We start from the raw sequence: 136,739 nt of genomic DNA on the forward strand, positions 1-136,739 counted from the left end.
GAGCTGCGGCTCTGCTGGGTCCCTTGCCTAGTCCACCCGTTAGCGTCCCGCCCCAGAGAGCACTGGGTCGAGAGGCACGGAGGCTGTGGAGCCGCCCCTGAGTCCTGGAACTGAAGCTCCCGGCCCTGCTGGACCCTCGGGGGGGCGGGGGGGGGGGCGGGCTCATATTTCCCGCTGGGTGTCGCCAGGGCAGGGCGTGAAGCACAGGCCTCTCTGGGACTTCCCCTGGAGGGTGATTTTGTCCCCAAAGGTGCCAGAATAATGACCAAGAAAGAGTCCCAGCGGGTGCCCTGAGCCCGGTCCCCTGTGGCTCTGGCCCACTGCCCGTGTCTCTCATCTCTGAGAATAAAGGCCAGGGGCTCCCGGGGCGGCTGTGCAGTGTGTGCACTCAGACACAGCGTGGGGGCTCAGCTGCTGGCTCAGCAGGGTCTTGGGGTCCCGGGCAAACCCCAGAGCACCTGCTGCTGCTGCAAGGGCACCTGGCCCTGCCTCCCTGCCATGGCCCCACACCTCCTCCATGCTGGCTTCCCTGGTGGTCAGGCTCGGTGCTGACCTCTCTGGGGCTGCCAGAGAGGAACCCTGGCTTCAGAGACTTTATCTCTAAAAAGTCCCTCTCTGGCGTTGGGGTCGAGGAGCCTCTGACGCGGACCTCGGGGTGCACGGGCAGGGAGTGGACAGCGGGGGACAGGCCTGGGCCCCGGCGCGCAGGAGGCTGGAGAACGTTCTGGAGTCAGGTCGCCTTCCTACAACAGTTTCTCCCCGTGAGCCTGGGTGCTGGGCGGACCCCTGAAAACTGGGGCCATCCGGGGTCACCCTTTCCCCTCCCAGCCACGGACCCTCGAAGCAAGTGATCCCCAAACTCCTCCTTCTGGGCTGGGGTACGAGCCCGCCCCTGCTCTGACCCGTGTCCGGTGTCTGCTTCCTCTGCCCAAGTTCCCCTCACCACAATCCACCTGGGGGCCTGCGGGCCTCATCGTCCTTACAACCCTCGAGGCCTCCGGGACCCCTGAAGTCTGGAGCTGAGGCCCCAGTCCTGGGTAGAGGCCCCCGGCCCCTCCCCACCCCCGCAGCCCTGCAGGCTGCTTCCCTGCCTCCCACTGCAGGGACGGGAGGCTGGATGACCCCTGGCGGAGATGTTGGCCTTTCCCGTGTGACCGTCACGAGAAGCCAAAGGCGCTGCCCTGAGCCCTCAGTGCTGGGGCCACGTTCTCCAGTGTCACCACACACAGGGCAGCCCACTGCCAGTGTGGGTGGGCACAGGGAAGCTTCCAGAACACAGGGCGCTGGGGGAAGGCTGGGCGCAGTGGAAGGGACTTAGCCAGAGGTGGAGTCACTGCAGACTGGTTTCTCCACGCAGACTCATTTAATTTCCTTTATTTTGGTGCGGGGAGGCCACAGCTGGGGTATCAGGGCTGCTTCCGGCCGTGCCGAGGGACAGGGTGGGGGGGTGGGAGGCGGGAGCCCCCTCTCCCACTCCTCCTTCCAATATACTTTCCTCGGTTTCGTTTTCGTTAGAGGCCACCCTGGCACTGCTCGGGGCTGACTCCTGGCTCTGTGCTCAGGGACCACTCCTGGGGGCTCTGGGACCCTATGGGGTGCCGGGGACAGACCCAGGTGGCTGCAGCAGGGAAACGCCCTCCGCCCCTCCCCTCCCCGTCCTGTCGCCCCTGCACTTTGGCCTGGTTTCATCTCCGTGACCAAAATCGGGCACAACCTTCTCCTTGGGGCTCTGTCCCCCACCCCAGAGTGTCCCAGAAGCTCAAACCTCTGCTCTGGCCTAACTTCCCGCATTCCATCACCAGCACTGTGAGCCCAGCCCTCCCCACCGCACCCCTGCAGGGACTGTCCCCACTGAGCCAGCACTCCCTGTCACCAGAGGGGCAGTTGGGGGCTGGACCCTGCACTGGGATCCACGGCTCGCCTGGCCTGGACGGCGGCTCTGGAGGTGGGGGGCTTCCAGAGTCACAGCACTGGGGGCCACTCTGACCCGCCCCTTACCCCTGCCTCTCCAGCTCTCTCTCCAAAGCCCCCTGGGCCCCCGGGGCTGCGGGCACAGCGCACCCAGGTGTCCCCTCAGCAGCCGAGGGTCCCGCGGGCTGGGAGGGAGGAAGCGGGGTGAGGGTCACCTCTGCTGACTCCAGAACGTTCTCCAGCCTCCTGCGCGCCGCGACCCAGGCCTGTCCCCGGCTGTCCACTCCCTGCCCGTGCACTCCGAGGTCCGCGTCAGAGGCCCCGCGCACGGGCGCGCACCCCGCCCTGGGCGCCGCCCTCGCGGGCGGGGGGCGCGGGGCGGGCCGGGGGCGGCGCCTGGGCGCGGCGCGGACGGCGGGGACGGGGCCGGGAGGCCGCGGGGCGGGCGCGGGGCCGGGCCGGCGGCGGAGCGGGCAGCGCGGAGCCCGGCGTGGGCGCGCGGGGGCGCGGGCCGAGCCGCAGCCCCCCAGCCGCCGGGGCCCGCGCCCCGCGCCCCCCAGACATGGTGGGGCACCTGCCTCTGCGGGACATGGAGGACGGCCTCAAGGAGAAGAGGCGCGAGGGCCTGCTGGACAGTCCGGACTCGGGGCTGCCCCCCAGCCCCAGCCCCAGCCCCAGCCCGCCCCTCTGCGCCCTGGAGGCGCGCGCGGGGGGCGCCGGACCCGGACGCGGCCGAGCGGTAAGCAGCGCCCGCGGCCGGTGCCGGGGGTCCCTCCTGCCCCCCGCCCGCCGGACCCCTCTCCCGGCCCCCAGGTAGGGCGCGCAGGACCTGCGGACGCGCCCGCGCCGGGCTCCCGCGGGCCGGGCAGTGTCCGGTGTCCGCGCCCCCGGCCCGCCTGGACGCGGTGGCCCCTGCCCTCGGGCCAGCGCCGCGCTCCCGCGGGCCGGGCACTGTCCGGGCACTGTCCGGGCAGTGTCCGCGCCCCCGGCCCGCCTGGGCGCGGTGGCCGCGCGCTGGCATCTGCGCCCGCGCCGGGCAGAAGAAAGTTGGTTTGCGTGTTTCGGGGTTTTTCCTTTTTCTCAAAATCTGAGCCCAGACGGGAGCCCGCCTGCGCTCCCCGGCCCAGGAATGTTGACGTGGACCGAGGCGGCTCTCGGGAGCTGGAGCCCCAGGTCGGCGAGAATGGTCCAGCCAGCCCGTGGGCCCTGGCTCAGGTGAACCCGGGGCGCCGGCGTGGCGGGGTCACGCGTCCCCGCGGGAACCGGTCGCTGCACGCAGAGGTGGGCACCGCCTGCCGTCTCTTCTGCAGCCTCAGCGTCTGCGGCGCCTCCTGGGGGCGCCTGCCCGGCCCCCACCTCCCTGCACCAGCGCCCCTCCAGTGGGCAGGAGCACAGGCCTGACGACAGGCGTTTCGGGACCCCCGGCTCCGGCACAGGAGCCCCCACTGGGACCTGGCATTGGAGCTCGGACCCCAAACCCACGCCTGCCAGCTCGCAGCCCCAGGCGCCCTGGCGGAGGGTCAGGATTTAGCTCTGGGGCCCGCGTGGACAGAGCAGTCCGGGTGTGCGCCTAAGCCAGCCTTGGTGGGGGTGTTGCTGTATGAAGACTCTGGCTACAGTGCTCCTCGGAGCTGGGGCTCCTCAGAGAGGGACGGGAGCCGTCTGGGCCACCTGGAGCCCTTTCTACAGAGGGTTTTCTGGGAAGGCTCTGCCCACCAGCCGGACAGGGCCGCCTCGGGGACGAAACTTGGCTGCCTTGCTTGGTGCTGTCCCTGCCTCAAGCAGCGTCACGGCCCTGACCGGTGTCCCTGACCCCCGTGCTGGGGTGGGGGGCTGAGCTGGGGGCTCTCCTGCCTGTGGACAGGGGGCAAGGCCAGGTGCTGTTGCATCCCGTGAAGCCCACAGCCAGATGCCCCTTTCCCGGAGGGGATACTGAGTCTCAGACCTGCCCCCAGCGCTCCTAAGGGCCTCCCTGTGGCACTCGCCACTGACCTAGGTCTTTTTTTTTTTCTTTGTGGGCCCCACCCGGCGATGCACAGGGGTTACTCCTGGCTCTGCACTCAGGAATTACTCCTGGTGGTGTTCAGGGGACCCTATGGGATGCTGGGAATCAAACTTGGGTTGACCACGTGCAAGGCAAACACCCTCCCTGCTGTGCTATTGCTCCAGCCGCAGGGTCTTTTCTTAAATTTAACTACTGCCTGGATCTGTTAACCGTTTTCCCCAGCTTAAGGCACAGCGAGCTGTGGGGGGCGTGCAGGGGGACAGAGACAGGCCGTCCTGCCCATGGGGCTTAGGTTGGCTACGGTGCCTGGGCGGTGCCAGCCCCTGCAGTGGCTCCGAGGGTGTGAGGGCACCTGTGTCCTGCTCCTCTTCTCGGGGGAATCGGCAGCTTCTGCACGACCCCCACACCTAGGCTCAGGGGTCCGAGGGTTCCCAGTCCAGGCCCCACACCCCCGTGCTATGTGGGGACATGGCCTGGGACACAGGGTCCAGCCTGGTCCTCCTGGGCCACTGTAAGGCTTCCGGGCTCAGCACTGTCCCTGAGAGGTCAGGCAGGGAGGGCACCTTCACGCCCCCAGGTGTAGGGCCACGTGGAGGGCCCTTGGGTGAAACTGGGGGAGCCGAGTTGGCAACCAGGTGGTGGGAGAGCTGGACCGGGGGGGGCCAGTGAGGTCACTGGGATGGGGGAGGAGGTCATCGGGGCAGGGGTCTGAGTTGGGCAGGGGAGGGGCCACAGCGGGGCTCTGCACAGGAAAATTCCGCTGCATTCCTCAAGCTCCGGGCTGGCACGCTCCACACCACAAGGGTGTCACAGTGCCTGCACGCCTCGGCACTCAGCACACAGCACCCGGCACACAGCAAGTACCGAGCACACAACAGGTATCCAGCACACAGCCAGTTCTCAGCACACTGCAGACACTCAGCACACAGCAGGTACTAGCACACAGCCAGTACTCAACACATCAGTGATTCAGCACATAGGTCCTCAGCACACAGGTACTCACTGCACAGCAGGTACTCAGCCCACAGCAGGCACTCAGCACACAGGTACTCAGCACATATCATGTACTCAGCACATAGGTACTCAGCACACTACAGGCACTCAGCACAGAGCAAATACTCAGCATACAGATAGTATTCAACACACCAGTGACTCAGCACACAGCAGGCACTCAGCACATAGTACTCAGCATGCAATAGGCACTCAGCACACGGGCACTCCGCGTGCAGTACATGTTCACACACAGCAGGTACTCAGTCCAGGGGCTTGGGGTCTGTCCTTTGGGGGGCGTGCTCGGCATCCTGGAGTGCTGGGGCCGTGTTGCCTGAGGGCATGGAGCACCGCACCGAGCCCAGTTCTGTCACCCAGGGCTTCTGCTTCAGAACATCAGTCTCGGGGGCCTGGTGTCACTCCCTGCAGGACCCTGGGGACATGGCAGCTCCTGGACAGTGGTGGCTCCTCTGGGGCTACCCCCAAGGGGAGGCTCGTCTCATGAGCATGGCGGGGCTGTGGGCGCCCTTGCCCACCCTGGGATGCTGCAGCACTTGAAGCCGTCTCCCGTCTGATCCGGCCATCAGAAGGCTGGCGAGACCCATGCCTCCCGCGGGATTCCTAGGCCAATGTGGGTGCACTGCCCCCTGGCTCCCCTTGGGCCCCACCTCTCCAGATATCCTGGGTGGGAGTGTCACTGGCCCACCACAGGCCCCCATCTGACCAGGCCTGTCCTCAGGGAGGTGCCCAAGTGCCAGAGTCCACCAGTAGGGGCTGCCCTGAGGGGCTGGGGGTCCTGAGGTGTGAGGAAGGAGACCACCCCCATAGTCGTCATAGCTGTGCCTGGGGGTTGGGCGGGCAGCTAAGGCCTGGCTCTCCCTGCAGCCCCCGCCCCTGCCCCTGGCTCCGGGGCTGGAGATGAGGCCCCGGATGCTGCCAGTGTTCTTTGGAGAGAGAATCGAGGTGAACCCAGCACCCACGCACGAGATCCGGTGAGTGCAGCCACTGGGCTGGGGGAGGCTGGGGCTGAGTCACGCGGGACACAAAACACATGGGGGTCTCCAGCCAGCAGCACCAGGAGTGATCCCAAGACCACTAGGAGTGATGGTGAGCACTGCTGGGGGTGATCCCTGAGCATTGCCAGGAGTGGTCCCTGAGCACTGCCAGAGTGATCCCTGAGCACACCAGGAGTGATCCCTGAACACTACTGGGAATGGCCCCCCCAAACCAAAGCAAGCAAACAATCAGAACCCCACATTCTGGCCGGCGGCTCCTCGGCCTGCCTTCCCCACCAACCTGCTCCAATGGGCCGATGTTCGTTTTCATCCCCGCACGTCCCAGACCTCACAGCCTTGTGCCTCACGGCATCACCTGTGACCACCCTTTGGGGGCTCATTGCCTGTGCTGGGCCCTTGCGGGGCGGGGTCTCCACTGCCTGTGAGACTGGGCGCTGCGTGGGAGTGAGCGTCCCCCTGTCCCCCGAACCGTCTGCATGCCTGTTCACAGCTTCGCCTGTGTGGGTGGCTTGAGAGGCGCCCAGCCCCTTGGCGGTGCCCACACCCCTTCCATCACCTCCTGGGACTGGACTCGGGGCTGCCCCCCAGGGTGGAGGCCGGCCCACGGGTCTTGCCCACGCACCTGTGGGCCTGCCATGGGACAGTCAGGACAGCAGCCCTGGAGCACTGCGGGCCCTGCCAGGCCGTGCGTGCTGCCCGCCCCCAACGGTGCCCTCTTAGGCCCCCCCCCTCGGGACCCAGTCAGGGCGGTGCCCGTGTCGCATCTCTGTTTTTGTCTCTCCTTTTGGGCCACACACGACCGTGCCGGGGTCACTCCTGCTGTCTGACCCCAGACCCGTGCCCACCCCGGCCTGGGCTCACTCGACCCCCTCGCCCTCCCCAGATGCAACTCGGAGGTCACGTACGCCTCGGAGAAGCACTTCCGGGACAAGGTCTTCTACGCGCCGGTGCCCACGGTCACGGGCTACAGCGAGACCATCGTGGCCGCCCCCAACTGCACGTGGCGCAGCTACCGCAGCCAGCTGACCCTGGAGCCCCGGCCGCGCGCGCTGCACTACTGCTGCACCACCATCGTCTTCCCCAAGCGCGCCCGCAGCTCCTTCCGCACCACCCTGCGCTGCAGCCTGGGCCGGCCCAGCCGCCGCTTCACCGCCAGCGTCCAGCTGCAGCCCGAGCCGCGGCCGCTCTAGGGCGCCCCCTGCAGGACGGCCGCGGCAAGCCTGGAGCGAGGGACAGTGGCCCCTGCGAGGACGCAGGCGTCCCCCACCGGCCGGAGGCCCCCCACCCCCTGCCCCGGCCGGTTTTCCGGGAAGAGCATGCGGGGCTTGGGGCCTACGGGCCGCTGCCCCCCCTCCCCCCCCGGCCCCCGAAGGCCGCATTCACGGGCTTTCCCGGTGTGTGGACATGGAGCTGGGGACTGGGCACTGGGGCCACCTCCTGGTCCTGTCCTCACTCCCCACCTGCCCTTTCACCTTCCAGCCCCATCCCCGGCTCTTGAGCTCAGGCCCAGCAAACCCACCCACACAGGCCTCTGGCCCGGATGCTCCAGCGGGAACGAGTCTTCCTGCCCACAGCCTCTGCCCCAGCCTTTCTGGACCGCGTGGGGGGTATCCAGCGGCTGACTTGTCCAGTGCTGGGCTGGCAGGGAGGAGGCCTCTCGCACGCCCGTGTCACAGCGGGGAGCGCGTGGGGCTGTGCCAGGCCTGGCGTTGTGTGTGTCCGCGGCACTCGGGGTGCAGCCCTGCACAGCTCATGGGGAGCCGCTGGATTCTGGCAATAAAAGGTGCAACCCAGACAGGCTCCCTCTGCTGTCCCCCAGACCCCAGGCCATGAGCCTCTGGCCCTGCCCCCACTCTCAGCTGCCAACCTGGGGCTGCCTCAGCCGAGGCCCTGGGGGGGAGGGGGGCTCCCTGCCACCAACCATCACATCACAAAACCCTTCCCGGCTGTCCACGCTTTCGAGGGGCTGCGGTTTCGGAGCCAGCAGTAGGAGCAGGTTCAGAGCCCGTCAGGTTTGGCTAGAGGTGGGGGCAGGATGGCCGGGACAGCAGGGGCTGGAGAAGGCAATGCCCGGCTGGTTGGGTTTTGGAGCACGTGTAGGAGTTTTCCAGGGAGCCAGGCCCTGGACAACAGCAGGGGCCTCATCAAAGACCGGACAGAGCCCTGAGACCAAGTGAGGGTGCAGGAGAGGCTGGCTCTGGGGGCACTGGCCGGCAGCGGGGACCTAGATGGGCCTCTGCAGATCCCAGAGGTGCCCCTGGCCCTAGAAAAGAGCGTGCCTGCCCAGCTGCGGAGATGGGGTGGGCACTCAGCCATCCCCACCCTCAGGCCTCTGCCCTGAGTCGCACATGGCCAGGTGCCCACTCCCCGTGGCCAGTGTGACCTGGCTATTTGGATTTGCAGCCTGCCGGGACAGTAGCGGGTGCTGGCCCAGCACTGCCACCTGTCTGCCAGTTCCAGTACTGCAGAGGGTGCCGAGTCCCCTCCTGGCCCCAGCAGGACTTGGTTGGTGGCAGAGAACCCCCTTTTCAGGTTCTGGGGGTTCACTTTTCTGCTCAGAGCCCAGCTCCACATGCCTCTGATCTCACAGGCCCCTGGAAGCAGCAGCTGTGCTGGGCACAGCCCCCCGCCGCCCCTCTCCTCCCCCCCCCCCCCCACCACAGGGGGTCTTGCCTCACAGCAGGGGGCTCTGCCACTGAGCTGGGGGGGGGGGGATGCAAGCTCACACAATAGGAGGTACAGGGCACGCCCCCTCTGGGGCACAGGCTGTGGGAACCAGACCCACTGGCCATGTCGTGGTCTGCTTTGCGGGAGGTGCAGGTAGAGGAAATTCTTGGCCTCAGTGAGCTGAGCTCAGCGCACCAGCACCTCTGCCCCCCTGAAGACCAGCAGTGAGGGGTTGATTCCGCAGGAGGCTGTCAGGCTGACAGGAGAGACTCCCCGCGGGGACTCAGGCATGCGTGGGACCCCGCCCCAGCTCTTCCCTGGTGGTTCCACTCTCACAGGAAGCAACGGGTCTCCTGCAGAGCGCGCAGGGGAGAGCGAGGCAGGTGCTCCAGGCCTGGGGCTGCTGCCCACCCCCTCCCCGCCCCTGCCTGGCGCCCCATGGAGCAGAGAGGCCACAGCGCCAGTGGCTTGAGTATATTCGCTTTTAATGAGAAGAATGTGTGTAAATGAGAACGCCGCCTGCGAGCGCAAGGCGGTCACAGGATCCCATCAAGTTCATTCTGCCCGGGGAGGGAGGCAGGCGGCAGGGCACCCCGGCCCCCTTGGGTTCTGGGGTCACCACCTGCAGCCCGCGCACACCGCTGTATGCTAAGCAGACGGAAAGCAGAGCCGCAGTGACGCTGGGTAAGTCCTTCTGGCGTAAAACATCTGAATCCATTCATCGAAGGTACCAAAAATAGACCCTGTAAACCAATACACCATCCACACTGCCGCCACCCCCAGCGCCACGCGCCAGGGCAGTCTGGGCACTGAGCGCGCTGGGGGCTGGACAGGCCTGCGTCCGACTGTCCAGAGCGCTAAGCAGGATGGGGGTGGACAAAGGGAACGGGGTGGGGGGGCTGCGAGCTCAGTTTAGACTTTGGTTCCAAATGCATTAGGGGGAGGCAGTGGCGTGGGAGGTGCGTGGTCATCCGGCTTTGGGTCCCTGGCTGCCCCGGCCGCGGGCATGTGGCCACCCCTGCCCGCCGCGCCCCCTCCGCGGCCCCCCCCCTCCCGAGCACCAGGTAAACATCCCCTGAGTAAGGTCACTGCACAGGGCCAGCCCGGGGCGGGAATCGTAGTTAAGGCTTTAGACAGGCAAGGAGGCCGGCTCTGGACGGGGCGGGCGGCGGCGGCGGCTCGCAGGCAGACTCAGGGCTCCTTCCTCGGCGGGGAGTCGCGGCCTCCGGTTCCTCCAGGCCGCGCGGCCGGTCACTCGCTGTCGGAGAGCGTCTCGTACTGGGAGCACAGCAGCGGCTTGGGCTCCTCCTCCCAGCCGTGGTGGGGGCCGGCCAGGGGCCCGCTGCCCGCGGGGAGGCCGGGTGGCGGCGGCGAGGCCATGGCGCCCGCCTGCAGCCGCATGATCAGTGGGTTGTAGGGGAACGGCGTGGAGCCTGCGGGAAGGCAGACAGGGCGAGTGAGGGGGGGTCCCGGCCAGGCCCCGCTCCGCCCCTGCCAGCCCACGGGGCAGGTGCCGCCGGGCGCGGCTGCGCGTCCTGCCACCGTCGCGGCCCCCGTGGGTCCGACCCGGGCCGGGCACCGGCTCCCAACGCCCCGCTCTGCCCCGCGCGCGAACCCTCCACCCTCTGTGGTCAGGCCGGGGCCAGCCCGCTCCCCGCCCACCTGCCGACGAGGGCCGGTCCTCCCACACGCGGTTGGTGAGCGGGGTCCGGCGGTTGCAGTCCCCCTCCGAGTGCACGGAGGACACGGACGGCGGCCGCTCCCCCGACGCCAGGCCCGGGGCGGGGGACTTGGCCTTGCGGCTGCTGGGCCGCCCCGACACTTTGGCCTTCGCGCCGCCACCTGCGGGCACAGGAAGGGGCGTTGGACCTCGGACCCCAGGGGCCCTTCGGCGGGCGGGTGGGGGTCGCGCCCGGCTCAGCTCTGGCCCTGCCGCGGGACCCCTGCGCAGGCGGGCGCTGGCGGGGTCCGCCGAGACCCTCCTCGCCGGGACACGCGGGCCCCGAGGCGGCGCGGGAAGGGGCGGGCCGGGGGCGTTTTAGACCAGCGGCAGCTCCCCGGGAGCCTAGTGTGGGGGTGGGGCCCGGGGCCGGGGCCGAGACGGCCCCGGGGCCAGGCGGGGGCGCGCACAGGCCAGATACAATCTCGGCAGCGGCCGGGGCGGGGCGGGGCGGGGCGCGGGTTAGTGACGCGGGGGGCGGGGCGTGAGTTAGCGACGCAGGGGGCGGGGCCCGGGCGTCGGCGCGGGTTAGTGACGCGGGGGGCGGGGCGCGGGTTAGTGGCGCGGGGGCGGGCGCGGGCTAGTGACGCGGGGCGGGGCGCGGGTCAGTGACGCGGGGCGGGGCGCGGGTTAGTGACGCGGGGCGGGGCGGCGGCCGCAGACCTGGCGAGGTGCGCGCGTGGTCGCTCCGTCCGTCGGCAGCGGTTACGGGCATAGCAGCGGGCAGGCCGGCACTGCCGCTCAGAGGGTTAAAAGCATTGGCGCCGAGCGGGTGCTCCTCCCAGTGGTCATATTTACCCATGAGCGCCTTTCTAATTATGGCCTCCAGCCCCATGTTGGTGCTGGCGTGCTCCTGCACCGCCTGGCTCCGGCAGGTCATAAGGCCTGGGGGAGAGACACCCGGGCGGGCCGGGGCGGCGGGTGGGGAGAGAGAGACACGGTGAGCATCGGGCGGAGCGGCGGGCCCCTCGCCGCCCACCCCTCGCCTCCGGGCATGCACGGGCTCGGCCCCCAGGGCTCTGCGGGGGCCTCTGGAAGGGAGGCTGGACAAACCGGCGGAGGCGGGAGGGGCTGGCCACGGCGGCGTGCACTGTGGCCCCGGGGGCTGCCGGGGACCCTCAGCCCTCCCCACCGGAAGCCACAGGAGAAAGGAGCGGAGGGAAGGGGGCGGCAGCCATGCAGTTACGGTGCGTGCGGGGCGGGGCAGCGCCGGGGGCTCCCCCTTCTCCCCCCGCGTGGTCAGGCCCTGCCCCGGCCCCACCGGCTGAGGGGTGCAGTGCTGCTGCAGGGGGCTGTCCAGCCGCCCAAGCCGCCAGCCCGGCCCGCCTCGCCGCGGCCCTGGCCCAGCCGCGCTCCCTCTGCCGCCGCCCTCGCAGCCCACTGGGGCCGCTCGCCAAGAACAGTCCACAGGGGGCCTGGCAGACGCTCTGCCGCCTTGTGATGCCTCGTGGACCAGTCCCCCTCAGCCCTGCCACCCAGAGCACAGCACGGTGGGGGGCCCAGGGTGTGGCGGAGCTTCAGACTGGACTGGGGGCTGCTCTGGGATAAACCGGCTCTGACGGCCACTTGAAAAAAATCAGGACTGCGCGGGTGTTGTGCCACGTGGGCCTCCTTTGGTGTCATTTTGTTTTCTTGGGCCACCCGCAGTGGTGCTCGGGTCTCACTCCTGGCCCTGTGCTTAGGGGACCATACCGGGTGCTGGGGTAGAACCCAGGTTGGCCACGTGTAGGGCAAGGGCTGGCCCTGCTACTGTTATGGCTTGGAACCCTGTGGAAACTCTGGCTTCTAGCATCTTGCTTCCACGAAGCTCTCCTGTCCACTGTCTGGGGCCCAGTGCAGAGCACGGGGCCAAGACTCAGGGGACAGGTTCAGCCCTGGGTAGGCGCTTCTGGGGGAGCTTCTGTCCCAGCAGTCGGAGCTCTCCTCTGCCCTCCCAGCTCTGCCCAAGGCCTGGCCCTCATGCCCTCCAGCGCCCTCTGTCCCCTGCGCCCTGGGTGGCGGTGCTACCTGTGCCGGTGATGGCAGGCATGTTGAAGATCTCGGTGCCTGGCTGGCCGATATCTGCAGAAACGAGACAGTGAGACCCGCGGGGCCAGACTGGCCCCCGCCCAGCCTCCTGGGAGCTGCTGGGTCCCAGCGGGGAAGGCCTCACTCACTATACTCGGGCTCATTGCGGTTGTGGGTGCTCAGCTTCTTGTTGATCTCCTGCTTCTTGGACTTCACCATGGCCGAATTGCTCTCGGTCAGCTTGCTGAAGAAGGCGGGCGGCTGGCCGCTGCTGCCCGGGGACTTGGAGCCCATCCTGGGAGAGGCCAGAGATCCTAAGTCAGACGCAGGCCCAGGCCGGCCCGGACGGGGTGCCCCGTGCCCCCACAATGCTGGCCGCCATCTGTCTGTCTGGTGGCCTTCCCAGCTGTTGTTCTGTGGCCTGCTCCAGGTATCCCCATCCTGGGGCAGGGCCCACCCCCTCAGGGGCCCCCAGTGCTGCCCACCTGGGCTCGGCCTGCTCCCCATCTCGGTACAGCAGTGGGTACACGGCGCTACGGGGGTGCCCGGGCTCAGCCAGGCCCTCCGGGGGGGACACGGGCTCCATGGCGTCCTCACCAGTGCCCAGGGCGGACGTCTTGCTGGGCTCTGGGGACCTGGGTGGAGGAAGCGGGAGTCAGGGGCTGTCCCCCGTGCCCCGAGGCCACCCCGCCCCTGCAGATCTGCACCCACCTCTTGCCCCCTTCGCTGTGGGGGGAGCCGCGAGCAGGGGCGCCGTGCTCGGGGGGTGGGAGATAGAGGTCACTGGGTGGGCGGCGGAGGTCCAGGACGGGGCAGCTGGCTCCGGGGAAGGAGTAGAGGGGGGCGGGCAGGGGCGCACTGAGCTGCTGGGGGTGGTGGCGTGTGTAGTCCTGCGTGATCACCTCCTGCGGGCAGGCAGCGTTCAGCGGGCAGCCCCTCCATGCCCGCCGCCCCGCAGCTATTGTGTTTGCGGGGGGCCGGGAAGCCACGAGGCCAGACTGGGTCCCCCATCCCCCAGGACTTGGGGCTCCGCCCACCCGGCTGGGGCGGGTAGTTACACTGATGTGCTGTGCCAGAGTGACGACCCGCTGGTGGCCCTTGGCCCCGGGCGTGGGTGGCAGCAGGGAGCCGGCAGCCTGGCTCTCTGGCAGCGGCCGCAGGTGCGGGAGGTGGGTGGCCTCAGCGCTGACCTTCCCGGGGCCTGCGGGCGGGCGGGTGGCAGGAGGGTGAGCACAGCTCCCCCTGGGCCCTACCCTGGCCCCCCCAGCCCCCGGCGCCCACCTGACTGCTTGTGCCGCAGCTCGCCCGGCAGGTGGCTCTTGTCCAGCTCCTCCAGGTGCTTGGGGAGCCCCTTGTCGTGGGGGGAGCTCACGGGGCTCACAGGCTCCACCCCGTCGGGGCTGTAGCTGCCGGCACCGCCACCGTGGTAGCCTGGAGCGGGCAGCGGGGTCAGCGCGGGGCGGGGCTGGGCCGGGCCACCCTTCCTGCCCCCCAGGGCCTCCTGGGCGGGACCCGAGCCTGGGCCGATGGAGCCGCGAGGGCCGGGCAGGGGCTGCGGGTCAGCCCAGGCAGAGGGGGCTGTGGGCAGGGCAGGGAGAAAGAGGGGCTGACAGGGAGGGGAGAGGGAAGGGGGAGGGGAGGGAAGGAGACAGCCGGGTGGGTGCAGACCCTCTGGCTTTGCGGCCGCAGTGGAGGAAGTGGTGAGGTGACTCAGGGCGGGGTGCTGTCCCTGGGGGTCCGAGCCTGACAGCCCAGCAGGGGAGCAGGAACCAGACAGGAAGTGGACAGGACGCCCGTTTTTCTGGAGCTACTGGGCAGTGAGGGGCTCAGGGCTGCTCCCCCAGGCCCCAGCCCCCTGACTCACTGTGGGCGGGATCTGCCCACCCCCATCCAACCCCAGAGCCCCACCAGGCCGAGGTCCCGCTCCGACCCGGGGTGACAGGGAAAGATGAAGGCGTGGTTGAAGCCAAAGTCACAAATCCATCCATTAAAGGGATTTAAAAGAAAAAAAAAAGTGAAATCCAAAAAAAAAAAAAAAGGCAAAAAAAAAAGAAAAACTACGAAAACGATGTGGGGATGAGCGGCCCGAGGGGCTGCAGCCGGGGCCCAGAGCGTGTGACCGACGAGGTGGGTGTCGAAACAAAGACCAGAACCAACGAAAACGATGGGGCGGAAATCAAAAGCAGAGATCTGAAAATATCTTTGGGCCACAGACGGGAGGGCGGCGGCCGGGCTTACCGTCGCGCGGGGAGCCGGCGGCCGGGCCTCCTTCTCGCGGCCCCTTATCGTGCGCGATTTGACGCATGATTATTGCGTCTATGAAGGTGGCCGCCGTCAGGGTGGTCTTACCCAGAGAGCGGAGCTCCAGTTCCTGGATGGAAAAGGGTTTACTTTGAGTCTTTTCCCGGTGCGGGTCTGCGGCCGAGGCAGGCGGCGCTGGGGGCTCCGGGCTGGCGAGGTGCGGCGCGAGGCTCTTGGCGGGGGTGCGTGCGGCGGCGGGGGGCGCGGGGGGCCGCGGCTCGGGGCCCTTGCCGGGGGGCGAGGCGGGCTCCAGCCCTGGGCGTGCGGGGGCTTTGCTGAGGAAGGCGTGGCCGGGGTCCGCTCGGGCCCGCTCGGGCCGGGCCCCCCGCGGCGCCTCCTTGGCCAGCAGGACGGGCTCCGTGAGCGGGGGGTAGACCCCGTCCAGGGCGCTGCCCAGCGGGCAGTGGGCGGCAGGCGGGAATGTGGCAGCGGGGCGCACGGGCGAGGAGGTGGCGGTGGACCTGTGGGGACAGGGGGGAGGGCTGGTCACCGAGCCGCTCTCATACCTGGGAAGTGCCCTGGAGGCCAGCTGAACTCTAGGGGGTGGACAGTGTTCCCAGCCGGCCACTGGGGGGCCCCGGTGCTCACAGACAGGCCCTGAGCTGAGAGGCTGGACAGTGGGCACACACACACAAACACACACACATACACCACATGCACAGAGTTAGGAGCTGCCCAGCCGTGTGGAACCCGGGCCAGTGGGCACGTGCAGCTGCCTGCAAACAGACCAGGGGGTGGGGTGGGCAGAGACTGGGCCTTCCCGTCAGGCTGTTCCCACTCACCAGCACCTGGGAGAGGCCTGGGACCTGCCGGGGTGGGCAGACACCACCTGCTCCCTCCAGCCCCGGACCCGAGGGGGCGGGGGAGGGGGGGAATCCGTTCCGTGTTAACGCACCTCTCTGTGTCCTATCCTCTCTACGTCCCCTTGGTCCCATCTGTCCTCTGTCCTAGACCCCATGGCCTTCCGGTCTGCCCACACTGCGCTGTCTCCGACACCTCCAGCCTGGCCCCCACCCCGGCCCAGTCCCCTGGCTGTGTCTCCCCACCCTGCCCCCGCACCCCTGTCTCGCCTCAGACCATTTGGCCCCTTCCCGCCCCGCCCCGTCCCCTCCCCTGTGCCAACCTGGCCCACCTCAGGACCGTGGGCGTGCTGGGCTCCACGGAGGTGACGACGCCCTTCATGCCCGTGTTGTGCAGGACGCTGGGCCTCTGCTGCACGGCGTCCTGGGTCCGTGGAGAGATGGGCGAGTGCTGGTGGGCGTGGGAGGCGGGCCGGCTGCCGCTGCTCTGCTCCGTACCTGGGACCCGGGCCGTGTCAGGGCGCCCGAGTGGCCGTGGGCACCAGCAGGGCGGGGCGGGCGGGGGACCTTACCAGGTCTCCAGATGGGCGCATGCTCCACCGTGGTGGTGGAAGTGAGGACTGACCGCTCCCGCTCCCGCTCGCGCTCCCTCTCGGAGGATGCGGTGGCAGTCGGCTTTGCCAAGTGGGTGGGGCCTCCTGGAAGCCAAGGGGTGAGCGACTCAGCCCCAGGGGCCAGCAGGAGCCTCCACCTGTCCTCTGGCACGGAACAGAGAGAGCAAGACATCTGCCTGAGGACGCCCAGCCCTCCTGTGCCCAGAGGCAGCGTCCTCGCCCAGGGGGGTGGGTGGTTACCTGGCGAGAGTGGGGAGCTGCTGAGGCGGCTGCTGAAATGCTGGGGCGCGGTGGGCAGGTAGGCGAGGCGGTCCATGGCCGTGGCTGGCGCACCTGGCGTTGGGGGCACCAGCACGGGCAGGTGTGGCACTTGGGACAGGTCGATGATGCCTGCGGGGAGAGGCCGGGCTCTCAGGGGGGGATCGGGGGACGCTCAGCCACAGACTCGGCAACTCAGGCCCTGTCCACGTCCAACCCAGGGGCCCACGCGAGCCAAGGCACACAGACAGACGGACACACGCCGCGTGTCCCTGCGTGCACGGGGCCCCAGCACACTCCCCCCGCGGCGACGGGAGGGTCGCGGCCTGTCCACCCACCTCGGGGGCCGGTGGCGTAGTTGAGGGCCAAGGAGGACTCCCGGGGCGCCAGGCCCCGCAGCATGTCGGCACGCTGGGCCATGGCAGCGGCCGCATTATGGTGCATCTGCTGCGAGGTGATGTAGTCGTTGATGATCGTCTGCCGGTTCTCCAGCGCCGCCGTGTCAGGGTAGCCCCGGATGAGGTACGGCGGGTACAGGTGCGAGTAGGTGGGGTTGGGAGCCAGGTGCCGGGGCAGGTAATAAGCAGCGGCTGCTGGGGAGGAGCAGGTCAGGCCGCCGCCCACCGCGAACCCGGGCTGGGGGAAGGCACGGTTCCCCACACCGGGCGTGCTCGGGACTTGCTCCTGGTGGGGCTCGGGGTGGTGCTGGGGACCGAACCTGGGTCAGCCGCCGGCCAGGGTAACACCCTCCCGGCTACGCTATGGCGCCGGCCCTGGGGTGACTCTTGGGACACTTCTTTGGATCAGGCTCCCCTTATGCTGGGCACAGACGCGTAAAGGCCACACGGCCTGGGTGGCACTATGGCTTTCACGGAACTGGTAGGTCTGCAAGGAGCTCTCTGAGCCCCTGACACTCCACAGAGCCCTACAGCCCACTGTCGGGTCTCCCATCTGGCGGGAGACAACCCCCATGCCCGAAGCTGCCAGAAACAATCACCGGCATCCAAGGAGATTCCGCGGGGAATGGACGTGGGGTCGAAGGCCAGCGGGATGTGGCCGCGGTACAGGTCCACGCCCCGGAGCAGGTGCTCGTAGGGCGAGATGGGGTGCGGGTGGTGCTCAGGGACAGTGCTGTGCGGGGACTTGGCGATCTCTCGGGGGGTCGACGTCAGCTTGCGGTCCTGGGGCGCCTTGCTGGACGAGAGGCTGCCTGTGGGGCAACGGCGTCCCCTGCGTCACAGCCCTCCAAGCCAGCTTGCCTCTGCACTCATCACCCCTCATCCCCGCTTTGGACGCTGCCTGCCTGGCTTCCCCTCCCGCTTCCTTGTTCTCTCAGTCCATGAGCCCACCCAGACTTTTAGGGAGCCCCATGTGACCCGCCAAGACCCTAAGAGCTGGGGCTGACCCAGGGCTGACAGCTGGCGGGAAGCTACCAGTTCCTCGGAGCAGGGACCGAGACTGTGAAGATTCAAGCAAAAGCCAAAATGACTGGAGCCGCCCCTCCTAGCCCCGCCCACAGACCACGCCCCATATTGGACCCTAGCCCCGCCCACACGTAACATGCCCTGCCCCGCCCAGACATACCCACCCACTGGGTTCTTCCCCGCCCACCTCCCTCCCTGACCCCACCCAACCACACCACCTATTGGACCCTGGCCCCGCCCACACTGCCCATTGGATCCTGCCCGGCCCTGGCCCCGCCCACCGACAGCCAGTCCTACGCACCCTCCTGCAGGCGTGGGGTGGGCTCGCGGGTGGTCACCGGCGAGCCTCTGGGTAGGTGGGCCGTGAAGGGTGCCCCGTGGTCCTCGTAGGCCAGGGGGCTCTGGCGTGGCTTGCCCAGTTCGGGCACGATGACGGGCGCACCCCGCGTGATGGAGCCCCCGGTGCTACCCACGGTCCCGGGTCGGCCCTTGAGGCTCTCCTCGTAGCAGGCGCGCTCCAGTGCCCGCGCGTCGGCCATCACGTCCAGGGGGTGCACGGGCGGGAATGTGCGGCCCGGGCTGCCGATGATGGAGCGCACGTCGTGCTTCTTGGAGCCACTGTCGTACTTGAGCGGGGTGCCCTGGGGACAGGGGCACTGAGTTCTCCCTGCCCCAACGCCAGAGGCCCCTCCTCCCTGCAGCTGGGGGTCCCGAAGGCCCAACGTCCACCCGTGGCCTGCCTAAGCCCTGCCCACGCCACAGCAAACCCCCTCCAGCCCCGGCCGGGAACAGCAGCTGGAGGAAATGGGTCACAGCGCGCCAGGCCTGGCAGGCCGTGTCTGTTTAGGCAGACATGGGGCCTGAGTCCACTCAGGAATGTCTGGCTCCCAGCAAGAAGGGGACACGCCAGCCTTCTGGGGACTGCTGGACTCAGTCCGGCTACATCTGCCGTGCTGGGGGCAGGGCCAGAGCTGCCCAGGGCTGAGGGCAGCACAGCCGGCACTGCCTGCTCCAGGGTCCCCAAGCCAGCTCTGTCCTCTGTCACAGGGCACCCGGCCACATACGCTGCCGGGTCAGCTCCTCACCGCAAGAGCTGACCCCACCCACCGAGCCGCTGATGGGGACGGGGAGGCCATCTGGGCTGGAGGCTGCTGTGCTGTGTGACTCTGGCCAAGTCACCTGCCCTCTCTGAACCCAGTGTTTCCCAGGGACTGGGTCGGGCAGGAGAGCCAGCGAGGCATGTCGTGCCCAGCACAGCATAAGTGCCAGCCCATGAGACGGGTTTTGCCAATGAAGTCATGATTACTGATGCTTCTATCCCGCCTTGGCATTCAATGGCTCCATCTTGCAGGGCCTCAGTCTCCACAACAGGTGTGAGACCGGGAGGGGTGAAGGCACCGGGAGAGCCTGTGGTGCTCCCACCCGCACAAAAGCCAGGGGCCTCAGCGCCCCTACCTGGGTGATGGAGCCCTCCTTGAGGGGACGCGGGGCCAGAGGGAGCTCGGGCGTGCGGCGCAGCTCCTCACGCGGGATCTCGTGGATGGAGCGTCCGGCCTCCTTGACGGTAGCCACCAGGCCCTCGTGGGCCGGCTTCAGCTTCAGGGGCCCCAGGGCCTCCAGGGGTCGTGTCTTGTAGGCCTCAGCCAGGTCCCGGGGTGCCGGGGGTGGCGGCGGGGTGCCCTCGCGTTTCAGGAGCTTGGGCTCCCGCCGCAGATAGTCCTCCTGGGCCTCTACGTAGGACCGTGGGATCCCTGATGAAGGGACGGGAGGAAGGACACAGATGCTCGCCCTCACCACCCCCTCGGCACTGACAGCCCCTCAACTCAGGCCCCCGACCCAGACACCAGGGCAGGGGTGCGGGAGGCAGGCGGTACCTTGCGTGATGGAGCCGCGAATGTGGTGCTGCTCTTTGAGGTGGTGAGGGCTGTGCCGCTCGGGCGGGATGGCGCGGCCCATAAGACCTGGGTGGGGACACGGGCTGTGTCAGGAGCCAGAGCCTGGAGCCCCTCCCGGGACAGTGTCCCCGGAGCAACCTGGTGTTTCCATCCCTTTCCTGGGCCGCCCCTGGCCCCAAGCACCGGTCCCCCGGGGGCAGAAGCATTTACCTTCTATGCTGGCCGAGGACACCGCCCGGCTCACGCGACCCTCCATCATGTCATACGTGCGCTTGGGGGCGGCCGTCTCGTGGGGGGGCCCCGAGCTGCTCCTGCCGTCCTCCTTGGGGCACTGGGATACAGACATCCCACCTGGAACACACACCGCGCCGGTGACGGCCAGTCTGGGCAGTGAGTCCCTGCACACGTGTGCCCACGGGGGTGGGTGTCGCACACACGCGAGTGAGAACAGGCTAGGGCTGATTTGGGTAGGGGCGGGCGGGCCTGCGAGTGTGCGTGCATCAGCAGACACGTGCTTGGCTGCCAAGAGCAACGTGTGTTCAATGGAAGATGTGTGTGCAACCATGCACACAACAGGCGTGCCCATCACACACACGCAACCTGGTGCGTTCTGTGTGCACCGTGTGCTCCGTGTGGTCTCCCATCCCGGGGGCGGCCCCCGCTTCCCGTGCCCCCCTGCTCTGCCCGGCCCGGCATCAACGAGAAACCAAAAGGCCTACAGGGGATCATGAGTGGGGGTCCCGGTCCCCCACCCACTCGCATTCAGGGAGAGAAAACAGCTGCCGGCGGACTTGGGTGTGTGCCCACAGCCCACCAGGAACCACCCAGTCCCCCTTGCTCCCTCCAGCGCAATGCCCCCGGCCTCACCCTCGTAGGACAGCACGTGGCCCTTCTTGCCCTCGTAGATGACGTGGCCCTTGGGCAGCCCGTCGTCCCTGCTGCGGTCCAGGCGGCCGGGGCTGTCCTCGCCCAGGATCCTGGTGATGGTCCCCTTGTACAGCACGTCTGCAGGGGTGCCCTGGGGAGACGGGAGCACCCTGAGACCTGGGCGCCCTGCGCAGGGCCCCGCCCAGAGCCCAGAGGTGCCGCCCCCGCCCCCCTCACCCTGTGTCCCCCCCTCCACGTACGTGTGTGATGGAGCCGCGGTAGGTGACGGGGCTCTCGGCCGGCAGCCGTGTGCTGGGCGTCCCTTTGGTGATGCTGCCTCCCGACGCCGCGCCCAGGGAGGCCCCTGGAAGAGGCCGGCACCCAACTGAGGGCTGCAGCCCCTGCCCGCCCCCATGCCCGTGCAGAGGGCGCCCCTGCCCCTGCCGTGCCCGCCACACCCTCACCTCGCAGCACGGACGTCTCCTGGGCCGTGGGCACCCCCAGGCTCTCCGGGGGTCCGGCCTGGCCACGGGGGGACAGCTGTTCCTGCTTCACTCCGCTGAATGGCACTGGGTGTGGGCAGAACGTTGAGCCCCCCACAGAAGGAGCCACCCACCCCGGCACCAAACCCCCTGCCCCATGGGGCTGGACACTCACCCAGCTTCTTGGGGTCCATGGCCAGGGGCAGCCCGATGGCAGTGGGGCCCACAGGGGCCTTGGCGTGCTCCGAGTACGGCACGTGGAGCTGCATCGGCCCCGACTGTGGAGATAGGGGGGTCACGCGGGCCCTGACGCCCCTTCCCGAGGTTCACGCAGGGGGTCCCACCTTGAGCGCCCCTCGCAGAGAAACAGCCTGGGGTGGGCGCCCGTGTCCACAGACGGGGGCTCACCACGTGTCCGACTGCCTGCCCCAGAGGGGGAAACTGAGGCAGGGGCCAGCTAAGTGCAATGCTGTGACCGCACCCCCCCACATACCCCCTCAGGAGGTGACCAGCAGGATCTGGTCCCGACACCCCAAGCCGCAGCCCCCTCACCTGGATGAAGCCCAGGGGTCTCTCGAGGACACCGGGGTGCTTGGTGGAGGAGATGAGGGGCGGTGGGTTGGAGATGGTGGGCGGCCGCGGCAGCACTGGCCGGGCGCTGTCCTGTAGGCCCAGGGGCAGTGGAGGGCCTGCAGAGCACATGTGTCACCAGTGGCCCTGGCCAGGAGCCCCCAGGGAGGCCATAGGCACCTCGGCCCCCACCCCAGCCCCTCCCCCTGACACGCCCTCAGCTGTGGCCACCAGTGGGCCAGGCAGGACCAGCCCTTCCTGAGGCCATCCTCCTGCCCACTGTCCCCGCACTCAGCTGGCCCTGAATGTCCTTTTCGTCCACCCCTGGACGCTACTCACCGGGAGGGGCACAGGAGAAGGCCGCAGGGTCGGGGGCGTGCGGGGACACCTTGATCACCTCTCGAGGGGGCACGGGGAAGGCCAGGCCCGAGGCCCAGCACAGGGGCTCAGTGGGCAGCTTCTGGCCCTCGGCCGCCAGGAACACGGGCTTCTCTGCAGGGGAGGCGGGTCAGTGCGGGGCGACAGGGCTCACCCCCACACCCCCAACACGGCCAGCCAGCGCCCGGCTGAGCCCCAGGGCTGGGCAGCGCAAGGTGGCGTGAAACCCACCAGCTCTCACACACTGGCCATTCTGCTGGCCACCAGGCCACTCTGGCCGCAGAGCTATGGGCACCACCAGTCCTTCCCAGGACCCGCTGCCCTCGCTGGCCAGTGAGGACAGATGAGGCGGGAAGCAGAACTAGTCTCTGAGCTGGGGGGTCCCCCAGCTTGGCTACCCAGCGGACTGGAGCACATGCACCCTCCTCACACTGGGGAAACTGAGGCACAGTCATGCCTGGGTGTTCATCAGCATCCCCAGGAGTCCACACTGCGTTGTGCTCAGACCTGAGCCTCTTGAGCTAGCCATCCTCCCAGATGGGGAAGTCGAGGCTTGTGGAGGCCTGCGGCCGGTTATGGCGGGGACCGAGGCGTCCACACGCCTGGCAGCGTCCTGGGAAGGACCTGCAGACTCCGGCCCCTGTGGCAGCAGGCAGCAGGCCCTGGGACGGAGACAGCACCAAGAACGCCGAGAGCCGGGGCCCCATGGGGGCAGTGGGCAGGTCACGGCGGCCACCCAGCGATGCTCAGGGAATCACAGGATACGCTGGGGGTGGACCCCAGGTGGGCGTGTGCCCGACCAGCATCTGCCTGCTGTGCCATCACTCGGGCCCCGCCCTGTGCCACTCCGGGCCAGAGGGCAGCTGAGGACAGTCACTGGCCACAGCCACTGGTCAGACTCAGCAGGCAGAAACCCGCTCCTACACTGGCGCCCAGCTTTGGCCCCTGCAGCAGAGCCCAGCCCGGGCTCCCTGGGACGCTTCGCGGACACCCTGGGCAGGCCCTTCCCGCCTGGCACCTGTGACCTGTTCCCCCCCACAGGCCCGGAGAGCCTGAGGAGCCAGCAGGGCGGGCGGCCAGGAGTCCACGTGGCCCTGGCCACAGTCTGAGCAGGGCCAACACGGCTGTGCGGCACCAGGGGCCCAGGGCCTACAGCCTCCAAGCCCCTCGCACCCGATGGCCTGGAGCAGTTGTGGCTTCACCCTCTGCCGCCACCTGGGAGAGATCCCAAGGGCCACACGGCCTCGACATGGCATGAGCGCACGCACGGAGCATGTGCACAAAGACACGCACATACGCAGACCTGTGTGAAAACATGCACACACAAGTGCATGAACGCGCCCACACGCGCCCACATGTGCGCACACATGCCCGAGACAGCACCCCACAGGGCAGGGCCTGCAGGGGCTCCACCCCAGGAACCCCATTTCACCCCCAACACCTCCCCAGCAGCAGCAGCTCAAACTCGGGGTCCAGCGCCCCCAGGCCTGTGCCTGCCCCTTTCAGCACTGCCCCCAGGACCCACAAGACAGGGAGGCCAGGAGCCAAGTGCTCAGACCCCTGCACCATGGGCAAGCTCTGGAGGCCCCCAAAGCTGCGAGGTGACGTCTTGGCTGAAGGGGAGGGAGGGGCCAGGAGCCCAGGCAAGAGCCCCATGCAACGCCCACACGGACGCCACGATGGGTCACCTGAGAGTCCGAGCTGCCTGCCCAGCCCAGAGCACTGCCAGCCAGGCACCAGACACACACACACACACACACACACACACACACACACACACTCACCAATGCAGAGACACGCAAATACCACGTAGACACAACGACACAGACGTGTTCATTCGCACCCACCACACATGTACGTACACACATACAGACACAGCACACGCCACACAGACACACGGCTCGCACACGCATGCACGCATGTAGACCCCCAGATGCGCCCCACCTCAGCCTCCCCAGCCGGCGCTGTCTGCTCACCCTCCTTGTCTGCCAGGGGCGCAGGGCTGCCACGTGTGCCCTGAGGGCTGCCACCGGGCTGCTGGGGAGCGTCGGGGTCCGGCTGCAGGTGCTGGGCGGGCAGCGAGGCTGGGGCCGCATCTTCCCGCGAGGGCTCCTGGGTTTTAGGGGCCTGTGGAGGGTGGGGGTCAGAGTGTCTCCCAGGGGCCCGCGACCAGGGCGTCCCAGAGCTGGCTGTGCCCGGCGGCCCCCGGCCCAGTCCCCCGGGAAGACGGAGACGCCATCCCTGGCACCCTCGGGCGGACACTCACGATGGGGGGGATGGCGGCCGCCCGCTGCTTCAGCTGCTTCAGGTCCAGTGGCTTCTGGGGCGAGGCACTGGCCCTGCTGTCGCTGGCCGGGGCAAGGAGGCTGGGCCGCGGGGACAGCAGCCTGGAACAGGGACAGAGCAGGTCACAGCTGGCCTCCCCTGACTCTGGCCGTGGGCAAGGGACAATGTCCAGGAATCCAGCCCCGCCCGGAGCAGGAGGGAGGGCCCCGCTGTCCCCGCTCGGCCCCAGCTGCAGGCCACCGGTGAGGGGCTGGGGTCCCCACACAGGTACCTATCCTGCCCCTGCCCCACACCCCACGTGGTCGGTGAGAAGCGCCCAGAGGGCCTGAGACCAAACCCCTGGCCCCGGTGCGGCGTCTCGGGCAGCAGCTTTGGGGCCAGCAGAGGGCTGAGCGAGGGGCTGGAGACCGCCTACTCCACACACGGCCCCTGGGAGCTGGGTGCCTCCTGTGCCCCCTTCCTGTGGGGCTGAGAACCCTGAGAGCACACGGGCGAGGGCGGCACGGGGCGGGCACAGCGGACGTGGCCTCATGTGGCCCAGCAAGGGCCTGTCCCAAGGCATGGACACTGGAGCCTCTACCTGGAAAGGAGGGGCTTATGGGTTTTGGCTGTCCTCACACCTGCCGCTGCTCCCGTCAGGGACCCCCACTTAGAGCCTGCCGCCCTCCAGGCCACGTGCTCCCATGACCCCCCAACTGAGCTGAGCCCTGAGAGCAGCAAGGCGGGAGGGAGCAGGACCCCGGGTGTCCGGGGGGTCTAGGACCGGGCCCAGGTGCAATGGACAGAGGGTGGCACGCCCTCCGCGACAGAGCTGGCAGGCCTGACCGCGTGGCTGTGCCGGGAAAGCGGCTGCTCTCCCCGGCACTGTGCAGACGCCAGGCTCCTGCCAGGCACCGCAGGTGCACCCCGAGTTCCACCAGCCACTCCAGGAGCCAGAGTGGAAACCACCCAACTGTGCAAAGCTGGACGTGTGTGTTTGTGTGAATGGGGGGTGGTGTCCGCGAGATGGGGTGCTATGCGGTGAGCGCAGATCAACGATGAAGGGCAGGGCAGAGGTACCCCGGGCCCTGGGCAGTGGACAGGTCACTGCCCACCTGCATGGCAGGGGAAATGCCACAGACAGAAAAGCGACCTCAGACGCGCCCAGGTTTCCTGTGGGCTGCCGGGAATGTTCTGGAACAGAGCCCAAGGCTTGCACAAGCCAGCGACTGCGCTGACAGCCGGGGAATCCGGCACCTCCGTGGCCGGCGGCGTGGCCTGTGACTCAGCCGGGAGGAGACGCGTCTGCGCCCCAGAGGCCTGGTCGTGGCGCTAGCAGGACGTGGGCCCAGAGCCCGCTTGGTGGGCACAAGCCCCCACAGGTGGCCCGCAGCTGGGTGGGCTTTGGGTCGGGACGTCCAGCCATTCCCAAAGCCTCCTGGGGCCCCGAGTGCTTCGGCTCTGCTTCTGCTGGACCAGCTGGCCACGGGCAGTGCAGCATGAGACAGAGCCCCGGGGCTCCTCCTGGGGTAGGGGCCAGACCCTGGCCAACGGCTCCACCCATCCATGCCCCACGAGGAGGGGCCTGGGGACTGGAAGGGGCCTGTCCTCCTTAGGGCCAGCCCACATCTCCCACTGGGCAGGGGCTCGCCCGGGCCTGACTGCTGCGTCTCCCTGAGCCCCGGTGTAGCTGTAGGCGCTGGCCAGAGGGAGGGCTGCGGGCTGGCCCATGTCCAGCCTCAGTCTGAGGGACGAGGCCTGGTCTGGTCCTTGTCCGCCAGGGTGGGACAAGCCCGGTGTCCCGGCTCCCAGGGCAGCTCCTCAGAGCACTGTGGGACACACTGGCAGGAACTATGGCTGGAAGCCAGCGTAGCCAGGGCAGGGATGGGTCCCAGGGGGACTGCAGGCGGCCCTTCCAGCCTGGACGCCGGGAGGCCGCTTCTCAGGGGGCAGGGACTCACAGCTGCAGGAGGGAGCGTCACAAGCACTTTTCCCTGAGCAAATAGCAGCCCTACCACCTGCCAGACCCCAGCACGGGAGCAGACAACGCAGCACTAAAGGAATCCACTTGGGACATGGAGCTTTCTAGAATGAACGGAACTCGCCCAGGTGGTTCCCGTGGACACTCGAACTTGTCCCACCCGGGTCCCGGCTTGACCTCTTGAGGCGGGAGGCAGTACGACACACGCATGTGTCCAGCCAGCACGGCTGCCCCTGAGCTGGGACCGCAGCCCTGCCACCCTGAGCCGCCTCCCGCCACGGCTTCCCATGTACAGCCCGCGGTGCCCACCTTCCGGCTCGGAGCCTGCCCAGCCCCACTGCCAGCCACAGGCTCGGACCTCTTGTGGCTGCTGGACTGGTCCTTGCCTGCCCCAGGGCCTTTGCCCGCCGTGCCCACCCACCTGCGGAGAGGGGAGCTGCTCGCCAGAGACGCAGCCGTGTAGGTCTGGGCCAAGGGGGACTGGCCAGCATGTCCCACCGGGAACATAAGGTCATGGAAGAAACTTCTGTAAGCCTAAGCTGCCAGTGGCTCTCCGCCCTCCCCAACACCCGCATCAGCTCCCAGCCACCTGCGGACCCTCAAGTATCAGCCTACAGCCCCTGGCCCCGCTCCCCACTCCCCCAGTCTCACCTGTTCTTGTCCCCGCCTTCAGGCTCGTCCACCTCATCGGCGCTGCAGGTGGCACTGGAGTCGCTGTCCTGGGGGGCACCCAAAACCTTGGCCACCAGCGTTTTGCCCCCAGGCCCGCTGCCCTCCTTCTTCTCTGCCTTCAGGCCCCCCTCGGGCACGCCCTCTGAGCTGGCCTCCACACTGCCCTTGCCAGGCCCCTCCTCGGCCGCCTCCTCCAGGCTGTCGCTCTTGGCTGCGTCAGCGGTGGCTGCTTTCCGTGGCTCTTCCGTGGCGCCGGGCTCGAGCCCCGGCTCCTGCCTGGCAGGGGGCCCCTGCTCCCCTTCGGGGGCCAGCACCGCGGGGGCCGCCTCCTCCTCCTCCTTGGGCACCAGGGACGGGGGTGCGGCGGGCGAAGGGGATGCCGGAGGGGGCGTGGGCGGGCCGGCGGTGTCCAGGGCGGGAGTGGGTTCGGCGGTGGCCGGGGCGTCCTCGGGTGGCGGGGTGGGCGGCTGGGGGGGCGGTGCCGGGGTGCCGGGGGCAGCTGCGGGCCTGGGCCCGTTCTGGCCCGCGTCCTTGGTGGCCTCTGCGCGGGGGGAGGGGACGCTCTCGGTGTCCGAGCTGTTGGCAACGGCGGCTGTGGGGAGGGCGAGGACACACGGGACTGTGGGGGGCGGCCCAGGGCTCGGCTCTCCCAGCCTCAGTGTCCCCGCCTGGAAATGGGGATGGCTGCTGCCTCCCAGGGACCCGGGCTGCTGTAACGGCCAGTGAGGCGCAGGGCACCAGGACGGGGAGCTGAGCCCAGCCCTCTGCCGTGACGCCACAGCAGGGAGGAGTTGGGGACAATCGGCCGCTGAGCCGAGCACTTGAGCCACAGGGCCACGCGGCAAGCTCGTACCTGGACCGCATTCCCCGCGCGTCGCCTCGCTCCCAGCAGCGTGCAGGGCTGGAGGAGACACAAGGGTGAGAAGGGGGTCAGGGCAGCCCAGGACAGCAGGCGGGGCGCTGGCTGTGGATGCAGCCGCCTGGGGTCCATCACCCCGAGCACCACCAGGAGTGATTCCTGAGCATCGCTGGGTGTGACCCCCAAACCCAAAGGGGGCAGAGGCGGGGGGGAGGCAGATCACATCCCCCCTGCCCACAGAGCCTGGACCCAGCCCCCAGGAGCCACAGCTGCTGACCTGCGCACCTTCAGCCCTGCTGGCTCCCACCTGACTCTCAGCCCACGTCCCACACAGGGCAGAGCCAGGCCTAGCTCCTCAGTGCTGAGGGCAGAGTACCCCCAGTGACCCCCAGCATCGCCGCAGCTCTCCTCTGCAGGTATGGAAACTGAGGCACAGAATGCCCGCCCCCCGCACTCCCATCCCTGACCTCTGACTTCCTCTGCACTGGGGGTCTGCCCAGCCCTGTGGTGCAGAGTCCCTGCAGAAGCCTCACGGTGAGGGATGGCACCAGCTGCGGGGCTGCGGCCAACAGCGACCACGGCTCAGGGGCCCGTGACTGGCCCACACCTCCAGGAGGGGCATCAGCCAGTTACCACGATGGAGGACGGGAGGCACAGCCATGCTGGCTGGTGGACATGGGACCCTGGACATGGAACCCCTCTCCAACCCCTGCGCCCCTGAGATGAGCTCGGCCACACAGCCCCTGCTCAGGGGTCCCGGGCACCCCCACACTTGCTGCCCTTCCTCTCCCTGCTACAAGCCTGGACGACCCCCAGCAGGACAAAGGGGTCTACAGCTGCCCACACACACACGGGGTGACCGATGGCCCATGGGCTCAGGGTGGGGGGTTCTGGGCGAAGCTCAGGGAAGCGAGTGGTGGCGGGGATGGAGCTGGCCAGCCTGGGGTGGGGGGCAGTGCCCAGCCCTGCCCCACATGGCACAGACAGACCAGCTGGCGGCAGTGATGGGGACTCCCACTGTCTAGCACAGGCGGCAGGAAAGAAGCCCAGCCACGTGCCAGAGGGGAGACGGGCCAGTGACCAAGAACCTGAGCCCAGGGGAGTGTCACCGGACGGAGGCAGCGCAGACCCAGGAGGGTTCGAGGAGCCAACACTCACAGCCCCCAGGCTCGAGGCCTGTCCCCGAGGGGGCAGCAAACCAGGGAGCACCGTGACCGGTGAGGCTGCCCACTGTCCCTGCCACCAGCAAAACGAACACCGGCACCGTCACCTCGTCACCCCCACCGGCACCGGCACCTCCATCACTGGCACCCCCCTTCACCCCCCTGCCCGCGGTGGTCCCCACCCCACCCTGTGCCCCCCACTCTGTCCCGAGGCTCGGGCACTGCCAGCACAGCAGCCTGGGTCTGCCGTGCCCTGTGCTCACCGTCGGCCTCCTCGGCCATCTCCTCCTCATTCCCGCTGGCGCCCGAGGCCTCCATCTCCTCCTCCTCCACCACCGGCGGGAAGGCGGCCTCCTCGTTGCTGCCCCCCGGGGTTTTCTTCTTCTTCCTGCGCGCGTTCCTCTCCTTCTCCTGTGGGAGGGCGGGTGCGGTCAGGGTCTCCTCCATGCCTGAGAAGTTGCTCTGGACGGGGCCGGCTGTGCCACGCCCAGCTTCCCCGCACACCCGGCAGTCCTGGGGGCTGGACCTGGCCTCTCCCTGCCCAGGGGACACAGCAGCCCACCACGGCTTCCCTGCTGGGCGGGCAGTGGCTCAGGACTGGAGTTCCAGCAGAGTCAGGGCGAGCCGGGACCAAGGAGACCGGGACTCCAGGGGGTAGGCCGCAGCCCCAAAGCCAGAGGAGATGTGGCCGGGCAGCCCGGGGAATCCGCTGTGGGGGTGCATATCAGCTGCTGGCAGGCCCCAGCTGGGGGGGGTTCCCCTTCCCACCCTGATCACAAGAGCGAGCCTGCCTGCCCAGTCTGCTCCCGGCACCCGGGGACCCAGGGAAGGGAAGTATGGCTTCCCGTACCGCCGTCTTCCTAAGCAATCTGGGGTCCTGGTTCTGCCGCTCAAACACGCATGGGGGGGGGTGGCGGCAGGAGGCATGTGGGGTCCCCGGCTCCGGCTCCACCCCGCCTCAGTCTGTCCGAGCCCCTTCCCAGGGCTGACTGGGCTCTCGTGGGGGGGGGGGGGACTCAGGCCAAATGTCCCTGCTCCCCCCTCCCCACACCCCAGCCCGGCACACCCACTCCCAGTCACACCCAGGGTCCTGTTTGAGGCTGACCCCGGGTGACGACCACCGTAGGCCAGGGCAGCATGGGCGAGGGCGGGCGCTTGGTGCCGGCTCCCCCCGGGGAGGCAATGGCAGGGCCCAGGAGCCGCCCATGTGGCACGTCCAGGCCGGCCGGGCAGACGGGCACAGGGAGCTGAACGCCTAGTGGGGAGCGAGGGCGACCTTTGGCTGCAGGAGGCGCGGGAGCGCCCCGGAAGACACAGACGCCAAGCCTCACGTCACCCCCCACCCCAGTTCCTGCGCCCGCTTACTGGTCAGGACGGTTTCACGCCGCACCTCGGCGAGACAAGTCCACCTTGCACCGCCCTGGGCCTCACAAGGCTCAGTCTGCACCCCTCCGTCCAGCCTCACCTGCCTTCCCGGGCCCTGCTGACCCCCTCCCTGGCTGTCCCCCACCCCTACCCCCGGCCCGGCCTCCCCACACTTGTGGGCATGCAGGGGCCGAGTGTCCACAGGGCCAGTTGCTGCCCAGGACCTGCTGCTGCCCACATGAGGGAGCCTACTGACCCATAGAGCCTGGGAGGGACCCCAGGACCCCCTCACAGAGGACAGGCAAACAGGCTGCCCCTGGCTGGGCCCCACGTCCAGGCACCTGAAGGGTCAGGCACGGGCCCAATGACCCGCCGGTGCCTCGACAGTTGGCCCCTCCCGGCTGCGTGCGTGGCCCCGAGAACAGGCAGCCGCCGCTGCACTGGACCTGTGGGGCCCTAAGTGACCCCCGGTTCAGAACTGAGCAGGGGCGCGACGCTGCTCTGAGCCCAAGACCCCAGTCCAGGCCCCGCCCAGCCCATGCTGTCCACCAAACTGGGTCTCTGGCCCGTCAACCCATGCTCAAGTTTTGGGGTCCCTGGGGACTGGCAGAGTCGGCAGAGAGCTGCCTGCAGCCTGGCAGCGTGGCATGGCTGCTTCCGGGGACACAAGTGATGGGGGACAGGAAGTGAGCTCCGTGCTGAGCCAGGCTCAGCCCCCAGGGCTCCCCCAGCTGCTCAGGCAGGTAGGCAGTGCCACGCTCCAGTTCCGGTCTGCGTCTGGGGTGATGGGACTTCAGTCTCAACCAGGGGGTCAGGAGGATCCCAGGACTGCCCCCACTGTGGTCTGACCCTGCTCCACTATCCTGACGGAAGCCATGGGGGTAGGCGGGTAGGGGGAGAAGAGTGGGTCCCCCCCTTATTCCGCACCCCTGCATCACTGAGACCTACAACCAGTGACAGCCGGGGAGGGGGCGGACCCCAAGCACCTGCTGGGGCCTGGGCGAGCGAGGGGGCAGGCGTCCTTCCGCCCAGTCCTGGCTGAGCAGAGATGAGGGGAGAGAGCAGGTGAGAGTCAGGGAGGGAGGAGGAGAGAGAGAGGGAAGTTGTGTGTGTGTGTGTGTGTGTGTGTGTGTGTGTGGCGTAGGAAAGAGCGAGACATGGAGAGCGAGCAAACACACAGCAGCCGAGGCAGGGAGTCAAAGCGGAGGTCACTCGGGGTTCGTGTGCCTGGCCCAAGGGGCACATGTCAGACCCTGTCAGTTCCCGTAGGAACCTCTGGAACATGTCAGGGGCATGGCGGGGGGGAGGGAGTATGTCAGGATGTGCTGGGACATGGCAGGGACGTGGCCAGAACGTGGTGAGAACTCAGTGGGGACACGGCAAGGATGTGGCTGGGACGTGGCTGGGACATGGTGAGAACTCACTGGGGACATGGCAGGAACGTGGCAGGGATATAGTGGGGACTCCGTGGGCATGTGGCGGCAACGTGGCGGAGACTCACCATTTTGAGTTTGTGCTGCTGCAGGATCTCGTCGAGGTTCTGCCTCTTCTTGTAGTTGAAGTAGAAGTTCTTACACTGAGACACGGTCTTGGAGCCCACCATGCGGGCGATGGCCGACCAGTTGCGGCCGTGTTCCAGGAGGCCTGGTGCAGGCAGAGGCCAGCGGTCAGAGGGGATGGTGCCACAGCCCTGGGGGAGGGCACCAGGCTGGACGGGGGTCTCCTCCCCCGGTGGGAGAGGTCACTCGGGGTCACCATCACACTCCTGGGCACCCTCGGGGGGGGGGGCTCAGAGACCAGGCTGTCCAAGTACCCGCAGGGAAGGAGGGGACACGGCGGGTACCGGGTGTGGGGGAGGGGCCCAAAGCCACCGTGGGAACGAAACTGGCCAGATTTGGGGCCCAACAGGTGTGCTAGGGGCTGCAACCCGCTGCGCTCCCCCGGCCCCACGCACTCCACCTTCTTCCAGATGCCGGACGTGGAACCCCCCCCCAGAGCCCCGGCCCCCCGCCACATCTGTGCGCGCATGGTGGCCCCAGGCCCCAGCCCACACCAGGGTGTGCCCGGGCCGAGGTTCTGGGGACTACAGGGTGGGGGCACTCACCACCCCTGACCCCGGCCAAGCCCTGAGCAGGAGGGACAGGCATGGGGGCGTGGGTACCGGACGCACCGTGGCCGGGTCAACTCACACCCGCCATGGAACTTGGTGGACAGAGTGGCCTGTGGTGGCCACGAGGCCAGCGAGGAGCCTTCCCATCGCGCGCCCCCCCCACCTCCAGAGGGAGGCCAACACCCGAGGCCCAGGCTGGCCCAGGGTCCGCTCCCCGGGCAGCCCGGCCACCTGCTCCCTGCATCAGCCACGTGGCTGCCGAGGTTCCTCAAGGACAGGCGTGCGGGAGGGCCGGGCCGTGGGAGCCAGTGTAACCTAGCCCCTGACCTTTCCTCCGCCCGCACCCAGCAGCTGCCACTCCCGGCCGGAGGGCGGCGGGGACGCACGCTTATTTGTTTCTCCGCGGGGCCAAGAGCGCCTGGCAAAGCCTGCGCAGGCCGGAACCCGGGGGGCGGGGGGCAGGGGAGCGAAAGTCGGGGGGGCCCAAGCCCCTGGACGCACACCCCACCCCGTGGACTGGACCGTGGTTCTGCGTCCAGCTGGCGCCTGGGGCGCGTCAGCCCCACAGAGGGGGCAGAGGGCAGGGCAGGGTGGGGCTGTGGGGTCGCCGGCCCCTCCCCGAGCAGGGAGCAGGAGGTGGGCTCGGCCAGTCCTGCGTGAGCGCCCTGGGCTGGCACGCGGCCGGCTCTGGCTCCTGTTCCAGGAATTGCATCCCAAGGGTGCCAGCCCGAGACACTTCAAACACCACCGCCGGCCGGGTGCCCGCAGCGCCAAGTGCACAGAAGCCCCTGGCAGGGACCCCCCAACCCGACAGGCGGTGGGGACAGGCCCCACACAGACCCAGGCCCTGCCCTGCTCCGCGGGGGTGGGAGACAAGCAAGCGGAAAGGCAGAGACGGGCCCCGGGGACAAGGGGGGGACCCCCAAGTCCCCCCCCACGCGGCCGTCCTGTCCCCCCCAGTCCCTTCCCGGGGAGACTCACATCCTCTCATCTGCGTCTCCCCCTCGGCCAAGTTTTCCGGAAACATCGCCCGGGAGGATGCTCCGGGGAGCGGCGGGTGGCGGGGGCGGGCGGGCACCGCAGGCCGCTGCGAGGCTCTGGCGTCTGCTCTGCTCGCCTCGCTCGCTCACATCCTCCGTCCCTCCAGGCGGGGAGCGGGGGAGGCGGGGGCTGCTCCCGGGAGGGCGGGACGGCTCGGCTAGGCGGCCAGGCTGCGCCTCCTCCGCCTCCTCCCGCCTCCGCGGCTGCTGTCCACCGGCGGCGCTGGCCCCCCCCGACCCCCCCCCCGCGGCTGTGCTGGCAAGCCGCGAGGAGGTGCCCTTCACAGCAGGGGCGGTCCCCGCGGGGAGCTGTCAGTTGTGAGGACGGGGCCAGTGCCAGGTGTCACCAATACATGAGCCTGCGGCTCCTGGCACCGACATACCCGCTGTGGGCGGGCGAACGGCTGGCCGGGCGCCCCCGGGCCCCCCCCCCGACCCCAGACACCCCTGTCCCGTTCCCACCCCCCGCCGGCAGACCCCACAGAGCCTAGCCTCCGGGGCAGGGTCCGGGTCGGGAGCCGCCTGACCCGGAGCGAGCGCGCAGGACTGAATGTGACCTCCAGACGCGGCTGGCAGCGGGCGGGAGGGTGGCAGCAGCCCAGGTTCGGAAGGGGCGGGCCGCGGGGCTGCTCCCCTCCCTCCAGCCGCGGCGTCAGCAGCAGTGAGAGCAGACGAGGGCTCAGGAAAACAGCGCCCGCGAGCGAGCGAGCAAGCGGCTCCTTCCGCTGCCACCGCCGGCCCCCCACTGCGCCGGCTGGGCCGCCAGGCCCCAGGGGTGTCCTTGGCGGCCCGGGTGGGGCCGGCGGGGAGGGGGGTTCTGGGAGGGGGCACTGGGGGATTCTGACAGCTCCCGCTGCCCACAGGCAGGACCGTGACCCGTTCCCAGCAGGGCCCTGGGCCAGCGGCCAGCACCCCTTCCTTCCTCCCCAGAGGGCATCCCTGGCCGCGGTGCACCTGTCATGCCAGCCCACTGCCCACGGGGTTGAAAGTTAACAGTGCTGAACTTCGGAGCGCCGCCCGGGTCAGTATCAGGGCTCCGACCGGGGTCGCCGACCCGCCGGCCCGCTCCCCAGCCTGTCTGGGTGGCCTCCCGCGTCTGCCCTGCACCTACACAGCCGCTGCCCACCACCCGGCCCCAGACCTCAGCCATCCAAGGCAGCAGCCCTTCCCGACGCTGCCCACGGGGCTCAAGGCTCCCAGCGCCCTCACTCCCTGCTCTGCGCCCACACCGGGGGGCTGTGCGGGGGACCCCGCGACGGGCAACATGCCCCACACCTCCATCTCGGGCCTGGGGTCACCTCCTAGGGGTCCTGGGACGAGGGGGCTGGCACTTCTGAGGCCGCCTCCTCTGGCGTTCGGGGCCACACTCACCCACACCCTTCAGGGCGCCCAGACACCAGACTCTGTCCAATGCCCTGTGGTCAGCACGCCAGACCCCACTTCCAATTTCCCAGGAAGGGGTTTCGTTCGGCGTCGCGCAGGAACTGGGAAGTGAAACTGACTGAGACAGGAAGTCAAGCCGGGGGTCTGAGACTCGGCAGGAGGGGCCCCTAAAAGGCAGCCCGCTCGATGCGCTGACAGCTGGTCCCTGCCACCTCCAGGGAGCCCAGGGAAGCCTGGGGGTACCCGAAAGGCCACTCCAGCACCCGTCTGCAGCGGGCGCCACTGTGGTTCTCTGGGGACTGGAGCGGCCCCCGCCCGGTCTCTGAGGACTGGTCTCTTCTGTGACAGGCCTGGGCACACGGGGGCAGCTGCCACTGCCCAGGAGGACCCGCTGGTGACATAGGGATCTCTGCCCAGACACTCAGCCTCTCGCTCGGCCCCGAGCCAGGCCAGGGGCCACAGGACTGGGCCTGCTCTGGCTGAGCTGCAGCAAAGAGAAAGGCTCCTGCAGGGACAGGCGGGCGCCTCAGACCTCAGTTCCCCTCTGCAGAGCTTACAGGTGTGCCTGTGTGAGCACCCGTGTGCTGATGTGCTTGCGAGTATACACGCACCCGTATGTGTACATCTGTGCACACAAGGGGGTATGCATACCTGTGTGCACATGTGTATCTGCCTGTATAGTTGTGTATGCGCAGGAGCAGTTTCGTGCGTGCATGCACACACGTGTGCACATGTGACCTGGATGCATGCCCACATATGAGTAGGCCTCTCCATGCAAACACGTGTATGTGAACCTGTATGCATGCACGTACGTGTGACTATACACATGTGTGTACATGTAAGCCTGTGTGCAGCGGGGCCACAGACCTTGCTCCTGCCACCACTTCCTGGTCGGTCTGGAGAACCAGGACTCGGTTTTTCCTCAGAACATGCCAGAAGGGCCTCGGGGTCCCCACCCGGGCCCGGGGCGGCCCTGCCCGCAGCCCGGCAACCTCTCCCTCACGCCCACCCGCGGGAGCCTGTGGGCCGGGGCCCAGAGCAGGGTCCTCCTGCCCCACCCGCCAGACTCGGCGGCCAGGAGGCAGCTGGCAGTGCGTACCTGGGCGCGTCCCAGCCCGGCCTGGGGACGGGGCGGACCTGCCCCCTCCACAGCTGGCGCTCGGCCGCCCGAGGAAGCCTCCAGCAGCAACCGGGCCTCCCGCTCGGCTGGGGCAAGGCTCAAGCTGGGCCAGGCTGACCTTTCCCAGGGGAACCAGCCTGGCCTGCCCTCCTGCCCAGAGTGGCCCCGTGCCAGCTCCCTGGAGCTGCCCAGTTCCTGGGAGGCTGGTTCTGCACATGCCCAGTCCCCCTGCGGGCGAGTCCAGGCCAGGCAGCCACACTGGCGGATACGGAAAGGGATGGAGGGCGGGCGGGCTGGGACCGAGGGTCCCTGTCCTGTCCCATAGCCATCCCCCTCCTCACTGACCACACTGCTGCCCACAGGCCTCCAGTGCTGGCCTCGCCCCGCCCCACCGGCAGGGTCATCTCGGCAGCTCCGCTGACCTCTGTGGGCGAGTGTCCTAGTCTGACCAGCACCCCTGCACACTCCAGAGCTGGGGTCGCCTCAGGGTGCCGGGACGTGCCCCCGAGGGGTCAGCCAGCTGCGTGCCCAGGGGCTGCGGACGGGCAGACACCCAGGGCCACAGAACTGCCACTGCTGGGTAGACCATTCCCCGGCCTGGGGTCCCCAGTTGGGTGCTGCTGCTCGGGAGGGCGCCAGCAGGCCTCGAACCTGGGAAGCAAAGGCTCTCTGGAGAGGAGTAAGGACATGTAGGACACGGTGTATACAGGGAACAGGGCGCACACGTGGAAACAGTGTACATGTGGGATGAGGCGTGTGTGTGTGTGTGTATATGGGACAGCGAGTATATGCAGGACAATGTGCACACAGGACTGCGTGGACGTGGGACATGGGACAGCACGTACGTGTGAGACAGCGTGTCCATGTACAGTATGGACACAGGACAGTGCCCTCAGCCCCCAGTAACGCCCATGGGCATACCGAGAGGAGGAGGGAAGAAAGCAGGGCAGGGGCAGGCAAGGAAGCTGGGGCCACTCCCTGGGCTCCTGTCCACTGCCACGCCTGCCCCGGGAAGGACATGGACAGCATCCCCAATCTCCCTACCCGACTCTCAGACGTTACAGGTGCCGTGAGCAGAGATGGATGGAGAGCTGACCCTTCCCCCCCGCCTAAGACCGGGGCAGGAGGCTGAGCCCAGCTCCACTTCGGGCCAAGGACACATCCCAACTGCCGCATCTCAGAGTGGTGGCAGCACCCTTAGGAAACCACTACTGTGGGGACCCCCTAACTCCACATTCTGATGGGAGAAAGGAGGCACAGAGGGGTCGGTGCACCTGCCCGAGGCCACACGGCAAAAAGGCTGGTGAGGGCTGAAGCGCTAGTACAGCAGGGAGGGTGCTTGCCTGCACGCGGCTGGCTGGGTTTGACCGCCAGCAATCTCGGTCCCCGAGCCCGGCAGGAGTGGGCCCTGCACACAGAGCCAAGAGGAAGCCCTGGGCACCGCAAGGCGTGGCCCCCAAAACAACCAACCAGGCCGGCAGCCAAGGTTGGTGTCTGGCCTCTGCCCCCGGGCCTGCCACCAGGAACACAGCGGCTGCCTCAGGCACAGCCGGTTCCTGCGTCCCTCCCTGGGCTTGTGGAGGCTGGGCTGGGCCCCCGAACCCTGCCCGCGCCACCGCCTGCTGAGATGCGCCCGCAGCTCGAGCTGCACCTGCCTCCCGCCCCCTCCTGCCCCGCCGGGAACATCGGCTGCCGCCCTGAGCGGTAATTGTCCAGATTGCTGTAATTCACGGTGGCCGAGCGCGCAGCCCTCATCACATTAGCACAAATGTCACTGAGCAGGGCCCCAGCACGCAGGCAGCCAGGGCCCCTCGAGCAGCCGGCTCCATCCGTGGGCAGGCCCCGATGAGCTCACCGCCGCGCCAAGGACCAACCTTGAGACAGTGGGCACGCGGCCGGCGCGGCTGGTGACTCATTCCCCGCCATGTCCTGTCCCCCCTGCAGCCCCCCACTGTCCTTCTCTGAGGGACAAAAGGCCAGCCGCCAACTCCAGTCCCCAGGCAGCAGGAACGGCTCCAGAAAAGGGTCGTCGCTGTGGTGACAGGCCAGAGGGGAGTGGAGACTGTGGGCTCTTTGCCCTGCTTCTCAGACACACAACACACACACACACAGAGTCCTCAGGCATCCAGTCCCAAGCCATGGGGAACACACACACACACACACACACACACACACACACACACACACGGCCCCCAGGCATCCAGCCCCAAGCCATTGGGGAAGATACTTTCGGGGACGCTCAAGGACCCGTCCTGTCCGAGTCCAACAGGAGGGGAGAACCCGCTTCCCACATAGTCACAGTGAGACCTCAAGGCGACGTTGGGGAGACAACAGTCCCCACAGGCCCCTGCAGAAGGCCAGGTTCCAGGGGCTCATCGGGGGTCTCTGAGCTGCCCCCTCCACGGGGAACGGACGGAAAGGGCCACTTCCTAGGCACAGGGGGCGGGGGGAGGGGCGCAGCAGCCCCCCACACCCGATCTCTGCGTGACAGCCCCGGGCCAAAGGGACCAGCTCGATCTCCCTGCAGAGCAGCTGTCCTGGGGGACAGCCCAGCCCTGTGGTCCATGTGGACGCAGGCGCAGCCCCGGCCCGCTCACCTTTCTTGGCGGTCTCCATCTCCTCCTCGGTCCAGCGCGAGCTCTCGTTCAGCTCCATGGAGGCTGCAGGCGGGAACATCGCATCTGCTCTCAGCCCCCCGCAGGGGCGCACGGCAGGCCCGGCGACATAGCAGGGGCGTCCCCCAGGCACCCGGTGGAGGCCCCAGTGCCGAGGGTGACCGGCACCCGGCACCCCATCGCCCACAGGGGCCCAACACATAAGGGACCCCGACTCTCCCTGCGTATCTCCGGAGCTCGAGGGGGTTGTGCTGCCCAACCCCACCCTGCAAGCTGCTCAGGGCCATGAGCGCAGCCCGGCTGCAGCGCCGGGAGCAGGGGCACAGGCGTGAGTCCGGCTGACCATGGAGGAAGGTTCTAGAAGGAACAGCTCCAGCGGGAGGAAAGAGATCCCCACTCTGGGGGCAGGTGCTGCTGCAGGTCTCTGGGAGCTCTGAGCAGGGGGAGGGGAGGCGCGGGGAGGAAGGGGGCATTGGCCACCCCACAGCTCAGCCCCCAGGCCCCACGTGGGCCAATAGCCAGGACGGCGCCAAGGACAGAGGCTGCCGCCGCCCCCTGGTGTCTAACTCAGGAACTGCACCACGCAGTGTTGTGGAAGGAGGGGAGCACTTGGGGCCGAGTCCCCACTGTGCAGGGGAAATTGAGACCCCTCCCTGGAAGAGGAGGCAGTTGAAGCCCAGATTCCTCCCGAGGCAGGGGAGTGTGTGCGGGGAGGGCAATGACCACTCGGCGCGAGCTTTCCCGCAGACGGAAGCTGAGCTGGAGCGTGACCTGCCCATGCAAGACGGCCACTCACCGAGCTCGGCGCTGTGCTGCGGCGCGACCGTCTCCTCGCCGTGGGCCTCGCTGGCCATGGAGCGGGTGATGCGGCCTTTGCGCCGGCCCTGGCTGTTGGCGGTCTTGCGGCCCTTGGAGGCCACGGCCTCCTTCTCGTCATTGTCCTCGCCAGAGGTGTCATCAGCCTTCTCCCTGTGAGCCGGGGGATACGCTGGTCTCTGGGGAGCGCAGGGGCCGCTCCCGGGGCCCACCATGCCCTGGGGGTCTTCCCGGAGCCCCTGCTGGCCACCAGCAGGCTGGCCAGGCCAGGTGGCCTCGGGCGCTGACTCAGACACCGCAGTGATGGGCTGACGATGCCCTGGGCAGTAAGGGAGGCCCACAGGCCCCTGCAGGTCCACCTGCGCGCCCTGTCCTTCCCAGCCCCCAGGGACAGGAGGGGGAGCCGAGACGCCCCAAGGCTACGTCCTGGCTGGGGAGAGCGGCCCCAAGGGCCCCGGGGTGGACCCCCACGCAGCGGCAGACCGGCCCCCCAGTGCCTCCCCACAGCGCCCCCACCTGGCACCCAGCCTCCCCAGTGCTCCCCCCCACGTCCCCCACCCCCGCAATGTGCCCGCCCCTACTTGTTCAGCTCCTCCTTGTCGTTGTCGGGCTCGGGCTTCTCCTCCTCCTTCTCGGCCTCGCGCTCCTTCTCCTTCTCCTCCTTCTCCTCCTGGCTGCTCCGGGGCATCTGCTGCTGCTGCTGCTGCTGCTGCTGCTGCTGCTGCTGCCAGGGCGGGGCACACAGGGGCGGTCGGCACCTGGGCTGAGCCGGCCTGAGCCCCGGGGTCTGCAGGGCCCGTGGGAGTGGGGTGCGGCTGGCCTGCCGCGGCGGGGGCCCTCGCTGAGCCCTGCGTCTCCCGGGGAAGCCGGGGCGCAGCAGGCCTGGGGCAGGACGGGCCAATCCGGGCAGGGCTGCAGGACGCGGCGTCAGGCCGGAGCCCCGAGGGGGTGCTGGCCAGCCTCGGGCGAACGCGGTGAGCAGGTTGGGGAACACACCCTGCAGCCGGGCCCCGCCTCCAGGCGTCCATCTCCCTCCGCGTCCCGAAAATGGGCCAGGGGCAGAGGGGGAAGAGCATGCTCACTCCGAAGCGCCCAACTGGGGGCGGGTCCTGAGGCCCGGGTCTTTCATCGCCCCTGCAGCCACCGTGGGGAGGAGGAAGGGGGCGTCCGTGCCCCAGACACTTTCACCCTGTCCTGCGGGGCTCACCCCAGGCCCACCCCGGCCTCCCCCAGGCAGCAACGGGCAGTGGACATGTGGGCTGGAGGCCTTGGGCCGGATGTGGAGTCAGAGCGCCTGGGGGATCCCGAATCCAGACCCTGTCATAGCCGACCCGGAACCCAGGATCGAGTCTGTTTCCGAGACCTGCCAAGGGCCGCGATGGCGCAGACACCCCACACCGCAGACAAGGGGCCGGGACACCTGTGCCCCGGGCTCAGCAGACGCAGAACGGCGGAGAACAGCAGAACGAAGCCAAGACGTGCTAAGTGAGCCCCAAGAATGCTTGGAAGAGGGCACAGAGAGGGTAAGGAACTGGCCCTCTGATATACAGCATGTCCCAACCAGGTCCCAGAGCCTGGGGTTCTCGTTTCTCGGGCCCTGCTGAGACATTCCTGGTAGCCATCAGGGGCCGGGGGGGCCCAGCCCAGCTCCCTGAGGGCTGGACTTGTGTTCTGTCCTCGACAGAAAGCAGGGGACCCCTCAGATGCACACACAGGTCTGTCCCTGCATACACAGCAGTTGGGCAGGTCTGGGGGCCCAGGAGGACACAGTCCCAGGCTAGAGCCGCCCTCCCTGGGCCTTGGCCTGGCTGTGTCTGCTGTCAGGGCTGAGCCCCAGCACCTCCTCAGAGACGTGTCCAGTCATCAGCTCCCTACAAAGCACCTGACACCCTGGATGCCCCCATCCTCACCAAGACAGGGCTGTGACTGGACGGGACTCTCAGCAGGCCACCGAGCTGGCCGCTGACCACACACTCTTCCCCACCCTGCCCCCCATGCAGGGCCGGCTCACATCTCTCCCTGTCCCCCTCCTTCTCTGCTGGCCCCAGTCCTAGGGCCCCATGACCACCGGCCGGGTACACCTCCTGCCCCTTGTGCTGAGCCCGTCAGCTGGCCACCCGGGGGCCTGTGCTCGGCAGGAAGGGGGCCAGTCTGCGGGTGCTCCTCTCCTGCCATCCCCGTGCAGGTCCCTCCGTGAATCAGAGCTGTAACCACGGTGCCCCCGCCTTGCCCAGTGATTCACCCTGAGCCTGGCTCAGCCCACAGGAACCCGACACAGCCGGACCTCAGGACCTAGGCCCAGGAGGCGGCCAGACGTGGGGCCCAGCAGGGGAGCGGATGCAACCGGGACCAGCACCGCAGATCTCTGGCTGGGCTGTGACCCCTTCCAGCAGCACATGGAGAAACTTCTGGAAGGTGCAGGTCCCACTGGGAAGCAGGAAGGCACCTCAGGCGCTCTGATGGCGGCCTGCTGGGTGCCCAGACAGGGGTGATGGCAGCAGCGTGGGGGTCCGGGTGGTCCAAGCCCACAACTGCAGCTGGGTCTGACCCAGGAGGGACTGTTCTGCCGTCCTGGCAGGCTCCAGGGAGGGGGACGGTGACACAAGAGCCCAGGGCCAAAGATGGACAGCAGAGGGCCTGGGTGACCAAGGCCACTGTCTCCCCTACCTCCATACTGTAGGGCCCAGCACCCAGAACGGACCCTCAACAGGGGCCCGGAACTCTGGAACTGACCTTCACCAGGGGCCCGGCACCCCAGAACTGACCCTCACTAGGGGCCTGGCACCCAGTAACTGATCCTCACTGGTGGCTCGGCACCCTGGCACTGACCCTCACCGGGGACCCGGCACCCAGGAACTGAGCCTCTCTTCTCTGCCCCTTGGTGCACTAAACGCCCCCGGAGAGGCCTCATGGCACCCGGAGGCAGTTGCTCACCTGGCTCTTGCCACGGCGCCGGTAACTCCTCCTCACCAGGCTCTTGTAGTTCTCGTTCTTCTTGGTCAGATAGTAGTAGAGGACGCACTCGGCCACCGTCTGCAGTGGACACAGGGGGGATGCTGAGCAGTGTGGCCCCAGGGCCCGCTAGGTCGGCCTCCTCCCGCAGCAGGAAGCAGGTGCCCACAAAGGGCGACCCTGCGAGGGCCACAGGTACTGGGCAGAGGCTGGGGGCGGGGCCACCTGAGTGGAAGTGCGTGGGCGTGGCCATTTGGGGGCGGAACCTCGCAGCCCCGTGGGCGGAGTTTGTGGGCGCCCTGTGTGGGCATGGCCTCTCGGACCTGTGGGTGGCCCTACCTGTGGGCGTGGCCACGGGCGGGTCCTTGTGAGCCTGTGGGCAGGGCTTATGGGCAGCCCTAGTGGGGGGGGCCTCGTGGAGGGGACTGTGGGCATGGTGAGGTGGGGGCCTCGTAGGGCGGGGTCTGCACGAGGGCGGGGCCTGCTCAGTTTCTGGGCACACAGGGCTGGTTGCTGTCCAGCAGTGGACGGAGGGTGTGTACCCCCACCCAGCTCTCTGATACCACCTCCCCCACTGGCCGGGCCCCCAGAGGTGCAGGCACATGGCGGGGTGGACGGGAGCGGGAGTGTGGCCCGGGGACAGGTCCGGAACTCACCTTCCTCTCCAGGAACGAGGCAATCAGACCGAAGTTCTTGGGGTGCTGCATGAACCTGAGAAGACAGGGGCCATGAGCGGGGCCCAGAGGCTTCCCACCATCTCCGGAGGCCCCCCAGGCCCGGACACTGCCCCTCGCGAGCGATGAAGCCCAGGGGGTGTGGGACGGGCAGCGGGCGGGCAGGGTGGGGGCGCGGTCCCGGCCAGTGAGTCACAGGTTGTAGGGCCTTTGAAAATACATTTGTTTGTCCTGCTGGAGGCAGCTTCCAGGAAAAACGAGGACATCACATGCAGCCACTGGAGGCCCCTCGAGAAGCTGCTTTGTTCTGGCCCTGTTGGGCCGGGGAAGCAGAGCCTCAGCACGGGTGGGCCCCGTGAGGTCGCAGGTCACAGGAGGCAGTCATGGGGGTGGGGTGCGGGGAGCCGAGGCGGGCGCCTTGGGGAGGCCGGCCAAGGAGTCAGGGAGCTGGCACCCCACCAACTGGCTTCCTGCAAAGCCGGGAAAGTTACTGGGAAAGGGCTCCCCGGGGCTGAAATGTCAGGACGCGGGTGGAGAGAACAGCACCATGAAGGCGGGTGGGGCGCGGGCCCGGGGCCAGCCAGGCCTGTACCCACCCCCCAACTCCCAAGGGGGGCGATGAGGCTGCTGGCTGCGGGCCGTGCTCCCGGGGGAGCCGGAGCCATGTGCTCTGCCGGTCCTGCCTCCAGATGGCTGGGCAGGAAGCCAGCGGGCCGCTCCCCGCTCCCCCCCACCAGACACGGAGAATCCGGAAAGGCCTCTGGCTTCCACGCCCATAACGCGCCTGCCTGAGAGCCAGAGCCGCCTCCTGCCCCGCTCGCACCCAGACAGCCCTTCCTCCCACCACGCCCGCCTCGGGGTTTCCCCAGGCTGGGCCTGCCACCCTCCTGCCGACCCACGCCGGCCTGTGCCCAAGTCTGCCCAAGATTTCCAAGGCACTGGGCACCCGGGCAGTTGCACCAACTGAGAAACTGAGACTCAGAAGGGCAGTGGCTGACTCCAGGCCACAGAGCCAGGATGCGGAGGTGCTGAAGGGGCCACGCCTGCCTGCCGAGAGCGAGACCTCCCTCGGCCCACGTGGGTGTCCCAGAGCCAAGCATGCCAGGAGCCCGCAGCAGGGCCACCCGGCACACAGCTGTCCTGGGAAAGCGCAGAGCCCCCTCCGGCAGCACCTTCCCGCTCAGTGCCAGGGACCCCCACAACTCGGGGGGTGGGCACCGTGTCTGGGACAGGCGCCTCCCAGCGGCCGGCATCCCTCCACACGGCAAACCCACCGCACAGAGAAGGCGGAGCTCCTCTGCCCCGCCTTCTGTATTCCAGATGTTTCGAAATTTCCACCGTCAACAGCAAGCCTGGAAATCTTTATTTGCCACTCAAGGCCCTCGCCAATCCCGGGTGTCATTCCCAAGCGCTGGTGTCACCGGCGCCGGGGGACCCAGACCGGCACAGCCTCAGGAAGGCACCCTGAAGTCAGGCCTTCCTCGGAGCCTCCTGTCACGCACCTGGTCAAACGCTGGGCTCTCTGCCTCAGTTTCCCCTCCACCTGTGTTCAGTGCCAGTGGCAAGTCCAGACTGGTGGAGCGCGGAGAGGAGACTTTCCCCAGGTGCAACAACCCAGACACTGGGGGCGGGAGCCCATTCCCGAGGGTGACGGGGCAGCCCCCAAACTAACACACTCCCTGATGCAGAGGCCGGAAGCGACCCCCACACACTCCATCCCCCGCGGCAAAGCTGGGGCTCTGAGGCCTGCCTTTCCAGTACACCAGCTCTCCGTGGCAGAAATGTGTCCCAACCTCTCTAGGCCTATTTGCTCACCATCAGGAAACAAAGGAGCAATGCACCAAATCCACAGAACAGCTGCCCGACACAAAACAGGGCCACAGGTCCCTCAGCCGGCCGGAAGGGCCCTGCCTCATGTCCACAAAAGCGGCACAAGCTGCCTGTTTGCAAACAGACATGCCTGGGACACAGGCATGCTGGGCACCCACTGCCTGATCATCCTAGGAAGGGATGATGGAGAAGGAAGGCAGATGGAGACCTCCAGGGAAAGCTCCCGGGAAGGGGGTTGGGGGGGTGAGCTGTCTCTGAGCCCAGGAGGGACAGGGGACAGGCAGTATCCCTGTGCCTGCCCCCAGGGAAGCCTGGGAAACCCCTGCGCCTCCAGGAGCCTAGGAACCCCTGCAGTCGGTCAGCGCTCTCTCTCCCCTGGAGCCCCACCCCGAGCCTCGCCCAAAGCCCCGCCCCATGCCTGGAGCCACGCCCCTGACCGAGCCCCGCCCCTAAGCCCCACCCCCACAGCCTTGGAGCCCCGCCCCCAGACACTCACTTCTCCCGGAAGGTGTCCTTCTCCTGCTCGCTCCACATGTTCATGCCCTGCCGGTCCTTGTACACCTTCATGGGATCGTCCATGAGCCCGTTCATGTTGATGAACTTGATGCGCTGCTGCTCGGCGTCGTAGAGCATGGGCGGGATCACGGCCAGCTGTCGCATCTGCTTCTCTAGGTTCTGCGGGGACATGGGCAGCAGGAGTGGCCGGGGGTGCCCGGCTCCTGCTCTGGCGGCCAGTGGAGGGACAGGGAGGGGCTGCCTGGTTCCAAAAGAGCCAGAAGGTTCCAGACTGTCCCTCCCACCCCTGGCTCTGGGCTCCCAGAGTGGCCTGCAGGCAGCGGCAATGGACATGCCCCGGGAAGGCTGTTCAGAGGTTCCAAGCGGCTAACGGCAGCGGCCAGCCACAGGCTCCCTGGGGGTGCAATGGGGAGACAGCCCAGCCCCAGCTCAGTGCCACCCCCAGTCTTCCCCCGTGTCCTTGGCCAGGCTAGGGCGGGGGCTCCATAGGGTCTGCTCTGTGCCCACCCTGCCCACAGGGGCGTTTCTGCTGAGTCTGTCCCCCACGCAGCTGGCCCTCTCAGCACCGAGGGCCCAGGGCAGTGCGTGGGGTAGGTGTGATGTCGGGAAGGTCTGGCCTGTGTCCAGGTGAAGGGCCAGAGAGCACGGCAGACCCACGCTTTCCTGGGCACCCTGGAGGCCGGGCACCCTCTGGCCCGGATGTCCCTGTCCAACTGGACCTGTGCCCGAACCTCCTGACTATGCTCTGCCCGGCTGTGCGTGGGACAGAGCTGCAGCACATGGACTCGGACACTTTGGGTTCCTCGCCCAGGGCTGGGGCGGCTCTGAGACAGTCACCCTGGCAGACACTGACGGGCCACAAGAACAGCAGCTCCAACAGGTACCGCGCTGGCCTCACCCCTACGTGCTGGGCAGGAAGACGTGGGGGACGCTGAACCTGCTCCTCGCAATGGGCCTCTGAGGTGCATGGGCCCTTCCTGCAGCCCCCTGGAGTGCCCCCGCCCGCCCTCGGCTGCCCTTCCCTACCGAAGCCTCTGCCATTTGGGGACCTGCCGGCGTGGCCTTACCTCCTGCTCCGAGAGCCCATCGATGATCTCCGACACCTCGTGCTCACTGCGTGCTGCTGACATGGACAGTCCACTGCCGCGCTGGCCCACCCTGCTGGGGACCAAAGGGCAGAGTTGAGGCTCCTGGAACACCTCGGGATCACGAGACAGGACACCCCCAGAACCACAAGACACGACACCCTCAGAACCACGGGACACAACACCACCAGAACCATGAGACAGGACACCCTCAGGACCACGAGATAGGACACCCTCAGAATCATGGTGCGGGACACCCCCAGAACCACAGGACGGACACCCTCAGAACCACAGGACAGGACACCCTCAGAACCACGGACAGGATACCCCCAGAACCACAAGATAGGATACCCCCAGAACCACGAGACAGGACACCCTCTGGATCACAGGACGGGACAACCCCTGAACCACGGGACAGGACACCCTCAGAACCACGGGACGAGACACCCTCGGGATCACGGGACAGGACACCCTCGGGATCACGGGATGGGTCACCCCTGGGATGACAGCAGTTGCGGACTCCCTAGAGGCGGGCAGGTGGTGAGACAATGGGGAAGATCCGCCCTCGCCAGGCCCCCAGGGTCCAAGGGAGGCGACAGCCCCCATGAGCAGGATCCCCAGACCCAGGAGAGGTCTGACACCCTGCCCACGGGAGAACTCTAACCTCCAGCCTCAGTTTCCCCCGGCTTCCCGCCCGCCTACTTCTGCATGCGCTCCTGCAGCTCGCGGTGCTTGCGGATCTCGGGGAACTGCTTCTCGTAGTACTCCCGCACTTTGCTCTCCTTGGCCCGGCGCCGCGGGTTGTTCTCGATGCGCTCCACCTTCTTCTCCCACGTCTCCATGAGCTGGTCATAGCGCTGGCAGAACTTCTGCTCCTGCAGGGCGGAAGGGTCCATGGAGACACCTCCCACCCACACAGGGTCACTCCCACAGACACACACGATCACTCCCATGGACACACAGTCACTCACAGACACACACACAGGTCACTCCCACAGACACGCATGGTCGTATCCAGACACACGGTCACTCCCACAGACACCTGCACAGTCGCGCCCACAGACACACGCACGGTCGTGTCCACGGAGACACACGGTCACTCCCACAGACAGACAATCATATCCACAACACAAGCATACATGGCCACTCCCCCTTTGCTCCTATTCAGCCTCACGGGGTACCCAGCTGAGGCCTGGCTGTGCCCGGCTCTCTCAGGAGCCCTTCCATGGCGGCCCGGCCACCCAGTAGAGTGGACAGCGCACGTCCGGTGCCTGGGAGCCTGTAGCCCCGGGACATCTGTCTGCGTCCTGAGCAGCTCCTCACTCCCAGCTCGGGCCCTGCCACCGCCCAGTGACCGCCACAGCCTCCAGCGTGGGTCTGGCCGAGAACCATTGTCCTGCGCCGGTCCCTCCAGCACCCGAGCTCAGCAGCTCGGAGCAGCAGACCCCTGCACCAAGGCCACCCCTGGCCAGCCTCTGACCAGCATCCAGGTCACCCTACTGTGAGGCCCCAAGTGGCCTCTCCGAGACCCACGGCAAAGCAAGACAGCACCAAAGGCGGCCACCCCGAGCCACATTGATGGAGTACCCCAAACCCGGGAGGCACTTGAACATGGGGGCACCCCAAACCTGGAGAGCACCCCTAACCCTGGGGGTACCCCACACCCAGGAGGCCCGCTGGCGGGTGCAGAGAAGCACCCCCAAGGCGCCCAGACTGGAGAGGAGCCTGGCGAGGGTGAGGTGAGCCCCAAAGCCAGAGTCCCCGGACAAGCCGCGCAGCCAGGCCCCTGAAGAGGAAGCTGCCTGCCGTCGGGGCCCCCGGGACCCCCTCCACACGTGCCCCGCTATCTGCGCTTCCGGAACCCGCCGCAGAGGCCGCCCAGCCACAAGCCGCCCGAGTTCTTAGAAGCTCCGGTTCCTCTTCCGCAAACAGCCCGTGGAGCCCCTCAGCACCCCCCCCCACAGTCGCGTCCTGCTCAAGGACCCCCAGGAGTGGGCGGGGCTGAAGGCTCCTTCCTCCCGGGAAACACACAGGCCGAGGGAGGGGCCGGCCAGCCAACCCACACTCACAGGCCCTACCACGCGTGTCTGTGCTCTGCTCCCACACCGACAATGCAGTGCTCACATGTGAACGAGTATAGTGCTCAGGCAGGGCTCACATGGACAGTGCTCATGTGTACGGAATGCACCATTCACACTACTCACGCATGCGTGTCACATACGCATGCATGTTAATGGACACGTGTTCACCAGAACCACCATGAATGCACATGCTTACACACAGGTGTGAGCTCACATATGTGCACGTGTTCGCCCCTGCATGCGTGCCCAAGAGCGGGCACAGAGCTGTCCTCCCGGGTGTCAGTGTGGGGACTCTGAGCTGTGCGCCCGCAAACGTCACTCGCTGGGGACCGTCCCCCACATCCTCCCTCCCTGACCGAGCCCTACCTGCCTCCACACCCCGCATCCATCCCGGCCCCCCCGGGGGTCCAAGGCAGCTGAGCAGGGCGGCTGGGAGCCCCCATTCTCACACAGGCGAGCGCCGGACCCCAGTGCCCACAGCTCAAAGACTCCCCTGCACCCACGGCCTCTGGGCACTCCGGGCCCTGGCACCCGTTTCCTTCCCGAGCCCCAGACCCCCACGCAGGACACAGCCCCTTGGGGGGGCCTTGCTGGAGGACAGGCTGGGGGGCAGGACGCGCTCAGATCTGCCACAGAAAGTCACAGGCCGCCGCTCCTGAGACAGGGCAGCACCGTCATGGGTGGACACTGCGGCCCCGCCCCCACGCTGTCCCTGCCGAGGGGTGTGAACGCCTTCTCCCTGGTGGGGCCTCGGGTGCAAGGGGCCCACAGCCTCCAGGTGCTGTGGGAGCTCAGAGGGGTGTCCTCACGCCCCTGGGGACACCAGGCAGAGCTGGGGGACGGCACAGTCCCTGGAGGGAAGCCCGGAGGGAACCGCTCCTGATGCCCGCAGGCTGGCTTCCTGGGCGGGCAGCTCGCCCTGCTGGCTGCAGGAGGTGTGAGGGGTCGCCCCCTCCCCCGCCTCAGCCCACCCGGAGCAGCCGGGTCCCAGCCTTACCCATTGCTTGCGGGCGTGGTTCCGCCTCTTGAAGTACAGGATGAGCTTCTTCCGCATCGCCTGGTTTCTGGGGAAGCACAGTCTGTCAGCGCCTCGCCACGGCCACGTCTGGACAGAAGCGCCCACGGGGGGCTCCCTGACCGGGGCGGCCCCTGGCCCCCTGCCTGCCGGCCATGGCTGCAGAACCCTGACCCAGCGCCATCTTTGTCCCCCCGTTGTGCACTGACCCAGCGGGCATTCTCCCTCTCTCTCGCCCCTCTCGCCCTCCCCCGCCAAGTCCCTGTGCATCTTTGCCTTCCCCTCCTAAAGCCCACGGTCTCTCCTGAACACACGTCCTCTCTTGCTCGCCGCTGTCCTCTGTCCGTTTTACCCCGTGGAAACTATCTCGCCAAATGAGCTTCTTGCAGCCCGGCACTCCACACCCCGACACCCGGCTGCTCACTGAGCCTCGTCCAACAGAGGAGCACGGGACGGAGCGAGAAGCCCCACTCTAGGGGGACCCCAGGTGCTGCACCCCAACAGAGACACCCCTGACCAGCTGGGAGCCCACAGGGCCAGGTGCCACCATGCCCTCTGGGGGTGATGGGCCCCCAGCACAGGGCGCCGCACCCCTCACTCCCGGGCTGGTCCCCAGAGCCACAGGGCTGGGCCGGTGTCCCCACTGGCTGGACACGCCCCCAGCCGCAGACAGATGCCGGTGTCGGGGTTGGGCCCCCTCACGGCGCCCTCCAGCCCTAGAGCCTCCCCGCAAACGAGAGGGTAGCCCTGCCTGCCCAGGCCTCACCTATGCCAGGGACGCCGCCCAAGCCTCTGAGGCCCCCTGCCCGCCCGGGTGGCAGCCCACACTCACATTTTGATGTTCTCATGGTACTGCCTGGTGTCTGACGGCTGGTTGTACAAGGGCTGCAACAGAAGTGGGTGTCAGGGCACCCGCCCCTCCCACGGCTGAGCACCAGGGCCCAGCCTGGGCACAGCCAGGACAGGCTGCTGACCCCACCAAACGGCCATGGCACCAGGAGGGCCCCCGGCCCCCCCCCCCAGGGTAGGTGAGGCTGAGGGCAGCCCCAGGCTCTGCTGGCCGGCAGGGCAGGGCAGGGGCAGAGGCATGGAGTGCACGATGTGTTCATGGTCCATGTGTGCATATCCGTGTGGATGTGTTCATCGTGTCTGTGCACATATGTGCATCTGTGACTACGATCATGTGTGTAAACGCATGTCCATTCGTGTGAATGTGTTCACCATGTGTATAAACATGCGTGCTGTTATGTGGATGTGCCCATTATGTGTGAGCCTGTGTGTGGATGTATTCAAGGTACATATGTGCATGTGAATGTGTATCTGTGTGGATGTGTTCAACATGCGTGTGTATCTGTGCAGCTGCATGCACAGATGTGCACATCTGTGCCCGGGAGTGCGTGTATGTGTACATGAGTAAATGCGTGTGTACACGTGTGGCGGGGGGGGTCCTGCGAACGCTGCCCTCCCAGGACCCAGGCGCGCCCTCTCCAGGCCCTCGTGGAGACCCCCAGGCTCCAGCAATGCCCCAGGGTGTGCCTGTCTCCCCTGGGACCCAGCGGGCACCCTGCCTGGTCGGCGGGGGCAGCCTCGGACCCCCAAGAGCACGGTGCTCACTGAGCCACAGCCAGCCATGCGGGCAGCTGTGCACAGAAGGGCTCAGCGCCACTGACCGCGGCTCTCAATGGGCACGGGTGACACGTCCATGGAGCTGCAGAGCTGGGGGGGCCTCTCAGGGAGGGACAGACAGGCCAGTGTCCGCCGGGGGCCAGGTCCGACTCGGCCGCTCCCATAGGTGTCGGGGGACCCTCACAGCACCCCAGCTCGAGGGGAGAAACTCAGGCCGGCTGCGGACACCGTCCTCCCCGGGCCCCGCGCGACAGGGAGACCGGCCGGTCTCTGAGCGGAGGGGTGAGTGTCCCCACGCCAGCCAGGGCCCCACACCCGCCCGCCTCGCTCTGCAGGGACAGCCCCTCCCCCGGGGAGCACCCGCCTGGGTCACCCAATGGGGAGAGCGTGCCCAGTCCCACCCAAACACACACACCCCCGCTCACCAGCTCCACCTGCGGCCCCAGGCCCTCCAGGATCCGGTGTGCGGCTTCGGCCTTCTTCTGCAGGAGAGGACAGCAATGAGGAGGCAGGCGCAGGGCAGCGGGGGTGGCGGCCGCACGCTGGGGGAGGGCTGCGGCACCGAGGGCCTCAGTCCCCTGCGTGCCCTGCCGTACCCGCCAAGCTTCCCGCCAACAAACGGCCCCTGTTCTCCCCGGCTCCCCCACCAGCCGGGCCCCGGCTCCCTGCCCGTTGCTCCGGCCTCTGCAGGCCACTCTGGCTTCCACGACCCCAGGTGCAAAGCCCTGGGGCCTGGAGGGCAGAGGCGCCACTCACCTCTCTCAACACGGCCAGTGACCAGGGCGGACGGTCACCCATGTCCTGCCCAGGACCCACCCCACGTCTACGTCTACTCGGGGGACCACGGGAGAAGGGGCTCTGCAAGGACGTGGGGGGCGCTGGGGTCAGGGGGGCTGGGGTCTGCTCGGAGCCCAGGCACGCGTCACACGTGCACCAGGCAGACATCTCACATGCACCACACGTGTGCTAGGTGGGTGTCTCAAGCTCATCACACATGTGCTAGGTCTCACACGCAGCACCCACGTGGCAGACGGGTGTCTCACATGCATCACATATGTGCTAGGCGGGCGTCCTACATGCATCTCACGTGTGCCACGGCACATGTGCACAGTGCCCAGCAAACGGGCAGGAGCAGGGCTGGCTCTCACGGCTTCACACGGGCATCAGTGGCGCGCGCGCACGCACACACACACGCACACACACGCGCGCACACACACACACACACACACACACACACACACACTCCACCGCACCCGCAGAGGGGCCCCGAGCCCAAGGGCAGCAGAACCCTGTGTCCAGGGTTTTGCGCGCACGCGGGGCCACACAGGCCGGCAGGGAGAGAGGGGCAACAGGGGCCCAGCACCCTGACACGCTCATCAGGACGGGGGACACAGTGCCTGAGCCAGACCCTGGGCCCCAGACTCAGGCACCGGGCGCGGATGCCCCCAAACCCCACGATTGGCTTCCCCTGCAGCCAGTCGCTCCTGTGCCAGGGCGCCAGGGCCTGCCTGCTGCCCCTCACCACGCTGCAGTCGGGCTCTGCCTCCACACACCGGCAGCAGCTCCAGGCTGGGGAGGAGGCCCAGCCCTCCCCCCTGGGAAGAACTTTCTGCCTTTCACGGCCAAGCCCGCGGCTGCAAAACAAGCTCCAGCGCCACCTCCAGGAAGTCTGCCCGGACTGCCCCAGCCTGAGCTCCAGCGAGGGTGCAACATGCTGTCCCTTCCTCATGCACCCCTCCCAAGGGCTGCAGTGGGCTCTCCCCAGCCTCGGGCAAGTACCCCATCCTCTCCCCTCTCCTGAGGATCCAACAGATCCGGCCCCTCCCTAAGTCTGTGCCCACGGGGCCCAGCCCCGCTCCAGAGAGCCTTCCCAGTGGGGTGTGGTCCAACAGCCTCCCTCCTGCCCGCACCCCTGCCTTCCTGCGGGTGCCCTGCCAGCCAGGAGTGAGTCCCTGCAGCCACTCCCCACTGGCCCGGAAGACACTTCCCAGGGCTGCACCTGCCCCTGCTCCGGGTGCTGGAACACCCAAACCGGCTGCAGGCAGGTGCTGAAGGGGTGAGCGCGAGCCCGGAGGCAAAGGGCTCAGTCGTGCTAAGGCCCCGAAGCAGCTGGCAGGGAGCCGTGGGGGGGGGTGGGGGTGTTCAGGATTACCAGGCCAAAGGGCATCTGCCCACAGTGGGGATATGTGGGAGGATCTACCTGCCCCCTGCACTAGGAACCGGCAGGGTGGGCTGGGCCACGGTTCCTCCACCCACAGCACCGGGCCAGTCCGTGGCCACTAGCGCGTTGAGTGCATGAGTGTGTGACTGAGTGAGAGAGGGCGGGAATGAGTGACACGTGAGAGAACGAGGCGTGAGTGAGCGAATGAGTGAATGAATGAGGCGTGAGTGACTGAGGCATGAGTGAATGAACAAGGCGCGAGTGGGCAAATGAACGAACTCAGACCCGAACCCTGACCAGCCGTGCGCCCATTCCTCACCCGCAATTGTGGGTGCACGCACACGTGTGCTGGACGCGGCATGTCGTGTGTGCCAGTCCGCGTGCACATGGAAATATGGGGGGCGCAAAGGGGGCAGCCGCTCCCACAGGGGCAGCACTGGCGCCCGGGCACCACTGGCCCCCGCAGGACACGGGGCTTCAGAGAGGACAGGCCCATCCCCAACGCCCTCGTGACCCCAGCCAGAGCGGTGAGCGGGCTTCCCAAAGGCCTGCCCCCTGCCCCCTGCCCCGTCCTCCGGGCAGCCCCTGCCCACCCTGAGCCTGCTTCCTCCTACCGCAATTCTCCACACCGCGCCTGGACAAGGGCCCACGGAATCGGGCCGAATGAGGCCCGTCCCCTGGCGCGGAGGCCAGGGGACTCAGGCGACATGGAGGTGCCTGGTGCCCGGGCAGGGCTGTGTCAAGACCACGCAGGGGCACCCGGACGCCAGGCAGCAGCCCCACCCACCGGCCACCGGCACCCGTCCCCGACAGAGCAGCTGGCGAAGCCCGGCCAAGAGCAGCCTCGGGGGGGAGCTGAGGGTTTAGCGCCAGGAGTCCGGGACACCCCAGGTGGGTTCGTGGGGCCCCACCAAGTACCCCGCATCACCATCGGGACCCCATGGCCTGCCCCGGAGTGAGCCCCAGGCTCAAGGTCCTGCAGCCCCGTGCAGCCAGCAGCCCCTGCCTGACCTGGAGGACGCGTGCAGCTGCCCGCGGGGGGTCTCGCCGACGCCCCCCCCCCCCCCCCAGGACAAGGAGTGGCGGTCAGGGCGGGGCGCATACCCGGTTCTCGTCATAGATGATCTGCACGAGGCTGCGGTGCTTGGACTCGATGGGCGGCGGCGACACGGGCCGCTCGGGCTCGGGTGGCTTGGCCGCCTCCTCCTCCAGCTGTTGCTGCGGGAAGGAGAGCGCAGTGGTGAGCGCAGGGGCGGAAGGACGAGCCGAGCGCAGCGGCCGGGGCGGCCCCACGCAGCCCGCGGCCGGAAGTCAGGCTGCTGACCACTTCCTCTGAGTCACCCAGGACTCCGGGCTGGGACGGCTGCCCCGCACACCCCCATTTCCGCTCGCCCAGCCGCCCGCCGGGAGAAGGCCCAGCAGCGCCCGGGGACAGCCAGCGCTCGCCCACAGCCCCTCCACCAAGCCCAGGTGACAAGGACACACGAGGCGCCGGGAAGGGGAGGTTCATGGGGGGGGGGGGGGGCAGCAGGAGAGCACGACCCCCGGCGAACACAAAAGGCCGCCAGGAGGCTGCCAGAAGGCTGGGGGGCCGCGCAGAACCCAGGGCCCAAACACGAGAGACGAGGGTGCTGGTGCGCGGGAGGGTGTGTGAGGAGAACGCGAGGGGAGCTGCGAGGGGCAGCAGAGGGGGGATGTGAGGAGGGCGGGTGCGGAAGGCGTGGGGGTCGGGCGTGTGGCCTAGGGAAGAAGCGGTCTTGCACCAGTTCCCTGGACCTGACCCTTTCCTGCCCCCCCCCACCAGGTCTCTTCCTGCCTCGCAGCCCCCAGGTGGCTGGGCCTGCGGGAGTCGGCCACCCGCAGCCAGCGCACCTGCTTCTTCTTCAGCTTGGAGATCTGCTGCTCCACCATGGCGATCTCGCGGTCCACGCGGTCCATGTTCTGGATGAGCTCCTCCTTGGACAGCCGCGGCGGCTCCAGCTCCAGCTCAGTGTCGGCGTGCGGCGGGCTGGGCGGGGACACGGGCTCCAGCTTGCCCGCCAGGCTCCGGTCCTGGGCAGAACGGCACAGGCCCGGGTCACCGTGCGGGCGGCCCCCACAGCGCCCAGTGCTGCCCCGCAGACCTGGGCTGCTGCTGACCACCAGCCCTCCCCGGGCCCCGAACACCCTCCTGGAACCACCGAGACCGTGTCCCCCCGGGGCTGGGCTCAGCAGAGGCTGTGCTGACAGTTCAGAGGCGGCCAGCGTCGCAGGAAGCAGACACATGTGCGCCCAGCAGACACACACTCTCACTCATGTGCAGGCGCACACGTGCACACACACACACACGTACACACTCACTCATGTGCAGGCGCACACGCACGCACACACACACACACACACACACACACACACACACACCATGCAGGGACCCCACAGGCCTGTCTCCTGCTGGCCCTGGGTGGCCCACCCCCAGAGCCGGGCCCCGCTGCCCAGTGTCCACCCATGTGCCCAGCTCAGCCCTGGCAGAAGGCTGTGCCCGGGTGCAGGGTCCTACAGCAGCTGCGGTGACACAGGCCAGACTCAGCGGCACACAGGGGTCCCGAGACCCAACACTCCCACAGCCGGCCGGCCGGCGGCCTGAGGTCAGGACGGGCAGACGTCCTGACGGGGCCCTCCCGGGCCGCCTCCTGCTGAGCACACTAACGAGGAGCAAGAGGCAGAGGCAAACACGCCCTGGAGCGAGCCACACCTGAAGCTGGCCGCCCACCTCGGGTCCGGGCGGGGCTCTGGGGTGGCCAGTGTGTCCCCTTAGAGCCACCAAGTCCTGGCCAGCTGGAGACTTCCAGAAGGGGCCGACGAGGGCCCTAAGGCTCCTCCCAACACCACCCCAGGGTGATCTAGGGCCTGGGAATGCAGGGGCCAGCAATGTCTCCAGAGAAGGGAGCCCACAGGGGGGTGGGGGAGCCCCAAGGCCCCACTGATTTCCCGGCCCCAACCCGCAGGCACACGGCAGACACTGCCCGGGCTCCCCAGGGGGCTCCTGGGGGGTCCCACCAGGCCCGGTGGGGGAGAGCCGGGAAAGCAGGAACTCAAGGGGAACGGGACGGGAAGGAGAGGCAGGGCACACGGCTGACGGCATGGGTGCCCGTGGGCAGTGCCAGTGACCAGGCCCCAGCCAGACCCAGACCCTTGGTGGCCGCCGGGGTCCAGGACTCCGGCTGGCGCTGGGTGGTCTCCGAGCGAGCCCTACCTTGGCCAGGTCGTCTGACAGCCCGGGCTGGCCAGCGGCAAGCAGGGGTGCGGGCCGCAGCAGGGGCGAGGGCAGCAGCTCCAGGCGCGGACGCTTGCTGTCCATGAGCTCCAGCTCGGGCAGGTACACGTGTGGCTCCGGCCGCAAATGCAGCTCCTGCGGCCTGTGGGAGCGGCGATGAGCGGCCCTGCGCCCGGACCCGGCCCAGACGGCCCCTCGCCTGCGGCCAGCCACATCACACCCTGCGGCCCACGCGGACCCCGTGAACCCCATTGATGGCCGGACAGTTCCCCCCAATCCAGGCCTCGCGATGGGCCTCTGGGCGGAGCCACAGCACAGCAGGAGGGTTCCCGGAGCCCACCCGGGGGGACCCTGTGGGCAGACCAGGAGGAAGCCGGGGCAGCCCCGAACGGACCAAAAGGAAATCAGCAGGGGTGCATGGAGCGGGACCTGGACACTGCAGGGGCGCGGGGCACCGCAGGCAGTAGGGCCAACTCTCCAGCCAGGCCAGGCCCTTCCGTGCCCTCCTCCCCGGGAGGGGGTCCCAGGTACTGGCCCACGATGCTCAGGGGGCGTCCCAGGTGCAGCCCACACCGGTCACACTTCTCCCTGCCCACGTCCCGTGACCCCTGCACGCCCCACCCCGAGGTGCTCGGAGGCAGCTCAGGGACTGAGGCGGGCGCGGGGAGGGACAGCCCGGCCCACCGCACCTCTCATTTCCGGGCTGGAACTCCGACAGCAGCGAGGGGCGTCTGCGCTGGGGAGGCAGGATGGAGCCGGGGGACAGGTGCGAGGCGTAGTCCCGGGGGCCGTGCTGGTACTCGAGCAGCCCCACGTCCTGCGGGGAGGGACACGCGTCAGCTGCCAGCACGGGGGCCCTGCCCAGCGCTCCTGCCAGGGAATGCTACCCCCCTCAGTCCCGCAGAGCTCCCTGCCTAGTGCTCCTACCCGGAGACACCCCCACCTCCCCTCGGTCCTGTGCCCCCTGCACCAGGGTCCCCCTACACCAGGCCCTCCTGGTTCCCCAGACACACCAGGCTGGGTCCTACAGACACACACACAACAACAACACGAACGTACAAGCACACCCCTCCCATGTCCACACACACCGGGGGCTGGGACACACAGCCAGGGCTCAGGCCCACAGCATGGGGCAGCTGTCCTGGCAAATCGAGACAGCGGGCACAGCTCAGAGACCACGTGCTTGAGGCAGAAGCCCAGCAGGTGTCACAGGACGAGCACTGGGTGAGGAGTCAGGCCAAGTCTCAGCCCTCCCCAGCTGAACAAGGAAACTGAGGTCACCGGAGGTGACAGATGTGTCCAAAGGGCGGGAACAGCGAGACCCTGGGCGGAGTCACAGGGTGCACCCCTCTCCGGCCCTTGCCCTAGGCCTTGGCGCCGCCCCGCGGGGGGGGGCTGGCTTGTGGTGAGGACGAGGGGCGGCCGCTCTGGACCCCCGATGTCTGAGTCAGAGGCAGCAGGCGTTGGGGGGTTAGGGGTGAGCCTGGGGCGACCCGCCCACTCTCCTCCGGGGGCCCCCGGCCGAGCCCACCCTGCGCTGCGCCTGGATTCCAGGAGGCAGGTCCCGAGCGCCACCTCTGCCGCAGCCGTACCACGGGGCCCCCGAGGTCTGGGCCCACGGCACAACAGCCACCAAGTGAGCACGTGGATATGCGTGAGCGAGTGTGAGCAGGTGTCAGAATGCGTGTGAATGTGAGTGTGTGAATGAGTGTGTGAATGTGTGTAACATGCGAGTGTGAATGTGAACGAGTGTGCGCGCGAAGGCGTGTGCGTGTGGATGAGTGTGGACGAGTGTGTAAGTGAGTGATCGCATGAACGAGCGGCCACAGGTGAGCTGAGTGCGAGGGGGTAGGCGTGTGCGGAGCGAGCATCAGGGTGTGTGAGTGTGCTGTGCGCAGAGAAGGCAGGCACATGCCGTGCTCTGTGTGAATGAATGAACGAGGCCTGCCAGCCAGGTGAATGAATGACGGGCCCAGCAGTGTAGGCGGGGGCAGCCCCCTCTGGCCAACCCCCACGAGCACACAGGTGCGGGGCCTCATCCCCCACAGCTGCACGAAGCTGTCGGCGTGGCCTCGGGGAGGTGACTCAGACCGGCCCATTTGGGTCAAAGTCGCCCACAGGGCAAGGCCAGAGGCAGGTCGCCTGTCGGGCAAGGGCTGTGGGCGAGGGTTACGCAGCCGCATGGCCAAGCCTGGACAGCCTCCGGGGGCTTGCTGGGCCCAGGGCAGGGAGGCGCCCGGGGCCACTGGGAGGTCAGCCCAGCTCGGCACACAGCCTGTAGACTCCCCTCGTCTTTATCCCCCCGGCCCTTGTGCTGAAAAGGTGGGCCCAGAGGGGCCAGCCGCAGGGACACAGAGCCCAAGCGTTTGCGCCTGCCAGACCCGCATGCGTCCCTGCGCATGGGGCGACCTTGGGGCCTGTAGGCCAGCTGGGAGCCATCAGGGCCCTGACCCGGGACAGAGGGGCGACCCACCCCCGCCCCCACAGACACTCAGGTCACAGCACAGGCTGGCAGGGCTGCCCACGGCCGCGGCTCCCCAGCAACCTCGGGGGCGGTCCAGAGCCGCATCTGAGGGGCCCTGCGGGCAGGAACCCGGGGCCCACGCAGCCCCATGCCATCCCCCCTCCGCCCTTGCTCCGGGAAGCACAGGCGGCCTCCAGCCGGGCCTGATCGATGCTAGAGACTCCGGCCCTTGGACGCAAACCCCAACGCTGGCCGGTAGCGCAACGTCCTGCACAATGACCCCGTGGCCCACAGCCCGGACAGCAGTCCCAGCCCGTCCTGCCCTGCCCAGGGGCCCGCCGACCCTGGCCACTGCCTCCTGCTGGGCCCCATCCAGCTCCTCCTGCGTCACTGACACCCAGCTGGTGTCAGCTGATGACCCCAAGTAACCAGAGCGGGACCCAGCTGGGGCAAAGGGCAGAAGGGAACGCGGGCGACGGGCCAGGACAGCCTAGGGCGCAAACCCAGGGCACGGCCAGTGCCCCGGCAGCCCTCTGGGCAGCTGATGGCCTGCATGACAAGCAGCGACAAGGGCAGGGGCAGCCGCGGGGACCCTGGCGTCTCCCAGAGGTGCGGATGGCCTCGCCCTACGTCAGGGCAAGGGGGAGGCCCTGGGGGCAGGCGGGGAGGCCACACGAAGGGGGGTTGAGGGCAGCCGCGAGGCAGTCCGGGAGGAGCGGCCCAGGTGGGCCCCGGGGCCCAGTGGACACTTGGCCACGCAGAGACCGCCCAGACGGGAGCAAACATAGACCAGCCTAGGTGTCTGCAGAGTGAGACGTTGCCACGGCCGGGGGTACGGGTCTCAGTGCCGGGGCCCTGCCCATCTCACACTCGGTCAGTGCTGACCCTGCAGCCCCTGGGGCCCCTGCAGCCAGTCAGCCAGTCAGCAGGTCCCTGAGCAAAACCGCCTCCCTGTGCTTCCTCCCAAACCACTTCCTGTCTCCGGAGGCCTCACGGGCCAGGCAGGACACAAGCAACACACACACTCACACAGGCATGCACGTGCACACGCATGAATCACAGACGCACAGAAGGGTGGTACGTACACATGCAGTCCTACACACCTGCACTCATCCACGCACGCGCACACACACGTGCAACCACACACGCCTGCAGTCACAGATGCACGCACAAATGCAGAGACACGCATGCAGTCACATGCACACATATGCACACACAGCAGTCACACACGCACACACCCTTACACACACATGAAGTCTCACACACACACACAAGCAGTGACACACACACACACACGTACACACAAGCCCACAGGAAGGGCAGGCAGCAGAGAGCACCACAGTGCCACGCTGTCTGTGAACCCCACTGCACCCTGCGACCCCGCCTCACCCCAGCTCTGAAGTGACGCCCAGGAGCGTGGACAGTCTGTGCCCCCCCCCAGGGGTCTCTGCCTGGACACCTGCCCGGTCCTGCCCCGGGCACCAGGGCTGGCAGCGGCCCGAGCTTACCGTGTGGGGCCGGGCGAGCTGTACGGGGTAGGGCAGGCCGTGGGGTGGGTAGCGGGGCTCCGTGGCCCTCCACGTCTGCGCCACGGGCTGCGTGGACCCGGACATGGCGCTGGCGTCCGGGGCTCCTTCCGCCGGGCGAGGGTCAGCAGCTGGGCATCATCCTCAGCGGGTGGGCAGTGGCCCGGCACCGGCCGGTCCCTGGGAACAGAGCACATGGGTCAGCCCGCTCTGTGCCCCGCGGCCCGTGGCCCCCGATTCAGAGGCACGTCCAGGGCGGGCACCCCAGGCAGGTGACAGCCGCCGGGCCCCGCCCCCACGCACAGGCGGCTCCACCAGCAGGACCGGCTGGTCCACGCGGGAAGCCCCAGGACAGCCCACGGCTCGGGGCGGGACCCAAGGCTGAGACAGCTGGGGACGCCGGCCAGGACAGCCATCTCCAGGGCAGTCTCCCGTTCCCAAACGGGCAAGGCGCAGGGTCGCAGGGTGCAGCAGCCCCAGGACAGACAGCCCAGGACTGTGCCCACGAGAGCCCGGGGCACCCCGAGACACCGCACCTGGCCAGGGGTGCCCGGGACAGGGAGGACGGTCCACCCAGGGACTCTCAGGGGCCTCCAAGGCAGAGAGGATGGTTCCCCCCCCAGGAGCCCCTGGGGCAGAGGGGATGGTTCCTCGCCCCCTGCGCCCGGCTATGCCCCCTCCCACCCAGGCATGGTGATGCTGGGATGCTCTGGGGTGAGTCAGGAGTCACCAGAAGGTGCTGGAAGGGGGAAGGTGTGGTCATAAAGCAGGTCAGTGACGAGGAGCAATGGCGGAAGAACAGAGGACCATGGGCTGTCTGGGTAGATGGACAGACAGACGGACGGATGAACGGTGGATGGACAGGTGGCTGGGCAGATGGACAGTGGCTGGGTGGGCGGGTGACAGAAGGATGGACAGGTGGGTGGGTGGATGGGGGGAGTGATGGGCTGATCGGCTGGCAGGTGGGTGGGTGGACAGAGACGGGTCGGTGGTGACCCCAAGCTCCTGCCCGCCTCCCCGGGCTTCCCCGACCCCCATCTGGAGAGTGTCCGGAGGATCCCTTGGGCCCGGCCTGCAGGACAGCCCCAGATGGGGGCGGCCCCAGGGAGAGTCGCAGCATTCAGAACCTCCGGACTGGGCCTCCCGCGGGGCGACGGAGAGGGGCACCACCCAGACCCATGGCTGCTACCTCCCCTGCACCCTCTTCCTGTAGGGGAAACTGAGGCTCAGACAGACAGGGCGCGGGATCTCCCCCAGTTCCCCTTGGGGGTGGCAGGAGACCACGATCGAAGACCCCCAGACCCAGCCAGAGCCCACTGGGACAGCAGGGTGCCCCTCCCCCCACCCACTGCAGGCGGTGCTCCCCGAGACTCCCCAGACAGGGAAACTCAGGCCTCGCTCCCCAGTCCGGGCGGCAGATGGGCCGAGCGCCGCGTGAGGCCGGCGGCTGTTTCCAATTGCCATGGTGCGCTCACATCCGCTGGGCAACAGCCAGCACCCCCCCCCCCCCAAGAGCCCCCGCATGCAGCCGGCCCTGCACGCGGGGTCTGGGCGCCACCATCTGGCTTCCAAAAGGCGGTTTCCCCGAGGAGGGGCGCATAGCAAGGCGGGCTCTGTCCCACAGAGCACAGGGCGGCCAGGGCCGGGCCCCCCAGACAGAGGGGGACACGCTACCTGGGGCCGAGGCCACGGGGTGAGGGAGGAGAGGAAGGCGGGTAGGCGTTAAGGGAAACAGCTCTGGTCTCTGAAGATAGACATGTTCTGGATGATGAGGGCCGCACAGTGATGTGCACTGTGAGCGGCTCTGCACAACGGTCAAGTGTACAACTAGGTACGTGTCAAGTACACAACAAAACACACCTCCTCCGGGCAGGCCTCCCAGCTAGGCTTGTGCTGCCCACAGCCCCACCAGGGCCATCCCAGCACCAGGGCCCTGTCTCCAGGCCACCTCCCTCGGTACAGATGTCCAGGGGAGACGGCAAGGGCCCCGGAAGCGCCACTCGGCTCCTGTCCCTGGGTAGTGCCCGGTGCGGGGTGGGAAGGGGAGAACCCCAAACCCTCACGGCTTTGGCCCTGCCCCACCCCCACCCCGCCAGCTTGCGAGGAATTCCAGGGTCACCCCGAACATTCTGGGCAGATCACAGGGGGCTGCAGCAGCACGTGTAAAGGACAAATGTCTCTGCTGCTAAGAATAGCCTGGTCAGCGGTGAGTGGACAGGGTGGGTGGGGGTGGTGCAGCTGCTCCAGGGCCCCAGCAGCCCACTGCCCCGCCTGGCATGTGCCAGGCCCAGAAGGAAGGAAGGGCCCGATGAGGCCTGATGCAGACCTGGGGGTCCTCCAGGCACGGGGCTGGGTGGCAGCCAGCCACTGACCCAGACCCTGCAGACGCCTGGGGAGCTGGAAAGGCGCTCACAGCACACTCCTGGTCCAGGGACACACCCAAGGGAGCCCCAACCTGGGCCTGGCACCCAGCATGCAGCTTCTGCCGTGACACCCCCGCCCCGGGGCTCCTGGGACCTGCAGGACCTGGTGGGTCACATACCTGGGTCCCACCAGGCCTGAAGCCTGCCCCGGGCTGCCGATGGCCCCCTCAACAGCTGAGGCACAGCTCACCCCCGGCCCAGCTGACCCCCGTCCTGCCGTGCTCTCATGGCCCTTCCCCTGCGCGGCCAGGCCACGGGCGGGGAGACCTGCAGGGCTGCTCCCTGGACCCTGGACTCCTGGGCCCCTGATCCAAGGCCAAGGCCCCGGCCGCTCGCTGACGCGTGCTGGCAGCAGACGCTGAGGCTGGGGGCCGGCAGGTCCGTCCAGGGCACCTAGAGCCGCCGGCCCTAGACACACGTGACCTGGATCACGGCCACACCCACAGCTACGGGGGGGGGGGGGGGCGGGGGGCCTCCCCGGGCCCCCTCACCCCACTCACAGCACATGGGGCAGGCGCCAGGCGGGGAAGGGCCAGAGGGCCTGTCCCTGCCGAGACGTGGGCTCCAGGTCAGGGCCAGGGCCGGGCCTGGGGTGTTTTCCAACCCCCACGGGGTGCAGGGAAGGGGGGCTCTGAGGCTCAGGCACAGGCCCTGGGGGTGGCCACTGCCCGCAGCTGAGAGGAGGATCCCGGGCAATGCCCGCCCAGCAGCGGCCCCTTTTCTCTCAGGAGCTCCCAAGCAGTGCTCGGGGCCCCAGGACCCGCTCCCACGGGGTACAGACTGGGCCAGTGCCCCTCGCTGGACCCCTGTGAGGGTCTGCAGCCCACCGGGGCCTCGCGAACGCCAGATAGAGAAGCCGAAGCCAGCGTACCCCAGGCAAGCAGTCGAGACTTATGGGGTCTCGGGAGAGGAAAGGCCGAAGGAAGACGCCACGAGACCCGCTCTGTCCAGACACATGGCCCCCTCTGCTGCCCGCTGCCCCGTGCTGACCTCTGGGCCCCTGATGCCCACTGGCTGACTGGGACACACACACGGGCCCCTGCGATGTCGGGAATGATCAGCCTGAAGAGGCCACACCCACCCGCTGCACCAGGAGACCCCGACCTCCAGGCCCCTCTCTGGGTGCTGCCCTGCGGGGACGTCGCCCAGTGTGAGACACCCAGGCCGGCCAGCAGCAGAGAGGCTGCGCGAGGCAGGAGGATTCGGAGTCAGTGGGGGCCACGCAGGGTCTCCACACCAGGCCCCCACCTGCTCCCAAGACTGCCCACGCAGCCCCTGAACTGGGGTCCCGCCCGCAAGCCCCACCCAGAGACGCTGCAGAGGCGGGGCCGTGGCTAGGAGGCCCACCAGGCCCAAGCCGGCCCTCAAAGGACAGCAAAGAGGCTCCGGCCCCCCACACCAATACCCCCGCGCCCAGGCCCCACTGGTGGGTCCAGAACCGACTCCGAGGCCCAGTCCCAAAGACGCGCTAGACCTCCTGTGGTGGCCGGGCCCAGCAGCTCAGAGCGGGCCCTGTCCCTGGCAGAGGGTCCGGCCCCCGAGTGGACACACACCCGGCAGAACCCCGAGCATCCCCAGAGGGCGCTTCAGCCACGGCTGCACGGAACAGCATGCCCCGCATTAGCGCCACCAGGGCAAACCCAAGGACGCCACAAGGGACTCAAAGGACGCCACGGCAGGGAACAGCAGGAAGGGAAAGCACGCAGCCCAGAGGACAGTGGTCCCGGGGCCGAGGCCAGGTTCTCAGGCGTGATGCTGCAGTCCCACTTTGGAACCTGCTAATGGCGGGCTCTCAGAGAAGGTGGGCTGGGGGAGGCACAGGGACATCAAGGGGCCCAGAGGTCAAGGTGACTGGTCACGTGCCCACTCTCACAGACTACTGAGCCTTGCCAAGGGTCAGCAGGCTTTGAAGGGTTGCCCAGCTTCACATCCACCAGGTCGTGGCCCTGGTCTTGCACCCTGCACCTACAGGCCAGGTAGTGCCCGTTCCCGTGGCAACCACACCATCACGGGAAGACGTGCCGTGCGCAGCCCTGTGTGGGCACAGGACACGCGCCGGCAGACGAGAACCACACTCTGGCCCCACTTTCCAGGCTGGGAAATTGAGGCAAGGTGCCACCTGCTCCAACCACCACCCCCACGCACGAGCAGACCTGGAGCAAGAGCCCAGAAAGACGGGCACTGTGAGGAGAACCCGGAGCTCCCGTGCTCCTCTGGCCCGGTTCCGGCCCCAGGACCTCCCGGATCTCTCGTGGGCCAGGGCACACACCAGCTGTCCGGGCCCCTGTCGGGGTGTGTGTTCTGTGGGGGCGTGGGGCTGCATGGCGCGTGGGCGAGTGTGTGCAAACATGGCGATGTGTGGGCACGGCTGAGGGATAGGTGCCATCTGCCAGGCGAGTTGGGAGGTGAGTGGGGAAGGGCTTGGGTGAGCCGGTGTAAGGGCTTGCAGGCGTGCAGGAGCGAGCGGGTGTGTGCATTGTGTGCCCATGTATACACATGTATGGGTGTGCGTGCATATTTGTGTGTACACACGTGTTTGTGTGCACGCATTGTGCATGTGCATGCATGCTGTGCACGAGCACAGGTGTGTGCACATATGTGTGTACGTATTTGTGTGTGCACAAGTGCACACAAGTGTTTATGTGTTCATGTGCGTGTGCATATGTGCTTGCCAGCCCCGACCCGAGGCACAGGGTGAGGATGATCCTTCTGGGGTACTCGTGGCCTCTGAGCCACCCCCAAGGCCGGGCAATGAGCCCCGGGCGCCTGGGCACCTGCAGCTGCTCTGAGTCCCAGGGCCGCAGCAGCTGGCGGGCACCGCCTGGACAGCGGGGCGTCCCTGTGCTCTGCTGGCCTGGCCAGAGCACCCTCGTGCCAGCACCAGCTCCAGCCCCGCTTCCGGTGTGGCTGACCAGCCAGGACCGCTGCCACAGGCTGTGTCCGAGCCAGGCTGGGTCTGGCAGAGACAAGGCGGAAGGGGCTGCCCAGGAGACACTGTGGGAGCCCCGAATTCAGAGTGACTACTCACCCCGACCTAACACAGGGCTGGGGGCCCCGAGTGCAGAGTGACCGCTCACCCCGACCCATGGGGCTGGGGGCCCCGGGCGCAAAGTGACCACTCACCCCAACCCACAGGGCTGGGGGCTCCGGGCGCAGAGTGACCACTCACCCCCAGGGCCACACGGCCCCGCAGGGCTTCTCCAGCCCCCCTGCCCACCGCTGAGCCCGAGAGCCCCGAGAGCCCCGAGAGCCCCAAGGGCCTGTTCGACTCCAGTTCCTCCCGCTCCCTGGACAAGCCTGGGCTGGTGGCGCCGATTTCAAACCCGACGCGGGCGCCCCGCCAGGCTCCAGAGCCATGGAAGCGGCGCCAGGGCCCAAGCGGTGGGCTCCGCACCTGGCCCTGCTGAGCCCGCCTGCCTGCTGGGGGCCCCACCCCGTGGGGAGAGCGAGGCCACACGGACCCAGGCCCCCCTGGCCTGGCCGTGACCCAGCGTCGCCCGGCCCCCACGGCCGCTCCCCCCAGCTCCTTTCCCGACTCAGGAAGTCTGGGGGCTTCCCTGCAGTCCACAGCCCGTGAGCGATGACAACGGCTCCCGCCAGGCAGGGTCTGGCTCACCCCCAGGGCCAGAGGGGGCTGCCTCCCCCCAGAGTCCCCAGGCCCCGGGCCCCTGCCCCCAGCGCCTCCCGGCCCCCAGCCACCCGGAAACTTCTCCCACCCGGGCACATGACCATCTCTGACTCACGTCAGCGGCAGCGGGCGAGCAGCAACTGTCCCCGCGCGGAGAGGCGGTGCGGCGCGGGGGCCGCACGCACGCACGCACGGCGGCGGTGGCGGCGGGGCTGGCTTCCGGAACGGCCCGGGCCCGGCGGCAGAGCCATCCTTCCCGCAGGACGCCCCGCTTCCCGCGAGAGTACGCCCTCCCCCCGCGGGGCCTGCGGGGCCGGCCCGGCCTCAGCGCGTGGGCAGGCGGGGGCCACCCCAGGGGCCACCGGCCCGCGGAGCAGAGGGGGAGCGGGCGGCCCCCGGCCAGCCCTTCCTGCCTCCCGCCGCTCGCTCGCTCGCTCGCCCGAAACAGGAATTACATAAGTCCACTCTCTCGCCGGAGCCAGAAGTACGTACGCGCTTTCTCTCCCAGCCTTGGCAGTAAGTAATGATTCCTCGTCGCCATGGAAACCCTGGCGGGCTGCCAGGCGACACTCAGGAGCTGAGCACTCGGAGGCCTTTTTATAGCTCTGAGAAAAGCCTCTTCACTCGCCCGGGCGCGGGCAGGGCGGGCGCTGCAGACCGCTGCTCCCCCTTAACCGTTTCCCCGCGGCCCCCGCCGGGCACCCGGGCCACAGGCTGGGCGCTGCGTCTGCGGCATTTCCCTCCTTCCACTCTGGTGACGTGGGCCTGGAGCCGGCAGAAGTTCTACCACACACAGACACAAACACACATACAATCACATGCGCACAAGCTGCGCACCGCCACACGTGGCAGGACACATGTACACACGTGCACATACATGCCCGCACGCATCCATCTGTGCAGGCATATGTCCCACACGTGTCAGGACATGTGTACATGCCTGCACATACATGCCCACATATGTACATCTGTGCAGGCATATACCCCACACTGCATGCCTGTACACGTATCACCACGTATGCAGACGGAGGCCACACATGTACATGTGTGAGAACACACACGTACATGGCTCCACATGCATGTCTATGGGTATTTACCTGCATATATGTGCACATCTGTACACATGCTAACATTCTGCACACAGGGCTATGCAGCAGACGCGTGCACACACATGTACACGTGCACGTGCCTTCTCACAGCAACGTCCATACCGAAGCATGGACCAGCTTACATGCGCATGACACATACACGACCACACGTTCACATGTGCCCATGGTGTGCGTGTACATATGCACACAGGTCAGAATCTCAGGGCTGGGGCCAGAGCAACAGCAACAGTTTGCCTTACACTTGACTGACCCAGGTTCAATCCCCAGCGTCCCATATCGTCCCCTGAGCACCACCAGGAGTAATTCCTGAGTGCAGAGCCAGGAGTCAGCCCTGAACATTGCCAGATGTTACCAAAAAAAAAAAAAAAACCAGAAAAAAAAGAATGGGGGGGGGAATGCCCAGCCCAGCTCTGGGTTTGGGCACAACTTGCTGTGTGTCTCTTGGCGCTGCAGCACCTCTGGTACACCACGATGCCCACACAGAGCAGTGCCCGGAGCAGGGCTCGGAGGGGTCGCAGGGGTCACACAGGTGCACGGTCGGAAGCCCAGCACACGGCCAATCGGGCGGCAGGAGCGCCTGAGTCCCACCACGCACAGGCTGAGCAGCCGGCCAGGCCCGTGGCAGCACAGCGTCTGCTGCAAGGTCCAGCACACGGGGCTGCCCGGGCGCTGTAGTGACCACGAGGGTCCCTCAAGACCTCGCGTACAGCTGCCCCGCTCACCCTCTGGCCGACATGCTCAGGAAGTCAGGAAAGTCCTACACACTGGCCGCTCACACCTTCTGCCCCAAGTCCGTTCCAAACTGGGGAAACTGAGGCAGGCAGTGCTACAGCTCTGTGCTCAGTCAGATGCGCCTCTTGCCACCCACTCAGCCTCCCACCCTGTGCCCACAGCTTCCCGGAGGCTGGCCCTGGGGCAGCCACTCATCCCAACCATCTGGGCAGGCCCCTCCCAGCCCCTCGGACAGCTAGGCGGTGGCCAGAGGCAGCCCCACATCCAGAGCCAGCTCCCCGACAGGCCAGGGACACAGGCACACTCGGGTCTGCTGCCAGCCCTGGATGACGCCCCCCCCCGCCCTTCAGAGAGCACCGACCCCAACTTCCAGGGAGCCCGTATGCGAGGAGACGGGCTAAGGGACAGTGTGGGCCCCGCTGAGCTCCCGGGGTGAGGCGCAGAGGCCGCCCGGTGCTGAGGGAGGGGACGCGCCGGCACCGCAGGGCTGGGCAAGGGGAACTGAGCCGCCTGGATTCCTCCGCGGCTGCAGCCACAGCCCAGGGCCCCAGGCCACAGGGACGGCACCTCCGTGGGGACGGCTCTGCTGACATCCATCCACACCACGGCAAGATGCCGCCATCGTGGGACGGAAATGCAGCTGAGTGCCACGCAGTCCCGCCCACCTGCCACGGGAGCAGCAGACGGAGCCCCGAAGCGAAGTGCGAGTGGGAGGGCTCCCCGGGGACGGGAAACAGCCGGGAAGGGGACAGCCAGCAGGGGCAGCCGCTGACGCCCTGTGAGTCAAGCCGCACCGAAGGGAAAGATGGTTTCACGGCTCCAGCCACGTTGCCACGCAGCTGCTCAGAACCTCGATGCTGTGGGACTGCCACGCGCCAAAGGGTCTCTCCGGGGACCCGGGAAACCCAGAGAGCTGCCCTCCCCATGGGCCCGGCCGAACCCTCAGCAGACCCTCGACCTCGACCTCCAGAGGAAAGCCTGGCCAGGCCACGCGCTTCGCCCGCACCCAAACGTGCCCCACAGCTCCACTGACTCGCGCCCCGGCTACAGCAGGAGCACTGGGCGGCGCAGAACCGGGCAGGGCCCACGCTTCAGCCAGTCTTCAGAAGCAGCTCCTGAGAACCGGCAGAGCAGCTGCGGGAGGCAGATGGGGGTCGGGACCCGCAGGAGACTCCCCCCAGCCCCCCGGAGCCCGGCCGCGGACACCCAGGACGGGCCAGGGGCGCCCCGAGCCACGTTGCCAGCCCCAAGCGTCACTCTCCACGGAAGGGCCCCTCACCCGCACGTTTCCTCGGTCCCACCTGCCCTCGGACACCCACACTCGCCCTCCGCTCGCCCCCAACTCCCACAGCATCTCGCCCCTCCTCGCCCGTTCGGCCCCACCCAGCCCGAAAAGCTGCCGCGCGCCCAGGGCTGTACGTAGTCCACGGCACCTGGCCAGGAGGGGCCTGGGGCTGGGCTCGGGAGGCCCACGGGACCTGGGCGACCCGGTGAGCCTCTCTGGGCCCATTTCCGGCTATGCAGCAGGTCCCCTGAGGGCAGAGGGAACAGCAGGGTCCCGGCCACTAGCCTGCGGTGGGCCTCGCGGTTGCTGCAGAACGAGGAGGGGCAGGAGAGCCCCTGGCCCAGCGGGGACGGGTCAGCCTGGGCTCCACCCACAGGCCAAGTGGCACGCGCTCCCCTAGGGGCCCGGGAATGCCCGCAGGCTGCGTCAGGGCACATCAATTCTCCTCCTGCAGGGTCGGGCAGGGGCGGCGGCGCAGGGCAGCGGAGGGGCGGGGAAGGAGAAGCCTCACGTGGCCAGATGCCATAGGGCAGCAGCCCGCAATGCCTGAAGCTCAGGGCCCGCGGCACCCACCTCCCCAGACCGCAAGCAGCCAGGACGCTACACGGGACCCCGGCCTGGGTGTCCCCACCTGTGCGGTTCCTATCAGGGCAACTGAGTCACCCAAGACCTCCACAGGGGCTGCTGCTGGCCTGGGGCTCAGCGACAGGACAAGGGGCGGTTGGATCCCGGCCTCCCACCGGTCCCCCGGAATGCCGGAAGGGATGGCAGAGCCCCCAGCACCGCCGACAAAGGCCCCAAAGGGAACAAGGACAAACGGAAAACGCAAACTTCCCACCCCGGCAGCTCCCCGGGAAAGGGGGTCTCGAGAGGCGCCTGTGTGACGGATCGCCCCGAGGCGCACGCTAAATGCTTACAGACAAAAAGCCCTTTTATCGTGCTGGGGGGGGGCCGGGCCGACAGCACATACGTCAGGCTGGAGGAAGGCGCCCATTAGCCAGGCGGCGGGCTGGACAGAGGGGACGGAGGGGACAGGCACCCGGGCGGTCTGCGCCCCACTTCAAAGGCAGAAGGCCGGACAGAGGGGCTGTGGGGGGTCGCCCCCCCGCCCCCTCAAGGCTAAGCTCAGGTGTGGGGTCAAAGGAGCAAGGGTCCCTTTTAGACGCCCCCAGAGCAGCTCGTCTGGCTCCTCCTCCACCGCCGGGGGGGGGGGGGGGGGGGGGGGGGGGGCTCTGTGCAAACATCTGGGCCGCAGCTCTGGCCCGGCAGCACACGTAGGTGCTGTGAGATGAGCACCGGCGTCTACACGTGTCCTATGTGGTGTCTCTCTGTGGGCACATGTGTGGTATGTGTATGTGACGTGTTGCGGGTGACAGTGTCACTGCCGTGTGCCGTCTGCCCGTGCACCTGCACACCGCGGACCGTGTGCTGTGTGGGTCTGTACATGTGTGGCCGGCCTGATACTCCACGCACATCTCCACACCCCACATGCATCTGGGTGTCCCGTGTGTCATGTGTGCATGGACATTCCATGGGTCACGTGTGTGCGCACATGGACACGTATGCTCCAGGTGTGTCCCTGTGTGCCCTGAGTGTGCCCTCTGACCCCCACACGCCTGCTCCACCTCACAGCCCCCCCCCGACCCAGCCCACCCGCCATCACAGCATACAGACACGAAAGGTGCGCCCGGACCAGCACCAAGGCCAGGACAGTGGCCAGGCCGCCCGCCTCCCCCCAGTCCCCCACTGTGCCCCGGTCTCTCATCCTCTGGGGTCCCCAGGCCTGCCCCAGACAGGACACCCCACGTCCAAGCCCCAGGCTGCCCTCGGCAACAGCCCCCAGGACGAAGCACTCACTTACCGGGAACAGCGGTGACTGCGGGTCCTGCGCTCAGCAGAGCCTGGGGAGAGAAGGGCTCAGGTCAGCCTCAGAGGGGAAACTGAGGCTCGAAGACCCACCCCTGCCCGCGGCCCCGAGGACCTCGTAGACACCCCACAGAGCCAGGCCGGGGGCAGGGCTGCTCCCCCGCCCATCGGGAGTGACCCCTGGTGGCACTGCACTGAAACCAAGAACCCAGAACAGACCAACGTCCCAAACCGCAGGAACCCGGAACCAGCACCGGGCAGTGGCCAGGGCAGGGGCGGGGGGCGCGCTAGCCCATAGGAGGCCTCTGAGGGCAGGGCCGGGACTCCAGCACACGGGCCCAGAGCCCTGGGGCAATGCCAGGGGAACCCCAGCAGGCACAGGGAGGGCGCCCGGGGCCATCAGCACTGCAAGGTCAGGGCTGCCCACAGCAAGTCAGCACGGGGAGCAGTGGTCTGAGACAGGAGCAGGAAGTTCCAGTGCCCCTCCCCCAGAGCGAGGGACACACACACACGGACACACAGACCAAATACACCCCACACTCCCACACCCGGGCCCACACACACTCGTGCACACACACCAAACACCAGGGTCACCAGGAATGGGCAAAGGCTGGGTCAGTGAGGACAGTCCCGGAGGGCTGCGTGGAGATGGTGAACCTCCTGTCCAGGCCCTGTCCAGCCCCCTCATTGCCCCTCTGCCTCCAGCACCTCCGAGCTTTCCCCTCAGGCCCTGCAGCCGCGCCCCGCCCCCCCCCCCCCCCCCACACACACACTACCCCGCAGTCGCCTCTGCGTCCATCTGCTCAGGATGCTGCAAGGCCCAGGCCGGGCATGGCCTCCCATGCCGGCTGCCCAGCCTGTGCCCTGCGCCCGCCCTGGTCCCGAGAGGGGAGACATGGGGGACGTAGTCGCGGTCACAGGCTGGGTGGCCATGTGGCAGCCCATCCAGCCCCTGCACGTGCCCGAGCCCAGGAGAGGAAGTACCAGTGGGAGCCCAGCAGAACGTGGCTCAGAGTGGACGGGCTGGGCACAGAGGCCAAAAGAGGCCGGGCAGGGCAGGACAGAGGCGGGCACCATCCGTGCAGGGCTGGGAGGGGCTGGGCACCAGCGTCACCCCATCCCCCACCACCCAGACTGACCACACGCCCCTCCACGTGCTCCAAAGCTCCCCCAGCTGCCCAGCCCCACACGCCGCCTCCTCCAGGCAGTCCTCACTCCCTACACCATGCGGCCCAGCTGCACCTATAGACCCTCCTTCCTTCCTGGCGTGGGGCAAGAGCAGGGCTCGGGGCAGTGGGGCTGCGGCCAGCAGAGGCCCCGAGATCAGGGGTCCAGCCACACCTCCCCAACAGTACCGGGCGAGAGAGGACGGGACGCCCACCTCGGGGCCAGGCCCAGAGCTAAGGGCAGCAATGCTCCTGCCCAGGCGCACAAGGAGAGCCCCCGGCCCCCGCCCCCGCGCCGTGCAGCCTCCCAGCCCATCCATGCGCCCAGATGGGGAAACTGAGGCCTAGAGAGATTCTACAACCTGCTCAAGCGTGCATGAGGGGGCCAGTGCCAGGAAGCGGGTGTACCAGGGTCCCTGGTCTTTACCCCTCCACCCCCCAAAGTTACGTGAAGGCCTCGCCAGTGTGGAGCATCTGGGGTTAGGGGTCAGGGGTCAGGCCACAGCCCGCAGAGATCGCCTGTCTGTCCAGGGCCGAGCAGGCACAGTGCCCCCCCCCCAGAGACCCCGCTGGGCCAGTCCCACCTCTGCCCACTTGGTCCGTGCCCAACCCGATTCCCTGAGGCCTGAGTGACGGAACGTTCCAGAAGCCCCCGCACGCCCCTCCCAGCAGGCAGGTGCTGGGTTCCAGGCGGAGACCACCAGAAGCAGGAAACCCGGCGCACCCCTCCCCCGCCAGCATCGCTGCCCGTGGCTCCACCAGCAGGAGTGGTTGATTGTCAAGGTCAGGGGATGGCGAGGGTCCCGTCACCAGGTCAGCACCCTGAGCGCGGCTCCCGCAGGCAGCTGGGCAGGGTCAGCCAAGGGCAGCACTGGGGGCCGGAGAGCCAAGCCAATCCCCCACCCCACGGCCTTGCCCTCAGCAGAGGACGGGGCACATCGTGGGGACACACAGGCGCCCCACCAGCCCGCCCTAGAGCTCAGGTCATGGCCACCAGGCCTGCAGCCATCACCATGGAGCCTCGGGAGCAGGGCAGCGGCATCCTAGACACGGGCGCCAGGCACCGCCCCCCCACGGTCTTCAAGCCCGTGGCCAGGGCCTGGGTCACCACCACTGACCATCTCCTTGGTCAGACACAGGAAGTGTTTGTCCCAACAGAGAACCAAGCCAGGGAGCAGCTGGGCCCGGAGCCACCCCAGTGGGGAGGGCGCCTGCCTGGCACGCAGCCGGCCTGGGTGTGACCGTGACCTCGACGTCCCCCAGGATCCCCGACACCGCTAGGAGGGATCCCCAACGCAGAGCCAGGAGGAAACTCCAGGCACGGTGGGTGCAGTCCAGAGAAAGTGTGGGTGTCGTGAGGGCGCCAGGGGGCTGCAGCCCTCCCACACCCGTAGCCCCCCAATGAGGCCTCCCCAGAGGGTCCGCATCTCCCCCTGCCAGCGCCTGCTAGGGCACTCTCAGGGCTGCTGGGTGCAGGCACAGGGCTTGTGCCCCGCCCCTCCTCTTCCCGGGGGCCGGAGACAGCGCAGCGGGGAGGGCGCTGGCCTTGCACAAACCCAGGCACCATCCCCGGCCTCCCGCTGGGTCCCTCGGCACGCCAGGAGTGACCCTGGGCACCGCCAACCCAAAACACTAAAAAAAAAAAAAAAAAAAAAAAAAAAAAAAAAAGGACAGGAAAAAACACTCAGGGAAGTGTCATCCGGTCAGTGCCAGGCCCCACGCGGCCCGCAACTCTTTGCTGTCTCCGGCTGTTTGGGGGGCTGGGCCACGCCTGGGGGCACACGCTCACGCTCCACTCTTCGGGCGGGGATCGATGAGCATCGCAGGGTCAGTCCCCGACACCGGCCTCTCCACGGGCTGGCCCAGACCCAGGACTGAGGCTCCTGCTGGGGCCCTGAGCCATACCGGACGCTCGCGGGGCCACTGCACTGTGGGGCTCGGGGCACCTGCCCCCAGCAGGGACACGGGAGGGGCCAGAAGTACCTTCCGCCCTCCACTGGTCTGGCCAGTTCCCACGGGTGACACCCCTGGGTACTGAGGACAGGAGTCGTGTCCAGCCCTGTCCTCCCAGCCTTGCTGCAGGGCCCGGAGCCACCATCTAACTGTCCAGCCACTGGCAGGGGAGGGGAGCGGGCCGTGGCAGATGCTCCAGCCGCTCGATGGCAACCTCCCTGCCACCGTCCACAGGGGTGTGCGTAGGGGCAGTGGGGAGGAAGTCACAGGCCGGGATGCGGCCAACTCCCGGGCCTCCCTGACACAGAAGTCGTAGGACCAGGTGCGGCCCCCCAGAACAAAGGGCCCCCCAGAAGCCTCAGGCAGCAGCCAAGATGCTCAGCTTTCCTGCGGACCCCACGCAGGAAGCCTCCGCCTGCGCCCAGCCCAGACAAGGTGCCACTGGCCAGTTCTGGGCCCTCACAGGGACCCAGCTTGTGACAGGTGCGGCGGCCCCTGCCGCCCAGCGGAAGACTTTGCCCTCTGCCATCTCTGGCCGCGAAGGGTTTCAGGACTGGCGGAGTCTTGCTGGAAAGTGTCAGGGTTGTGGGGTCCTGAAGCCCCCGCAAGGTGACCTCTCACCTGGGAAATGTCAACTCACACAAGCAAAGGGCTGAGGAGCCCAAGCTCAGGAGACAGCAGCACACGCGGACCCCAGGACACGGACCCCAGCACGCAGACCCCAATGCACGGACCCCCAGCACACAGATCCCGATACACGGACCCCAACAAACGGACCCCAACAAACCCCACCATGCGGCCTCTCTGCAGCGGCTCTTCACAGCAAGGAACAGGGGGCCAGGGACGGACCCCACCCATGTCCCCACCCACACCCACACACCCACACCCCCACCTCACCTCCTGCTCTCAGTCCCGGGAGCTCAAGCCAATCCTTGGGTCAGATGAGTCCACGGCCCCCCCCAGGGGTCCCTGCTGAGCTGCCCCAGGGCTGGAGGTGGGGAGCAATGGCCCTCCCCACTCCGGCCTGGGGAGCGACCTGGGGGTGACTTGGGAAGGCCGACAGCTGAGTGGACGCCCTGCACGCTAGGTGGCGCCGGGCAAAGGAACTCGCTGACCCCCACAGCCACCAGATGCAGGAGTCAGTGAGAACCCCATTCCTCAGATAGGGAAACTGAGGCCCAGGAGCAGCCCAGAGGGCCAAGCTCTGCCGGGACACCCCAGGACACCCCTGGGCATTTTTCTTTTTTTCTTTTTGGGTCACACCCAGCGATGCACAGAGGTTACTCCTGGTTCGTGCACTCATATGCACTCATGAGATGCTGGGGATCGAACCCAAGTCAGCCACATGCAAGACAAATGCCCTACCCGCTGTGCTATCGCTCCAGCCCTCCCTGGGTATTTTTCACGGGAAACTCAAGGACGCATGCCAGGAGGGCCCAGTGGGTGACACTGCTGAGCGCTCGGTGAGGGAGGGCCACCCAGCCACAGCCTGGACCCTCATGCTGGCACCCACGGGGCACAGGCTAGGCCACGGCAGGGCACAGCAGGACCCCATCTGCCTCAGATCCATCTGCGACTGGGCACTGCCCTGCAGAGTCCCTTGGGGTCCCGACGCCCCCCACGACAAGAGGAGCCAGGACACACCCAGGCCTCCCGTGGACGTCTCAAGGACATGCCCATGGGTCCCCCGTGACCCAGCTCTGGGCATGCAGGAGTGTCAGAACTCAGTCCTGGAGCTGGAGCGACAGCACAGCAGGCAGGCGTATGCCATGCACGCAGCCAACCCGGGTTCCATTCCCGGCATCCCATCTGGTCCCTGAGCACCACCAGGAGTGACTCCTGAGTGCAGAGCCAGGAGTGACTCGAGCATCACCAGTGTGACCCCAAAAAGCAAAAAGAAAAAAGAAATCAGAACTCAGTCCCGTCAGGGGCACACAGCTGAGCACGGGGCCCTTCATCCTTCCTCAATTCTGGGAAACTGAGGTGCGGGCATCTCTCCTCGTGAAGAGGCCATGGTGAGGAGAGGGTCTGAGCAGCCGCTGTCCACCACCTTCAACCCACCAGTCCGCATGCCAGGCCAGAGCCCAGCCGCCCCCCAGATGAGCAGGACCCAAGGACGAGAGGGTGCCTGGCTGGGGGCCTCGGGAGTTGGGCGCCCCGGAGGGCACCTGAGGCTTTGCTGGGGGGGGGGGGGGGGGCAGCACGACCAGGCGGCGGGCGCTGAGCGTGGGTGGGCGCAGGGTCCCCAGGGCCATCCCTGGCTGTGGGGTTGGTGTCAGCTCATGGCAGGCTGGGGTTGCCAAGCCTCTCCCGGGGTAGGTGGGCACTGCCCGACCGCCAGGAACACAGCACCTGCCACACGGAGAGGCGGCTCGGGAGGGTCACCCTAAGGGCTCGTGGATAGCCCAGGGTCTGGACTCGGCCCCACACAGCCCGCCTCAGGTCACCCCTGCCACCACCACCACCACGGCCAGCCGGAACCCCTCACGGGGTCTCACGCTGGGAATGGGGGCTGCGCCCGCCGGGGCCCAGGGTGGCTCCTGGCGCGGCCCAGGGGACCCTCTGAGGTGCCGGGACTCAACCTGAATCAGCGGCCTCCAGGCTTTCAAGGTCCAGGACCCTCCCCTACCTCCTCCCTGCAGCCCCCCTCATCCAAGGACGGGCCATGGACAGACCCCCAGAGGCACCCTAGCAGAGCTCAAGGATGATGAACACCTAGGACTGGACAATGGACTAGGGCGGGGAGGGGCCGGGCCTGCATGTGTTGGGTCTAGGGAGGGTCCCCAGCACCGCCCGGGCCCATCACGTGACTCAGGGGGCTGGAGCGGGGCCCTAGCAGGCCGGACACTCCGGCCACCGCGTGCAATCAGCCAGTATGGAGCGCCGGGCCGAGGGCTGGGGCCAGCGGGGTCAGGGCGAGGGACAGCACCCCGGCTCCCCCCGCTGCCACCTCCCCTCCTCTGGTTCCCTCTGGGACCCGGATCCCCAAAGAGCCTGCAGCACCCCTCTACCGTGCAAAATAACACTACGTTCCCGGAGGTGAGGCTGAGCATAGCCCCCGCCCAGCTGTTCCTCTGAAGCTCACCCACAAACCACAAACCCACAGCCAGAGAAGAGCCGCGGGAACACGGCCACGCCAGGTTCAAGCCCCCAAGCACCGCCAGGAGTGACCCCCTGCATACCTGGGTGTGGCCCAGAAACATTTAGAACAGTGTCCACCACAGCTGGGGCCAGGCACAAAGCAGCCACCAGAGTCGGGGCCACACACAGTGGCCAACACAGTCAAGGCCACACACAGCAGCCATCAGTCAGGGCCACACATACAGCAGCCACCAGAGTCGGGGCCACTTACACAGCGGCCACCAGAGTCAGGGCCACACCCTAGGTACCCCAGGCCGAGCCCTCTGGCATGTCCCTCACTAGGACAACAGAGAACTGAGGGCCAGGAAGCAAGCACGGGACATGCACCAACTGCTCAGGTCGGCACCATGGAGTGTCCAGCTGAGCCAGGATGGCCTGAGGGATACCACATCCCACCTCGAGAATCCTGGGAGGCCCCAGGGCAGAGTCAGAAACGTCAACCACCGGTCCAGAGCCCCAGCAATGCCCTGGAGGAAGGCCACAGGGGACAGAGGTGGGCCCGGTGCCCCCAGTCCCCCCAGCCCCACAGACCACAGCTGGCTCTGCGCTGTCCAAGTGGGGAAACTGAGGCCCTGGGCAGCGCCCTGCCCTCGGGCACAGTCACACTGCCCCCATCAGCTAAGCAGCTGAGGACCCCTCAGGGAGACGGCTGCAGGGGGTCACTCTGGTCTCTTCCAGCCCAGCAGGGAAGGGGTGTGGGACCAAGGACACACCTGGGCCCCCGAGGCAACCCCCAGGCCTCCTCTCAAGACTGGAGAGTCTGCCCTCCAGACTCCACCCCCTACCACCCCAAGGGCACCTGGACACGGGCATGGAAGGCAGTGAGCAGCTGGACAGCCAATAGCAAACACACCGTACCGGGGGCCGGGCTCCCACCTCGCGCTCTGCTAGGACCCCCGGCCTCCTGCCCCTGCCCCTGCCACGCCTCAGAGCCTGGAGCTGCAAGGCGACCCCCGCAGGACGGGGGGGCCATGGCCAGGGTGACCCGGGTGCTCAGGGACAGGCACTGCGGGTGAGGACCCCAACCCCAACTGCACACTCACTAAAAATGCTGCAAGAGGGCAGGGGACAGAGTGGCGCTGAAGAGGCACCAGAGAGGGGCTGAGGCGTGAGTGAAGCTGGGGCAGCAGCGCAAAGGCCCTCGGGCAGCAGCGGCCAGTGCAAAAGCCCTGGGGCAGTGGCGCGCTGGAAGGAAGGGGGACAAGCCCTCAGCTGAGACTGGGGAGTCGGCTCCCAGACACAGAGGTCTGGGGAGAGCAGAAATCGGGCCCACTTCGGGGTGGTGGGGGTCAGGGAAGCCAGGTTGGTGGCACGGACACTGCTCCCATAGAACGCGCGCTCCCCAGGCCAGAGGTGCAGCCCCAGGCCCTGCCTAGCCCACACCAGGCCCCTCCCCGCCCACGCCACGTGGCTCAGCACAACCTAATACCCGCTGCTTCCGGCGGGACCCTTGGCAGTGTCCGGGGGCGCTGGGGGGTGCAGAGGGCAGAGGTAAGGGAGCAAGCAGGGAGACGAGCTGGAGGCACCAGGGGGGCAGGGACCCCTACTTCCTCCCAGCTGGCGGGGCACGGGGCCCCCAGGGGCACAGCGGCACAAGTCCCGGGGGCACCCGACTTTGCGGCCGGGTGCCAGGTCGCCATGGCCACAGCATGCCACAGAGCTCCTGAGGGGCTGGGCGGCCCAGGGGTCAGCATGAGGACAAGCCAGGGCCCAGAAACGCTCTCTCTGGCAGAGGGGCAGCACCCCGACACCCCCACCTCACGGCCCACCCACCCGCCAGCAGGACCCCGGACTACCCCCTGGCCACCCTGTCCCTGTAGTGGCAAGGGAGGTCGGGGAGGAAACGCCCCCCCCAGATACCCCCTTCCCCCCTCCCCCCCCCCCCCCCGTGAGGACCCAGGCCCGCCCAGGACCCCTGGGGCAGGGCCAGCGCATCCAGGTGGGCCCAGACGGGGTTGGGGACAGAGGGCAAAAGGAGGGACAGCCCATTCCACAGGTGGACACACTGAGGGCTGCCCAGCTGGGGCCGACCCAAGGCCCTGCTTCCCATCCAGACTGGCCCACGGGGACGCAAGCCGCCGCGGGAGCACACGCATACAGGAACGCGTCGCCCTGTCTGCCCGCTCGGCCTTTCGGGAACACACGTGACCAAACTCGCAGGGCTCGGTGGGAGGCAAAGGACAACAAGGGCTGCAGGACAGGGCCACCTGAACCCAGGACCCATCGCGGGCCAGGCCAGACGGCAAGCAGGTCTGTGAGCCAGGCCCGAGCCGCCCAGACAGAGGAAACGTGACCAGCCGGGAACAGCCTGCGGCCACACCCGGCAGATGAGGCAGCGGCGCCTTGCACGCAGCCGACCTTGGTTCAGTCCCAGCTGCCAGACCCCAGCGCCATCAGGAGGGAGCCCAGCACTACTGGGTGGGGCCTGAACTCAGAAAAGAAACAGTGTAGCCCCCAGCCTCGCAGACCTCCCTGCGAGGTTATGCAGGGGCAGGGACCCCGGGGCTCAGGAACGCTCTCGAGGAGGAGAGTCCACACGCAGGCTGCAGCCTCCTCCCCGGCCCACGACCCCACCCCCAACACCGGACGCTGGACAAACTCGCGCCCAGTCACGTCACGCGGTGAGAGTCGCCTTCTGGATAGTTCCTTCTCTCCCCCCAGGCCGTGGGAGGTGGTGAGAGGGTCCTCCTCAGGAGGTGGGGTCAGGCCACCCACGGGAGCTGCTGGAACGTGGGACCAAGGCGTGGGGGGGGCGGCTGGGGACCCTCCCCACACGCACACGTCCTTGGGCGCTCATGCTCCACTTGCAGTTCCGCTCTGGAAAACAAGTTCTTCCAATGCCAGCGGCAAGCCGCAGCACTGGCCACACTCAGTCCCTCCGGCTTCCCGAACCACAAGTAAAAAGCGACCGACACCCGCACCCCGCGGGCCCCACAACCCAAGACACCGTGCAGGACAGGACGGGGCGGCCGGCATCTGACAGGGAGAGAATGGGCCCGTGTGCTGGGCAGGACGGCGCCACCCACCCACCAACCCGGCCACCTTGACAGCCGTGACCCAGCATGGTCACCAGCAGAGCCCCATCCCCATGGCCCAGGGCCACAAGGATGTCCCCAGGTCACACAGGGCTGCCCCACCACTACCAGGTCAGAACCCGGGGCACACCCACGTTTCTCCACCATGAGGGTATCCCAAGGGGGCCACAGTGAAAACCACATGCATGGGGGCACCCCGGAATGAGACAAGGGGCCCCACGGGTCGGACAGGGGGTCACAGCGTAGAAAGAGGGCGGGCAGGGGACCCCACCACAAAAGGCCCAGGGCGGAGGATGCAGCTGGGGGAACTGCGACCAGGAGCCAGGTCAGGACGCAGCGGGGGACAGGCAGGAGGGGGCGGCTGCTCGGGGCCAGTGTCCCTGCACGCCCAAGGGTGGGGTCATCCAGCTCTACTCACAAGCCACCCCAAGCCCCCACCAGCAACAGGGCCCTGGGCACGGGGGGCAGCCAGCCTCAACCGCCCGCCTCAGACCGGGGGCCAAAGAGCGGGCAGCAGCACGCGGCCATGCGGACCCTCCCCACGGGCCACGCTCTCCCATGCCAGGCCGTGCTCTCCAGGCTCCCCAATGCCGCAGCGTTCCCGGCCCATCATGTGCGCACCACGCTAAATAATTCAAAACCCTGTTTTCATTTCAAAATAAACACAGCCATGTCGCCAAAGCGAATGCCAATTTGCATGAATGTTTAAGATAAAATGAGACTTTAGAGACGTGCCAAGCCTGAGGCTGGCACCGTCCCCATCCCCAAATCCCGGGGGGGAGGGTGCTCGGGGGCTCAGGAGAGCCAGGCTCTGTGGGCGCTGCTCCGAGGAAGCGGATTCTCACGGCAGCTGCAAGCAGGCCTCACTGGGCGAGCCGCGGAGACTCGCTGAGCCCCAGCTTCTCCGGCTAGTGAGGGGGAGAACAGAGCACTGGCCCCACCACGGGGGAGGCAAAAGGCCAGGCTGACTCCTGCTGGGCGTTCTGACAGAGACTGCTCTGTGCCACAGCATGCCACCATACACACACACACACACACACACACACACACATGCATAGGCTCACGCACAAGCACACACATGCACACACGCACACACAAATGCACACATGCATACACGCACATACACACATACACACATGCACACGCACGCACATGCACACACACAAATGTGCACATATGTACATACACAGGCACACGCACATATGCACACACACGCACGGGTACATACACACGCACATAGGCATGTGCGTGCATGCACATGCACGTACGTGCACACACAATCACTCATGTACACACACAAACACACAAGCACAGGCACACGCACACACATGGACTGTTTGCAGGGCTCTAAGTCCCTCCCACCTCTGAGGACAGGCCTGACCTAGGAGGCACCTCTTGGGGACCCCCCTTATGACTTTTTCAGGCGACCCTGGAGCAGCCCAACCCCCACCCCCCAGGGCGCCCCCAGCAGTCTGAGGCAGGGAAACAGGAGGAAAACACACAAATAAGCCTGTAGGGGCCTGAGCGGGCAGGCACTCACCCTGCACAGGGTGGCCAGGGTCCAGCCCCAGGACCCCATCTGGTCCCCCAGTCCTGCCAGGAGGGGTCCCTAACTGGAGTCACCCCTGAGCACCACCAGAGGCAGCGTGTGGTGAAGGGCCTGGAGGAAGGGGGTGCCCAGCTCTGTGCCACACACCCCCCAGTTGAAGCCCCCTCCACCCAAGGGCGGGTGGGAGGGTTGCGGGAAACCCTCCCCCGCAGGGAAGCCAGGCCAGGCAACAGCCACCAGCCGAGCCCCCAACCCCAACCTGTGGGAGCCCCAGGAGGGAGCTGAAGCTCTACTAAGGGGGGAGTGCAGAGGTCGGGAACGAATCCTTCCCACTAGCCAGGCCCGCGGGTGGGCGGCCCCCAGGCTGGGTCTCCTCGCGCCTGACAGCACATTACCATTCACATGGATTTATCAATAGTATCGACCGGGAGCAAACATAAATAGCTCAGAGGGAAGAACCAGCCGCCGTGCCCGCCCATGTCTGGGCCCCGCAGACTCCCTGGGCACCAGCCGCGGCCGGCCAATTCCCGGCAGGGACTGGCCACTGGGGGCACAGGCCACGGGGGACCAGGCAACAGAGGGACAGGCCACCAGGGGACAGGCAACGGAAGGGCAGGCCACGGGGGGACCAGCCACGGAGGGGACAGGTCACGGGGGATCGGGCAACAGAGGGACCGACCGGCCACCAGGGGGACAGGCCGGGGGGAGGGGGACAGGTCACCAGGCCGGGTCTGGGCAGCGTCACCGCGACCCCCCTCATCGCGATCCCCCTCCGTCCACGCGTCGCCGACCCTCCCCATCCCCATCCGGGCCGGGCCGGGAGACCCGCACTCCCCGCCCCCCGCCGCCCTCCCATCCGGGCGCGGGACGGGATAATAATAACAACAATAGCGGCGGCGCCGCCAGACTCCCCCGGGTCACGGCCCTCCCCCTCCCCTCCCCTCCCCTCCCCCCTCCCCTCCTCCTCCTCCCCCCTCCTCCTCCGCGGCCCGTGAACTCGGCGCGCTGCCCGCTGCCCGGCCACCCTGCGGGCCGGAAGGACCGGGAAGGACCGGGAAGGGCCGCCCGGCCCCGAGGACCCGCGCCCCCCGCGATCCCGAGGCCCCCCGAGGCCCCCCGAGGCCCCCCGAGGCCGGGGCGCAGGCGCAGGGCGGGCGCGGGGTCCGGCCGCGCGGGGCGCTCGGGGCGGGCGGGGGGCCTCGGGGGGCGCCCCGGGCCACCCACGGCGCGGGCCGGGGGCGCGGGCCGCGGGGGCCGCGGGGCCGCGGGCGCGGAAAGGGCGAAGTCAAGGCCGGCGCCCCCCGCCCCCGCGCGTCCCGCCCCGGCGCGTCACAGGCCGCCGCGGCCCGGCCCACGCGCCCGGGACCCAGGCCCGGCGCGGCCCGAGCCGAGCCGGCCCGAAGCGCGCGGCGGCGGGGGGCGCGCCCAGCCAACTTGCCCGAGTCAAGCGGCGCGCGGGCGGGCCGGGGGTCGCGGCGGCGGCGGCGGCGGCGGCGCGGGGGCCGGCGGGGGCCCGGCGGGGCGCGCAGGCCGCGCCGGGGCCCCGGACTTCCCCCGGGTGCCGCGCCCGCGCGCCCCCGCCCGCGCCCGCCCGGGGCCCGCCGGGACCCGCGGGGCCCCGCACTCACCTGCGGCGCGGCGGCCCTGCGGGGCGCCCGGCCGGGCGCGGTGCGGGACGCGGGTCGGCGCGGGCCGGGCGGGGGGCGGGGCGGCCGCCGGCACCGACGCGGCCCGGCCCCCGGGCGCCTTAAAGGGCCCGCGCCGCCGCCCGGGAGGGGCGCGCTCCGGCGGGCGCGCGCGCGGGCCCGCGGCCGCCCCCGCGCGGACCCCCGTCGCCCCGCCCCCGGGCCCCCGCGCCGCGTGGGCCGCCGCCGCCCACGCGCGGGGCCCCCGCGCCGCGTGGGCCGCCGCCGCCCACGCGCGGGCCCCCCGCGCCCCGCCCCGCCCGCCGCGCCGCGCCCGTGCCCGCCCCGCGGCCCCGCGAGCCCCCGCCCGCCCGCCCGGGCTTCTCCCCGGGAAGACGTAGGAGAGTTTGGGCTGCTTTTTTTTCTTCTTTTCTTTTTTTTTTTGTCGGTTCAACTTTCCTTTTTTGGAGCGGAGTCTCAGATTCAGTTCTGCCATCTGCCAACATCTGAGCACCCGGGGGTGCGGGACGGCTGGGGCTGCCAGCAGGCCGGGGTGCGGCTGGCGCGCCGCCCCCCGCCCCCAGCCCGTCCCTGCCTCTCTCTTTCCGGGGTGAGGGCGAGCGGCCGCCCGAGGCTGGGCTGAGCAGCAGTTTGGGGGCTCACAGGCCCACTGCACAGCCCCAGACCCTGCTGCAGAGCTCCCTGGCCCCACTGGGGGGGGTCCACCGGCAGAACCCGGCCTAGGAAAGCCTGCCCTCCCAGTGGGGGTGGGGGACCGGGTTGGTAGCACAGCGGGGAGGGCGTTTGCCTTGCACACGCCGACCTGGGTTCTATCCCCGCCTCCTATATGGTCCCCCAAGCACCTCCAGGAGTAATTCCTGAGTGCAGAGCCAGGAGTGACTCTGGAGCATCGCTGGGTGTGACCCAAAAAGCAAAAAAAAAAAAAAAAAATGGGGTTGCCGGGAACTCCACCAGCCGGCCCCTCCCCAGGTCACACAGAAGCTCCCAGGATTCACATTTCCATGAGCTTCTGCCTGGCGATCTGGTGCTGGGTACCCCGCAGCCCGGCTGGGCACTTGAAGCTGGAGTACACCCGCCGCCCAGCTAAGCACTTAGGAGCTGGGGACCCCCACGGACCGGCTGAGCGCTTGGAGCAGGGGTATCCCCACCTCTCGGCTGAGCACTTGGAGCTGTCAGGCTGCTTGTGACATCCCAGGGGTCCCTGACACCCTCAGAGGCGCTGGACCCGGATGCGGAGACAAGCCCACTCGGGCCCATTAAAGGAGGCGTTTCTGGGGCTGCAATCTGCCCCTTAAAGCCCCTTCCTCACAGTGCAGGTGACCTGGAATCCAACGCACCCGCATGACCCAAGAGGGAACAGGCCCAGGACTGCTTGCACTGGCTGCTCCAGACCCCGGCTCTGGAACGTTCTTTGCAAGGGGCCTCAGAGGAAGGGGAAGGGGCCTGTGGGCTCTCCAGTTGCTCAGGGCGCTGGGGCGCTGTCCAGGGAGCCACACGAGCCCGCCTACCCTCCGAGGCCCCAAAGTCCCAGAGACAGCAGGTCGGCCGTGACCACCAGGAGCCTCCAGTCGCCTCAGAGGACCAGGTCCCGGGAGAGGGGACATCTGTGGCCCAAGGGTGTCCACAGCATCTCCTTCCTGCGCTCCTTCCAAATAAATACTCAGCCAGAGAAGTGGTCAAAGGGCTGCAGTGGCCACCCACGAGAGCTCAGCACCGCCCGCCCCACTGCTGGTGGAGCCTGTGGCCTACAGCACCCCCGAAGGTCCCCCAGATGCAGGGCACCCGGGCAGACCTGCCTGCCACACTTCCAGAGACTTCCGGTCCTGCCAATATGCGGGAGGTTGCACTGCCCCTCCACCTGAGACCCCCAGAGCCTTGCTGGCCCCTGGTCCTGGTCACGGTCACCGCTGTCATGCCTCTTCTGTCCTTGGTCTCCAGCAACCTCACAGCCTAGCAGGAGGAGTGGACACGGGCATTGGGAACAGGAGCCGGCCAGTCTCAGAACTCCCTCCTGGTCATGGGGTCCCTCGCCGTGGAGTCCAGATGTCCCAGAGTCCAGAGGGGCAGGCGGGGCCTCCCTGTCACCCCTGGCAGAGCCCCTGGCAGGCCCCCTGAGGGCATAAGAAGCCCCTGTGAGGGGCTGGAACAGTAGCACAGCGGGAGGGCGTTTGCCTTGCACGCAGCCGACCTGGACCTGAGTTTGATCCCCCGCATCCCATATGGTCCCCCGAGCACCTGAGTGCAGAGCCAGGAGTAACTCCTGTGCATCGCCGGGTGTGCCCCCCCCGGAAAAAAGCAAAAAAAAATTTTAAAGTCCCTGTGAGAGAGGAGGGGCCCCTGCCCCTGTGGGGTTCACCTGGTGGCACCTCCCTGGTCGCTTCGCACCCCCACAGGAAACTCAGGGCACTTTCTCGTGCCTTCGCCACTCACTCAGGCAGGGGCTGCTTCAGAGAACACAGGCCTGGCCAGGGCTGCTCAGGAGAGGGGGGGGGCCATTACCTTCTGCCCAGCCCCCCACCCGCAGCCGGTGCAGGGCCTGGCGGGGTCCCGGGGCACGGGCTGGGAGAGGGAGCCGAGCAGTGCTCAAGAGCAAAAGCCCAGCCTGGGACCTCCAGCCAGCACCACTGAGGGCTGGACACTGCGTCCAGCCAGGGAAGGACACCCAGCCTGAACACCGCGTCCAGCCAACACTCAAAACTGGCCCTTCCCGGAGCCAGAGACAGGCCAATGGGCAGGGCCCTGACTTGCGTGAGGCTGATCCCGGTTCCAATCCCAGCACAGCACAGAGTCCGCTGAGTACTGGCAAGGGTGAGACCTGAGCACAGAGTCAGGACTGAGCCCAAAACAAGGAAAACTGGCAGCTACCCGGACCCCACGCACCCTCACCCCACAGAGAGGAGATCCCCAGGCTCCCTTCAGACCCCTGGAGAGGTGAGGGCCACCCTCTCCCGAAATCCTCCGTCTAACAGCCGGGCCAGACCCCCCTCCAGCCTCACTGAGGGCTACCCCGCACACCCCTTCCCTCCCACCTGGCCCTGGGCCGAAGCAACAGCACAGCGGGGAGGGCGTCTGCGTAGCACAAGGCCAACCCAGGTTCAACCCCCCGCATCCCAGATGGTCCCCCGAGCACCACCAGGAGTGATCCCTGAGTGCAGAGCCAGGAGTGAGCCCTGAGCATCACCAGGTGTGACCCCCAAAGGCACCTCCACCCCCCCAAAAGAGACACTGCTGGCCTGCCCATCACCCAGGTCCCCTGGATGTCTGCACCTCGGACTTGCAGGAAGCACCGTCCTGCCCCTCCTCCCCCATCCCAGCCCCCTCCCCGGGGCCTGATTATCTCTGCAGATAACTTCCTCCTCATACTGAGGCACTTCTGGGGCCCCCTGGCCTCCCCAGAACCAGCCTGAGCACTGCTCTCAGGCACAGGTGCTCCGGAAGGGGGAGGCGACAGCCAGGATGAAGCCCCCCACCTGAGGGGGCCGGGCCGTGGAAGGACTGGCTGCGCCCACGTGGGCAGGCATCCTCCACTGGAACCGTTGGCAGCTGTGGACAAGCAGGGAATGGGCAGCTCTCCAGGAGACGTCATGAGCCGGGTACATGCACCCTGTGCGCACCTCATGGGCGTGGCTGCCAGGGCCGTTGCACAGACGTGCCCGAGCCGAGGCTTCCAGGAGGGCAGACACAGGCGAGGGCTGGGCCTCGGGCGGCAGCACCAGGCACTGAGTCTCCCTCACCTCTGTGGAGGTTGCAGGTGTGCAGGGGCCAGGGGGGTCGCTATTCAGCACGGGACATCAGTGACCGGGCAGAGATCCTGGACCAAGAGGCGCCTTGAAGATCAGTGGCAGCCTGGAGGCCCGTGTGAGAATGGATGGAGGGGCCAGTGGGAGGGCAGAATTGGAGAGAGCCAGGACCCCTGGGACACCAGTGCCAGGCGATGCACTGGGGGCGAGGGGTGGAGCTGGAGGCAGAGGCAGAGGGCACTTGCTCTGACCAGAGCTCATGATGGCTGTTTAAAAAATGTACGTTGAGGGCTGGGCGATAGCACAGCGAGTAGGGTGTTTGCCTTGCACACTGCCGACCCGGGTTCAATTTCCAGCATCCCATATGGTCCCCCAAGCACCGCCAGGAGTAATTCCTGAGTGCATGAGCCAGGAGTAACCGCTGTGCATCACTGGGTGTGACCCAAAAAGAAAAAAAAAATGTACGTTGAACACTGGGCTGCAGCGATAGCACAGCGGGTAGGGCTTTTGCCTTGCACGTAGCCAACCAGGTCGGCCCGGGTTCGATTCCTCCGCCCCTCTCTGAAGAGCCCCGCAAGCTACCGAGAGTATCTCACCCACACAGCAAAGCCTGGCAAGCTCCCCGTGACATATTCGATATGCCAAACACAGTAACAACAAGTCTTACAATGGAGACGTTACTGGGCCCTCTCAAGCAAAAATCGATGAACAACGGGAGGACAGTGCTACAGTGCTACTTTGAAAACTAGGATGGCGGGGAGGACACTGGCCTTGCACCCCCCTCACCCGGGTTCCATGCCCAGCACCCCATAGGGTCCCCGAGCACCGCCAGGAGTGATTCCTGAGCTCAGAGCCAGGAGTCAGCCCTGAGCAACGCCGGGTGGGACCCAAAGAGCCAAAACAAATTTCAAAGAATGAAACTGCCCATCGAGGGTCCGGAAGAGGCCTCCGAGGCTACAGCACCTGCCCTGCATGCGTGAGGTCAAGGGTCAGGTTCCCAGGCCGCACATGTGCACCAAGCTCAGGTCTCCAGTGCCACTCCAGGTGCCACCCTGGGGGCCGCCACCACCTGCGGGCAAGCGTCACAGGTCAACACACGTGACTTCCAGTCGTCACGGCAACAGGGCAGGGCCGGGAGAGCACAGAAGGGGAGAAGGCTCCCGCCTGCTCAGAGTCACATTCACTGCTCCGAGCTCTGGGGTGCAGGGGGCAGCCGGGGCCCGCCCTGTCCTCTACCTGGCCCTTGGTCTGGGTTATCATGCCCAGCACCTGTTCACAGAGCTGGAATGCCCAGGCACCCGGCCTTCATCTGAACCTAGGGAGGGAACCCTCAGGGCCCTGTTCTCAGGGCCACGAAACAGGTGGACACAGGCCCTGGGCCTCTCCAAGTCCCACATGTTGCTGAGGGGCGGCCAGGCTGCATGGTAAGGCCCATTTCAGTGCATGTCCAGAGAGAGAGGACAGTGGGGAGAGAACCGCATGTTCAAAGGGCCTGGGGTGGACGGGAGACGCATGTGCAAAGGGCTCAGAGTGATGGTAGCTGCACACGCAAAGGGCCCAGGATGGTTAGGGGATATGCAGGAAAGTCCTTGTCAGCCACAAAGGGCTTGGGGCAGGCATGGGGACCCCAGGGAGACTCTCAGGGCAGCTGGAAGAGAGTGTTCAGGCTTGGGTGAGGTGTCAGAACCCGGAACCTGGAGGACCGGCAGGAAGGGGTAAGTGCTGAGTCAGACAGGAGAAAACGGGATACAGACTCGGGGAGCCCCTCCCCTGTCTCAACACACAGAAAGGAGCTCAGGGCTGGGCATGGCGGCAAGTCTGGGCCGGAGAAGGGCGTGGGGCCGCCCCGTGAGACCGTTTGCTTTGGCCCAGCCTGAAGGGAAAATTCTAACCCATGTTCCCTGCCATGCTGGGAAGCTATTTATGGAGCCCGGCGTGGAGGCCCTGGGGATCAGCCGTGCCCGGGAGGGTGTCCCAGGGAGGGGCTGGGCCTCCTGCTGGAAAGTCCTAGCTCAGGGTGGGGGGCTGTGTCTCAGTCAGCCTCCCCCCTTTTTTTTGTTTTTGTTTTTGTTTTGCTTTTTGGGTCACACCTGGCGATGTACAGGGGTTACTCCTGGCTCTGCACTCAGGAGTCACTCCTAGGGGTGCTCAGGGGACCATATGGGATGCTGGGAATCGAACCCGGGTCAGCGTGTGCAAGGCAAACGCCCTACCAGTTGTGCTATCTCTCCAGCCCCTCCCCCCCTTTTGTTTTCTGGATCACTCCTGGCGATGCTCAGGGATTCCTCCTGGCTCTGCACTCAGAAATTACTCCTGGCGGTGCTCGGGGGACCATATGAGATGTCGGGGATCGAACCCAGGTTCAGCTGTGTGTAAGGCAAACGCCCTCCCTGCTGTGCTATTGCTCCAGCCTCCTCCTTTAATTTTGATCAGCTGCCAGGAAGGGGGAGAGGGTGCAGATGGCGTGTGACAGAGGGCGTCCTGGCAGTGGTGAGCTGCACGGCAGGACTGATGACAGTCTCACACGGATGCTCCTGAACTTCCAGATCCCCACACGGCCAAGAATTCCCAGGGGGGCTCAGGTCTGCCTGCTCTGGGAAATGGCCCCAGCCCTGTGCTGCCCCTGGGAGTTCTGGGCTCAGTGGGTTTAGCCGGTGTCTGCGTGCATGTGTACGTGTGTGTGCATGTGTGCTAGCGTGTATGCATGTGCATGTGTGCATGCATGTGTGCCTGTATATGTACGTGTGTGCACAAGTGTGTGCATGTGTGTGTTCATATGTGTACATGTGCATGTGTCTATGCATGTGCATGTGCGTGCATGTGCTCAAGCATGTGTGCCTGTATGTGTGTACACATGTGCACATGTGTGCACATGTAGTGCATGTGCCTGTGTGTGTGCATGTGCATGTGTGTGCATGTGTGTGTGCGTGCATATGTGCTTTCTGAGGTCCTGGGAGCTGCAGGCTGGCCCTGAGAGGCCGGGATCTTTCCCTGTAGTCCCTCTGCTGCTCCTGCGGCCCTGAGCCCACAAAGCCCCGAGACCACGCAGCCCTGGACCTACCATCTCAGGCTCCCTGACTCACAGGAGCCTGTTTCACCAGTCCCCTGGAGGACACTCACCACTAGAACAAGTCCACGGCACAGATGCCGAAGCTTCTGTCCCTTTCTCCACAGTGATGATGGGACGCTGGGGGGGTGGGTAGAAACATGGTTCCGGGTCAGGGTGTGGCATGTCTCCCTGAGTATGCCAGGAGCAACCCCCAAGTCACTCTCCCGCATAGCCCTGAACACTGAACAGGTGTGGCACAAAGGTAAAATAATCAATCAATCAATCAACGAGCAAATGCAGAGGGAATGGAACTTTTTTTGTTTGGTTGGTTTTGGGCCCACACCCAGCAGTGCTCAGGACTTACTCGTGGCTCTGAGCTCAGGGATGACTCCTGGTGGGCTCAGGGGGACCCTACGGGGTGCCGGGGATTGAGACAGCCGCGTGCGAGACAAACACCCTCCCCACTGTGCTATAGCTCGGGCCTCACAGCACAGAAGGAAAGGGCGGCAAGCACAGCCAGAGACGCAGCCGCCAGCCCCACTGGCCTTCACCGCACACAGACTTGTGATTCTTCTTTCCTGTGACTAGGATACCCCTCCGCCAGCACAGCGTTCTAGAAAGCAGAGCCCTCTCAGAGGGGTGTCAGGCCCCAGGACGCTGCAGCTGGAAGCTAGCGCGGCCCTCCCATCAGCGCGCCTATTCTGGGTGCCCGGAGTGGACACGCAGTGAGCCCTGTGTCCACGCAGGCTCAGTGCCGACACCTTCCCCTCGGACGCGGCCGGTTTCAGTGGCTGCGACACCTTTTGTCAGAGCAGCCTCAGGAAGGTGGGGTCCACACAGCAAGGAGGGGTGCACGGACCCTCCTCCAGCGCCACGCGGCCTCGTGTTCTGCTCCCGCGCCGCTGGCCCTGGACAACAGTGACTGGAGGTTTCAGCTCTGTGCTACCCCGGCTTCCTCTGGCCGACCCCGCCCCGGGTGTCCCTCCCTGCCCTGGCCGATGAGGCTGCCCACGCCACCCGCCGCCCACTGCGTGTTGCCAGGACACCGTGACTCTCCCTTCCGCCCTACAGCTCTGCCCCCGAGGGTCGTCCCTGAGCTCCATGTCCAGAGAGACAAGCAGCGGGGGGGGGGGGGGGGGGGGGGGGGGGGGGGGGGCGGGGGGGCGGGCGGAGGCAGCGCCGCCCTCTGCCCCTTCCACGCACAGCACTGTGACAAACACACGCCCTCTGAACTGTGGCTCCCGGGCCCCCTCGCAGTCCTCCTGGTCTGGGTTCTCCCAGGCAGGGAACCTTGGGCCTCCCCTGAGGTGCCGTGGGTGATGGACAGGGTCAGAGTGACCGGCCCAGAGGGTCATGGAAGCCGCTGGACTGACCAGAGTGGGTGTCTGGCAGTGGCTGACAGGCAGTGGGTGACAGGCAGTGGGTATCTCGGCCCTTGAGGAGACCAATATGGGAGAGGGGGCACCTGGGGAAGGGGCCCCACAGGCTGTCCCAGACCTGACCCCACCGGACCCCACCAGGCAGTGGCTCTGCATGGGCAACGTGCACGGGATTTATTTTCCTTGCATCTAAGAGAATCTTTATTAACACAGTTAACTAGAACGAAGCTTCCAAGTTGAGAATTTTAGGGGGAATTTACAAAAAAAAACCCAATAAAACAAAAAGAAACCCTGCAGCCTAAGGATCAGTCACAGACGGCACAGCAAAGGCCAAGCGCAAGGCCACTCCCCACATGAGGTCAGCGGCCCCACAGGGCCTCCTCGGTCCACTCCCTGGTCGGCTCCGGGGTTCTCATGTTTTCCTCGGTTTGGTTTTGGTGTTTGAGTCACACACCCGGCCATACTCAGGGCTCAAGGGACCATCTAGGCTGGCAGGGATCGAACCCAGGTCAGCCTGAGAGTGTGTATGTGTGTGTGTTAATGTGTATGTGAGTTGCATGCGTGTGAATGTATGTGTATGTATGTGTGTGTATGTGTAAGTGTATGCATGTGTATATATGCATGTGTGTCAGTGTATATGTGTATATGTGCGAGTGTGAGTGTATGTGTGTGTATGTGTGAGTCTGTGTGAGCGTGAGTGTATGGGTGTTATGTACATGTGTGATATATGTGTATGCGTAAATGCATGTGTTAGTGTGAGTGTGTGTGTGTGCGTGTAAGCATGTGTGTGCCTGCCTGCGTGTGTTGTCGGGGCCCTCCCATCCTGTCCAGTGTGTGTACCTGGGGGAGGCTCTACCCCGAAGGCTGGCCTACGGCTGGGGGCGCCGGAGCACATGCTTTGTATGTGGGAGCCCGAGCACCCACAGGTGTGACTGGAAAGTGGACACAGACTTTCTGTCCCAGCCCCATGTCGGGGTTGGGGGAGGCCACACAGCCACAGACCCTGGCCCAGACGAGGGTTGGTTCCGGAGCTTTAGAACCCAGAGACCCCCATCCGTGTGGAAAGCCCCCCGCGGTGACTCTGCACACACAGCAGGCATGCAGCCCCCACATCCCTGATGCCAGTTCTGCTCCGGCAGGACACAGTGTACCCAGCATGGCGAGCGGGTGATACTAGGAGTCGGCCACAGGCTCGCCGCTGGCTGTCCCCAAAGCCAACTTTCAGTGGCCTCTCTCAAGCTGGAGGGCTGGAGGGGGCACTGGCCTTGCACATGCAGGCCCAGGTTCGATCCCTGGTACCCCACATGGTCCCCAGGGCCCTGCAGGAATGATTCCTGAGTGCAGAACTGGAGCAACCCCTACTCCTGGGTGGGCCCCAAACAAAACAAACAAACGGAAAGACCCACGTGACCCGCGGCTCTGGAGCCCACCGTGGCAGCCCCACAGAGCAGATGGAACTGCCCGTCCCCATTGATGCAGAAGGCTCAGTGTGGCCACACTGACACGCCTGGGCTGTGCATGACACGGAGCTGGACATACACGGGCAGCAGGTGGGCCCAGCCAGGGCTGGCTCGCCATCCCCACGCCAGAGGGGCCTGACTGGGAAGAAGAGCAGCAAGTCGCCCTGTGGCATGGCTCTGTGTCTTCCCGTGGCGTGGATCTCCTCCCATGTGGCTCCGTGTCACCCCATGGCATGGACCAGCCCCCACGTGGCTCTGTGTCGCCCTGTGGCATGGTCCGGCCCCACATGGCTACATGGCTCCCTGTGGTGTGGACCCACTCCCACGTGGCTCTGTGTCTCCCGTGGCTCTAAGCCGACTCTGTGACTCTGTCATGGAAGCAAACACGTGTGGTGACATTCGAGGCCTAGTTTCTAATCCTGACGGTGCTCACGGTGGTGGCTGGTGTCTCCTCTCAGGAGAGGGATGCACTCAGGGCATGGAGGGGGCCCCTGCCCAGGAAGCTGACCTTTAGGGGGGTTATGCCAGCAAACACAGCTGAGGGGATGAGTACCCCAGAGAGAGCAGGAGGGAGAAGGGTCAGTTCTTCAGATCAGGCCACACAGAGAAGGTCCATGTCATCTAGGCCCAGGGAGATGAATCAGCCTCAGAAACGCATGTGCAAAGGCCCTGGGGTGTGCAGTGGTGGCCAATGCAGTGGAGGGACAGGTACTGAGAGAGGAAAAACTAGGAGTCTCAGCACGCACGCCCACTGTGGGTGCACGCAGGGGTGGGGCAGGTGATGGGATCCTTCATCACTTTAGAATATGAGAATGTGAGATCACCCCTTGAGGTGAAACACGGACAAGGAGGTGTCCTTGTCTGTTAAAGCAGCACTGCTGGGCGCTTGGTCGACTTCGTTGCCTAGGCTAAGCAATGTCACACATTCCTCACAGACCCCTGCAGGCAGGGCTGGGAAGGCAGCCACAGGGCCTGACTCCCGTCCCAGGAGTCTGGGCCCTCCAGCACTGAGAGGCTCTGCCCAGGGTTCCATGAGCAAGCAAGATAAAGGAGTGACCGACGAGCCCAGGGCCGTGCGGGAAGGCCAGCTTCCTCCCTCTGCCGGTGGGGGCTGCCTCCGGGGGCTGGGCGGGCCGGAATCTCTCTTCTGCTGAGTGGGCCAACTTCAGCAGCTGTGCCGACCAGCTGCCCCGCCCAGGGCCTCTCCACAGGCACAGGCAGGGCAAAGCAGGCCAGGGAGGGGGTGGGGTTGGCCTGGGGGAGAGGGCTCCTAGGCTGGGGCCATGGGAGCTAGTACCTGCACACCTACCTGGGCTCCTCGCGCACACACACACACGCAAACACACATATGCACGCACACACATACACACATGCACACGCACGCACACACATACACACATGCACACGTGCACACACATGCAAGCACACATGCACACGCACACATGTGTACACACACACACACACAACCTCGGTGTTTGCCTAGCCAGAGAGCCTCATCCCACTCCCTACCAGGCCTGTGTTGGGGGCAGACAGAGGTGACCACCACCGAGACAGACACGTGAGGGTGGATCTGGGAAGCTTCCAGAACTTGACACCCTGACTCCACTCCTCACACGCAAGAATGGGCACATCTGGACCTGGGGGTGGTCCCATCCTCTGGGCTGGTGTGGACACAGCCCACCTCGGGGATCCCCACACCCAGAAACCTGCTCCTTGGGGTCCGGCCCGCAGCTGCCATCGTGAGAGTGGGTTGGTTCTGAACAAGGGCCCGAGCTCCCTGCACAGCAGGCCTGAGAGGCACATGCCAGCCAGGTGGGTGGGACGGGGAGCAGGCTGTGGGAGCTGCAGGGCTCTGAGACAGAGCCTGGACCCTGCTCCCAAGTCTGGAGAGGTGCGGCCTGTGAGACCCCCCCTCCTGCCCCCGCAGACACCGCTAGGAACTCGGTTGAGGGCTCTGCTGACGTCAGGGCCCCAGCAGATGTCTTGGGCGGTGTGGTTTGGGTCAGAGGCCCCGTGGGCCCTGCTGCTCAGCCCCGCTGCACCCCCACTGGAACCGTGCAGATCTGCCACTGCACCTCACATCTGACAGGGTCCCTGCATGCCTCCCCCCGCAGCAGGTTCAGGGCCTCCCTGCCCATGCTCTTCTCCGCCTGAGCATTGTCTGGGAAAGTCTCTCCAGCCTGGCCGCGCCCAGACCCAGCAGGCTGCAGGGACATGAGGTCCAGGGCCCTGGCACCAGCGGAGAGTGCGGAAGGACCAGGCTCCAGCAGGGCGTGGCCCCAGAACCTACACAGAGAAGGAAACCCGGGCTGCTGGTAGCAGGTAGCAGATGCCCCTGCAGAACAGGCCTCTGTTCCGAAAGGGCCACAGGGGTTTCTCTGCACATCTCTCCCCCTGCCTGAGCTCCAAGGGCAAATGTGGCTCGCTGGTTCCTCAGAAAACTCTCCCAATGGACACAAAGCCCAGTGTGGGTCAGTCCCTCGGCCTAGGCCAAAGGCAGCTCCAGGCTGGGGACCCTAAGTACTGCCTGAGTGAGCACACGAGGGAACGAATGGATATGTAAGTGCGTGTGAGCGTATGCATGAGTGTGTGTACGCATGCGTGTGAGTGCTGTATGTGTGTATTAATGTGCATGTGAGTGCATGTATGTGTTTATGAATGTATATGTGAGTGCGCGTATGTAAGTGTATGTGTATGTATGAACGAGTGGATGGGGGCTCATTACATTTATGACGGATTTGGGCCCCAGCCATTGTGTCTCGGCACCAATCAGCAGGGATTCCGGATGCCCCTGTCTCATGGCTGCACCTGCCTGAAGTCCCAGGAGAGGCACATGATGCTCCCACACACACAATCTGCTCTCACATGGGTGCACACACACTCACACATAGGCACACATGCTTACGCCCACACTTGTACATGTGCACATACACACACCTGAACATATGTGGGCACATATGTTGTGACCTCTCCAAGCCAGAAGCTAGCCAACACGCAGGGAGCAGGACTTGAGGTCAACTCCGTGCTGCCTCGGTGTTTATTTCCCTTCTGGGCCCCATGTTCCAACGACTACTTATTCTCATAAACATCTAATTTGCACCCTCAACCTCCCAGACCGGTGGCTGCCGGAACTGGCCAGGACGGGGCGAGGGGCATCTGCACCTGCTCCCGCTTGTTTTGGTCATCAAACAGGACCGGCGTTGGCAGGCCCCCCCAGGCGGGGCAGGATGGACTGGGCAGTGAGTGGCTGAGGCCATGTACCTCAGGGCAGGAACCACCCTGCTGCCTCCGTTATTCTGTCTTGGGGCCACGCCTGGCAGTGCTCAGGGCTCCCTCCTGGCTCTGTGCTCAGGGATGCCCCCCTGGCGGGTCCAGGAGCCATGTGAGGTGCTCGGGTGCAAGAAGCAGGCCAGGAGTGAGGGTGGCCTGCAAGGATGGGTACCAGGAGCTGCCGAGCTCCTCCCATCAGGGGCAGCTCTGGGGGACGGCCGGGGCCTTGCCGAGCTGTCCAGTCAGAGGCCCCAACCCGGAGCACCAGCACAGCCACGAGGGCACTTCCTTGCACATGGACAACCCGGGTTCGATCCCCGGCATCCCAGGAGTCCACCAGGAGTCATCCCTGAGCACCTGGGGTGTGGCCCCCACACAAAACAACAGCAACAACACAGGGGCAGCAGGGTCGGCCCCTGCCAGTCCACAGGCTTCGCCCTGCACCCCTTCCCCCAGAATGTCGCTGCCAAGGGCCAAAGATGCTCAGGGCAGATTCCAGAAGGAATTCCAGAGGGAAGGATCACAAGATCAGGGTGAGCCCTGAAGCCAGGGTGGTACCATCAGGGAAAGGGCACAGGCCATCCTGACCTGTCCACAGGCAGAAGGACCAAGGGACGGCCCCCCCGCAGGGAGTTCCAAGTTCCGGATCCCCCCAGCCCCCAGCCCTGGCTGGTCCTCCCAGCAGGTGTTAGAATAACGACCTTTGGACTGAGAAGGAAGTGCATAAGAGGGTTCCCTCCGCAGCGGGGAGGGGGCCTGGGGAGAATCTGCAAACTGGGGGAGGGGCTTGCACCTGGGCTGCCTCTCCCTCCCCCTGAATTCAGCCTTTTCTGGGAACAAGACACCTAGAGCAGTCCTCCCTCCCTGCCGTGCTGCCCCAGGGCCTTTGCATGTGCCCTGCCCCTTCCTCCCCTCAAACGCTCCTCCGGAGACTCTGGACTCAGGCTCTGCGCCCCCTCTCCACTCTCACCCAGAGGGGTCGCTTCAAACCCTGCCTTCAGACCGTGCCCACCCCTTCAGAGCCGCATTCCACCCTATCCAAGCGCAGTCCCAAGGAAACGGGTCATCTCCCCACGCGTCTGCTGAGATGTCATCTCCCCCACCCCGTCAATGAAACGACAAGCCCCCCCCATTCCCCTCCCCTCGCAGTCCCGAAATCACCACCGCGAACACCTCGACTGGTGCAAACAGGTCACAGGCAGCCACAGGTGGGACCACGCCCACGAGGCTTGACCACGCCCCATAGACTGGGACCACGCCCCAAATCATGGACCACGCCCCTGGTTGGGCCACGCCCCCAGCCTGAGGCCACGCCCCTGGGCCTGCGGGGGACCCGCCCCCTCCTCTCCAGCGGAGCTGGACTCTGGATGCTGCAGCAGGGTCGTGGGCGTGCAGGAGGCAAAGGGTCCCCGCATTCTCAGGCCCACCGAGTCTGCGGGTCCTCAGTGACCCCGGAGGCCGTGGCCAGAGGATGCGTGGATATATCTCACCTTGCCGCGGGGACAGTGCTGGCTGCGCTCCAGCCCATGGAGAGATGGGAAGGGACGCCGGGCCTGGCAGGGTGGGGGGAGCCTCAGCCAGGAACCCGTGTGCCTGCCAGGCCTGGAGCTAGTGAGGCTGAGGGCTGAGTGCTGGGAACGCGAGTGGGGGGCGCAGCTCCAGGGAAACTGAGTCAGCAGCACTCAGGGCCTGGCACAGCTGTCTGACACCAAGAAGCCCCTCCCAGGCCCCACGCTTCCCTGCTCGCTCGTTGGTGGGTGGCCTGGACGTTGGCACTTATGGGCTCAAGGTTAGGCTGCTTCAGAGAGGGAGGCTATGACCAGCCTCGTCTTTTTTTGGCGGGGAGGTGGGGCTATACCCAGCAAAGCTCAGGGGTCACTCTTGGCGGGACTTGGGGGACCATATAGAATACAGTTACTGAACGCAGGTCAGCTGTCCGCAAGCCAAGCCCCTCCCCACCGTACTATCACTCTGGCCCATGACCTATTTTTCCCGCGGGGGGCTGACCATGCTGGACTCTCAGCAGTGGGATTGCATGCTCATGGCCACTTCACTCCAGCCTAAGTCCCTGCAGTGGGCGCTAAGTCAGAGTCTCTGTCCGGCTCAGCCGCTGCCAAGGGCAGGGGCTCCACACTTGGTCCATCGGCCGACAGGGTGATGGCCATCAGAGCCCTGAAGAAAAAGCTCCCAGCCCTGCTGGTCTGGACTGTGGGTTCTGCTGGGATTCTATGTGGAACTTTCTAGAGACAGCCAGACTGCCTTCCCAATTCTCAGAGCCAGGCCTAGAAGAGAAGGCGGTTACTCTGGAGCAGTCTGGAAGGTTCTGGAAGGTTCTGCTCACCTGTCCCTCTGAGACATATAAGGTTCTGGGAAGGTGCCATTTCTACCATAGTCCTGATCATCTAAGGGGTCTCAGGACAAATCCAGACTCATCCCCACAGCCTGCTGGGCCCGGGGGACGGGCCTGTGCCCTCCCCTCGCAACCCTATGCCCTGCCCTCTGCCCCTGCCCCCTGCCCCCTGTCCCCTGCCCCCGGCCTCTTGGGTCCTGAATGCCCAGCATACTCGCTCCTGCCCTGGGATTTGCACATGCTCTTCTGTCCCCCACAGTGCTGGGCGCTCAGCCCACCCGTTTCCAGTCCAGCCCCCATGGCGTCCCCCTGCCCTCCTTATCCCACCAGCTGGCCGCTGCACCTGCTCTGTGTGGCTATCAGGGCACACAGTGGACCCGGCCGCTGGCCCCTGCCTCTCCTGGGCCTGGCACCCAGCAGAGAGCGGCCTGGCACCCAGCAGAGAGCGTGACCAAGTGACTCAAACAAGCCCCAGCCAGGTGCTGGCCGCCACACCAGAGCCCAGGGGAGGGGGCACAACTGAGGACCCACAGCGGCCCCCGTAGTGCTGCCCTCGGTGTTGGCTCCGGCCCCAGCAAGGGGGAGAGGCTCTTTCTCATGAGGTGACCTCATGAGAGGTCACCATGGCAGCAGGACGACACCGGGATGTTTGCACAAAGAGGGTGTCAGGAGATACCTGCATGGGACGACGGGAGCTCAGGGCGGCCCAGCCCCGCGGTGCCCTCCCAGGCCTCAAACGCCCTCTGCCCGTCTTCCTGCAGCTGACAATTTTGTTCTTAGCTCGGCATGAGCCTCCCGCAGCCTCTGTGAACACTGCTGGCGGCACACGGGGGAAACTGAGATGGAGAGGCCAGGAGACTTGTCCAAGGCCTAGGAAGCCCCTTCAAGGGGTGGACTCGGGGCTTGAGGGCACGCGGTACTGATCTGGGTTCTGATTCTCCCTCTCCCTTGCCAGCACGTCGGGGCGCCTCTGGGCCTCGGTGTTCTCATCTGCAAAATGGACACAACCGCCATCCCCAGGGAAGCCCGGGACCCTTCTCTGACCAGCGGCCATCAGACAGCCCCTGAGAGAGAGAAGCATCACTCTAAAATGAGAAGACCCCTGACCTTGCGCTGGATGCCATAGCCAGCTGCCTTCCTGCCTCTATACGTGATTGAATGCCTGGAGCAATGGTGGCCACACTGCCACCATGAGGAGAAGGCCATGCCCATTTAGGAGGCACGCTGCCCTGCTGAGCACGACCCACTTCCCCTGGTCCCCTCCATCCTCAGGGACCGCTGCATGGCCCAGCCCGCCAGCGCAGTGCATTCCTAAAGGGTCCCCTGCCCGCTGTGACCTGGGGTAACTGCCTCCACCCCCATCCCAAATCTGCCAACTGCCAAGAGGTGGACGGGGGAGGCCTGTGTGATGCAGGCGTGAATGGGAGCAGGGCAGGGGGCCGGCCAGCGGGGCCGGACGTGTCTTTATGGACGCTGCCCCTGAGTGCAGTCCAGGCTCAGGCACACAAACAGCAGAGGCCCGGGACCCTCACTCCCGGTTCCCCCAGACCCCTGCCCTGGGGACCCCTACAGGAAGGGGCAGCGTGAGGAAAGGGCTCTGCCGCTCGGAAGTTCTCAGGAGCACTGGGCATGAGCTGACATCAGCACCTTGTCCCTTGTGGCTCCTGCGGGCATGATGGCCAGAGAGCAGGACAGGCCCACCACTCCCCCTCCCCGGGGCCCCTCTCCTTGCAATCCCCGGCCTTCGGCTCCAGGGGGTCCTGGGGAGGAACTTTCCCAATGTCCCCACAGCTCAGCACCTGTGAGGTCCCTCCTCGCTGCTCCATTAGCGGGCTCAGCTTGTGCCCCCATCTGCAGAGAACCTGCCACGGCCCCTCCCTCCTGAAGACCACCATGCTGCAAAGCCGCGGCGGACCCCCGCATCTGGGCCTTCCTGTCTGAGCCGCTCGCGGTGTCCTGTCACGGGTCTGTTGGTGCAGGCGCCGTGGAGCTGTGGTCGGAGCAGGCCCGCCCTGGGGAAATCAAACGCAACACCCTGCCGCGGCCTTGCCCGGAGGTGGACACCCAGCGCCCACTCTAGCGCCATGCGTGAAGTTTTGCTGGCGCACACGTTGGCGGACCACCCGTGGTCACCCAGAGGCAGGCCAGAGACGGCAATCACCAGCAGCCCGACCTCGCTGGTCCCTATGGGAAAGGCAGCACCAGGCATCCACTGTGACCGCTCGCGCGGAAAGCCCAGCCGAGGGGCCTCCGTGCTTTGGCAGCTTCCCGCTCTGGGGACGGGGCTGGGGGGCCGTCGTGCGGGCAGGTGGGACATCTGCTTCCAGTTCTCTCGGGCAAATGGCCGCCCAGGCCGCTCGTGGCCGCTCCCGGCAGCCCAGCCACTCCTTCCGGCGAGTTCTTCCCTCACCGCGAGCTCGTCCCCTGTGCCAGACCACGAGATGTCCATTGCCCAGGGGAGGAATAACGGCGGAAAAAGCGCAGGGAAGGCTGCGGGATCAGAAGCCAAAGCAACTGAGCTGCGCCGTGCGCTGAGCGCCGAGGCAGGGACAGGCAGGTGGGCGCTGCTGGCTGTCCCCACACTCTGCCCCCTGGTGTCTCCATGTTCCCTGCAGCGGGCATGGCCGAGTGGCCTGGCTGCAGGCTGAGCCACCAACTTTTCCCGGGTTGAGGGGGTGTCCCCCTACCCCTCAGGAGTGGCCCGGCCACAGAGGCCAGGGCAGAGCCTCCAGGGGGCAGGAATGAGCACCGGACCCCCGCTCTAGGCGCACGTGCGTGGAGAGACAGGACTCGAAGCCGTGAAAGGGAGGGTCCCACCTAAGGACAGAAGACACACGGGACAGAGAGATGGCTCCATAGCCGGAAGCCTGCCTCATGAGCAAAGGGGAGAGGCAGCTGGAATAGAGACGGGATCACCAAGAAAAAGACGGCTGGAGGAACCGCTCGGGATGGGAGATGTGTGCAGAAAGTGGATAAAGGACCAAACACGACAACCTCTCAGGGTCTGCATTGCAGACCACAATGCCCCAAAGTAGAGCGAGATTATGAGGACTCATGTCTGCCACGGAAGCAGGGGGAGGGTGGGAAAGGGGGGTTATACCGGCGATATTGGTGGTGGGGAATGTGCGCTGGTGGAGGGAGGGGTGTTTGATCATTGTGTGATTGTGACCCAAACATGAAAGCTTGTAACTATCTCACGGTGATTCAATAAAATAGAAATTAAAAAAAAGGGAGGATCCCAGCAGCTGGGGAGCAGGGCTGAGGGCTGCGGTGGCAAGCAGGAGGCTGGGACCATCTCCCCCACCTCCGCAGGGATGGGCCAGAGCCAGAAAAGTCTCTCCAGGAGCTGAGATGGGAGTGGGATGTGGTGGTGGCTCCCACCAGCCGAATCCCCCACTTGGGGCTGGCCTGCCCCTGCCCCCGGCCAGCCAGCGCCCACTGGCCCCTCTGGCCACTGATGAGCCACAGAGCTGCCCACCTGCTCGTGCCTGGCCAGACAGGCACAGCCCGGAATTCCCCCCGAGGGTCCCTTAGGGGAAATTGTCTCCTGCCCCTCAGTCAAACGCCCAACCGCTGCCTAATTACTGTTCCTTGGCAAAATATTAATCTAGAAACATAAAATCTCGAAGGCGCATTTGACGTCATTGGAACAAGACGCAGTGTGAGGCGGCCAGGCCAGGCCCTGGCAGGCAGCGGCCCCATCAGGACTGGCACTCGCGTGCTGCACCCCTGCCCGGTCCTGCCCGATCTCTCCCCTGCAGGCATCGTGGGGCACTGGCACTCAGGCACCCTCACTGGGAAGGGCCTCCCAGTGTCCAGGGTGGGGCCAGCGCAGGCCGCAGGCCTCTGCTTCTCTGAGTGGCCTATCCAGCCCTGGGCGCTGGGGGAGTCTGGGGGTCTCTTACACTCCTGCCTGCCTTTGTGTCTCGTGGGCTGGGTTCCGGGATCCCTGGGCGACAGGGCGGGAAGGGGGGTGTCCGGCACTCTGGACAGACGCACGAAGGGTCCTGGCCCTGCTGGGTGGGCAGGAGCGGAGTGGCCGGTGGGGCTGCACAGGGAGGCCGTGGAGGTCACCGCGTGGTCGCCCCGGATCGTACCCACGCCAGAGCAACCCCCCCACCCCGTGCCCGCACACACACCCCTCGTGCTCCACGCCCCGCCCCGTCAGCGGGCGCACAGCCCCACAGTCCTGCCCCGGCCCGTGTGGCGGCCCTTCCAGACGTTGGCCAGCTGCTGGCGTCAACAGTAAGGCAGATGCGAGCCAGAACAAAGGGGCTGTGTCAGTTAGCTCCACTGCACCCCAAAGCACCCCAAATCCAGACTCTCTGAGCAGCAATGATCTTTTATTGCCCCCCTATTCCCGTGAGTCAGCCGGGAGTGGCGCTGGCAGCCAAGGCTGCCGGCGGAGGCTCTGGGGCCCGTCTCCACCCCTGACACCTGGGCCAGACGGGCAGGGGCAGCCCCGGCCCCCTCCTAAAGCCTCGTGTTTTGTTCTGCTCCAGCTCAGAGGCCTCACCTGCCATCGCGATGCCCTCCCTGCTGGTCCCGATGTCACAAGTGTCCGTCCAGGTCCCCCCCAGCGCTGCCTCTGCAATGCCCAGCGGGTCAGCGGTTTCGAACCCAGGACCCTCTTTCTGTGCTGCTGACCCCGCTCTGTACTGAGCCAACCGCCTCACGGTCACCGAGCACTGCTGTGGGTCCAGACATCACGATCACGTCCTACGCGGACGGGAACACAGCCGATACCATCTCTCCTCTGGCCCACGAGGTTTCCAACACAATAAACAAGGCAAACCGGGAGTGCCAAGCCGCCAGGGTGCCAAGCTCAGCACCCAGACACCCGTGGTCCAAAGCCCTGCCCTGCCCACGGCCTGTCCCCCGCCCCCAGGGCGGCCACCCTCCCGCCTTGTCCCTGGGGCCTAGTCTTGGCTGTTCCCGCATTTTGGGATGCTGGTGTTCGGGGCTGTCTCCCGCTCTCTGCTGCAGAGACCTCAGCCTGCGGGCAGACGTAGTGGCGGGGGGAGGGGAGCCCTTGCAGGGATGCAGGAGTGACGCCCGGTCAGGAGGGGCTGCAGCCCCATCACCTGCCCCCACAGGAGACTCATTCGTTATTTTTGATTTTTTGCTTTTTGGGTCACACCCTGCAATGCTCAGGGGTTACTCCTGGTGGTGCTCGGGGGACCCTATGGGATGCCGGGGATGGAACTCAGGTTGGCCGTGTACCAGGCCGGCTCCTCCCACCCATCACCCCTCCCCCCATTCCTGGGTGGCGTTGGGGGTGCTGACCTGTCGGAGGGGCCGCGTAGAGATCCGAGGGCGGCCAGCCCAGGGCCTTCCCTGGGCGGACCTCACTGGACAGCAGGCACTGACTGCAAGAGCGTTAGGAGGGAGTGGACATCTCCTGCCCGCACCAAGAGTCTCGCGGCCCCTGCCCGCCCCACCCTCCTGCGTGGCCAACTCCACACAGGCGTGCTCCGGTGAGCGGCTCTCTCCTGGCGTCTTCCTCCCGACTCATCCTCAGAGCCGCCCACAGGGGCTTCCCAGACCACCACACCTCTGGGACAAGGACAAGGAGGCCCAGAGAGGTGTGGCGACTTGTCTGATGCCACACAGCTTCTTGGTGGGAACTCTCGCGCTGTCACGCCCCCCCCCCCCGTTGGTCCTGGGGATTTCGGCCTGGGACCGTGGACCTGGAGGACCACCTTCCCCGCCTGCCTGCCTGGCCCTGCAGAAGGCAGCCATGCGGCGGGCGCGGCGTCCAGTGGGCCCCTTTCATCTCGGCCCCAGAAGATAAACATCTCCGGGCTGCCTGGGAATCACTCAGCAGGTAATAAACGGAGTCACGGTGCCCGGGGCTGCGTGTGTGCATGCATGTGTGCGTGGGTGCTGCCTCGGCTCCCGTGTGCACCGTTCCTGGGGATGCTGCACCCGCATCGCTGGTGAGCGGGGGACACACCCTGTCCCACAGGAGGCAGCCACTGCCACCCGCCCACGCCTGCCCCCCCCCCCCCCCCCCCCCCCCCGGGCCGGATCAATCCTCTGGGAAGGGGCGGCCAGTCACATCTCACACGCCCAGGGATGCTCCTGCCAAAGGCTGGCGACTCGGGCCTCTGAGGACAGGCAGGCTGTGTGCCACCCACTGTCCCTGGGAGGGGCAGGTCTGACCCTGGAGGGGCTTGACATGGGGCCGTGCCCGCCCGGGTGCCCGCCGCCCAGCCCGCCCCAACCCTGGGCCTGCAGAGGGAAGGATGTTCTTTTCTCACGCTAAACTGCCAACCCGCCTTCACCCACGTCCACGGGGACCCCTGGCTGTGTTCAGCATGGACGAGGGCTGGCCCCTCCCCTCCCTCAGGGCTGCCTCAAAGCTGCTTTGCAGTTCCTGGACTTTTCCCTCCCCCCATCTCCTCACACCTTCTCTCACCCCCAAGTGCCACCTACCTGTGTCTGACGGCCGCCAGCCACACTGGACAGTGCTCAGTTCACCCGGCTCAGGCCCTGGACCAGGCCTGCGGTCCCTGCCCTGAACTTTCCGTGATCTGCAGCCATGCCAGCCGCTCCCAGGGCCCCGCCACCTCCTGTCCCAGCTGGTCCCTCTGCAGGAAGCCCTAAGGCCACCAGGCGTGTCTGGAGGGCCCCTCAGCACATGTGGGGTGGCACCTGGGCCCTTGGGGGCAGCCCTGGCAGTTTAGCACCCGCACAGGGGAGAGGCACCTGTTACGGCCAGCCCAGCCCACTCCACACTGTCTGCGGGGAAACTGAGGTCCAGTCAGGCCTTGGCTGAGAGTGCGGTCACACGTGTTTGCTCTGCCCATGAGACAAAGCCCCCGGGAAAGAAGTTTTTCAAGCGATTCAGGGAAGCCGAGCTGGGTGAGGCCCACCAACCAAGACGGAGAGGCTGGAGAGCGACTGTCAGTGTTCGTAGGGCTTTAAAAATAGTCCCAGGGGAAAAATCCCTGATTAAGTACCCATATGCCCGGAGCCCAGCGGCCTTCTGGGTGTATCACTGGTTCGTCGGAGACAAGCGTGACCCCCAAGCACAGCCAGGAGGCGGCAGCTTGGCCTCCCTGGAGGCCGCAGTCCGGGTGGCGGGTCAGGGGAGTTGAGCTTTCTCGTGGCCGTGTGTGGCCCAGGCACCCCCAGATGGCAGCCCCTGGTCTGGGCACCTCCCAGGGCTTTGCTCCAGGTGAGGCTTCATGGCCACTGCCTGGGGCCCTCGCAGGCCTGTGCTCTAGTAACAGGTGCCGCCCTCATGGCCCCGTGTGCAGGATCATGCCCACTGCATGCCCGAACATAGAGCAATTCAGGGGCCCAGGCACAGCAGGGGCCACGGCAGGGGAGGGCCTGCACCCCCACCCCGTGAACAGTCTACCTGCGTCAACCTTCGGGGCTGGTCGCTTTCCCGGCAATGTCAAGCCCGAGCCAGTTGGTAATTGATTTAACAAATGTCCGTGCTCTTCTGAGCCCGAGAGCTGGCCGGTGCCAAGGCCCGATGGGGCAGTGCCAGGCTCTGCGGGCCGAGCACGCGGCAGGCGGCCCCAAGGGCGTCTGTCAAGGTCACGCCACAGAGAAGCTGCAGAGCAGGGCACCTGGCTGGGCACCGCGCTGCTGCTCCCCCTCCAGACGTCCAGCATGGTCCATCCCCACAAGACAGTGAGGGAAGAAAACACCCAGTATGCCTAGGAGGAGCTGAGGGCCAGCAGGCAGGGCCGGCTGGGGGACCACGTCGGGCACAGCTGACTCCGCTGGTGTCGAGGCTCAAGAAGAAAAAAGGCAGGGCTGGAGCAATAGCACAGGGAGTAGGGCGTTTGCCTTGCACGCAGCCGACCCCCAGCTGGGTTTGATTCCCAGCATCCCATATGGTTTCCTGAGCACTGCTAGGAGTAATTCCTGAGTGCAGAGCCAGGAGGAACCCCTGTGCATTACTGGGTGTGACCCAAAAAGCAAATAAATAAATAAATAAAAAAGAAGAAAAAGGCTCCGAGAGCCCACGCAGCCGCACCCCCCCCCCCCCCGAGCCAGCGTGTGGCAGCTCGTGGGGCTGGGCTTAGTTTCGGGGCTACACCTGAAGGTGCTCAGGGATCACTCATGGTGGGGGTCAGGGGACCCCAGGGGCTGCTGGGGGTCCACTTGGGCCACGCACGACACAGGCTCACCCATCGCGCTGCCTCTCTGGCCCTGGAGTTTCGTTTTTCCTTGCCAGAAACTCACTTGTCCGGCCGCAGGCAGGTGGACAGAGGCGCAGATGGCCGCGGGCCTCGCCAACGCCCAGAGCTGGCATCCAGACACGCTGAAGAAGCCATGGCGGCGAGGGCTATGGGCAAGGAGCTGGGTGGAAGGACAGGGGAGGGAGGGAACGGGCCGGGGCACCCGAGGGTGGCAGTGGCCAGGGAGTGCCCAGTGAGTGGCAGAAACATGTGCAGAACTTGGGGGGTGCAGGGCAGCCCTGCTGAGGGGTCAGGAGGGAAGGAGGGGGCAGGCGGACACGGAAGCTCAGCCTTGGGGCCTCTCACACCCTCCCTCCCTTCAAGAGAACAGCCCTGTCACCATAGGGGGCCTGGTGCCTCCTGGGCCCCTCTCGGCCTGGGGTGGGGTGCTGGCGCCCACCTCCCACCTTCCACACACCCCTCCCACCCCCTCATCAGATACCTGGCGCTGGCAGGGATGTGGGAATGTCATCTCAGTGCCGTGGTGATAGCAGGCGAGGGCGCCCCCAGGGATGGTGGGGGAGCGGGGTGGGCGACAGCGGTCTCCTCACCTGTCCTACTGGGGCTCGGATTCCCAGCAGGACACCAGATGCTGAGGGCATCAAGGACCCCCCCAGCCCTGCCGCCACAAAGCTGCACCCACAAAGCCTGACCCTCTGGTACCTCTGGGACCCCCTGGGATCCTCTGGGACCCTCTGGGATTCCCTGGAACCCTATGGGACTTTCTGGGACCCCCTGAGACCCTCAGGTCTCTGGCTGGGAGGCCCCTGGGAACATCAGGGCCGAGGAGGAGGTGAGGGGACAGGCAGTGGGACTCGGCCACTCCCTCCCCTCCCCAGCTGGGACCCAGCTTGCTGTATCGCCCCTCTCCTGAGGTCGCCGGGCAGTCCAGGGGACAGTGCAGGGGACAGAGCTTCCCTAGGGCTCCACGTCCTGCCGTAGACTGGGACGCCGGCTCATCCCGCAGGGCTCAGAGTTGGCGTGGCCTGGCCTTGGGCTTCCTCAGGCAGCTGCCCTGTGCCCAGTGCTCCCAGAGTCCGCCCTGCACCCAGTGCTCCGGGAGCCCGCCCCCTCCAGCGCCCGTGCCATACTCCTCTCCCCGCCGCCTCAGTGCCTACGGACCCTCCGGGGGTGCAACGTGCAAGGTGCGAGACCCCCACCGTCCACTCAGCAGCGGCCCAAAAGTGTCAGCGTGCAGGGTTTTAGGGAAGAGGGTCCTTAATTTACAGGGGGGTCGCAACCACGCGAAGACCTGGACGCTGCGAGGCCGTAGGCAGACGGTCCCCTGAATCGACCTGGATCCCGTCCTCGCCCCTCTAAGTCCGCTTCACGTGCTTTCACACGCAAGCCTGAAGCTGGGCCAGGGCCACCCCCAGGACTACATTACCCAGCGTCCCCCGCGCGCAACTTCCCGTCTGGCTCAGCCAATGGGAAGGGCCGGCGGGAGAAAGAGGCGGGCGGCGAGCGAGGCCGCTTCCCAGGCTGTCCTGCGGCCATCTGGGCCTGGTGGCGGGTCCCTCGGCTCCCCCCGCCCCTCTCGGCCGCGGAGCCCGTGCCCACTGCCTTTGATTACACTCGGATTCCCGCCCTTGCCCTGCCGCTCCCCCCCAGGCCCTTCTGCCCCCAGAGTGGGCACTGGTCGGTTCTGCCAGTTAGGGGATGGCTGAGATTTCCCTGTTCACCTCTGGCCTGGCCAGGGCCACCTCACAGATGAGGGGATGTTGTCAGGATACAGGGAGCCGCTTTCCTGTTTTTTTAGCTGTGGCTGTGAAGAAAAGCTACCCTTTCTGCAGCGCTTGGGGAGCTGACATGATGTCTGGTGCAACCGCAGCCACTTTGTGCCATGAGGGGATCACCAGCAAAGCCACCGAAGGTCCTGCGTGGCACCCGGGAACAGCGGAACCCACCAGCCCTGACACTGTCTTCCTTTGCTCTGAAATAGCAAAATCCCACCTTAGGGGCAGCGTTCTGAACCACATTCACAACAGCCGTGGACCCATTTGGGAAAGTCCTGTCTTGACCTCAGTGTTGCCAGGGTCCACACGCTTGCCTGAGCTCGTGCCTCGACTGCAGGACCTCCTCGTGTCCCCTAAACGCTGACAGATGTAGCCCCAGAACCTCAACAAAGGAACCAACGGCAGCTCCCCACCACTCTGGGCGGTGCTGGCTACCTAAGGGGTGGATGTGAGTCTCCTGCCTGGAGTGAAGAGGTGGGACCCAGGCAGCTTAGCTGGGAGCTCTGCGGGGCACTGCGCACGCACACACGTACACACACACACACACACACACACACACAGACAGCAGTCCAGGGGGCGCTCTGCAGGGTGCTGTACACACACACACACACACACACACACACACACACACACACACACACACATCAGCCAGGGGGCGCTGAGAACGTAACAGCACGTGGCATGCACAGCTGGGCCCCCTCTGAAGTGCTCCCAGGACCCAGGGCAGTGATGAGGCTCAGTGGTGTAGCCCCGATCCAGCACCTAGGCGTCCAGTCCTCCCAGGGAGAGCTGGTCCCCAGCCCCCGCCCGCCTCCCCCAGCCCCAACCCACAGCTCCAGGCCTCTGCCCGCTCACCCTCCCGCGCTCTCCCTGTCCACTCCGGCTGACCAGTGTCCTTTCCCTGCCATGTCCCTTCTCACGGACACCACCTTCTGGACCTCGGCTCCCCGGCCTCAGAAAAAGGGACAAGTCCCTGACAGGTCTCCCCTCCCAGCTGTGGTGGACAAGCCACGGCATGGGCTTTGCCGGGTTTCTTGATATTTCCTCAAAAGAAGCAGGAATTTTCTACACTTGGTGGCTTATTCAAATTTCCAATGTGACAAGCCAGCTCAGAGCCACCCCTGCAGATGGGTTCACAGAGCCTGGCGGAGCCACCTTGTCCCTGCAAGGGGCGACTGAGTAGGACTGGGGCCTCCCCGGGCCGAGGACCCGCTGCTGGGGAGGGGGCCGGGGGCTCACTCGGAAGCTTCCAGCTGGGTCCTGCTTGGAGCCATATGGAGGAGGGTGGGGAGTGCAGAGACGCTGGCCTGGCCGCTCTTCTGTCTGGCCACTGCGGCCAGATGGCCCGCCGACACCCCGCGGGGCTGCCCCGTCCTGCAGAGGTGGCTGGACGCGGGCCCTGTCCGCCCTGGAGGATTTTCCTTGGTCCACAGACAGGAAGGGCTGATTCATCTGGGAACCTTCTGGATTTATGGCCCCCGCTGCTCCACCCCCCAGCCTGGAGCCCTGCGCGCTGGTTCATTGCTAATTGTTTTCAGACAGATGGTGAGGAGGCCCCAGGAGGCTCCCGGGCTGGGCCGGGGCCGGGTGGAGGACGCTGGTGCCCTTGACAGCGGCCACTGCATTCTTCCAGAAAACGTTCAGGGCCGGGGAACAGGGTAGGACAATGCAGAGGGAAGAAACTGGTCTTTGGGAAGGGAGCGAGGGAATGGGAAGAGGGTTTGAGAGGAGGAAGCCTGCCAGGAGACCAAAGGGCCGGGGAGGCAGAGAATGCCTCTTCCTGCAGGAAGCCCTCTGGGATTAGGCCGTGTGGCATTTGAGACTCACAGGCTCACCTGTGGTTCAACAGATGGTGCAACTCTGCCCGGCATGAACGAAAGACCCAGATCCCACTGCTGCACCCAGCACCCGGTATGCTAGCACCGAGCATGCAGCACCCAGCATGCAGCACCCAGCACCCAGCACGCCACCACCCAGTGCCCAGCACCCAGCATGCCAGCTCCTGGACTGGCACAAGTGCCCTGGTTCTGGCCGATGCCACCTGGGCCCTCAGGCCAGCAAAGCCTTTCCAGCAAGTCTGCAAGAGGCGGGGACGAGAGGAGTACCAGAGTCCCAGCGGTTTCGGGGCAGAGTCAGTCCGTGGCCAGAATCTTCTGGCAAACGTGTGCCCGTGGTGGGCGGGGGAGGGCAATGGCCTGGACAGTGACTGGGGAGTCCCAGTGGTGGCTGGCCTTGGCCTCCCTCGCGTCCTGGTGCCAGCAGGCCCGGCAGTGTGCACGCAGTCGGGGCCCTCAGGAGCGGCTGGACGCCGGCACCCAAGGGCCCAGGCTCGCTCCTCGGATCTCGGTGCTCTGCCCTGGGGACCTCCCGAGGGGGGACAGAGGCCCCACGAGGCCCCGCGGACTCCATGCCTCCCGCCACGGGCCGGCCATGACCGCCTCCAGAGTGAACCTGCACACATGGCCACAGCCGGGTCAGCGCATGCCGAGCTGATGCCAGGGCCAGGGGCTTCTCTGCCGACAGCCGCCCTGGGCCTTCTCAGGGGCTCAGTAGGAGGTGGACGCCCGGGTAAGCGTCCGAGCAGCCCGTGGCCTCTGCTGCTGCCTGGGGTGGGGCAGGCAGTGCTGGGCACAGCCAGTCCGTCGTGCGTCCTGTCTGGGGCTGACGTCGGGCCTGGCTGGGGGACCCAGGAGGCTGCAAGGAGCATGCTGGGGGTGGGCACTCGGGTGGGCCACAGGGCCGGGCACGGGGCACAGCAGGGGCGAAGGGAGGCCGGGGCGCAGAGGACCCGGGTCAGCTGCCGGACAGATGCTGAGGGAGAGAGGGGGTGCCCCATGCTCAGCCCCTGCTGACCTGGCCAGTGCAGGCTCTGCCCTCACTTGGCCTCAGCCTTCAGCCCTGGCACTTGCTTCCTCCACAGCCCCAAGGCCGGAGACACCTCCAGAGCCGCCCTGGAGCAGAGCTGGCTGGAGTCGGGACTGTCCCCCTCCCCCTCCGGGTCCAGGTGACCTCCTCTGCCCACAGACTGCACAGCAGCTGCCCCAGGGCCTTTGCTCGGCTCCTCTGAGCCCCCACACACTGTGACCTATTTCTGGCTTCGCTGCCTCAGGCTCCTGACTGCCCACGGGTCCCCATCCACGTGCTCTCTCCAGAACAGCCCCTCTGTGGCCCTGGCTGGGAGCCGGCCTCCAGACAACTGCCTGGCTCCCCTGGGAACCCTCCCTTTCTGGGCCCTCATCTGGTGTGGAGGCAGAGCCGGAAAGCGCAGTGGTTAGAGCACAGTTGCTCGAATCTAATCCTGTATCTCCCAAGACCGGGGACCTTGACCCAGCCACTTAACTCCTCCAAGTGTCAGGGAGGAGGAGGAGGAAGAGGGGGAGGGGGCAGGACTGTACCTCACGCCAAGCCTGTGGCCAGTGTGGGCATCCCGTGGTCACTGTGAGCTCGCTGGGTGTCCCCGGCCCTGCCAGGCCCCGGGGGCACCAGAAGACGCTTCTGTTGGCCCCCTCGGCTGGGCCCCCAGCCCCTCCCCCACACCCAGGGCGCCCCCCCGCCCACCCGAGGCGTGAAGCTGAGTTCCAGCCTGACGCTGCCCCGCAGGCCCGAGCCCCCCATGAGGGTTCCTCATCTTTAATCTGCCGCTGGCGTGATTGGAGCACGGCCGGGACAGAAATCACGAGCCTCCACACCCGCCGCCAAGGACGCGGGGGCGCCTACACCGCAGCCCCCCTGCCGCAGAGCCGGGCCCCTCGCTAAGGCGAGCACCGGGCGGCTGCGCCCTAGTGAGCAGTGACATCTGCTCAGCCTTTAATTAACGGCCGCGCAGGCTGTGGCAGGACCCGGGCCCGTCCTCGGGGGGAGAGAGGGAGGGCGAGGAGGGAGAGACAGAGAGAGAGAGAGAGAGAGAGAGAGAGAGAGGGCAAGAGAAGGGGAGAGGCAGAGACAGGCAGAGAGGGAGGGAGAGAGGGGGAGAGAGGCAGAGAGAGAGGGGGAGAGAGGCAGAGACAGAAAGAGAGAGACAAAGGGAGAGACAGAGAGAGGGAGAGACAGAGACAGAGACACAGAGAGAGACAGGGACAGAGAGTCAGAGACAGAACCACACAGAGAGAAAATAACAGAGAGGGAGAGACAGAAACAGAGAGAGAGAGAGAAAGAGGGGGAGAGACAGAGACAGGGAGAGACAGAGAGGGAGAGACAGACGAAGAGACAGAAAGGAAGAGACAGAGACAGACAGAGAGAGACAGAGGGGGAGAGACAGAGACAGAGAGATAGAGGGGGAGAGATAGAGACGGAGAGAGACAGAGAGGGAGAGACGGAGACAGAGAGAGAGAGGGAGAGACGGGGAGAGACGGAGGGGAGCCGGGCCTCACGCTGAGCACGACCCCTGTGCTCCTGGGCCCACCCAGACCTGCCCTGCGCTGGGCGCTTGCCAGCTCAGCCGCCTCTTGCTGGCGGCAGCACCGCGCCCCTGCCGCTGGCTCTTCAGACAGACGGGCAGACAGGCAGATGTGGGTCTGCAGCCTCCTCTGGCCAGGGCCCAGCCCCGGGGCCAGCTCCCCGCCAGCCGCTTGCCCGCTGTCCAGGCCCTGCTCCCCGGAGACCCCCGCGTCTCGGCGGCCAGGACGGGCCCACCCATTCCCCATCTCACCTGGACTGAGGAAGGGGGAGGGGGAGCCTGGCTGACCCCGTGAGACCCGGGACTCGTACCCCAAACACTTGATATGCCCCTGAGCCTCCCTGCCTGAGGAAGGGCCCTGCTGCTTCAGAGGAAGGACAGACAGCTGGCCTCAGAGCAGAGGCCCACCCGGCCGGCCAGGGTAGACTGAACGCGTCCAGCATGGCAAGCTGGGGTGTGAGCTTGGAGTTGCTGGCCGAGTGCTGGCTATCCCCCACTTCCTGCAGCCTGGCACGGGGCAGAGAAAGCTCCGGCTGAGGGAAGGCAGTGTCCACAGACAGCTGTCCTGTTGGTGGGCCCTGCTCTCCAGCCTGGGATGGCAGCCCCTCTGCCCCAGGGCCTTTGCACACACCTTCCTTGCCACCCCTTGGTGCTGCTGACTCAACTCCACCCCCCCCCCCCCCACCTCCTTGCCCCTCTTGGTCAAGTGTCAGTCCCTATTGCTTCCCTGCTCACCATCCTGGCTGCTGAGTGGACATCCACATCCACAGTACCTGGGGCAGCCAGCACTAACCAGACAGGGCGGGTCAGCGAGCGTGGCTTCACCAGGGGTCTCCGGGACATGCCAGGGAAGATGCTTGGGGAAGCTGCGGGGACAGCCTCGGGTGGAGAACCCGGCTGGACAACGGGGATCCCGAGACCTGGGGTTATTTCTCAAGGGAAGCTCGGACTGGACACGGCCTGCGAAGGGGCCCAGGTGGACGGGACACAGTGAACAGACCCTCACATGTGCCCCAGCCCGCGGCTTCCTCAAACCCCGACGCCAGCCCTTGTGGAACTGCCCCCGGGGCTGCCCTGCGGCTGGGCGGAACAAGGGGCCAGTGTCCACCCGCGCCGCGCACAGCAGCCCTTTCACGGCCGTGAATGGGGCCAATGTCTCCTCCAGCCCAGTGGCCACGGCCTCTACAAGGCTCTTGTCCAGGCTTGGGACGGCTGGGGGGCTGGGCCGGCAGGGGCGAGGCCCGGGCCAACGTCCAAGCCTAAGCCAAGCTGCAGAGACCAGAAGAGCGAGCCTGGCGCACGTGCACAGAAGGGGGCGGGGCCTGGCACGCGTGCACGGGAGGGGCGGGGCCTGGAGCATATGCATGGGGGCGGGGCCTGGTGCTCGTGCGCTAGAGGGATGGGCCTGGCGCACACCCATGGGGAGGGGGTGGGGCCTGCCTGGAGCACTGACACGGGAAGGAGTGGGTCCTGGAGCACGGGAGGAGGCGGGCACATGCGTGAGAGGGGCGGGGCCTAGAGAGCATGCATGGAAGGGGTGGGGCCTGTGCTGTGACACATGCACGGGAGGGGCGGAGCCTGGAGTAGGTGGACGGGAAGGCGGGGCCGTGGCCGGTGCACAAGGGAGGCCGAGGCGGTCAGCGCTGTCAGTGTTCCCGATTTCAAGGGGATCTCTGCGACCTGCCGCGTGTCCGAGCACGAGCGAACCCACGCACATGAACGCACGGTCATGCTCAAGGCCCTGTCTTGGGGCACCTGCAGCTCCGGGCTCGCCACTCCCTGCCCTGGTCATTGGTGGGCTGGGATTCCCGCATCTGTTTAGTCCCGCACCCGCCAGGGCTCGGACCTTGAAGAGCAGCGACGTCCTGGGCCTGGTGCCCGCTGTCCGGGATCATCTGGGTGGGCTCCAGCGCACAAGGTCCCGAAACTCCCCCAGGGCTGCTGCCTCATCCCGCAAACAGGTTTCCTGGGGGCCGTGGGGGTGGGGGTGGACCCCCTCAGCTCTGGCTCTGCTCTCCGCCCAGACGCGGGGCCCTGTGGGATGCTGAGGACCCCTTTAGGCCTCAGGCGAGGCAAGCCCTCCCCGCAGTGCCAGGGCTCTGGCCCTTGACACTCGTTTAATTTTGACGTTTCTCCCCTTCCCTTCCTTCGGTGCGTGCTGGCCCCGGCTCACGCCCTCTGTGCTCACACACACTGTGTCCGCGTGCCCGGGTATCACACACCGGGTGCTATGCCTAGGCCCCACAGGGCAATGCCAATCGATGGGTTTGTCCTCCAGCAAGCAGGGCCGGGGGCGTCCACCTCTCACCCCGGGCCTGCTGATGAGGCGGCCACTCCACTGCCCGAACACACCTGTGCAAAGGGGCCATTCCCGGCAGTGAGGCTCAGCAGGGGTGCTGGGTTGGACCCAGGGCCAAGCACGTACCACACTTGTGCTCTGCCACCTGGGCTTATGTGCAGTCTCTGAGTTTGCTTTTGAGGTCGAAGAGAGGCAGAGTGAGGCCCTGGCTCCTCTGTCAAGCCCCATGCTCTGCCCCTTGTCCCCTGAAGCCGGGTGATGCATGTCCTGTTCTCAGGACTATAAGATAAGCATCTGAGAAGAGGGGTGCCGGGGAATGACTCTGTGCTGACCCCCAGACGTGTCTGGCCTGAGGGAAGGGCAGTGCTGATTGACAGGGACCCCAGCTCCCACCCCGAGACTCGAGCACTGGCCACACCCAGGGGTGTCCTGGGAAGCAGAGGGCCCTGATTGGTTGGCACCTGGGAAGGATGTTCCAGGGAAAGGGTGTGGAGTTCGGAGTGAACAGGCCTGGGTGCCACCCGCCTCACCCTGAGCCGGGAGTCTTGTTTACCCTGGAAACTCCCGCTCTGCCGGGCTGCAGCGCCCAAGCCGACCCACAAGTTTCTATGACGACAAGCGAGGGAAGGGCAGCCTCAGGCGTGGCTGGACTCAGGTGCTATGGTGTGGGCCTCAGGACACCTCTCAAGAAAGAAAGGCGTTTTTGTTTTTTATTTCTTTTTGGGTCACACCCGGGGATGCACAGGGTTACTCCTGGCTCATGCACTCAGGAATTACTCCTGGCGGTGCTCGGGGAACCATATGGGACGCTGGGAATCGAACCCGGGTCGGCCGCGTGCAAGGCAAATGCCCTACCCGCTGTGCTATTGCTCCAGCCCCAAGAAAGGCGGTTTTTAATTTATTTTGGGATGGGGGGGTCTATGTTGTCTCCTCCTGAGACAGGCATTGCCCTCCCCATGGACAAGCATCCAGGCAGGGCTGGTCAGTCACCCCAAACTCTCTCTTCCAACAGCCCCAGCCACCTTTCCGGGACCCCCTCAGGCTGGGCCAGGCTGGGTCGACTGTTCGCTCCTGAGCCAGTCCCGAAGGGGTCAGGAGCAGCGGTCAGCCAGCTGCGGTGCCCGTCTGGGGGACCAGACTGCACCACGAGATCTGCACTCGAGCAGGGCCTGTGTCTCCTGGGAAGCGCCGGGTGTGGGCAGGGGTGGCCCGGCCATGGAAGCGTCCCAGAGGCCACCGGGCTGCATTTCAGAAAGCAGATGGATGTCCACGGCTCAGCCACCCGAGAACTCTGGGAAGTGCAGCAGTGAGCAAGAAGGAGCTCATGGTGCGGGGGGTCACGGGGAGTGGGGCGGGGGTGAGACACCAGGCTCCACTCAGGCCTGCGCTGCGGATGGCATGTGTGAAAGTCGCCGGAGATCAGATCTCGAAGGGTTCCCGTCATGAAGAAAGAAAAAAGCGCCCAGGCTGGGCGCGAGCCGTGGCAGCCGCTGAGAACTTCCACGCAGATCTTGGCCTGCACCGATGGCTGCGCCCACGCAGCTGCATCGGACACCCGCAAGAAATTGGGGAGCAGAGGTGGGGGTGGGCGGGCTGACCCTGCAGGCCAGCTCCGTCCTGGGAACCAGGATGGCCCCACCCATGGGCATACCCCATATCACCACACGAGCCCAGGCAAGCGTCCAGAGGCCTGGCCAGGGCTTGCCAGACCCGTGGCCCTATCGGGGATCACCCTGAGCCATGGCCGGTGCCCACCGGGAAGGGGAACTGCCAGGCCGGGTGGGCGCCCGCAGCACTGCCTGAGGGCCACGGGAGCCTCCAGGAGCCCAGAGGAGCCAAGCTCAGAGCCCAACGGGCACCCGATAACCACCCCCCCCACACCCACCACGCCCCTGCATTTCTGAACCCTGCGTGCAAGGTCCGGGCGCAGCTTTGGGGTCCTGAGTCCATTGCAGACCCCTGTGATGTCAGTTTGCAGCTCTGTATCCTGCACGCCAGGGCCCACTGCCCTCCTCCTGCCTCTCCTGGGCCTCAGAGCTGCCACGCCTGTGACTGCAGCCAAGACAGGAGGCAGCTGCCCCTCGGAGCAGCTGCTGAGTCTGGGCCGGGTCTCGGGGAGCTCTCGGGCCTTGCTAAGCTTCTCTCCAGCGGGCACCAACCCCAGGACTTGCCTAACTGCGTCTGCCCGGTCTTAGGGCCCCACAGTGTCCTGGGGTGATGGAGACGGGGCTGGGAATGTGGCTCGGGGCCAGGGCGGGAGCTGGGGGTTGCGGGTCCAGGGTGGGGGCCGGGGGCCGAGGAGACAGAGGCCCAGGTGCCCAATGGCCCCCTTTATTCTTGCTGCATTCAAACAGCTGCATAACAGATTCCTCCAGCTGGTGAGGGGCCGCCAGCCCCCGCTCCTGGGGGCGGCCAGGGGACATTGCTCCCCGCATCCCACTTCAGACCGGCCCCCGGCCCCCATCCCTCTCCCAAACCCTGCACATTCTCAGCCTGGGGCTCCCAGGCCGGGGTCATCGGACCCCCTGGCCCCCAGGGGCAGATCTGGAGGACGTTCTGAGGGGCGCAGCTCCGGCCCCCGCAGGTGTCCTGCAGGATGAGTGTGCAAATGACCGTCGCGTTCGCGGGAGGCCATCCTGGCTGGGCTGGCCATCTGCCTCCCGCCAGCCTCCAGCCCTCTGGGGGCTTCACATCTGAGTCGCCAAGTGCCCGGGATGGGCGGGGGTGGGCGACCCTGGGCTTGGAGCTGTGCCCCCGCCGGCGGCCCCTCCGTGTCCGGGGTGGGCTCTGTGGGTCTCCCACACCACTGCCCACCCGCGCTGTCGGCCTCAGTCCCTGCAGGCTTGTCACCCGACAAGTGACATTTATTCATTCCTCACCCAGGAGCTGCTGGCGATTAATTATTGAGCACAGGAGAAGCTTTGCACAGGGAAGCTGAGGGTGACCGTGACATTCTGGGAATGATGCCCCCTCCTCCCCCACCGGGGGCACTGGCTGCGGGGAGGAGGGTTCTGGAGGCCCAGCCCGGGCTGAGAGCTGGGAAGGACACTCTGGGCCCAGAATTCCTTTTTATTTAACTTATTAATTGGAGGGGGGTGATAGAGAGGGAGACACACTGGGCAGTGCTCAGAGCTCTCTCCTGGCACTGTGCTCAGAGTTGACTCCCCACTCTGTGCTCAGGGATTACTCCCGGCTCTGTGCTCAGGGCTCACTCCTGCCTCTCTGTGCTCAGGGCTCACTCCTGGTCCTGCACTCAGGGGTCATTCCCGATTCTGCACTCAGGGTCACTCCTGGTGGGCTTGGGGATCTTGTGGGGTGCCGGGAAGAGCCCAGGCAGGCCGCGTGCAAGGCGGTGCTGTCCCCTGTGCTGTTGCTCTGGTCCAAGTCCAGAATTTCTTTTTTTTTTTCTTTTTTGGGTCACACCCGGTGATGCACAGGAGTTACTCCTGGCTCATACACTCAGGAATCACTCCTGGTGGTGCTCGGGGGACCATATGGGATGCTGGGAATCGAACCTGGGTCAGCCGCATGCAAGGCAAACGCCCTACCCTCTGTGATATCACTCCAGCCCCGAAGTCCAAAATTTCTTATCTGCATGAGAAGAGTCAGGGAAAGAAGCCAAGGGGACAATGAGGAGGAGGGTGGGCTCCACAGGCTGCGCTCCAACCCTGCCCTGCCGGGTAGCGGAAATGAATTTCAGCCACGGATGGAGCAGGAAGCCCCTTCTGGAAGTCACTTTGGGGGTCTGTAAAGAACGGGGTGTGTCAGGGCAGAGCCAGGCCTGGTCCAGATCAGGGCTGGGGCCTGGGGCACTGACTAGAGGCGGAGGAAACAGAAGCCCCCACAGTGGGAAGGCGGCTGGAGCCTGAGACCCCAGGGTGGGAGGTCCCGGGCTCCTGACTCTGGGTCCCAGCCCTGCTGGGACCCCACTAGCCCTGGGGTCACGACCCCTCCCTGAGGGAAGCTGAGGCCAGCCAGGGCTGGAAAAAGGCCTGTGCCTCAGTCTCCCTCTCTGCAAGGCAGGAAGGGCTGTTCTGCCTCTTGTGGTTGTGCTGGGAGGCTGTGTCCTGAAGGGAGCCCCATGAGCCCCCGACCTTCCCTCCTGCAGCTCAGGAGTCTGCGCCTTTGGATCCTCGTCCCCCCCCACACACACACACACAGGCTGGGGTGCCCAGAGGGGCCCGGTCCAGCCCTCACCCAGATGGGCTCGGGGCAACCCCCCTCCCCCAGGGCTGCCCAAACTCTGGACCGCTGAGCCCAGCAGGACAGAGCAGCCGAGCCAGCAGTTCAGGGGTCTCTGCGTGGGGCACCCTCATGGCCTCGGGGACAGACTGAGGCCAGGGCCCACCTGTGCGCAGCCAGCAAGGCTGGGTCCGAGCGGCTGGGGGCTGTGTGACCTCTCTGGGTCCCGTCAGTGCTAAAGGGGACGAGACTTGGGGAGTCCCTGGGTGCGGGCGGCCCCCAGCCCCCATCGGGTCAAGAGCGTGAGCGTCCCAGGCTCCGACTCCTCCCTCAGCCCCTGGGACTCAGAGCCGGCCTGTGAGCCTGGGCAGCTGAGTCACAGGGAGCCAGACCCACAGGTCCAAGTCCTGGGCAGGGGCGAGGGCTGTAATTCACCTCGCTGTAACTCACCTCAGCCCTGCGGCTCATCCTCGAAAAAGCAAGCAAACGGAAGAAGCCCAGAGGTGTCTGGCCAGCTGCAGGCCCCAGAGCTGCACAACGCGGGTCACGTTCCTCAAGGCCCCAGCTTGGTGCAGTGGGTCCGGCCATCACGACCCCATCCCACTAGGGCCAGGAGCTGCCCAGGGGACCCAGCCGTCCCTTCCTCTGGCTTGCTCTTCCTTAGCACAGCAGTAGGGCGTTTGCCTTGCACGCAGCCAACATGGCCGACCCGAGTTCGGTTCCTCCGCCCCTCTCGGAGAGCCCGGCAAGCTACCGAGAGTATCTCGCCCGCACGGCAGAGCCTGGCAAGCTCCCCGTGACTATTCGATATGCCAAACACAGTAGCAACAAAGTCTCCAATGGAGACGTTACTGGGCCCGCTCGAGCAAATCGATGATCAACGGGAGGGCCTTTACCTTACCTTTACCTTTTTTTTTTAGCTTTTTGGATCACACCTCGCAATGCTCAGGGGTTCCTCTTGGCTCTGCACTCAGGGATTACTCCTGGTGGTGCTCTGGGGACCATATGGATGCTGGGAATCGAACCCGGGTCAGCTGCGTGCAAGGCAAACGCCCTCCCTGCTGTGCTATCGCTCTGGCCCCTGGCTCGCTCTTCTTAAGGTCAGCAAACACTCCCCACAAATCCTCCAGGGCAGCCCCTGCACACCCCTTGGCTAGACCTGGCAGGGGCTCGGAGATCCTGGTTGGCTTCAGGGGTTGGCAAAGTGGCCCCCCCGGACAAATCTGGCCCCTGTTTTGACGATAAAAACCAGACTAATTGGTCTTGGCCACTCCCTTCTCTTCTCCTTCTGTTCTTGCTTATGGCGCTGTCCTGGACACAGCAAAGAAGCTGTTCCCCTCCCCCGCCGGCCAGTGGATGGGAGGCTTGGGGTCACCGTGCAGGTCCCAAGTCTGTCCCTGAGAGGGGCTGTGAGCGGTGGGCGGGAGGCGGCTGGGCCTGGCCGCGGGGTCCCCTCCGGACACAGTGGGCAGCAGGGCTATGTTCACCTACCCTGAGCCTGGGCAGTGTGTGGCGGCACCGTGTCCAGCGAGTGCCCCGGCCCAGCTGCCCCTCCCGGCCCCCACACTGTGGGCTCAGCACGGCCGCCTGGGGCATGCGTCGAACTCCCGGGGCTGGGCCGGGCCCTCCCGGACTCCTCAGTGTCCTGGGCCTCAGTCAGCTCCTTCTCCTGGAGGGCGCTCAGCCTACCTCCCCAGTGAGGGTCCACCTGAGGGTCCCACCTGGCAAAACCCCTGCTGCAGACTGGGCCAGGCTGGTGGCCCTGCGGGTGTGCACACGGTCAGCCCCTCACATGAGCAGTGAGTGGCTGGTGCAGCTCAAGCGGTGTCCAGGGTGACGGGCCGCGGGACGGCCATTGGCCAGCTGCTCGCAGCCTCCTCCCCGGGGTCAGGCTGAGCTCCGTGTGAGCACTCACGCGGGGTCTCTGTTCTCAGGGTCCCCAGCACCCACTGCCCGGCAAAACCGGCCTCTCGGACCCTCTGCACGCTGGTTGACGCCAGGCCCAGAAACACTGCTGGCCTTCCCGGAGGTGGACACAGCACGTGGCGGGGAGCCGTGAGAACCTGCTCTTCCTGCCATGATGCCTGCCCTGCATGCCCCGCCCCCGCCCGCACTCAGGGGGGCTGGAGAGCACTGGGCAGGGAGGGCACTGGCCTCTCTTCATCCACACTGTGAACGGCCCCTGGGCAGCACCGGGTGTGACCTCAAAGTGCTAACAGGACAGACTCGGGAGCCTGGGGCTGGCCTGCAGGACCCCCTCCCCTGCCGCTGTGCCCTTAAAGGTGTGAGCACTGAGAGGTGAGCAGTGTCTCTGCCCCTCAGGCTGTTGGTGGGGGCTGGGAGCAGCCCTGCTGGGCCAGCGGCCCCAAGAATGCGGCCCCACTGCATACCTTCCTGACCACAGCCTGAGCCGCCTCCCTGCCAGCGGCAGTTCCTCATTCCCACGGTGGGGCCTCGGGACAGAATCCACGCTGGCCCGAGGACAGGAAAGCAGGGCCGGGGCTGGGAAGGGCAGTCAGGGACAGGAAGCCGACCCTGGACAGCTCGGGTCAGGGCACTGTGGACTTCAGGCCTGACTGGCTCCAGGAGCACAGACCTGCCACCCACCCTCACTGTCCACGGTCGCCGGGCAGGGTCCATCCCACCTGCCCTCACTGTCCACTCCCCACTGGGCCGGGTTTTTCCCAGGCAGACTGGCCACCCCCTCAGCAGGGCTGAGATTTCCTCACCAGGACCTGGCCTGGGGGTCAGAGGTAGAGGATCCAAGGGCTGACACCAGCAGACACGCCCCGGGAGGGCCAAGGCGTGGCCATGGGGGAATGTGGGGACAGCAGGACAGTCGCCTGGGCTGGCAAGACCCCCCCAAGCCCAGCTTCGCCCACCCCCCCCTGGCCCATCCTCACCTCTCCCACTTCTTAACACACCTGAGCCTCCTCCTGCAGGAAGCCCCCCGGGGTCCAGACACCGGCCAACAGATCCGGGCCTAGCTCAGTTCTGCTGTGTGGCCAGGGGCAGTAGCTTGCCCTCTCTGAGCTGGTTTCCCCTTTGGAAGTACCTCAGGGTCCTCGTCTTCGCGGCTGAGGCCTCCCTGGGGAGCTAGGCTGAGGGCTGTGCCCTGCCCCATGTCCACCCCCAACAGGCTGCGTGATATCAAGAAGTTACTGTGCCTCTCTGAGCCTCAGTTTCCCCATGGAAACCTTTTCACCACTGAGGAGCAGCGAGGCTTGAAGGGGCCTCTCCACGGCACCTGGGGGAGCAAGTTCTCGGCAGTGGCCGTTCCCTCCTGAGCCCTTCCCCTGGGGGGTGCCCCAGCCCAGGCCTCTTGCTCAGGGACCCGCCGCCTCCCCCGCAGGTCCTCGGCCCTCGCGGCCGCCCTGCAAGGAACCAGCAGCACCTGGAGGTCTGAGATGGTGACAGCAGGGGCTGCGAAGGTGGGGGGAAACTGAGGCTGAAGGTTCCCCAGGGACATCAGGGGACACCGGGGAGGCCCTGGACACACCCTGCCTCCAGGAGGTGGGGGATGGAGGCACTGGCGTTACAGAGCAGCCCCTCCCCCGCAGCTCTGTGGACCCCCAGGGAGCTGCTGCCCCAAGACCTGCCTGGGTCCGGGGAGCCCATTTTGGCGTGCCTGATGGCCCCCCCACGGCCCCCAGAGCTTTACTGTGGCAGCGGAAGCGTCTGGCAGCGAGTGTCACCGGGCAGGAATGTGGCTCTGGGGTCACCGAAGGCAACGGGGGCTGCAGCCGCAGAGCAAGTGCCTGGGGTTCCGCTGGGCCCAGGCTGAGTCCAGTGTGCCAGGGGCCAGGAGCGGGAAAGGGCGGGGGTGGGTGTGGGGGTGGTCAGCAGGGGACGCCCAACACAGACATGACAAGCTCCAGGCCCCGCTGCCCACTCGCTGCCGCCTGCTCGGTGGCACTGGGGCACCGGCCAGAGCCCACGGCTGCTGCAGCCACGGTACCGCCGGTTCCCAAGGGCTGGAAGTGTCACGAAACTCTAACTGCACAAGCTGCGCTCCCGGGCAGGGCCAGTGGAGGGGCCGTGGGGGGGCCTGTCATTCCCTGCCCACCTTCCCGGGGGTGATCTCTAGCTGCTGACTTTGACCTGATTCCCCAGGGCACACAGCGCCCCCAGCCCTGCTACCAGTAACGAACGTGAGGTGGACGGGAGGCAACGCGGCCCACAGCTGCTGGGCCCCTCTGGGAATCTAAACGTTTCTGGGGGCTGGAGCGATAGCACAGCGGGTAGGGCATTTGCTTTGCACACGGCCAACCCAGGTTTGATCCCCAGCATTCTATATGGTGCCCTGAGCTACTGCCAGGAATAATTCCTGAGTGCAAAGCCAGGAGTAACCCCTGTGCATTGCCAGGTGTGACCCAAAAAGCAAATAAATAAATAAACTGTATCACTGTATCACTGTCATCCTGTTGTTTGTCAATTGCCCCAGGCCCCAGTAACATCTCCATTGTCCTAGCCCTGAGATTTTAAAAAAGTGCCACATTCGAGGCTCTTTCAGGGTCAGGAGAATGAGACCCATCATTGTTACTGGTTTTTGGCATATTGAATATGCCACGGGGAGTTTGTCAGAGTCTGCCATGTGAGCAAGATACTTTTGGTAGCCTGCCAGGTTCTCCAGAGTAAGAACTAGATATAACTATAATAAATAATATAAATACATAATAATAAATATATAATATATTTATTATATATAATAAGTAAACAGTTTCTGGAATTCCTGCTTTTGACACGTTCAATAAAACTGGGCTACTGCCACTTCCAGGAGCTGTGGGGGAGCTCTCCAGGCGGGCGGAGGCAGGGACAAGCCGGCCGGAGAAGGGCACTTCCGGCCTCCGGGACGCGCCCCCGCCTGCCTCCTGGGCCTCCAAAGAGGCACCGCGGCAGAAGGTCTGCCGGGCTCAGCTTCCTGGGACGACGACAGGCAACGCAGCACCCGCCGGGTCGCGCTGGGGTCTCTCCCCACTTTCTGGAAACATCCATGCACTTCTTCAGGACTCCTGGACAAAGCTTGGCGACAAAGGAAGTGGCCCAGAGAGGCCAGAACAAGGCCGAGACCAGAGAGCAAGCCCCGGGCCTGGAGATGAGAGAAAGGCGAGTGCCCGGGCTGGCACGCAGGGCAGCAGGGAGGCCGCTGGCACTGCACGTGGCGACCTAAGCTCAATCCCCAAGTCCCACATGGTCCACGAGCCCCCAGGAGTAAGCCCCAAGCACTGCTAGGTGGCCCAAAGCAAACAGGAGGACCGGTCAGTGTTTGGAAGCAGGTCACAAGTGTGTGGGGGCGAAGGGCAGAGACAGAGGCCGGCGGAGGGGCCATCGTGATGGCAGAAGCTGGAGATGGTCACTCAGAACACGACGAGGGAGGAGAGCAGGTGAAGGGACACACCTGATGATGACCTCTCAGTGTCTGTGCGGCAAACCACAATGCCGAAAAGGGGGGAGAGAGAGAGAGAGAGGGAGGGAGAGAGAGAGAGAGAAAGAGGAGAGAAGAAGAGAGAGGGGGGAGAGAGGCGAGAGAGAGAGAAAGGGAGAGAGAAAGAGGAGAGGGGAAGAGAGGGGGGAGAGAGGAGAGAGAGAGAGAGAGAGGGAGAGAGAAAGAGGAGAGAGGAAGAGAGGGGGGAGAGGAGAGAGAGAGAGAGAGAGAGAGAGAGAGAGAGAAGAAAACTGCCTGTACCAGATGGGGGGGAGGGCTGGAGGCAACCTGGGTCACTGGTGGAGGGGCGGATGTTGGAACATTGTATGACTGAAACCCAATGGAGTACAACTTTGTAACTGTATCTCACTGTGATTCAATGTTAAAAACTAAATTAATTAAAAACCCAAACAAACAGAAAGAATATTGGCATATTGAATATGCCACGGGGAGTTTGTCAGAGTCTGCCATGTGAGCAAGGTACTTTTGTAGCCTGAGATGGGCCCTGTGCTCAGTGGGGGGCCCAGTCCTAACTGTCACTCACGGGTGACCCTGAGCAGGCCCTGCCCCTCTGGCCTGTCACAGTTTCCTAAAACGGGGACAGTGTGGCGAGGGCTGACCAAGAAGTGCTGACGCCTTTGACCCCCGAAGGAGCGGGCAGGAGTGAGACCAGGCGCAGCAGCGGGCAGGTGGGCACCACAGTCCCAAGGGAAGACTGCAGGATCCGCCCTCGGAAAGGGGCCGGGCACGCCGAGGGGCGTGGCCTGAGGGGCGGGGCGAGGACCCTGGCCGCCCTGCGCCGAGGCTCTGGGCTGCCTCCCCGCCCAGGACCCCGGGGCTGGCCAGCACGCCCCCAGGGGGTCCTGCGCTGGCCCCAGGCCGGCCGCACAGCCTGTCCTGGCCCGACCCCTGCGAGTGCGCAGGCCGGCGGCGGCCCCACACGCGGACACCGTGCATGTGGCCAGCGGGCAGCCCGGAGGAAGGCAGGCCCGCGTCTCAGAGCCAAAGCAAACACTGGCTCACAGAACCTTCTTATTATCTCATCCCTGAGCGGAACAAGCGCCGCATTGAAGGCAGTGCCCGCCCTACCCCACCCCGCCTGGGCTCCCCGGCAGGCCGACCCACCAGCTGTTCCCGGGCAGGGCGGGCGGTCTGTGTGTCCCCCACAGCGGCCCCTTGTCACCCAGATTCCTGAGCGCCCCTGTGGGGAAAATGAGTCACTCTGTGCACAAACGGCCTCCCAGCCAGCTGCTTGTCTCTGAGCCTGAGAGAAGCTTCCAGAAGGGAGCTCTTGCTGCGAGGTCAGGGAGAAGCGCCCAAGCCCGGCCAACTGCCCTGTCGCCCCGACTCTCATGGGTGTCCCAGACACCCACGCGCTGGCATGAAGCTACCCCAGGGCACCTGGACACCTCGGCCTCCTCCTGCAGGAAGGCCACCTGACTCACCCTGCAGCGGGCTGGGGCTGGGGCTGTGGGCAGCTCCTCAGCAGTGACCAAGGCCGGGACGGGAGGGGTGTCCGCCCCTGCCCTGGGGGTGTGCCGTGCCGGCCGAATGGCTGCCTCACCCTCACCCCAGACGACGGCTCTCCTGGGACTCAGGGACTCGTGCCCACAGCAGCCCGAGGCCCACCCTCCCCCCCCCCGAGAGCAGATGGGGGGGACCCAGAGGGAAGGGCGGCTCTTGGGGGAGCAGCGGCAGAGATGGGCCCCATGCTCAGTGGGGGACCCAGTTCTAACTGTCACTCACGGGTGACCCTGAGCAGGCCCTGCCCCTCTGGCCTGTCACAGTTTCCTAAAACGGGGACAGTGTGGCGAGGGCTGACCAAGAAGTGCTGACGCCTTTGACCCCCGAAGGAGCGGGCAGGAGTGAGACCAGGCGCAGCAGCGGGCAGGTGGGCACCACAGTCCCGAGGCCAGGCAGGCTCCTCCCGAGGAGTCTATCTCCCAGCCGGAACGGAGGCTGGTTCACTGGTCGGGAACAATGGAGGCTGGTGGGGCCACGGCACCCCCTGCGTCACAGCTGACGTCAGCCCCCCTGTGACCACCAGGGCGCCCCTGGCAACTTCAGAGCGTCCGTGGGGTGCCTGGGAGGGGCTGCCCGGGGAGGAGGGGGCGGGCGGGAGGGCCTGGGCTCGGGGCTGCCCCTGGCTCCGTCACTCATGAGGCCGGGACGGGGACGGCCACTTCACTGTGGCTGCCCGGGCAGGCCCCAGCCTGGACCAGCCTGGATCTGTGTGTCGAACGCTGCCCGGCCCAGCCCCCACGGCCTGGGACGAACCTGGAAAGCACTCCAGATTCCCGCACGATTACGTGCTGCTTGGGGCAAGGAATGCACATTCCAGAACATTCCAGAACAAATGCGGTCAGCAGGCGGGAGGCAGGTCTAGCAGCAGGAGGCCACGGCGGCCAGGGTGGCCTCCCCACCCTGCTGGTCGGGGTCTGGCCCTGACCTGCACACTGCACCCCACCCCACCCCCAACAGGCGCTGTGTGTAAGCAGGGAGTCCTTCCGGGTCAAGGGCCAGGCCTAAGCAGGGGGTGTGTGGGCGCCTGCTTTGGGCTGGGAACCTGAACACAAGGGTCTCCAGATGTCCCTCTACAGGTCCCGAAACCCTTTCTGCCCACATCCCCTGAGAAGGTCACAGCCGGGCACGCCCAGACACCCAGAGACACACCCTGGCACCCCATTGTCCCTTCTGAGGGGACACAGAGTCGCGGCTCGTGGAGACGCCGCCTGCGGCCAGCGAGCTCCGTGCCCTCAGCCAACCTCCCTCCAAAGATGATGGGGAAGGAGAAATATTCATATGTTCCGCCCTAATCAAATCTGGGTGATTCCACGAGAAACCTGCCCGTAATTTCATCAGCATTAAAGGATTACAATAGCAACAAATTAAACCAACAGGCAGGAATTTAGTTGCTCAAGAGGAAAATGTAGCCTGATTTAGAAACGGATGTTACAGTTTATTAACCAATCTAAATTAATTCAATTTTGAGCCTCTGTTAAATATACATTAGGACATACGACCAACTGCAGGGCTGGCGGGGAGAGGCGGGGACGGCGGGCAGGGCGGCGCATGGAGCTGGGCTGCTGGACACCACCCTCCTCCTGGGCACTTCACACACACTCAGCCGGGCCGGGCCCCGGGCACTCGCTGCCTCAGTGTCTGACCCTCTGGACTCTGCAGGCTTCAAGCAGGGAAGGGTCCAGGGGGCCCAGCCAGCGGGGAGGAAGCGCCTGTCCCCCCTTCGGAGTCCAGCGCCTGGTGTGAGACTTGGTTCCCTGGAATCGGGGGTGACCCGCGGCGACCCCAGGGTTCCACCCGCTGCCGCCCCCTGGCAGAGCCCTGGGAAGACCAGCCAAGGCGATGCTCCAGACTCTGAACCTGCCCACCCCCGCGCCGGAGAGGGGCTACAGCTGGGCCTTCCGGTCAAGGAGCTGTGATACAACATCGGAGCCTCCGGATGTCGTCGTGCCCCAGAGACAGGGGCGTCTCCACGTGCCCTGATTTTTCGGTGGATGGTGAGTGGCCCTTCTGAGGGTTGAGCACTGGCCCCTGCCATATTTGGGTATTTTGAATTCCTGTGCCCAGACCACGCCTGACCGGCTTTAGCTCTCTCCTTCCCAGAAATAAGGGCCGCCTTGGACCTCCCTTCACACAGAGGCCCAGCTTACCCTAGCCTCCAAACCCTGAGTGTGGGTCCGGCACCCGTGAATGTCCTCACCCTGCTCTCACGCTGCAGGTGCCACACGTGGCCAGCAGCGCATTACTCTGACAGGCCACATTCCCTGCTCGGATCACCGGCCCCGGGCTGGAGCCATCACTCACACCAGGTTGTGGAAGCTGCCACAGGCCCAGGGGAGGAAGGAGGGCTTTCAAAGATCTTCCACCACAATTGCTGCTATTTTAATTCTCTCAAGAGCCTGCTACAATCACTGTTCAAATTACAACACAGAGCCGAAGCGTGCCAGCCCGGTGGGCCCCCGCCCGCCCCGGGTCAGGATCTCAAGCCAGCCCTGCCCAGGCCTCAAACATACAGTGTCCAGACGCTTCTGATCTACCCTGCAACACTCAAAAGAGATTCAGAGGGCCGCGCCCCGGGGGGAATATCCCTTACCTCGTAGATCGCACATGCCCATCCCGAGACCGGGCAGCCTCTGGCTGCTCACCCACAGTCCTGACAGGAAGCACCTTCGTCCAGCTGCCAGGGAACCGCACACTCTGTCCCACTGCGCTCCTTAATACCCAACTCAGCGGGCACTCTCCAATCCTAGGCTCAAGAGGGAAAAAAATGGGCATTTACGGAGTGTCTGCCCTGACGCCTTAATCACCTCATCCCATTCTGTCTGCATGGGGCATCCTTCCTATCTTATGGCTTAAGCTCAGAGAGGTTGTGGAACTTGCCTGAGGCCACACAGTTCTCAAAAGAGAAGCAGGATGGGGGCTGGAGCAATAGCACAGTGGAGAGGGCCTTTGCCTTGCACACGGCCCACCCCCAGGGTTCTATCCCCAGCATCCCATATGGTCCCCTGAGGATCGCCTGGAGTAATTCCTGAATGCAGAGCCAGGAGTAAGCCCTGAGCATTGCTGGGTGTGAACCAGAGAGAGAGAGAGAGAGAGAGAGAGAGAGAGAGAGAGAGAGAGAGAGAAGCAGGATGTAAGTCCCCTTGGCAGAGAGCAGCCCTCGGCCAGGGCCCTGGGGTCCTCCCGCCAGTTGTTTTTCTAAGGCATCTGGGGATGCGGTCACATAAGAGACGACAATAATAAGCCAGACCTTAGGTTCTAAAGCAAACGGCAGGAAACAGCGGGGAGGATCGTGGGGACAATCAAGCCGAGCTTGGCAGTGGGCACGGTGGCCCGACGGAGAAGAACGAGGCACTTCCAGAAACAGGCGCCTCTCTCCAGCACGCTTGTCCAATCCGCACCCTGCTCTGCAGCTTCGGGGCACGACTGTCCAATGGGAATTCAACCCGCACTCTGCGCTGCCCAAATTGTCCAATCAGCGCTCACTCGTGCAGCGTCAGCCAATGGGAATCCGATCCGTGCCCTACTCTGCAGCTACATGGCATGACTGTCCAATCGGTGGGCACTTGTGCAGCGTCAGCCAATGGGAAGTCAAGCGTGCCCTACCGCTACGTGGCATGACTGTCCAATCAGCGAGCACTCCTGCAGCGTCAGCCAATGAGAGGCCGTGTTCAGACCTGGGTGACCTGGGGGTGGGAGGAAGGCGCGGCTTTCGGAGGATGCCCTACAGAATGGTACCCTAGCAGGCCCCTTGCTGCAGGGGCGTGGGGGCGTGAGGGGGAGGGAGCTTGGCGCTGGTACGGGCGGGCGTGCGGTAGAGGTGTTGCCGGGGGCTGGGGGCCACAAGGCTGCAGCCGGCAGGGGCAGACCCGCTGCCTGCTCGCACCCTCGAAGAGCACGCGAGGAGAGAAAGGAGGAGCGGTCGCAGCCCTGGCTGCCGAAGCTCGCACCCGCTGCCGGCTCCCGGGGGGCTGTAAGGGGCAGAAGTCTCCTTGCGTGGGGCCAGGGGTCCTGCCAGGCCTCACAGACCCGTCTGGGGGCGAGGCCCCTTCTCCTACCTGTCCCGTGCCCCTGACGCTGGAGCTCAACTGTAGCCATAAATAAAAACCCACCAATCTTCTGTGCTTGGTTCTTGCACAAAAGCTTTGCAACATGTTACTTGGACCAGAGTGTCCTTGCATATGACGCCTGGGTGCTTATGATAGGGGTCCCCTGAGAACTGACCTCAACCCTAGAAGTGGACAGCCTGGCAGTGCCCGCGGGAGGGCTGCCGCTGAGTCCGGGGTCCCAGTGGATTCGGGAGAGCTCAGGGCTCTTTGTCCAGTTCGCCTGCAAGGGAGCCAGGCCACCGCCCTTGGTGCTGAGCGCGTTTCTGAGCGGGAGCAGCCCTGAAGCCCCTCCCCGCCAGCTCCAGACTGGAGAACCCTCTCACGTCCTGCCTCAGTCTCCGCCTCTGCAGAACAGACACTGTGGAGAGTCACTGCAGGTCTGAGTCACCGCTGCTTGGGTGCTCGGTCAGTCCCCACAGTGCTGACCTGACCCCTGTGAGGACGGGAACCCCCAGTGCCATGCATCCTTGCTCCCCATTTCCCTTCCTGAGGCACTCAGACACTGGCAGGGAGACTGCCCACCGCTCGCTGCACTGAGATACAGCGGATACCCACCTCCCACCCCTCTCCCGGCCCCCTCCCTCTCCTCTGTGGCTGCTGGCTGGGGGTGCCACGCTGGGCCTGTTCCTGGGACCAGCCACCTTGTGTCGGGGCTCAGCTCAGGGTGCCCCTTTGGGAGCTGCCTGCAGCTGACACCTGGCTGGCAAGGGAGCAGACAGCACCGCAGCCTGAGTCATGGTGGCCAAAAGTGGGGACAGGCAGGGACCCAGTGCCATTGTGGGGCTCACCAAGGGGAAAGGCAGAGGCTGCAGACCCCAAACCACTCGGCCACAGGGCCAGCAAGTTGGACAGGGGCTGCACGCAGGACCCGGGATCCGTCCCCCGCACAGTCCCCGAGAGAGCTGAGGCCCCAGCCCAGCCCTCACACAGGTGTATCGGGGGAGGGGATCAGATCTGACATGTGCCCCAGCGGACAAATGGCAGCAGGCCAGGACCAGGAGGCCAAGGACAGTCCCAGAGGGACCCTGGAGACCGCACGAACCACAGAGGCTCTGTGACCCCGCAGTGGCCTCTCACCAGTGTGTGGGACCCTGAGCTGTGCAGGTCTGTGTCCAGCCCTGTGAGGGTGGCCAGGAATGCGCCTCAGGACACAGCCCCGAGGACTGGCACAGAAGATAGGTCCACACAGTGGGTGGACAGAACGACACAGCCCAGCCCATGTGGCCAGGCCAGCTCTTGCCTGGGCCCAGAGCCTGGCGCACCCTTCTTGCCCTGTCCATGTCTGACATCACCCGAGACAACCTGGCACTGCCCTCTCCCTGGCTCACAGCTGGGAGTGCCACAGGAACCCATTGGGGGTGACGGCTGACTCTGGCCCCAGGCGCCGGCCTCTGGCCTGGAATCTGTTGGTTGGGAGGAAGGGGAGGGCTTGGGTACCCAGGTCCTCAGGCCAGCATCCTGCCCTCTCATCCTGGGAGACTCTGCCCTGGTGTAAGTGCCAAGAGAAGGGGCACACTGCCCTGAGGCCAGCCGTGTCCAGCATAGTGCTGATGCGCAGGAACGGGGGACAGTGCGTCCTCCCAGGGACCTGGAGGGGGGCAGGGGGCGGCAGTCAGCAGGGTCCTGGCAGCAGCCCAGTGGGGGAGCTCCCCAGAGGGACCTGCTCAGGGCTCTCACAACCCAGAGAACACTTGCAGCTTCCGTCCCCTTGACCGAGCGTGGTCAGCAGCGCTTGGGCCAACAGGCAGCTCTGCAGTGTGAGCCCAGAGCTGACCCGGGGCGGGAGGCCCAGGGGACACACAAGCATCTTGGGGGCCCCCGAGATGGTTTCTGGGTCCCCAGGGCAGCAGCTTGGGGTGAGTGCGGGGGTGATGGCAGGAAGGAGTGGGGTGGAGCTGGAGGCTCTGACTTCTGGGCAGGGCAGCCCAGGAGATGCCAACGGCGGGTCACTGGCCTGCGGGAATCTGCAGCGAAGTTCTGGAGGTCTGGGTGACCCAGGGCAGCGGGGCTGAAACCAGCAGGACCGCCCAGGCCCCCAGAGCATGGGAAGAGCGGGTGGTGGACGGCTCTCAGCTTTCAGCTCCAAAGACCCAGAAGTCAGCATTAAAGGGGGGGGGGGACAGGGCAGGGCAGGGCGGGGTCCCCCCAGGACACACAGCTGTGGAAAGTTCCACCCTGGGCTGCAGCTCCCTCAGGATCCCACCCCTCCTGGTCTCCCCTGGGCACCACCCTGAGCCCCCACGCGGTGCCCTGGCCTGAGGAGCAACGGCAGGAGGCCTCCGGCTGAGCTCACCAGCAGGCGCTGGCCGAGCATTACATCAGCCGGGAAAGATTCCCGTCACTAGAACATCACGGCGCCTCCCAGCCCCCAGGCACCAAGTGTGTGTGCGTGTGTATGCGTGTAATGTGCAGCTGTGTGTGTGTGTATAATGTGTGTCTGTGTACCAGTGTGTGTGTGACGTGTGGCTGTGTGTGTGTAATGTGTGACTGTGTGCATGGCTATGTACGAGTGTGTGTATGTGATATGTGGCTGTGTGTGTGCATGTGCTGCCTGTGGCTGTGTGTGATGTGTAGCTGTGTGTGTGCATGTGGCTATGTGCGTGTGTGTAGCTGTGTGTGATGTGTGGCTGGTGCGTGCATGTGCTGTGTGTGATGTGTGGCCGTGTGGATGTGTGTGCGTGTGTGTGGCTGTGTATGATGTGTGGCTGTGTGTGTGTGTCTGTGCATGTGCATGCATGTGACTGTATGTGATGCGTGGCCGTGTGCATGCGTGTGAGTGCATGTGGCTGTGTGTGATGTGTAGCTGTGTGCGTGTGCATGTGTATGGCTGTGTGTGTGCATGTATGTGTGATGTGTGGCTGTGTGTGTTTTTGCATGTGCATATGTGTGGCTGTGTGTGATGTGTGGCTGGTATGTGCGTTGTGCGGTGTGCGCTGTGGGCCATGTGTGTTTCCCAGAGGTTGTGGGCAGCACATGGGCGCTGGCACAGCACAGGTGGGAATCGGGGAAGCCAGAGGTCTGCAACTCCGTTTTGCAGGGGAGGAAATTGGGGCATTTTCAGGGACAAAACTCAGGGAACAAGAGGCGAGACGCAGATGACAGGGGCCGGGGAAGGTTGGGAGCAGCAGGCGCGAGCTGCGAGTGCGGGTCCTTGCCACGGCAGCCAGGACACAGGAGCACTCAGCGGGGGAGCACTCACTGGGCTGTTGACAAGGAAGGGGAGGGTAGACAGAACAGGAAACTCCTGAGCACAGCAGCAGAACACACACACACACACTCACACACACATACATACACTCACATACAAACATACACACACATACACACATGCACTCACATACACACACACCCACATACGCACATACACAATACATTCACATACACACATACACTCACATACACACACGTACACACACTCACATACACACACAATACATTCACATACACACATACACATACACAATACACTCACATACACACATACACTCACATACATACATACACATACATACACACATATACAAACATACACACATACGCATACACACATACACATACACACATATACACACAGACACACACACACACAGACCCACACACAGCCCTCGGCTGGGCCTCGCCTGACTTCGGTGGCTGCTGTCAAGGTAGACGGTGAGACTGGCTGTGGCCGTGCCCACGGGCCAGGCCCCCAGGGCTGTGTCCATCATTCAATTTTGGGCAGCCCAGGAAGAGGTGCTGTCGGCTCCCCACCTCCCAGGCACTGGCAGAGACATGCCCATGGCACTGGGGCCTGTCCAGGCCTTCCCTGCGTCCCTCCCTCCCAGGCCAGCTGTGGAGCTTAAAACAGTAAAGAAGAAACTCGGTCATGGCCGGATCCTTCCTGCAAGCAAGTCAGACCCAAGCACTCAGCCAAGGAGACTTAGGGCTGCAAGAGACCAGTTCCAGGAGTCGGGTCGCTTCAGGCACGGCCGGATCCAGGGACTTGCAACGGGCGCGGGCGGGCGCTAGAGGCCAGGGTTGGGCTAAGGGCACCAGGGCGGCTGCCCCACCCTGGACCCTCCTCAGGCCACCCCTCCCTGCACTCCCCCTGCCTGGAAGCCTGCACCCTGTCCCGCATCTCACTCTCCTGCTTCTCAGCACCTCCCCCCCACCGTCTCCCACCCAGGACCCCCCAGCACCATTTCATCTGAGGCTATTCCTGGTGGTGCCCAGTGCAGTGCCAGGGAGCTCAGCTCTTAGAACATCTCCCGGGGCCGCAACAGCCCCCTGGAGCCCTTGGGGGTCCCTGTGGGGACAGCCTGTGTGAGGAAGCTGGCATGACTGGGATGCCCACCCGCCCTCCCGCAGGCTCGAAGGTCCAGCTAGGCGGGTCCCATGGTGTACAGCGGTCACGTGATCACCACCTCCTGCCGTTCCCGCGCAGGTGTCCTGCCGCGGGTCTGAACCTCAGATGGTCCAGCATGACTCAGTGTGACAGTGCTCCCCTGCCGCGAGGCCAGGGCAGTCCCAGACGCCCAGTTCCCCTCTCCTGCACAGGAACCGAGCGGTTTGCCGTCCACCTACCACTTGTCCCCACTCGGGAATGCCCGACCTGGACAGCAGATCAGGGCCACCCCCTGGCTAAGGGGCCTGGCCACCACCGGGGACCAAATCGAGGCTCCCCTGGGGGTCCCTGAGTCAAATGTAGATAATGGGCGTGCCAAGTTCCCTGGAAGGGCCCACTAAGTCCACAAGGGCTGGAGGGCTCGCTCGGGAGGGGGGACGTGTGCTGAAAGGAGGCTAAGGACCAAACAGGAAGGCCTCGTAGCATCTGTACAGCAAACCAGGACGCCCAAAAGTAGACAGAAAGAAGCAAGGTGCCTGCCACAGAGGCAGGGGGTGAGGTGGGGTGGGGGTGGGGGTGGCTGGAGGGATACTGGGGACATCGGTGGTGGAAAATGCGTACTGCTTGGAGGGATGCTCAGATCATTGTAGGACTGAAACTCAATCAGGAAGGTTTGTAACTGTGTCTCACAGTGATTCACTTTTAAAAAAAGCTGATTCCCTGCTTTCCAGCAGAACCTCCGCAGTCTTCCGCCTCCAGGCTTCTCCGCCAGTAAAAGTAACTTCCCTTTCACAGACTGACCACAGCTGACCACAGTTCCTGTTCATCAAACCACATGCAAGTGTGAGCCACCAGTGGAACACACTGGCCTCAACGTGTCAATCCTATTTTAGGGGGGTTTCCAGATCGAATCCCGAGAGCTAAGCAAAGCCCGACTTCTTTCCTCTCTCCCGTATAATTCTCCAGAAGCAAGGAGCAGCCGGAGCCAGCCTTCGTCAGAGGCAGGCAGGCAACGGGGCCCTTCTACCAGCACCCCCCTCCCGCCGCGGAACCCCTGCCTGTGCCAGGGAATCAAAAGCCCTGGGCCTCCCCCACCCACAGCTGTTGCCGCCTGCACCCTGGCGGCGTCTGGGAACTCTGCCCGGGGCCTGCAACCTGCCTTTGTCTCTCCCCTCCCAGAGCCGGGGCCAGGCGGCCCCTCTCACCCACCACGTGGGCAGGGCTTCCAGATGCCGGCTGGCACCGCCCTTCCTTCCTGGCCCACAGAAGTCTGGCTCTGGGCAGG

The 136,739-nt window shown here is 66.2% G+C and overlaps 2 protein-coding genes across 2 annotated transcripts; one reads left to right on the forward strand and one right to left on the reverse strand.

Moving 5' to 3' along the window:
* Positions 1 to 2,383: 2,383 nt before the first annotated feature.
* On the forward strand, positions 2,384 to 7,704 carry RFLNA (refilin A). The gene is made up of 3 exons (XM_056131430.1): positions 2,384 to 2,650; positions 5,792 to 5,898; positions 6,806 to 7,704. Exons 1-3 carry the CDS (start codon positions 2,474 to 2,476, stop codon positions 7,110 to 7,112), a joined length of 591 nt encoding a protein of 196 aa, XP_055987405.1. The 5' UTR covers positions 2,384 to 2,473; the 3' UTR covers positions 7,113 to 7,704.
* A 1,348-nt stretch (positions 7,705 to 9,052) lies between these two features.
* Positions 9,053 to 60,657, reverse strand: NCOR2 (nuclear receptor corepressor 2). Its single transcript, XM_056131431.1, has 47 exons — positions 60,460 to 60,657; positions 57,177 to 57,304; positions 56,467 to 56,629; positions 55,107 to 55,286; positions 54,339 to 54,452; positions 51,499 to 51,555; positions 50,280 to 50,332; positions 49,430 to 49,496; positions 47,054 to 47,226; positions 46,334 to 46,427; positions 45,247 to 45,425; positions 42,903 to 42,957; positions 42,229 to 42,327; positions 39,876 to 39,997; positions 39,275 to 39,447; positions 38,461 to 38,523; positions 31,712 to 31,854; positions 29,109 to 29,256; positions 27,677 to 27,724; positions 26,803 to 27,415; positions 24,172 to 24,292; positions 23,882 to 24,032; positions 21,867 to 22,019; positions 21,510 to 21,646; positions 21,133 to 21,235; positions 20,940 to 21,044; positions 20,736 to 20,839; positions 20,476 to 20,626; positions 19,819 to 19,959; positions 19,588 to 19,674; positions 19,169 to 19,464; positions 18,015 to 18,354; positions 17,287 to 17,499; positions 16,628 to 16,879; positions 16,272 to 16,421; positions 15,990 to 16,115; positions 15,741 to 15,915; positions 14,555 to 15,078; positions 13,598 to 13,747; positions 13,375 to 13,517; positions 13,028 to 13,221; positions 12,802 to 12,951; positions 12,466 to 12,611; positions 12,317 to 12,370; positions 10,973 to 11,194; positions 10,252 to 10,431; positions 9,053 to 10,022 (listed from the first exon to the last, which is right to left on the reverse strand). The coding sequence occupies exons 1-47, from the start codon at positions 60,562 to 60,564 to the stop codon at positions 9,841 to 9,843; spliced, it is 7,527 nt and encodes a 2,508-aa protein (XP_055987406.1). The 5' UTR covers positions 60,565 to 60,657; the 3' UTR covers positions 9,053 to 9,840.
* Positions 60,658 to 136,739: the final 76,082 nt, after the last annotated feature.

This window comes from Sorex fumeus, unplaced genomic scaffold (genome assembly GCF_029834395.1).
Source record: "Sorex fumeus unplaced genomic scaffold, SorFum_2.1 ptg000087l, whole genome shotgun sequence".
Lineage (NCBI taxonomy): Eukaryota > Metazoa > Chordata > Mammalia > Eulipotyphla > Soricidae > Sorex > Sorex fumeus.

What these genes read in the sequence shown, in the direction of transcription:
- NCOR2 (XM_056131431.1), bottom strand. Translation starts at nt 60,564, where the DNA reads ATGTCCGGGTCCACGCAGCCCGTGGCGCAGACGTGGAGGGCCACGGAG. An exon ending in ACCACGCCCGCAAGCAATGG is followed by an intron (nt 47,227 to 49,429) that starts GTAAGGCTGGGA and finishes TCCGCCCTGCAG; the next exon opens with GAGCAGAAGTTCTGCCAGCG. An exon ending in AAGGACACCTTCCGGGAGAA is followed by an intron (nt 42,958 to 45,246) that starts GTGAGTGTCTGG and finishes CTGTCTTCTCAG; the next exon opens with GTTCATGCAGCACCCCAAGA.
- RFLNA (XM_056131430.1), top strand. Translation starts at nt 2,474, where the DNA reads ATGGTGGGGCACCTGCCTCTGCGGGACATGGAGGACGGCCTCAAGGAG. An exon ending in GACCCGGACGCGGCCGAGCG is followed by an intron (nt 2,651 to 5,791) that starts GTAAGCAGCGCC and finishes CTCTCCCTGCAG; the next exon opens with CCCCCGCCCCTGCCCCTGGC. An exon ending in GCACCCACGCACGAGATCCG is followed by an intron (nt 5,899 to 6,805) that starts GTGAGTGCAGCC and finishes CGCCCTCCCCAG; the next exon opens with ATGCAACTCGGAGGTCACGT.